The sequence below is a fragment of the Moschus berezovskii genome, chromosome 9, assembly GCF_049115385.1.
Source record: "Moschus berezovskii isolate FMDL1 chromosome 9, NW_MosBer_1.0, whole genome shotgun sequence".
NCBI classification, from domain to species: Eukaryota; Metazoa; Chordata; class Mammalia; order Artiodactyla; family Moschidae; genus Moschus; species Moschus berezovskii.
The window spans coordinates 28,046,607-28,190,785 of NC_142468.1; the positions used below are offsets into that span (position 1 = coordinate 28,046,607).

At 40.5% G+C, this 144,179-nt stretch overlaps 1 protein-coding gene across 1 annotated transcript; it reads right to left on the reverse strand.

Annotated features, from left to right (window-relative positions):
• Positions 1–1,164: 1,164 nt before the first annotated feature.
• Positions 1,165–109,452, reverse strand: RHOJ (ras homolog family member J). The gene is made up of 5 exons (XM_055435839.2): positions 108,716–109,452; positions 29,550–29,608; positions 15,508–15,672; positions 13,199–13,294; positions 1,165–3,520 (listed from the first exon to the last, which is right to left on the reverse strand). The coding sequence occupies exons 1-5, from the start codon at positions 108,957–108,959 to the stop codon at positions 3,374–3,376; spliced, it is 711 nt and encodes a 236-aa protein (XP_055291814.1). The 5' UTR covers positions 108,960–109,452; the 3' UTR covers positions 1,165–3,373.
• Positions 109,453–144,179: the final 34,727 nt, after the last annotated feature.

A 144,179-nucleotide genomic window follows, 5' to 3' on the forward strand; every position in this document is an offset into this window, starting at 1 on the left:
GGTCTTCCAAATAAGTCCATTAATTCTACCAAACAACCAACCGTCTGACTGAAAAAAAAAATCTGTCAAACTAGCTACTTGATCAAGTTATGAAATTGAGATTATATTACACTCTACATTTGTATCTTATTATCATGGCCCACATCATATATTTGAAATGTGGTTAGGATCTATAGGATAAACAGATGCAACTCAGGTAATATACCTACAAAACTCCAACTTAATATGTTGATAATGAGTAGATTCTAGTATGAAAAGTGAAGTGTTAGTCGCTTAGTGGTGTCTGACTATGCAACCCCAGGGACTATAGCCCACCAGGCTCATCTGTCCATGGAATTCTCCAGGCAAGAACACTGAAGTGGGTTGCCATTCCTTCTTCTAGGGGATCTTTCTGACCCAGGGATTGAACCCAGATCTCCTGCATTGCAGGCAGATTCTTTACTGTCTGAGCCACCAGTATAGATTACAGTATGGAGATGAAAGGCATTGGATGGGAAGCAGAAAAGCTGAGATCTGTCCAGCTTTGTCACAGTTATATCTCTTTTAACTCATCTGGGCTTGTATTTTCTCATCTGTACAATGAGGAGATTGGATTATAACTTCTTCTGTCTCAGAAAAGTCAAGACTACACCTTCAGTAGCAATCTGTTGCCCCTTCTTGACTTTGAAGATAGTGTAGACCTTTAAAAGGGTCCTTGTTGAGATTTCTATGTCTTTTAATCTTTGGTTTCAGAATATGGTTTTATTCAATTTTATGGCAGAAAACTTTTTTTTTTTTTTTTTAGAGACATGAGCTACCTATTGCCATGAAACGGGAAATACATGATTAATTTGGTGGAATGACATGAACTCTTTTAGGTTGCTTTGTTCTTCATTATTTTATTCAACAAGTAGCTCCTAAAACCTCTAAGAGCCTGGGTTCTTCACAGACACTGTCTCTCCAGGTTCTGGTTCTAGGCGAGAGAGAGATCTCCCACTATGAACAAGTTAATCTCTGTGACCCATTAGGAAGATGATGACCTGGGGAACCATTTGCCTGTTGAGTGCACACATCTGGAAAATTCTCCTTGGCAGAGCAAACACACTGTTCTCAATTTTTCATCCACATCAGTGGGGAGTGACTCTTTAGCAAGACATAACCACACAATAATGTAACAAAACTAGCTAACGACACTTCATTTATTATAGGACTAAATGCTCATTATTGTTTGTAAAGGATGAACTCAACGTCTGCAGAGTTACAGTTTACACATGGTTGATTTCCATTTACAAAGAGAGAATGTCCTTGTTTTCTCTAAATGTCAAGCTTTGACTTACAAAACTCCCGTTTTCTTTTAGGTGGGTTGTGTGTGTATATTCAAGAAAATTTTCCAAAAAAAAAAAAAAAAAAAGAAGAAAATGTTCAGCAAGTAGATGGGGGAGAAGAGAAATAAAACTTGAAATGTAGAAGAAGGGAAAACACATTTCAAAACTTCCAAACAAACCAAACCCAAAAAACTGAGGGGCTGTCATGGAAGGTCTTCACAGAAAAGACCGATTCTGTATGCTTCTTTTTAAATGTGCTTCCTCCAGGAGCAGAAGGAACTAGAAAGACTGCATTTTTTTCCAACAGGAGTGTGAATCTAGAAATTCTTAAACTAAAATATGTGTAATTTCATGCTGCAAAGAGGCACTTTGCTTATGCAGTTGAAATAAAAATAAAGTGCCTACCTGGGTGTTTCCAGGATAACTGTAAGCAAATAAGACTAATTAGAAGCCTTCACAGTGTCTAATTAAAAGCTGGGAAATAAATCACTCTGAGATACAAGAATCCCTGGATGTTTGGAAGAGTCTCTTCCCCAAGGCCAAAGTCCGTGTTCCATAGAGCACATCATTTTGGAAGTAGGGCATAGATGGAACCAGAGCTTGGTACGCATGGATATAGACCAAAATACACATTTGGGAAAATGAGTACAGGTAATAGGGAGGGGAAATATTTTAGTACCAGTTATACTTGGAAAATATCTTTTAAAGAGAATGAGAGCTCCCATGGGACAAGCTGAGAAACACTTTCAGTTGAAGTGAGAGGGAAAATTGAGGCACTTTAGCTTAACCTTTGGGGACTTTTAAATGCAACTTTTTTACATCCCATGATCAGATCCTTCTTTGGAATCAAGTTGTTATTGGGCATGGGAGACAGTGTGAAATCAAGAGAGGAAAGAGGTATACAGTGGGGAAGGGAGGGAGCAGGAAATTTCACTTTAATGAATAACAATTTTTTTAAAAGATAGTTCTGCCATATTTTCTTCCTAATCAGTTTGATTGAAAAGCAGAAATCCTACTTTCTTAAAAGCACAGTTCATTTGTAATTTTGAAGAGCCAACTCATTGGAAAAGACCCTGATGCTGGGAAAGATTGAAGGCAAGAGGAGAAGGGGGAGACAGAGGATGCAATAGTTGAATGGCATCATTGACTCAATGGAGGTGAGTTTGAAGAAACTCTGGGAGATAGTGAAGGAGAAGGAAGTCTGGTGTGCTGCAGTCCAAAGGGTTGCAAAGAGTCAGACCTGACTTAGCGACTAAACAACAACAATGACAATATAATGTGGAAAAATAAAGTGACCAATCAACGTAAGCATTTCTGGGGGTGAATCTTAGGAAACAAATGTGGACCTGCAACAATCCAGATGGTGTTTCTTTCAATCAGGTTCAGAAATTATGGCTAAGTATATTTCCAAAAGTTTCAACATTTCCTTGTATCTTCTTACAGTCAGGCATTCAGAGGTACATGTTGGTTTTAATAGCTTTGGTAGAAACAGGCTGAAAATAGGAATGAACATAAAAACCTTTTTCTTTCAGAGAGTTTGGTGTGGTTTTATAAGGCCTGAGTAAACTGGTAAATTAGTAATTTCTTAAAATAATACAAATCAATGTAAGACACAAAGTAGAACAGCAGATTCAAGAAAAAAAAAGGTTAGTATCATATTCTCATTTTTGTAAAAGACATCACATAAGGCCACCAATACAAGAACCAAGTTCTTTTTTTTTTTTTGGTTTTCCTGTGATGATTTCCTATCAGATTCTTGTTCTTGGAGGGGATGATGGAAAACTCAAGATGGCCTTGACTTTGCTTCCCACATGGTCAGCGGTGGCACTGGCTGGGATCTGGGCTCAGCATTCTCGTGGAGTGTGCAACGTGGATGCTTCTGGCTGGTATGGAGGATGTGGCAGTTGGCTGATAGTGTGCTGTGCTTGGGAGGGCTCACAGGGCGGAGGGGCAAGCCTCTGGGTCAGGGACTTCCTCTCTGGTCATGCCCTCCTTTTGGCTTGAGCTGGGTCACAGAGATTGGCTGCCATTCTTACCCTTTGTGGGGTGGAGGTGGGTGACAAGCCACCTCAGATAATTGAACAGCAACTGTGACACTGGGAGCAGTGTTTCTTCTTTTTCTTGGGATGGAAAATGGTGAGGATTGCTTCATCAAAAACTGCTTTGAGACCTTTCTGGGTCAGGGCCGAGCATTCCAGGTAGCACTGTGCTCCAATCTAAAACACAAAAGAGAGGCGTGAGAGGAGGAGAGACAGAAAAGCACAGTGGTGTCAGCCCTCTGCCCAGCCAAGAGCTACCGCTGCTTGTCTCACAAACAGTCCAGGGATGGTTTGGATCACGTCTTTTCCTTCTGCGTTTCAACTTGCGTCGGCTTTTCTTTTTGGTATTTTTACATATTTTGCTTTCTGATATTAACATTAAATGACTGTGGATTGCTTCTGATAAACAACAAATTTATTCATAAGTATAAGAATATAAAACATAAAAATTAAGATAGGATTCAAAACCAGTGATATGGTTTAAGTATTTTTTTGTGAACTACAGGGTATGTGATGTTGTTTTTACTGACTTCTCATTTGTTTGCAGAACATGTGAATGTGGTACAAGTGAAATAAATTCCCTTCTGTGCATAGTAGGGCAGGGTGTCAACTTGCTTAATAAAGCTCATAGAAAGAGAGTGGTTTTATAGAAAGTGATATGGTTTTATAGGTCATTTTTGATTAAAATGCACTTCTGACAATGTATCTCTCAGCAAAGTAATATCTGATTGGTTATATTATTCAGTTTTAAGATACATTAAAAGGCATATTTTGAGCAGTTAAAAAACTCCCAAAACACATAAAAGTAAAGGTCATAAAATATATCTACTGACACAGATACCCTCTTTGTCAATATACAGTCTTCGTGTATTTAAATGACAAAATATCTTGTGCTTGCTAGGGCTTTATTTCAAAACTTTTGATGATTTCATATTATGACATATTTGATAATCACAGATCCCTATGAAAAATATAAAAATTCAGGCCAGAGCTACAGATTCTCATTTTTAAAAAATTGCAGGTAGAGCACACCATGTTTAGCAGTCAACTTCATGAGATAATTCATGTGAGCAAGACCTGGGGTTTTAACTGCTCCCAAGCTCAGTATGAGCTAATGATTTGATGTGGACTTTTTAATATTAAGGATGTCTGGAGACATGCTTTTATTATATGCTTCACATTATAAGGATAACTGAAAAAGTGTATCCAGGAGAGGATGGATGGATGGAGAGCTCCCAGAAACCAGCAGATAAATGACTAAACCAGGGTAGCAAAATCATATGCTGATTAGAGCCAGTAGCTTAGGTAACTAAGTAAAGTAGGGCTGGTGCCAGACAACAGGGAGAGGTGGAGACTGCAGCGTCCTCTAAAGCTGTCAGTTTACCTGGGCTTTGAAGAGTTGTTGTCATGCAGGAATGTTGGTTCATTGTTACCATCTTTGTGTTTCTGAAGAGGACGTGGGCATTTTGATTTTAATTAATATTTACCAATTAAAAAACACTCTATTGGCCAAGCAAGACACTAATGTGGGGTATCTTGGGCAGCAACCAGCCAATTTGTATTGCTTAAGGAATACACAGAAGAACTGTACAAAAAAGATCTTCACGACCAAGATAGTCACGATAACGTGATCATTGACCTAGAGCCAGACATCTTGGAATGTGAAGTCAAGTGGGCCTCAGAAAGCATCACTACTAACAAAGCTAGTGGAGGTGATGGAATTCCAGTTGAGCTATTTCAAGTCTTGAAAGATGATGCTGTGAAAGTGCTACACTCAATATGCCAGCAGATTTAGAAAACTCAGCAGTGGCCACAGGACTGGAAGAGGTCAGTCTTCATTCCAATCCCAAAGAAAGGCAATGCCAAAGAATGCTCAAACTACCGCACAATTGCACTCATCTCACACGCTAGTAAAGTCATGCTCAAAATTCTCCAAGCCAGGCTTCAGCAGTATGTGAACCATGAACTCCCAGATGTTCAAGCAGGTTTTAGAAAAGGCAGAGGCACCAGAGATCAAATTGCCAACATCCGCTGGATCATGGAGAAAGCAATAGAGTTCCATAAAAACATCTATTTCTGCTTCATTGACTACGCCAAAGCCTTTGACTGTGTGGATCACAATAAACTGTGGAACATTCTGAAAGAGATGGGAATCCCAGACCACCTGACCTGCCTCTTGAGAAACCTGTATGCACATCAGGAAGCAACAGTTAGAACTGGACATGGAACAACAGACTGGTTCCAAATAGGAAAAGGTGTACGTCAAGGTTGTATATTGTCACCCTGCTTATTTAACTTATATGCAGAGTACATCATGAGGAACGCTGGGCTGGAAGAAGCACCAGCTGGAATCAAGATTGCCGGGAGAAATATCAATAACCTCAGATATGCAGATGACACCACCCTTATGGCAGAAAGTGAAGAGGAACTCAAAAGCCTCTTGATGAAAGTAAAAGAGGAGAGTGAAAAGGTTGGCTTGAAGCTAAACATTCAGAAAACAAAGATCATGGCATCTGGTCCCATCACTTCATGGGAAATAGATGGGAAAACAGTGGAAACTGTCAGACTTTATTTTTTTGGGCTCCAAAATCACTGCAGATGCTGATTGCAGCCATGAAATTAAAAGACGCTTGCTCCTTGGAAGGAAAGTTATGACCAACCTTGATAGTATATTAAAAAGCAGAGACATTACTTTGCCAACCAAGGTCCGTCTAGTCAAGGCTATGGTTTTTCCTGTGGTCATGTATGGATGTGAGAGTTGGACTGTGACGAAGGCTGATTGCCGAAGAATCAATGCTTTTGAACTGTGGTGTTGGAGAAGACTCTTGAGAGTCCCTTATACTGCAAGGAGATCCAACCAGTCCATTCTAAAGGAGATCAATCCTGGATGTTCATTGGAGGGACTGATGCTAAAGCTGAAACTGCAATACTTTGGCCACCTCATGCGACGAGTTGATTCACTGGAAAAGACTCTGATGCTGGGAAGGGTTGGGGGCGGGAGGAGAAGGGGACGACGGAGAATGAGATGGTTGGATGGCATCACCGACTCTGTGGACATGAGTTTGAGTGTGCTCCGGGAGTTGGTGATGGACAGGGAGGCCTGGCGTGCTGTGATTCATGGGGTCGTGGAGAGTCGGACACGACTGAGCGACTGAACTGAACTGAACTGAACTGAAGGAAATCCAACTAGAACGTGAACAAGCTAGACCTAGAATCTGGGTCACTTGATGAGTGTTCTTTCCCTGGTTTCATCATGGCAACTCTGACCCTCATCACTCAACTCTGGTCAAGCTGACAATGAAGTGAAGCTGCCCACTTGTTTGAAAGCCCACAAATAAGAAAACTAAGCATGAGGTAAAATTGTTCTGGTGGGGCCAGATATGCACTTTTTTCCTATATGGTTACTGTATGAGCCAAAAAAATTTCCCAAAAGAAGGATGTTACATATTAAAAATTTATTTTATGGTTTCGCTTTGACCATGGTCTGGATTAGAAAATAGCTTTTTTATATCATTAAAAACAATTGAATATAAGAGAGGGATAGTGAAGTGAAAGTCACTCAGTCGTGTCTGACTCTTTGCGACCCTATGGACTATACAGTCCATGGAATTCTCCAGGCCAGAATACTGGAGTGGGTAGCCTTTCCCTTCTCTGGGGGATCTTCCCAACCCGGAGATTGAACCCAGGTCTCCCACATTGCAGGCGGATTCTTTACTAGCTGAGCCACAGGGGAAGTGAGGGATAAGGATCAGAAAAATTTTTCCTAATAATTTCCTGAAATGTCATCTCTTACAGTTTGGGATTGTATTCAGGACTCAATACTAACACATGTGAAAAGCACACTAATTTTTAATGAATGTGTCTATTGAATGGTTCTTGTCTGAAAAAATACCCAGAACACACTGTGGGGCTGTTGTATCTAGAATACCTCCCCGCTAAGATCACTAGCCTTGACTGACTCTGGAAATTACAGGACAGCTGGACTGAGCTGGATTCGCACATGGAATTCTGGACCATCTGGTCCTGCAAGATGGGAGAGTGCACATTTTCTCCTTCTCTTGTCTCTCCCCTGCCCCCACCATAGTGCTGCTGACAACCTATCAGAGTTTGCCTTTTGATGGTGCAAGAGGAGTCCAAACTTGTCGTTACCAATTCAGACATTTCTGAAGATAATCAAACAGTCGATCAAGGCATTATTGTGTAGCTGGGTTAATATAGCATTATTTTGTACTGACAGTTACAGGAAAAGTAGCAAACAGATTTTGGGTATGATTTGGGAAATATGTGTGAGAACAAGAACCCAGTTGTGAGGTCAGTATTGCTAACCAAGGATCAGGTGCTCTAATGGTCAGAGGAAAGAAGTCATCCTGATGTAGGTAAGACTTATTCCCTATAACACAGCCATGTTATAGGGACTGCTGGAAAAAACAAACATGTGCCCTCCAAGATGCAAAATGCAAAACCATCCTAAGGAAATACAGCCTCTTTTACAGCAGCAATTTCATGTGCCTCTCAGAGCAAAGTGACCTACACTGTCATATATTCAAAATCCATCTGCAAGCACTCAGGATTCACAGATCTTTGTTTAGATACACATGTTAGCAATCTGGGACATGCTTTACCAAAATGATGTGTTTCCAGGAACAAAACGGAGACTGAGGAATGTAAACGAGAGAACATTTCCCTGATAACTTTATAATAGCTGTAACTTTGTTTCAGAAGCTGGGAAATTTATCAGAGGTATACAGAACATAAAAGAGTCTGCCAAGAAGAAAAAAACAGGCAAACAAACTCACAGTGACCAATCAAGTGAAAGAAAACCTAGTGTTTCTTCCAGGTGGTCCTTGTGGAGGTGGGACATGTTCTAGAATAAGATAAGGCATAGAAGGGTCTGCCCAGCTGCAGACATATCTGAGAGGACAGTGTCCACAGCAGTGCTAGCTAGGTGAGCTAGACCTTGTGGCAGGTATTCTGGCTCACTTAGTCGAGAGGTTAAGTCTCTCACCATTCTCCTTTGCAGCTCAGAAAACTGATTTCCAGAGAGGTAAGGTTACCTCCCGATGGCCATACAACTAAGAAAATGGCAGAGATTTGAATATGTCTGTCTCCCGAGCCTGAGTCTTAATCATTCTGTTGAGGTCTCTCTAGCAAATGTAAAGAAATGTGATGAAAGAGAAAAAGAAACAGATGGAGATTTTGTTATGACTGAGTGACGATGAGAGAAGAAGAGAAGGAAAAGGAAGGCTGGTACTCTATGTAAATAGGGAGAAGAGATGTTAGTATAATAAACAGAGTAAGCTGGTATCTAAAGAAATGGCTAGTAGCAGAGAAATTCCTTATTTCTTATTTAAAATTTAGGAAAGTTATGGAGAGAGAAAGTTCAACTTGAAAGCCACATGACAGAAAGAGAACCAAAGGACTTGTGAGAGAGATTCCATCTCAATAAACTAGCATGATGACCAAATTGTTGAAAGAGGAAAAGTGTTTCTAGGCTGGATGCATTGGCTGCTGATTTTTTTTTTCCCCAAGAATTGGTAGAAATTGCCAACTCAAGGGTGGATAATGTGAGTGTACTGCTTGAGCATAGGTTATTATGAGGTGGTAGGGATTGTGGCTTACTGAACAGTATAGATTGGTTTGGGTTTTTCTGTACCATCTTATGGAAAAACCTGAATGAACTTTCAGGCCAACCCAATGCCTTGATTAAAAAACTGTTTACAAGTTGCAATTGATGAGGAAATGCTGGATTGTGCTGCCAGATGTACTGATTTTTTTAAGAAGTCAGAAATGTGTATATTTACATGAAATTTCCAAAGTGCTCAATGTTGGCCACTAAATCACATAAAAAATACCCACGTTTGTTGATTAAAACATTTGTGGGTGAAATTTGGGTCATTACTTGCATGTATTGGTCTCCCTATTTGGAATTTGATCTCCCCAGTCCCCTAGTTTTGTCCACCTGACAAACTTATTATCCTGACTCAGTTGTCGGCTGCTCCAAGAAACTGACTCTGAGTCCTCCTTCCCAAACGCGTCCATCACTCTCTCCTCTCTGCTGCCCAGTTCGCCGCTGTGCATGTGTCTATTCTGTTTTTCAGTTGGTGTGCTTTAGCTTGCCTGTCTCTCTTGTCTTCTGGGCTGTGGGTCTCCTGAGGGCAGGGTTGTCTCCCTCTGATCTCTGTAGCCCAGATCCCAGAGGTGAAGTGAATGATTTCCCATGACCACAGGACAAAGAGGAAATGGCCGGCACACAAAAAACGGAGGGTAATGGTGACCCTCACAGTCAGCGGAAGGGTATTAAAGACTCCATGAGCACTGATGATAGGATTTTTGTTGCAGTTTTTCTGCTTTAAACCCCACTGGTGCAAGTCAAAAACCCAAGAAATGGGTGCTAAGACAGAGAGTGAGAATAGCAATAAAAAAGGCACAGGGTGAAGAAGATGACAGGAGAGGCCAAAAACTGAAAAAAGGAAAATGGTCTGGAGTTTTATTCACAAATACCTTAGGAAGACCGAGCTTAGAAAACCATGTTTAGATTGTATTCAGTGGAACTGGGGAAGAGAATGTACAAAGAAGCATCATCTTAAGAGCTAAAGTGGCACAGATTAGGTATTAATTATTGCCAAGTAAGTCCAGTAGCAGTACAGACATACACAAATGACAAAAGCATGGGAAGAGTAGGCTGAAGGTTAAAAACAATAATGAAAAGAAGAGGAAGGATAAAGCAAGTAAAGGGATAACAATGACTATTATAAATTGATATAAAACATTTACATAAATGTAGTTGACTCTAGAGTGTAAATAGCAGGACATATGTATGACAGGAAAATGTCTCATAAATAAAATGTCCTCTCAGATGAAAAACATTTTGGAAACTGAAAAGTACTGAACAAAAGTATATAAAAAATCTGAACTTGCAAAGCATCTAAGTTATGGGGAGAATACACACTTTAAAATAGGGGCCTTCAGGGACTTCCCTGGTGGTCCAGTGGTTGAGACCTCACCTTCCCGTGCAGGAGGTGCAGGTTCGATCTCTGGTTGGGGAGCTGACATCCAACATGTCTCACGGCCAAAAACCCAAAACATTAAACAGAAACAATATTGTAACAAATTCAATAAAGACTTTAAAAATGGTCCACACCAAAAGAAGTCTTTAAAATAAGATACGGGGCCTTCAGTCTATAAACAAAGAAGCCCTAAACCTAAGGGTTTCTTTTCAGATTAGAGGGGGTAAGTAGAAGAGCATGGTGGTTAAACACAGTTTCATATCTTGGCCCTGCCACTTTCTGGGGGGGCGATCTTTGCTTCTCTGAGCCTCAGTTTCCTCTAGGAGAGTGGAGGTAATAATATGTACACCTTGGGGGGTTGCTGTGAGGATTAATTAAGACAAGGCATGTAGAGCACTTGGCATGAAGCCCAGCGCACTGCAAACACTCCATAAATGTTAGCTATTATTATAAACTACTTGACAGGAAAGTCAGGGAGCAGAGAAACCTAAAGCATCTCTATAATTACACGAATTGTGATGAAACAAGTTAAACTCTTGCTTGGTTTTCTTCTAAATTGGATTTTGTAAGCTAAACATGATTTTTGCTGTATCTGAGAGCAGTTGCTAGGAGAAACTGGCAAAAGGCAATGAAGTGGTGAACTCAGCCATTGTTCCTAAAATAAGTATGAAATGAGATGGGAGGCTTTGGAACGACTTCTTCTCAGAGGGAAAAAACAACTTCCCAAATGAGAAGTCAGTCTAGGACGTTGATAGGATGGTGGTGGGAGAGACTCCAGAAGCAAGAGACACAGGAAACAAGTTTCTGCACAAAGCTGGTGCTGAGTCTTTGCAGCCTCCTTGCTGTGAAAGATATCTAGCTGGAAATCACATACAATCCTTTGTGGAACTGTATGTTTAAGTACGTTAGGGAGAAAATGGAATCTGGATGTTTGAGGAAAAGGAAGAAGAACCTGTAGAAATTTGCCCATTTCTTAAAAAAATTTTTTTGGCTGTGTCACATGGTATATGAAATCTTAGTTCCCCAACAAGAAATTGAACCTGTGTCCTCTGTGTGGAAGTGCAGAGTCTTAACCTTTGGACCACCAGGGAAGTCTGACATGTGCCCATTTTATAGGTGGGAAAAGAAATGGTTTGAGGAGATGGTTTATAAAAGGTCAGGTGCATGGGGGTGGGGAGGTCAGGAAGATCCCCTGGAGTAGGAAATGGCAGCCCACTCCAGTATTCTTGCCCGGAAAATTCCATGGACAGAGGAGCCTGGCAGTTTACAGCCCAAAGGGTTGCAAAGAGTCAGACATAACTGAGCGATTGAACACACACACACACACACACACACACACACACACACACCCCTATTATCAGCTGTGTGAATCACACCTATTCATCTCCCTAAGACTCTGGGTCCTCAACTGTAAGACAAGACCACTGCTCTCTACCTAAGAGGGGAGCAAGAGGCTGAAATGAGATGGAGCTTGTAAAGTGCTTAGTGAGAACAGGATGGGTGGCTCCCACTGCTGGTTCTAACATTACCATCCCTAGAAGCATAGTGCTAAGTCGCTTCAGTCTTATCCAACTCTTTGTGACCCCATGGACTGTAGCCCTCCAGGCTCCTCGTCCATGGGATTTACAGGGCAAGAATACTGGAGTGGGTTGCCATTTCCTTCTCCAGAGGATGGTCCCAACCCAGGGATCGAACCTGCATCTTCTACATTGGCAGGCAGGTTCTTTACCACTAGCGCCACCTGGGAAGACCCCCTAGAAGCATTCAGTTTCTCAAATATTTGTGAGATGGTCTCATGTATTACATCCATAGAAACAGAATTTTATTTAATTAATTTCTATTCAAATGCATCACTTAATTTTGTTGCCTATAAGAAAGGTTTAATAAGAGAAATACATGCATTTTTATTCACAAAAAATTGGTAATTAATGTGACTCTTGACCTATTTAAAAGCAGGGGACCTCTAACTCTGCCCTAAGGCATGCATTTGCAGAGTTAGTTAAATAAAGTAAAAGAGAAATTTCTGAGACCTTTGGCTTGGCTTGATGGGTTTGTGACTAAATCAGTGAGGAGGTTATGGAAATATGATTTATAAACCTCCTTTTGCACTGGTACCTCATCCTCTCATGTACATGTTAGTGTCTGCTTTTGTGAACATCTTGGCAGTAAATGGGTGACAGATTTGGTCTAAATTGTTTTCACAACAAAATCATTCTTTAGCCCTTACGAATGAAGAAAGGACCATGGAAAGGATCATGGAAACTCTTCCAGCTGTGAGCAAATAGCTATTATCTGTGAATAGCCCCTTGGATTCTTTGGCTAGTTACCTTTTGGTCCATCTTACTCTTTTAAGATGCTGTTGGTGACATAACCCAGCTCCTCTAAGTGGCTACTCATTATAGGGTGAGAAAGACTAAACAAATATAACCCTGTCAGATGCAAATCTAAGTTTCTCTCAGGAAAATCACAAATGCCTTTTTTGGAGTCATTTAAATGAGTTACATGGATAATAAGCAGTGAGATTTACAAATATCTATCTAATGACTCCCTTTATTCATACTCAATATGGCAAATGGATATTCTAGAGGTTGCTAAATCAAATAAGTGCTTCAGCTGTTTAAATTCATCAAGTTTCTTTCTTAATGAAAACCAGACAGTGCTGGCTGACAAGAATGCTAACCAAATGGTCCCTTCTAGCCTGACTTGAACAGAGGGAAGTGTATAAAGCAGAGAGATGATTTTGAACACATTGCATTTTAAAGCAAAAGCCTATGTAGTTCTTCCATTCTAAAGCATACGGCAAACTCGTCTCTCAGAAACCATTAAAAATGAAATTCAAAATTGGTACCGCTTTTGCAAGCTTCACACCATGCTCGTAAGTGAGAGGTTTCTCCTTCATATACAGCAAACGGGCCAAAGTTTTGGGGTCATCTCGGAGATCAATCTGGCAAAAAACACACATGTGATACATTTATTCATTTTTTCAGGCCTTACCAGATACTTCAAACTGTGATATAATAGAGATATTTTCCCACTTGACACCCATGAAATTGCTGAATTTTCATTAAGGAAGCACATACACATGGCCATATTATGTCTAGAAGTTAAAGTGAATTCTTTGTATATGTATACCCCAGGCTTTCCTTATAGTCTTGCCTTCAAAACTATTATCCTGGGAAAGTGAAAGTTGTTCAGTCCTGTCCAACTCTATGTGACCCCATGGACTATCAGTCCATGGAATTCTCTATGCCAGAATACTGGAGTGGGTAGCCTTTCCTTCTCCAGTGGATCTTCCCAACCCAGAGATGGAACCCAGGTCTCCCACACTGCAGGCGGATTCTTTACCAGCTGAGCCACAAGGGAAACCCAAGAATACTGGAGTGGGTAGCCTATCCCTTCTCCAGGGGATCTTCCCGACCCAGGAATCGAACCAGGGTCTCCTGCACTGCAGGAGGATTCTTTACCAACTGAGCTATCAGGGAACTTTCACTATTACCCTGGGAGCTGAGGACTTATTCAAATGATTCTGCAGCTGTTTCAAATGCTTTTGAAATTTCCTGTTTATTTCTAGACCCAACTTATAGGATATACAAAATAATCAGTCTTATTACTTTGCAGTGACGCCTCATTTGATCTCTAGTTATATTACCAATTCTCTGATAGTTTATTTCCTTGCTCTGATTATATGTATATTATATACATAGACTTTTCCAAACCGAATCTTCATACTCAAAGGGATGAAGATGTGTCACTTGTGAGGATATTCTAAAGAATGTGCTGTAGGCTCTGAAGGCAAGTTCTAAAGAGGAATTTCCAAGGGGTTTGCTCAAGGAATAAACATTAATCTTTTCAAACATAGAACTACCTCAAAAATAGCGTTCATGTGTGGATGAGGGTTGAAAATTTAAATATTTAAGTTGCTTTAATCTCACTGTGTGTGTGAACCCATGCATACATGCATGTGTGTCAATACGGGCACATCAAAGCTTGTGTTTTAAAGAAAAAATGACATTAGGGTCCCCTTGGGAAGCCCATTTCTCAGCTTTACTACTTTGTGGGTGGGTTTTATTTTTTTGCCTTAATTTTTTAACTTAGTGCCCACCAGTTATAAAAAGGATTTGGATCATACAAAGATGTTGGCATGCCCCATGATATATTTTCTTACCAAATCGTCAAACATTATCATCTAGAGTTAAGGCAAAAGATTTTATTTAAACAAACAATTATCTTTCAGAGCAGAAGTGTTCATTGTATTTATGGATCTGTCAGTCCTCTGTCCACATATTCTCTTGGAAATATTTTCCTTTCTTTTACTCACTTGAAAATTTCTCTTGGTCAAGCAGAATGTAAAATGAGAAATAGAGAACAGCTGCATATGAAACAGACAACGATAAAGCTCTTCAGTATCATTACATTTCTATGTCTTTGGGATAGTAATTTGGATTTTAACATAGCAAAGAACTATGTTCTATTTAAAACTTTAAAAAGCTAGAACAATCTCTAATGTGTTTGGGAACTGGCTTGCTGTTGGAAATTCAAACTATGGAAATTTATTAGCTTTCAAAACACTTTAAAGTCTTTTACAATTGCAGCTTTGTCTGATAGATATCTGTTTTAATATCATTTCTAAGATCTGAAAGACTGGGAGCTTTCAAGGGAATAGGGAACAGTGACTTTCTGTCTTCCTTTTCAAGGACTGTTATTGAGGAGCTTCTGTCATAATGAGCCTATTCTGATTGCTGCGGTCATTTTGACATTCACACCTATTTTGTGACTTTCAAACAATCATGGATTTTTGATATTAAAAAAATTAGGTAATAAGTGTAATTGACATCTACAGCTCATTCCTCTGACTCAGAACTGGAGAAGGGTGTCTGTTTAAAAAATGACTGTTTTTTAAAGACAAAAAGTGGAGAGAAGAATTTTTCAAGGCCCCATGGAAACTTCCTGTTACATCTGCAATAGGTCTATCGTCTTTTCAACGGTGGGCTAAATAACCACGTGGTTCATCATAAAGGCTGTTCATCGGACTGTTGTACCTGAGACCCTCTATTCAACAGTGTTTGGTAGAATAGGATGTTCAGGGGATGCCTACAGGGTCTTTCCATTTTGGTAAACCCTCCACTGCCACCCTACCCGGCCACGCCGTCTTCTAACCTGGGTCCCTATGAGGACGTAAGGCACGTGAGGCATGCAGTCCTTCAGCTCCGGGACCCACTCCTCCTGGACGTTGTGATAAGAGGCAGGGTTTACGACAGAGAAGCAGATCAAAAACACATCAGTGTTGGGGTAGGAGAGCGGCCTCAGCTGGTTGTAATCCTCCTGTGGGAAGAGCAAAGAGTCTGTGTGTTTGTATTGATGCAACAGGGTGAGGTGTGGCCTGTGTGGTTCCAGGAGTGACGCAGTCTTTAGGTTCCACCGCAGCGCCCTCTGACGCTATTCCTTCCCCGACCCCGGAATCTGGTGGTTCCCTGTATTAACAGAAGTAAAGGAGACATTGGCCAGGAAAACACTTTGTTGTGTACAGAGCAATTATGAATTGCCCTCTTTTAAGATGAACTAAAAACAAAACAAAACAAAACCCTTAAAAACATTTTAAAATAGCTTTAGTGGGATAATTTACCTACTATAAAGTTCATCCTTTTAATGTCTATAACTCAAGAAGAATTATTGCGATTCTTGTGTCTATGGGAATTGTGTTGTATTGAATATGGATTTAAATTAGTAGGCCATTGGCCAAGGCACAGAAATTCTCTCCTTATGGAATTTTAAAAAAATTGCATTGAAATTCAATTTAGAATAAGCTAACTAAAATGCAAAGCAATGAGTTGTTGCCAAAGCATACACCACAATATTTGAAGAAATATATAGTGTGAGGGGTTAGAGCTAAGAATTTGGGATTTGTTTCTAAATCTACCTAAAAGCCACATTGTGACCTAATAAATAAGACACCAGATTAATGATTTTTCCCTAAGACTTTTCAGACCAGAATATGCTTTGGTTGAAGAGCTTGTGGTTGCATAAGATGTTTATGTACATGCTATTTTAGTGGAGGATGATAGAGACAGAGAAAAACGTTGGATCATCTCAAGTTTGGGAAAAGTCAGCAAGTACCTTTTATTGTATGTAAAATATTTTAGGAGGTTCCAAGGTAAAATATGCTATTTTATTAGGTTTTATCTATTTTCATAGAATTTGGTAACAAGTGCACAGTAACTTTATGTGTGTGTGTATATTTTATTTGTATATACGATATACACAGATTAATAATACATGTTCTCACATACCACAATATGACACAAATGTTCATACACACTACAGTATACTTCATATACATATACATACTACATACAAGCACACATTATATGTACATAGGTGAAACCAAATCTGTATGTTCACACTTACACATATGTACATAGAAATGGACAGTATATCAATTCATTTATTAGGGTCTGTCCTTACCACTCTTTCTAACATTAAAAAAATTATAAAACATATATGCTCATTGTAAATATTCAAACATTATGTAAGGACATAGAATTAGAAGTAAAAGTTTGTTTTTATCCAGCGCTTTATCTCTAATAGTTTGTCCTCTTTTCCCAGATGGAGCCATTATGTAACAGTATCCTTCCAAACTTTTAACATTTATTTACATATATAACATATACATGTTTATTTGAAAATTAATTGATTTTATAGCTTAAATTGTATGATTCTTGCTTTTTTTTAAAAAAATTATTTATTTGGCTGTATCAGGTCTTAGGGAGGCATGCATCTTTATTGCATCATGTGAAATCTTTCATTGCAGTGTGTGGACTCTCTAGTTGTGGCCCAGTTACTTGCTCCACAGCATGTGGGATCTTAGTTCCCTGACCAGGGATTGAACCTACATCTCCTGCTTTGCAGGATAGATTCTTTTTTTTTTTTTTTAATTTTAATTGGAGGCTAATTACTTTACATTATTGTATTGGTTTTGCCATACATTGACATGAATCTGCCCCGGGTGTACATGTGTTCCCCATCTTGAACCCCCCTCCCAGCTCCCTCCCCATCCCATCCCTCTGATAGATTCTTAACCACTGGATTGCCAGGGAAGTCCTGATACTTGCTATTTTAAACTTAGTATGTATGGATATTTAAAAATATCGACCTCGTTATCTTTCTACTGACTCTAATAGCATCTTTCTTAAAAGGGGGTGCACATGGCTATGTACACACGTGCCTGGATCTCTGGTTAGTCAGCACACATTTATCTGTCATTTAGTGCCCAGCACACAGGGGCTCAGTACACGATTACTGCTTCTGATTCTATTACAGCCTAAGTGAAATGCAGTGCAGGCTGGCAAGGATGCTGAATAATCCTAAAATCCTAAAAAAGTGAACTAGAAACACAAAAAGTCAGTGATTGTGGCTCACTTACCACATTTCTATTAAAGCAATTAATTGTGAGTTGAATATGCTGCTTAAAAACTGACTGGGCCAGGCCGCCGACTGCATCTCAGTCAAGTGGTACCCATGTCTGTGTGTGTGCGTCGGCATGTTGAGGGTGGTCGTGGTGGGAGCGGACAACGTCTTTTATCAGTCCTCTGTACACAACTAGCCCTAAAGCCAAACCTCTCCCAGGGTCTCTCTTCTCTCTCACAGTAGCTGTGAAGTCCACAAGCTAAGAACTCTCCTTCCCAGCCCGTAATCTATAGCTGTTCATGACACCACCTGCTCCCTGTCACTTCATCCTCTCATCTGCATTGCCATAAATGAAGTAGGGGCTGTGTTGTTTTTTTCTCGTGCCGCACTTACACTCCGTCCATAGCAAATATTCCGTAAGTGCTACTGACTGACTGGATGACACGGGGTCTGCTGTGACCTGAAAATGAATACGTGGCTTTTCTATGGATCATTTATTGTAGTTTTCATAAGAATCACCTGGGGAGATTTAAAAACCTCCCGATGCCCTGCTAGCCAACTACCTGCCTCTTCCTTCCCTCCTCTGGGATCAGTGAAATCAGAATCTCTTGAGAGTGGGTTTGGGTATCTGGGTATTCTGATTTTACTGGCCTGAGGTTGGCATGGAGTTATATCACCTTGACTACCAACTGAAGACATATCAAGGGCTTATTACTAAGAGCCAGGCGCTGTTTCAAGCTTTCATGCATGATCTAGTTGAATCCTCTCACTAGCCCTGAAAAGATGGTACATCAACATCCGAATTTCATAGAAGAGGAAATTAAGGGTTAGAGAAATTCAGCACTGGACCAAAATTACAGAGCTTAAACACCAGGATAGTGTATTTGGACTGAATCCAGTTCTAGCTCTTAATTCTGAACATGTAATTTGTTTCAGCCCAGAATTTTAAGTGACAGATTAAACATTTTCTTGAAAATTCAGTTCTCTAGGAATTTTAATATGGATTGATGCTTTACCCAAGGATCTAGGAAAAGAAATGTCAGACCATGGGGTGGGTGTAGTTACCTATTTCTATAGATCTAAAGAAAGGCCTATCTCTAGGTCTGTATCTACCAGAAAGTACCACCAGATGGCAGCAGACACTGTATATTTAAAACCTCAAAGCCTAAAAAAAGAACACAATTGGGAGAAATGTCACAACTAGACAAATCGGGTCACAACTAGATAAGCAAATAACTGGTAGTCTGAAAGGATCATGTTTACTTGATTATTTACCCAGAAACTCTCAAAGGAATTTTATTTGCCTTATGGGAAAGGTAGGAAGACCCTGGGTTGCTGGATTAACTGTTTGGTTTTTGATAATTTTCTCTCCCAGTAGGTCCAGCGGGGTGACTTCTGACTGTGTCCTTCACTGGGCTTATCCTGATCTGTATTCTGAATCTCTCTTCTGTGGAAATTTTAGTGCTGCTGCAGGTACTGCGCTGTGCTTAGTTGCTTGGTGAAGCCCGACTCTTTGCGACCCCATGTCCTATAGCCCACCAGGCTCCTCCGTCCATGGGGATTCTCCAGGCAAGAATACTGGCGTGCGTTGCCATGTCCTCCTCCAGGGGATCTTCCCCACCCAGGCAGTGAACCCAGGTGTCCCGCATTGCAGGCGAACTCTTTACCACCTGAGCCACCAGTGAAGCTCAGTCCTGCTGTATGATTCCAATTAAAAATATTAATTTCCTACGGAATGCCTAGCATATAGCATTAAGGATGCTATAAGAACTATATAAGGTAAATAAGAATTGGAAATCTGGTGGGGAAAAACATGAAAACATGGAAACAATTCTATTTATGTGAAAGTGAGAGGTGAAATTTCTCTTGTGTTAGTTTCTCAGTTGTGTCCAACACTTGTGACCCCATGGACTGTAGCCCACCAGGCTCCTCTGTCCATGGGATCCTCCAGGCAAGAATGCAGCTATTCCCTTCTCCAGGGGGTCTTCCCAACCCAGGGATCGAACCCAGGTATCCTGCATTGCAGGCAGAATCTTTACCACTGAGCCACCAGGGAAGCCTTGCTTTTAGTTAACTCTCTGATAATAGAATACTATAGAATCGTTTTTGACTGAATTGGGAAAATACAATTCCAAGGCTGGAAGAGGTCTTAGAGATCATTAGTGCAGTGGCTCCCAAAGGAGCCTGGGCATCACCTGGGAGCTTGTGAGGGATGCAGATATCACCTAGGAGCTGGTGAGGGATGCACATTTCCAGGTGCTGGCCAGCCTTCTGAAGCTGAGGTTCTGGGAGCAGGGCTGTCCGCTCTGTGACTTAACTGGTCCTCCAGGTGACTCCATTGTAGATACTGAATGATTGAATCGGGGCCACAGAGCAAGTGTATCATTAAAGAAGGCTCACACCTGGGCTAGCCTGACTTATTTCAGCTCCTCATCCCCACGGACTGTAACTATGAAGCACGGCTGGGGATTCAGGCTTAATACAAGTAAATGTTCACCAGACTGAGGGCTGGGGACTGGGAGGTTGGGGGACTTGAATTTGTACCAGCTGATAATTTGATTCTTTTTTTTTTTTTTTGCAATGGAGCACGATTTGAGTGGGAATCCTTGGTGGCTCAGTGGTGAAGAATCAGCCTACTGGTGCAGGAGATGCTGGTTTGATCTCTGAGTTGGGAAGATTCCCTGCAGAAGAGAATAGCAGCCCACTCCAATATTATTGCCTGGAGAATCCCATGGACATAGGAACCTGGTGGGCTATAGTCCGTGGGGTCACAGTGTTAGGCATGATTGAGCGACCAAACCACCAAGACCACGTTTTGAGTCTTGGTTGGAGGCACACATGTTGAGATGATGTAAAGGGTCAGTGTTCTATCTGGTATTTGAGTCCCCTTCCAAAGTTGAAACTGAGAATGGAAGACTGCAACAGTGACTTGAATGGGCCTTCAAGGGCTAAGTAGACAAAGAGGCTGGGGTGGGGGTGGAGAGAAGGGTGGGATGTTGTTCAGTTCAGTTCAGTCGCTCAGTCGTGTCTGACTCTTTGGGACCCCATGAATCACAGCACGCCAGGCCTCCCTGTCCATCACCAACTCCCGGAGTTCATTCAAACTCATGTCCATCGAGTCAGTGATGCCATCCAGCCATCTCATTCTCTGTCGTCCCCGTCTCCTCCCGCCCCCAATCCTTCCCAAAATCAGAGTCTTTCCAGTGAGTCAACTCTTCACATGAGGTGGCCAAAGTATTGGAGTTTCAGCTTTAGCATCAGTCCTTCCAATGAACACCCAGAACTGATCTCCTTTAGAATGGACTGGTTGGATCTCCTTGCAGTCTAAGGGACTCTCAAGAGTCTTCTCCAGCACCACAGTTCAAAAACATCAATTCTTTGGCAATCAGCTTTCTTCACAGTCCAGCTCTCACATCCATACATGACCACAGGAAAAACCATAGCCTTGACTAGACAGACCTTGGTTGGCAAAGTAATGTCTCTGCTTTTTAATATACTATCAAGGTTGGTCATAACTTTCCTTCCAAGGAGCAAGCGTCTTTTAATTTCATGGCTGCAATCAGCATCTGCAGTGATTTTGGAGCCCCCAAAAATAAAGTCTGACACTGTTTCCACCGTTTTCCCATCTATTTCCCATGAAGTGATGGGACCAGATGCCATGATCTTTGTTTTCTGAATGTTGAGCTTCAAGCCAACCTTTTCACTCTCCTTTTTCACTTTCATCAAGAGGCTTTTGAGTTCCTCTTCACTTTCTGCCATAAGGGTGGTGTCATCTGCATATCTGAGATTATTGATATTTCTCCCAGCAATCTTGATTCCAGCTTGTGCTTCTTCCAGCCCAGCGTTCCTCATAATGTACTCTACATATAAGTTAAATAAGCAGGGTGACAATATACAACCTTGACGTACTCCTTTTCCTATTTGGAACCAGTCTATTGTTCCATGTACAGTTCTGACTGTTGCTTCCTGACCTGCATACAGGTTTCTCAAGAGGCAAGTCAGATGGTCTGGTATTCCCTTCTCTTTCAGAATTTTCCACGGTTTATTGTGATCCACACAGTCAGAGGCTTTGGCATAGTCAATGAGGCAGAAATAGATGGTTTTCTGGAACTCTCTTGCTTTCTCCATGATCCAGCGGATGTTGGCAATTTGATCTCTGGTGCCTCTGCCTTTTCTAAAACCTGCTTGAACATCTGGGAGTTCATGGTTCACATATTGCTGAAGCCTGGCTTGGAGAATTTTGAGCATGACTTTACTAGCGTGTGAGATGAGTGCAGTTGTGTGGTAGTTTGAGCATTCTTTGGCATTGCCTTTCTTTGGGATTGGAATGAAGACTGACCTTTTCCTAGTCCTGTGGCCACTGCTCAGTTTTCCAAATTTGCTGGCATATTGAGTGCAGCACTTTCACAGCATCATCGTTCAAGATTTGAAATAGCTCAACTGGAATTCCATCACCTCCACTAGCTTTGTTCGTAGTGATGCTTTCTAAGGCCCACTTGACTTCATATTCCAAGATGTCTGGCTCTAGGTCAGTGATCACGTTATCATGATTATCTTGGTCGTGAAGATCTTTTTTGTACAGTTCTTCTGTGTATTCTTGCCACCTCTTCTTAATATCTTCTGCTTCTGTTAGGTCCATACCATTTCTGTCCTTTATTGAGCCCATCTTTGCATGAAATGTTCCCTTGGAATCTCTAATTTTCTTGAAGAGATCTCTTGTTTTTCCTATTCTGTTGTTTTCCTCTATTTTTTGCATTGATCACTGAGGAAGGCTTTCTTATCTCTCCTTGCTATTCTTTGGAACTCTGCATTCAGATGCTTATATCTTTCCTTTTCTCCTTTGCTTTTCATTTCTCTTCTTTTCACAGCTATTTGTAAGGCCTCCTCAGGCAGCCATTTTGCTTTTTTGCATTTCTTTTCCATGGGGATGGTCTTGGTCCCTGTCTCCTGTACAATGTAACGAACCTCCGTCCAGAGTTCATCAGGCACTCTATCAGATCTAGTCTGTTAAATCTATTTCTCACTTCCCCTGTATAATCATAAGGGATTTGATTTAGGTCATATCTGAATGGTCTAGTGGTTTTCCCTACTTTCTTCAATTTAAGTCTGAATTTGGCAATAAGGAGTTCATGATCTGAGCCACAGTCAGCTCCTGGTCTTATTTTTGCTAACTGTATACAGCTTCTCCATCTTTGGCTGCAAAGAATATAATCAATCTGATTTCGGTGTTGACCATCTGGTGATGTCAATGTGTAGAGTCTTCTCTTATGTTGTTGGAAGATGCTGTTTGCTATGACCAGTGCGTTCTCTTGACAAAACTCTATTAGCCTTTGCCCTGCTTCATTCCGTGCTCCAAGGCCAAATTTGCCTGTTACTCCAGGTGTTTCTTGACTTCCTATTTTTGCATTCCAGTCCCCTATAATGAAAAGGACATCTTTTTTTGGTGTTAGGTCTAAAAGGCTTTGTAGGTCTTCATAGAACCGTTCAACTTCGGCTTCTTCAGCGTTACTGACTGGGACATAGGCCTGGATTACTGTAATATTGAATGGTTTGCCTTGGAAACGAACAGAAATCATTCTGTCGTTTTTAAGATTGCATCCAAGTACTGCATTTTTGAGCGCTTTTGAGCGCTTTTCAACCAACTTCATTCTGAGGGCAGGAGAGTGTTTGGTTTGAAGGCAAATCTCGTGTTCTGGGGGTAACTATGGGTGATTATTAAACAAGAAAAGCTCAGGGACAGCCTCAGCCTCAGAAGGGCTAAACACTTGTGTTTGAAATATGCCTGGAATATCCACACCGTGATGGCACAGATGGTGAGTAAGTTAAACCATTAGGCCAGCTCTCCTCAGACTTTACGCGTGTTTAAATTACCTGGGGATCTTGTCAGGATGCAGATTCTTATTCAGCAGCAGGTCTGGGATGAAGTCTGAAAAGTTGCATTTCTAGTGGGTTTCCAGGTGGTGCTGGTCCTGGGACCACACTTTGAGTCGGGAGGAGAGGAGAGTTGCACTGAACAGTCCCTTCACCCCTCCTCACCCCCATACCCACATCACATTGGAAATAGAAATTTGCTTCCAAGTCCTCTTGGTTTAATGATATTTACCCCAGATTTTCAGCATGGTCTCACTCTTATATTCTTCCATAAGCACACTTGGATCGGTCAGGCTTGGTTTGGAAAATGTGGGCAGCACATAGAGGGCAGGAGTGCAGTTTAGTGTTTAAGAACGTGGGTTAGACAGACCTGTTCACAGGGGTCAAATTCCAGCCCTGCCTGTGGCTACTGTGGGACCTTGAATAAGTTCTCTCTGCCTCAGTTTTCTTATCTGTAAAATAGGTTGATAATAGTATTGGCCTCAGAGGGTTGCTCTGAGAATAAAATGTGTTAGTGTTTGTAGACCACAGACCTGTGTCTTGAACATAGCAGGTTCTTTAGTAGTTGAGAGTTCATCCTCCCTACAGCTCCATTTTTCATGAGAAGAAAAGTATGATTGTGTCCTGAGATTATTCTTAAGTAATAACTTGTCACATGGGTCAACTTCCTCACCCCCTGTTAATGTTGGATTCTGAGCTCCAGAGGGCCCTTGGGTCAGCTGATAAGAAACAGGAAGGCTCCTGTTCTTACAAGTGGGCCCTGGGTTGCCGCTGTTAATGAAGCCCTGACGTATTTGCCTCCCTACCTGGTTGTTTGTGTCTCTCTTTCCAGCCCCCGTGGAGGTGTGGGGGGTGTGGGGTTTCAGGGAGAGGGGAGGAGAAGGGTTTCAGGATTTAGGGCATTGAAGATGTGTGGTGCGCTGCTCTGAGTGAGCGGTATGACTGATGGCTTTCCTGCTCTCATACACTCACGGTCAATGGGGACAGCTGAGCTGCTGTGGTTTCTCCGTGACAGACACCATTCTGTACTTGCCCATAAGCAGACAGCCCTAATCCAGTGGTACTCATGTGCCGAGAACTCAGGGGTTTATCCTGCTGAGAAGCCAGGCTCCCGACACCAGGAGAGTCTCATTTCTCCCTGCAGCACAGCTAACTGCCACTTTTGCAAATGCTGTCTTTGAGATACCTCTGTCCTGGAGTTTGCCCTGAGAGGCTGCAGTTGCAGCAGAGTGTTACTCACGTTGCTCCTGCAGGCCAGGGCCCGCGAGAGGAAGAGGTGAGGTGTCTTAGTACCGGGACTGGTCCCACTCTAGGGGGCCAGGTGGGAGTTGCCTGGTTCTGGGCCGTGACCTGGGAGAGACCCCTTTCCCATTTTGGCATTTCTCAGCCAGCAAATGTCCAGGCTTGCAGCAGCACCCCCTCTGCTTCCTGCTCTCCCCTAGTCTGTCTGCGGTTGTTTAGTTACCAAGTCATGTTGGACTTTTTTGCGACCCTCTGGACTGTAGCCTGCCAGGCTCCTCCATCCATGGAATTTCCCAAGCAAGAACACTGGAGAGGGTTGCCATTCCCTTCTCCAGGGGATCTCCCTGATCCAGGGATCGAACCCACATCTCCTGCATTGCAGGTGGATTCTTTACTGCTGAGCCACTGAGGAAACCCAAGTCTCTCATGAACATGCTTTAAAATTGGCCTGTAAGCATGTTGTGAAAAAGTCAGCTCCAGACTCTGGAGTCAAGCCAAAGACCTGGGTTCTAGAAATCCCTCTCAGAAAGCCTCTCAGCCACATGCTACTGGGGCATGTGTCGTGCAGGCTGGGTAGGCAGGACCTAAATAGATTCGGCTTACAGATCTGGGCCTTATCACCTCCCTGGTGTGAGCTGGGGCATAACATGCAGAGTGACCCTGTGAAAAAGCCCCTCACTTCACTGCCTAACTGAATGTTTGGAATTCTGTCGAACAGATGAACCGGAGTTCTGAAGACTCTTTGTCTTCAAAGAGCTCTACTCACAGCCCAAGTATCCGTTTGTTTCAGGAGTTTGGGGAGACAGCTAATGTTTGCTAGCAGCTGCCTCATGCTGGCAGTGTATGCCCGTGACTTCATTACAAACTGTCTTGAGCGGATGCTGGGCTGCCGGAAGGTGTCTCAGGCAAGTCTAGTGGGACTGCGGTGGCGCCCGAGGTGACAAGGTGTGGCAAAGTGGAGGGAACCAGGTCAGATGATTTTCTCCAGGGCTGACTTTGAGGGCAGAGGTAATATTTTCTTGCCACTTTATCTTTCTGAACACGTGTGCTTCTTGAGGTTGTTTTTAACCCTGAGCCCTTAACTCAAGACAAAGATGATGGGGCACTGTTCCTAAGTTTGTTCCTGTACGAAAATCTAATTATTCACAGCCAGATGGAACCCTATAGCCAGGTTCAGAGGCTTGTTTCTTTTTGTGCGGCTCAGGGATCAATCAATGGGTTCTGAGATTACCTCTCTTTCTTGTTAGTAACTCTGATCAAATGAGTGATTTTGAATTAGTTCTAGATCTTCCTTAGTCATGTGACCTCAGCAACATTTGTGAGACTATAACTGAGGAGGTTATCTTCCCTGAAGCTGGGAATGGAAATTTTGGGACAATGCTTCTAAATTAAATTTGTCACAAAGCCTTACTGGCAGAGTTGTGGAGCCATGGGAATCAACTTGGGTAATGGTTATTTTCCACTTCATCCTCCTAACATTTGGAACAATGTTTCAACCAACAAAGACTCCAGTTTTAATGTGCCTATGAATCACCAGGAGATCTTAAAATGTATTTTCAGATTCAGTAGGTGGGGGATGGGGCCTGAGATTCTGCCTTTCTAGTAAGGTCCCTGGTGATGCTGCTGGTTTGTTGTCCAGACTCTTGAGTCCCAAGGTTCTAGAACAGTGGTTCTCAAAGTTACCTTTCAGAAATTTAAGTGTGTGGGTACCATCCCGGAACTATAGAGTTAGCAGCTCTGAGGGTGGGGCTCAGGGCCTGGGTTTTAACCAGTCCTACATGTGATTCTCATCTCTGCTCAAGTCGGAGAACCACTGTTCCATGTAATGAATTACGTGGATCCTTCAGTGGAATGCATTCCAACACTTCATAGCCCTTTACTGCTAAAAGGTCTCCCTTAGGTCTAGCCTCCAATTGTTTTGCTTAATTACTCCGGTTCTTTAAGGCACTATTTAAATCATTTTCAAAGGTCCTAATCTTAGAATTTCAGTTCTATAACCGACTTTAAGATATGTTCTGATTTCTCCCCACATTTTATGTTCCCCTCTGAACCTTGTCTACCTCTGGGCTTTCAAAGTAGCTGATGGAAATCATTAAAGTGAAAGTTAAGTTGAAATATTATCTGTAACCCATTTGTTGTTATATTCTATCAGCAGTTATCACTTTCTCCTCTGTCAGAATTTTGGGTCAATTTGGAGTCTAAACATGTTTTTTCCACTGCCTTAGAGTCTCTACTCCCATACTAGTATTATTTTTAAAAATTTCTAAAAAGATGGAGCAGTGGGAAAGAATAACTAAACTGGTTTTATGCAGTTTTGTTGGTTTTAAAATTAAATAGAGGCCAGGGGGAAGCTGTTCTGGGGACAATTAATGCACAGAAGTTAACAATTGTAGTGGATTGCTATAGAGTTAGGGAGAACTGGCTGGGCACAGGGCAGGGGGCATAGGGAACTTTTTTAGAAGGCAAGGGAAACAGGTTTCAGAGTCAGGCAATAATCCTTGCTGTGTTGAACTTTTCAAACTGAATTATATTCATAAGATATGATAATGTATGAGAAGGGGACGACCGAGAATGAGATGGCTGGATGGCATCACCGACTCTGTGGACATGGGTTTGAGTGAGCTCCGGGAGTTGGTGATGGACAGGGAGGCCTGGCGTGCTGTGATTCATGGGGTCGCGGAGAGTTGGACATGACTGAGCGACTGAACTGAACTGAACTGAACTGAGAAGGGTGTACACTTTCTTTTTCAGGCTGTGAGTCCTGATGAATGGGGACACCCCAATGACTGTGTGATTGAATGAGAATAGACAACTCCAGCCTAAAGAGCAGCCTCCTTCCATTGCTGGAATGCTTTCTGGTGGAGGAGAGTCAAGCAGGAGCTGCACTGAAGCGTGGTACCTTAGCACAGAGGAGCCACTCACTTTGCCAATCTGCGTGTCTGTGGGCATCCTTTCCTAGTTGTGTGTCTTGGTATTGATGTGAGAGGTCTCCTTCACTTTCTGGCTCCTAAGGGTAGCTGGCTAAAGCACCCATCTGCCAGTGAGGGGAAACTAGATGCTTTTAGAAGCTTGAGTCTGCTGCTAGATTTTTCAAGTTTTCCACTGCCTGGTTCTGCCTGTCTGTGGAACACCTGCTTTTGATGTTCCATAGACATTTATATTGTCTGAGCCACCATCATCAGATGTGAACAGCCAACTCATTGGAAAAGTTCCTGATGCTGGGAAAGATTGAGGGCAGAAGGAGAAGAGGGCATCAGAGGATGAGATGGCTAGATGGCATCACTGATGCAATGGACATGGACTTGGGCAAACTTTGGGAGATGGTGAGGGACAGAGAGGCCTGGTGTGCTGCAGTCCATGGGGTCACAGAGTCAGACATGACTGAGTGACTGAACAACAACAGCAAGACATTTATACAGTGGTTCTTGCCAATGCATACAGAAATCCCAAGGAGAATTTTATTTATTATGGCTTTTTTTTTTCAAGTTGAGCAAAAAGATGTATCTCCAGATAATTGTGAAAAAAATCTAGACAAATGCATAACTGCATATAATAATTACCAGGAGACTCACAGTGGGAATAAGCAGGGTCAAATGTTTACTCCAAAGGACTTAAGATGTATGAATTTGGACAGACTGAACAACCCACTGTTTTTGACTTAAATAAATGACCCAGGATGTATGGTAACAAAAGCTCGTCAAAGAAGTTGGGTCATAGCCATCAGTTACTTAACCACTGCCCCTCTAGCCCATGAACTTATAATTAGAAACTTTTTGTAATGACATGTGAGATACAAGGGAAAAAAAGATAAGCTGACATTTTCACCCTAGCAGAGAATGTGTTAGCTGGTTTAAGAATTGAGGGTTCTATTGCTTTACATATTGGTTGGCCAAGATTTCTAACTTGAAGAAACATTTTTGACAGAATGAGCATATTTCTTTTTTTTTTATTAACTAAATATATATAACATGTTTCATACAGTGCCTAGTATATAGTAAGAGACCAATAAATGTTAGCTATTATTATTATTATCACAATAATAACTATTATTACCTAAAAGGCAGCACTTAATAAATGTTGGTGTGATCATCTTCTCTGCCTCATATTTCAAGAATAGAGAATTTAGATTCAACTCCAGTTGTTCAGGGGTTGACCCTCACTTTGGGAAACCATCCAGGATCCTGGGTTTTTCTTCTTCTGATACTAAATCCATCTTTTTTCTATTCCCTGACCCCCATTCCCTATCTCTTTTTGTACCTTTCCACAGCTCATTCAGCTTTTAAAATAAAGAGTGGGTAAAGAATACAACATGGAAAAAAGATAGTGGATGAAACTAAAATTTATGAAATTGACTCAGTAACCCTGGATCTGGAATCGGCATGGGTTAGAAGAAACTGGAGCTCTTCACCAAGTATGTGATTTTGGTTCGTGATAGTCATCAATCAATAAATGAATGGTTATTTGCTTATCAATACCTTGAATCTCATAATGATTTAGTTTTCTGTTATTACAGATGTTTTTAAGATATTAAAAATATTTTGGTTGCCATTTAGGTATATGATAAGTTTGCCCCAGGTCATCAGAGGAGGTAACGTCTATACCATCAGTCCCCATAAACTTAGTCAAATGGATCATTCTCCCCCCTCCCAAACCCTTCATGAATCAAGATAAGAAAAACGTACCTGTCCTGCGGTGTCATACAGTCCGAGCAAGTGTTGCTTGCCTCCCACTGTCACAGTAACTAGGGGAGAAGAGAAAAGAAGAGTCTGTAAATGTGAATTTCAATCAGGATCCTTCACATTTCTCTGTGGCAGCATCTCCCTGGGCAGCATGGCCAAGCATATGCCTCACCCATGTATATTCTAAACCGAGTTGACAGCATGATCGCCGAATGAAAGCCAACCTTGGGCTGCAGTGAGAGCAGATGGGCTGAGTCAAGTCCAGATTTCTCAACCAAGGCAAATACTGTTGGTGCCACTAGGGCACTCTGCAGGCTGTTCATTAATCCTGATTAGGCCCTATAATATCGAGCTCCTGAAGGAAAAGGATGCTGGACTTGTTCTCACTTAGGTTATTTTCTTCTTTCATTTGCTTTGAGCCACCTTTCAGGATATAGACTCATATAACCAGAAATCTCGGCTTTTTTTTGTTGTCAAAATGCTAAGAAGCCCTGAAAACAAAGGTTGTTAACCCACCTGCCTATTTTATAATTTATAGCAAAGCTGGGGCTTCCCAGGTGGCGCAGTGGTTAAGAATCCGCCTGCCAGTGCAGGAGATATAAGAGTCACAGTTTCTATCCCCGGGGTTGGGAAGAGCCCCTGGAATAGGAAATGGCAACCCACTCCGGTATTCTTGCCTGGAAAATTCCATGGACAGAGGAGCCTGGTGGGCTACTATCCATGGGAATTGCAGAGTCGGACATGACTAATCACAGCAGGATCAGCAGGAAGCCAAAGCTAATAGTGAAATGAGAAGGGCTTAACATTTATTGCAAAAAGTGTTTTTATTCAATATCTCTCTGCTTTAGCTCAACTGATTCATGACAGTTTTAAACTTAGTTGCAGAAGGGAGTGTTGTATATGGGTTTCTTCTGACATACCTGAAGCATATGTATAGAGTGAAAAGTAGGGAGTTTGATTTACCCAGTAGGCTTATTGCCTCACCAAGCAATTATGTCCAAAAGTAAGAGGTAATAGAGGAATACCAGCCACTCTTTACATGGCTGGAAATGAAATAAAGTCTCGCCTTGAAACTAAACTGAGAACAGATTGAAAACAAGAGTAATACCATTTTCTTGGTAAATGGAAGGAGCAAATTTAAATTTCCACAAAAATTTAATTCCTTTTTGGAAAAAGAAAGTAAAATATGAAGGAGAATGTGATTTTTTCCTAGTTGACTAAGAAGAATGTACAAATGCTACAAATGCAGGGATTTATATTCAATATACTGTAATAATCTATAGTGGAATATAATCAGAAAAAAATTGAATAAATTGCTCTGTGGTACACCTAAAACTAACATAATACTGTAAATCAACTATATTTTAATAAAAAATGTGCAGGTCCAACATAAAAATGATTTTTGATTCCTCCTGTCAGCTGTTCAGGAAATGAAAAATAAATGGAATAGCAACCTTTTATAACTGCATCTCTAAAATATGCCAGCCAGATTCTCTAGTCTACTGCTCAGAGTTACTGATTTGGTACTGATTTGAGTTTTATTTGTTTTCAGGTTCAGGGGCTACATGTGTGCAAAGTGCTTCTTAATGGCTTATTCTTTGAAAAGCACTTGTTTAAAAGCACTGCCTCCCCAGACACTAGGAACAATTTTTCTAATCTTCTCAGATCAACATGTGTTCAGCTTGATAACATGGCGGCAGCCACTTAGATGAGCTTTTAAATGTGTGTTTTTAAGTGGTGAACTCAGCTCCATCCAATGCTAGTGACAACACAGAAGACAGGAGTTTAAACATTTTCCTTTCATAAGCCAGGCTTGCGATGGAAATGAAGGCGAGATGGTGCAACCCCCGGCTCTTTGTCCTGTTATATTTTCTTCTTCCTGCAGACTTGGAGCCTAGTCAGATGTTCCTAAAATCTGCCTAAATGATTTCTTTAATGGTCCATCCACCACCTAGTCATGGATCAGGAATGAAAGGAAGAAAGCCAGCCATTACAACAATGGAATTTCCTGCCTCTAGTGAGCCCAGTACACACAGGGTAGGGCAGCTGCTCGGAGACCCCCTGGGAGAGCCCCCCGACCTACAGACCCAGGGCCATCTGTGGAGTGAGCCCTAGAAGTTGCCTCATCCTCCTGGCCCCCCTGGGCACTGCAGATGTTCCAAAGTTATGGCTCCGACCTTCATCACTGGAGCCCTGAAGATCATGCTTGAGTTTTCTCAGGGAACAAACATTCCTTCCAGCCTGCTTTTCCTCAGACCTCACCCTCTTCTCCCTTGGCAGCTCTGACGGCAGGGAACTGTACCAGGCCTGAGGCGAGGGCCAGCCTGGGAAGGAAGCCTTTGGGCTGAGAGTCTGAGCGCAGTCTTTCCTTTCCTCTCTCTTTCCCTTCCTCTAGGGTTTATTGGGTTCCAGGACTGTGCTCAAGAGTGGGCAGTGTTTATGCTCCCAGGAGATACATCTCCTGCTGTCACAGACATGGAGAGGAGGGTACAAGACTGTGTGGTGGACACTCTACAGGGACAGTGAAGATGAGTGTGGAAGCAGGCAGAAGCGCTACCACATGCGCACGCACACGCAGCTGAAGTGTGGTTCAAGAAAGTTTTCTGGAGGACATGGTCTGAGCTGAGTCCCAAGATTGTCGAGAGTTACCCATGGTGCCCTGGGAGTGGTTCAGGAGCTACCCAGCATGCACTGGAGGAGATGGGGCTGAGGAGGTGACCATGCAGGCTCAGGCCCTCCTAAGTCACTAATACAGGCTTTATGCTGAAGGCTTTGTTAAGCTGGGAAAGTCCTGAATTCTTCTCTTCCCCAAAGGCAGTGAAAGAGAAGGAATTAAAATAGTTTTCTTGGGTTTAGGCAAAAAGGCAAGAGGAGGGAAGATGAGGACCAGGTTGGTTCTGAGCTTGCTGGGCAGTGGCTGCCTGCTCTGTTGGGTCAGCCCTGCTGGAGGAATCCTGAGGGGACGGGGCGGTGCTTGTGCCCCCATCTCTGGAAACCATGTTTATTCTCTCTTCTTTGCCCTTTGATTCTTCCATTTTTTCAGAAGGGAGATGAGGGGATCACAGGGTTGATGATGGAAAACATCACGGGACAGACAACCAGAGACAGAGCCAAGTAGTACTCACACATTGTGGGATATGCAGATGGCTTTGTGAGTCCTTATCTTGGATTAGCAATGGCTGCCTTATCACTTATCAACCTGGCTCTGTGAGGCTCCTCAACTTGGAAATGAATTAGATCAGCACAGAAGGAAGGTGTGCTCCAAAATGATGAGAGGAAATGCAGAGAAGTTGAGACAGCAGTATCTTGTAAGTCAGATGGTTCTGCTTTCAAATCCTATCTTTCTCTTCACCATCTAAGTGACTCTGGGAAAGCGACTTAACATCTCTGAGCCCCTCTTTCCCTATTTGTTAAAAGAGAGCATCACCCATCGAAGATAACACTTGTGAGGAAGAAGTTAAAGGAGAAGATGCCTGGCACATAGCCTGGCCCATCGTAGGTGCTGAACAACTGTTGCTTTCTCGCCTTCAACAATGGAGAAGGGAGTGACAACCCATTCCAGTATTCTTGCCTGGGACATCCCATGGACAGAGGAGGCTGGTGACTTACAGTTCATGGGTTATAAAGAATCGGACATGACTGAATGACTAACATTCCTTCAACAAATGCTATTGAATCTCTTCTAAGTCCAGGGCCAGACTTGTCTCTGACTTTTTTCCCCCTGTGGATGTGTACTCAATGTACATGACATGGCACAATAACTTTATAATATTTATGAACTGCCAGTCACTTTCTACCCTAAATGATTACTATTTAGATCAATGCCTTGTGTCTCTGATTGGACAGGAAGACCCTTGAGGAGACAGTCTCCATAACCCATGCCCTGCACAGTACAGAGCACAGTTCCTGACATTTTTAGTAGATGCTGCATCCACAGAATGGAAGTGAAGCCTCAGGGGCAACTCAGGCAGAAGGAGGTCCTTCAAAACCAGCAGAGCTGCAGCTTTGCAGCCTCAAGCTCCCTGGCAAGACACCAACTGCTGGGAATTGCCTGCAGTCAGTAAACCTGCCTGGCAGGCAGTTGTCAGGCTAAAATCCCAGACCACCTTCTATTCTCAGAGCTTTTATAATTGCTTTTTTTTTTTTGAGCTTAGAGAGGTTTTAAAGAGAGTGGGTCAAGTGACCTGCTAATGGCTCAGATGATTCTCTCAATAATGTGTGAAAAGTTGTCAGTGACCTGTTAAGTATGTAAAATGAAGGCCTTCCTCTCCAAATCCATTAAGTTCTTTGCTTCCTTGTGTTTGCTCTTGGTGCAGCTTGGATGGTTAAATTTGTAAGTTGGAGTGAGTGAAGTGCTAATGAAGTTGAAGTCATGTTTGCTCTCCTGAGGGTTAGTTGGTTTCACCCAGAGAGAAAATGTCCTGGCAGGATGGAAACCCACCCCTGCCCCTCAGCCCTAGTATTTCTGTCACCTCATGAAACGGCATGTCATTTGCAAACCTGGATGAGGAAGGGTTGGTCATTCCCTGCAAGCCAGCTTTGACCATCAGTCAGCTCATCAGCAGTGCTAGGAACCTGGTTCATAGCCCCTGCCCTGTTGGGTGGTGGACTGGTCATCTCATCTGCCAGAGAAATCTTTCGGGGTCAATGTGATGACTATATGATGAATCTGAGAACTGGCACGGTGGAAATGCCAGATCAGTCATGAGAAAACCTCCCAGTGCCCCTCCATTCCCAGCACAAGGCCAGCTGTCTGTCTCAATCAGGTCGAATGTACTCTATTTGGCAGGAAGATATGGCAAACCTTACTAGGTGTGTGGATATAATTCCATAGAGGTCCTAGGGCTTCCTTGGTAGTTCAGATGGTAAATAATCTGCTTGCAATTCAGGAGATCTGGGTTTGATCCCTGGGTCAGGAAGATACCCTGGAGGAGGGCATGGCAACCCACTCCAGTATTCTTGCCTGGAGAATTCTATGGACAGAGGAGCCTAAAGGGCTACAGTTCATAGGGTCACAAAGTGTCGGACGTGACTGAAGTGACTAACATTTTCCCTTTCATTTTCACTATTTTGGAGGAAGAAACCCTAAATCTATAAACATACCAATAAGCAGAATTTTAAGAAAGCTTGAAATATGCTCTCATGCAAATATAGACTGATATTATATCAAAGATTTATTAACTCTTTATGACAGAATTGCTGCTGCTGCTGCTAAGTCGCTTCAGTTGTGTCCGACTCTGTGCGACCCCATAGATGGCAGCCCACCAGGCTCCCCCGTCCTTGGGATTCTCCAGGCAAGAACACTGGAGTGGGTTGCCATTTCCTTCTCCAATGCATGACAGTGAAAAGTGAAAGTGAAGTTGCTCAGTCTTGTCTGACTCTTAGCGACCCCATGGACTGCAGCCCACCAGGCTCCTCCATCCATGGGATTTTCCAGGCAAGAGTACTGGAGTGGGGTGCCATTGCCTTCTTCATATGAGAGAATTAGTAAGATAAGAAATCTTGTTTGAAGAGCATTTTGAATAGGTACTAAAAAGCAAAACGTCAGAATAAAATGGCTAGGTTCAATGGAAAACTGGTTGTTATCCTATGGAAAGATAATCTTTGGTGTTCTGCTCTTTCACTAAATTAATTATTTCCATCTTGACCCAACAAGATTTACAAGGTAACATGCAACTTTAGAAAATCTAAACTTTTAGTTGGTAGCAGCATCAGACAAAGGTGAATTCCCCTAGATTGCTAAGCCTTGAGGGAAGGGTGTTGAACAGTGCCCCAGCATGATGTTGAGAGGAGAGGTGCAGGCTCTTGGCTTTATGTCCAAGTTTCTGATAATTTTTCTTTATGTCTGAATTCAAGTCCATACTTAGCCTTCCACTCATTTGGTGAGATTGCCAGGAAGATCAGTAGGTTTCTCTCTCACCTGGAAAATAAACACATTGCCTTTACCCTAAAAGGGTCTGTGTGTGCTAAGTCACTTAGGTAATGTCTGACTCTATTGTCTGCAGCCTGCCAGGCTCCTCTGTCCATGGCATTCTCCAGGCAAGAATACTGGAGTGGGTTGCTGTGCCCTCCTCCAGGGGATCTTCCCGACCCAGGGAGTGAACCTGCATCTCTTATGTCTACCTACATTGGCAGGTAGGTTCTTTACCACTAGTGTCACCTGGGAAGCTAACGGTGTGTAGAAATTCTTTATAAGCTGTTCCAAAGTCAAGGGTAATCATCACTATAATTTGTCTACCTCTGGCGGCTGCAAAAAACAGAGTTTAAATGAAAAATCTCAATTCTGACCCTTGTCATGCTTGCTGACAGGATGTTTTCACTGAGCTTTTCCCTCTCTGAACTGACTGTCACCTCTTGTGCTTCCTCCTTTCTAGAAGATCCCATCTGGGACAGTGACTCACCTAACACCAGAGTCTGCTCTGAGGAGTTGCTTGTCTGTATGTGTTATGTGGTGTCGCCTCACAAATGAACATGTTCATCCTATAAGGAAGAAACTCAGAGGCATCTGGGATGACATTCCCCTCAAAATAAGTTAGAAAATAGAATGAAACTAGAAACAGACACTACGTTTTTATGAATATGAATGGTGGTGAATTTCTCCCTAGTGGGGCTTTATCTTTCCAACTTACGTGTTCCTCTTAAGGTGGCTTGAAAACCTTCTCATCTGCCTACAGTGACCCCCCTCAGCCAGCTTGTTTCCCTTCTTTGCAGAGAACGCCTCTTGTTTCCTGAGGAGCAGCCTGTGTGTGAGCGCACATCATGTGTGTGTATGTGTATATGTGAGAAATAAAGTTGTTCAGGCAAGTCTCTTATTTGGTGTGTTGGCATGAGTTCCTGTTTCTGAAGCAGACTGAGGAGAAAACCAAACAGGTTCCCTGAGAATCCGGTAGGATTCTGAGCTGAGGATTTTCTTTGGTTAGGTCTTTATATTTGTCCTACAGTAACGGAAGTTCCATTTGAAAAGGGTAACATACATCTGCCATGCATCTTCCATCCCTGGTCATGTTTCTTTTTTCCTTTAGGTACACCTGTGGGACAGGAGATTTGGTTTGTAGTCATTTGGGATTGTAATCACCCCAGAGTTTAAGGCAGAAGAACGGATTGGAGGCCTGAACTCACTGTGAACAAACTGGGACCTTGAGCAAGTTTCCACTTCCATAAGTCTCAATTTTCTTGCTGGAAGTTTGAGGAGAAAAGGAGATCATGAGCATAAACACGGTGTACAAGACAGCTACTACAAATATAAGGTGGCATCACTAAGCAGATGGCTTCTTAACAATATTTTTGGGAACAGAACTTGCTGGAATTGAGGTTGGGTGTGGGCTGGGTGTTCAGGAAAGGTCTGCCCTTCTCAGTCCTTGCTTGATGATGGAGGAGGAGGCGGATGAAAGGCAAGAGGAAGGGGAGGAGCTTGTGCAGTTCCAGGGCTCTTGAAACTGACTGGGGATGAGGCCAAACCAAAGACAGAGCTATGATTCCATGACATCCACATCCTGGGATTTTAGAGTCTTAGTACTTGGCCTCACCCTTCCCTCCTCAATGTTCATTTGGTGCCTCCATCCTGCCGGTCCTACCTGCTAAGTATCTCTAGACTCGAACTCTTCTTTACCATCCATGTAGCTGTCCCCATGCAGCCCCTTACCCCCAACCTTGTCAGTTGCAAAAGGCTCCTAATCTACATTCATTTCTTCAGGCTCCATCTCCTGTTCTTTTCCTCACTGCCACAAGAGTAAGTGCAGCTATGGCTCCCAGTCATTTCAGATAAAATTCAAATACTTTCCATGAGTGTGCAACCTCCTTGTAATCTGGCTTGTGGTTTACCTTTCCAGATCTTTTATTTTTTATCCTCCTACAACCCAAACATCCTACAATCTGTTATACTCACACTGCCTTTGCTTAAGTTGTTCCCCCTGGAGATCTGGAAAAGAAATTTTGGAATGCTTTCTCCACACCCGTCAACCTGGAAAGTTTCCCTAACCTGGAAAACTCACTTCTATAACTCCTCTTTGATGCCCCTCCTCCCCACAAGTACCTTAGGCATCTTTCCACATTTACTTGCCCATTGGCCTTAAAAGTGCTCTGTGCTATTTATCCTTGTGCACCAACATCTAGCAAGGGCCTGGCATATGACGCCATAAATGTTGGTTGAGTAACTGTGAGTGAAACTCCAACCAAAATGGGCATTATCTCTGAGGCATTTATTTTCTCTGGATGAGTCCTTGACCTTTCCCAAAGGGTCATCATAAGCTTTCCTAGACATGAAGTGGCAGGATGGGGTCAACAGCAGTGGTGTTCTGTCCTAAGGTTGGCATACCTGTTAGGAGGGGATGCCATGGAAATGTGGTTCTGCAGGGTGGGATCAGTGCTGGGGGCTCTCTGTCACTTTTCCAGGCAACTTTCACCATCTACAGGGCTGCCGGACTCCACCTGTGGGGCAGGACCACTGCCAACATAACACTGTGGCCATATAAACCACCGTAGCTAGTCTCCCTGGCATTAGCGACAGAGTACAGGGGCGCTGTCTTTTGATTAAGGCTTTGGTGAGAAGTGACTGAATTATAAATGAAGCCTGCATATGGAGATGTGTGGTCTGCAAATCAGGCTGTGCTTTATGCAGAACCCCCTGTTTAAAGAGATACTTAAAAGAAGAAAGCCAGCTCTTTCAGTCACATTCATACATCACAAGAAACATAATAATTAAGCTGACATCGAGTTATGGTAGAATAAATACCTAACTTAGAGGCAGAACCTTTCAGCCTTCGTCTTGACTTGGTTGAAATCAATGTTTCATGGCAGCCACCAAGGGGAGCTGGTTTAAAAACACAAATTCTCTGGTTTCACACCCCATACCTAAGATTCCAGAAAGTAGGTCTGGGATGCGGCCCAGAAGTCTGCATTTTTATCAAACTCTCTTAGTGACTAATATCTGAACCTCAGTTTTCTCATCTTTAAGATGAGAATAATAATAACTCTTACCCTAGAGCATCCAGTCCACTTTAGACAGTTTTGTGAATATCAGATGAGCTATGAAAAGGAAACAAGTTGCAGTTTATAAAATGCTACACGGATATTATCTTTTTTGATCCTATCTGACACACAGTGCAGGCACAAGGCAGTATGTCTGTAGCAGTCCTCTCCCCTACTTGTCTAGAAGTGGTCACTAAGGAAATTCAAACACCTAGGTGATGATAAAATAGAATAATGTGTTCCTGTGTGGAGTGTTCAAAGAATTATTAGGTTCATAAAAATTCTATCAGGTGCCAGCTATAACTACTTAGAAAATATGATGGAAAATATCCTTCTCACAATAACAACAAAAACTATAAAATGTCTCGTAATGGGAAGACCTTTATGAAAAAAGCATAAAAAGCACTTTGCTGAGATACGTAAAAGAATAAAAATGGGGGAACAGCTCGTGGTCTAGGGTGGGAAGCACTGTATTGTAAAGATGTTAGATCTCCTCAGTTTAATATGTTTATAGTAATTCCAATAGAATTTTTGAATTGGGCACATGACAGAGTAATTATAGCAGTTATATTCAAAATTTAGTTGGGGAGAATACCTAATAACTTAAAAAGAATGACAGGTTAATTGTGCTAATATGTTAACATGTAATATAAAGTTATTAAAGCAGAATAGTATCAGCATAAGAATCAGTGAACCAGAACAAGAACCTCAGCCACTGAACCTATGCTACATACGTGAGGATTTAGTATATGATAAGTGGCAATGGGGAAAGATGAAGTAGTCAATATATGGCATTTAGATAATTGGTTACTATTTGGAAATAAAAAAGGACTCTGAAAATATAAAAACAAATGAAGAAAACCATAAAGAAAATGATTGATGTGTTGACCTAAAAAAAGTCACGTATATATAGCACTGGGAACTCTCAATGCTGGACTCAATGTGGGGACCTGGTGGGAAGGAAGTCCAAAAGGGAGGGGATCTATGTGTATGTGTGACTGATTCATTTTGTTGTATTGTAGAAACTAACGCAACGTTGTAAAGCGATTATATTAATTAAATATTAATTTAAAGAGTCACATATGTTGACATATATTGTGAAAAATGGTCACAGTGTATGAGGGTCAAGAAGTTTATTATCTTTAATGCATAAGGGTGCTCTCTGATTAATAAAAATAATAATCCAAAATAAAATACATAAAGAATATAGAAAATTCACAAATAAATAAAGCGCCAATGAATACTGGAATAAAAAAGAATCAAACAAGGTGCAACCTTTGGCTTGTCAAATTGGCAAAGATGAGGAGAATGACACCCAGGATTGGTGAGGATGTGGCACCTACATGCTGTTGGTGTGTGAATTATAAATTGGTTCATGTTTTCTGTCCAGTCATTTGGCAACATAGATCTAAAACTGTCTAACCAAGGGTCTGCCTTTGACTCCTATTTCTGCAATGTACCCCCAGGAATAATCGTACAGGTGCACAAGAATATATATGTATAAGACTATATATCACCAAAGAGTTTATAAGAGTAAGAGTTAGAAACAACATGCATGTTCAATAATTGGGGGTTGGCCCTCAACAGTTATGGAACAACCATAAAATGGAAACTTCAAAGAACATTGAGGTAAAATAGCTAGGATATAAAGTCTAGGGAGTAGAAGATAAAATTCTATATTGCACATGCAAAAATACTTATAGAAAACACTTTTTATTTTTTCCATACTTGGTTACTACCATGAACATGTAAGTCAGAAAAAAAGATAATTTGGGTGCTCAACAGTTTTAGTTACTTTGTTGTTATTATTGCTGTTATATGTAGATTGGATTCTGCTGCTGCTAAGTCACTTCAGTCGTGTCTGACTCTGTGCGACCCCACAGATGGCAGCCCACCAGGCTCCCCCGTCCCTGGGATTCTCCAGGCAGGAACACTGGAGTGGGTTGCAATTTCCTTCTCCAATGTGTGAAAGTGAAAAGTGAAAGTGAAGTCGCTCAGTTGTGTCCGACCCTTAGCGACCCCACGGACTGCAGCCTACCAGGCTCCTCCATCCATGGGATTTTCCAGGCAAGAGTACTGGAGTGGGGTCACATCAGTTCTACCATTTCTTCTTGGTTCCCCCTGTAATTCTGTTTTAGGCTTACCCAGATTTATTTCAGGCTGTAGGACCAAGTTTATATTTTTACAAGGAGGACCATGTGATGAATCGGTCTACCGCAGTGAAGGTTTATGAACTGTGTATTGCAGAGCAACTCATCTTTTTCAGAGAATTATGATGAACCACTAATGCTCTACCTATATTTGCATTTCAAAGGTACCAAGAAAATATTGTGCATTTGAGGATGGTGGAATGTGCTAAATGTATTAGTTGTAAACCAAAAGGAGTTTATGAACTGTAAAGACAACAGCAGTAAATTGGTTTTAAATATAGAACAATGTCTAGGCAGAGTGAAATAAATTAGCCAAGTAAATATTTACAGTGTGCATTTCTGCTCTCAATAATTTCTTTTCCTAAGTGTTACAAGATTATTTGGAGAAAATGAAGTGATTTTTCTGTTGTCTACTTTTGTGCTTGGTTGTTGTTCTGCATTATATTTACTCATCTGCCTCTTTGTTATTCAGGATCTTTGTTATGTATTTGTAGTTTTCTCCCTTTATTAATTTCATTTACTTTGGTCTAATACGGGGTTCTTTTCAGGTAGCAACTTTATTTTCTAGTTCTTAAGAACTGTCAAGAAGTATTAATAGTTGCTGGTTAATTATGATCAAAGGAGGATGTGTGACAATTTGAGATAAAACAGTCCTTGGATCTTTTCTGCAATGAATATCTAAGAGACCATCTTGTATAACTTTATTGAGTATTTTCTCAGAATTTCCATAAGGTAACATCTACCATTTCTGTGTCCTTGTTCACCTGATTTTCCCCAGTTGTTTTTCTTCAAACCATTTAAAAAGAAAAGTGTAATTTTGGGGATGCTTATCATCAATGTAAATTTCATTGCTAGTCAGTCCTATTAAGGAGAGGTTCATAGCCAGTAAAGGAATGCCCTGAATGACAGCTACTCTCAGAGGCTGTGGTATGCATTGTCACCCAAAGCTGGAGAAAGGTTTCATGAAATGCTTGGCATCTGAGTTCAACTAGGTCAGAGGATTAACAATATGAGGCTTTGATTCGTGTTCTTGGTTTTGCTGATACTTTTCTGTCAGGTTTTAGATGAGATACCATTAATTTAGTAGAGTTTCTGTACATACTCAAGTATTTAAAAAATGTAACAAAAGTGCAGAACCATGTGATATGGTGTCAGTGTGGTTTCATATTCAAGAACATACAACACTAACCACCCAAAGTCCTCATAAACCACTCTCACCTCAAGTAAAGGATAAAGGGACCAAAGGGGGATTCAAACCATAAACCACAGTGTGTGTGTATACTCAGTCATGTCCAACTCTTTTGCAACCCCATGGACTGTAGCCCGCCAGGCTCCTCTGTCCGTGGAGTTTTCCAGGCAAGGATACTGGAGTAGGTTGCCATTTCTTCCTCCAGGGGATCTTTGCCACCCAGGGATCCAATTTGCGTTTCCTGCATTGGCAGGCAGATCCTTTACCACTGAGCCATCTGGGAAGCCCATAAACCACAGCACTGCCTCTTAAAAATCATTGTTTTCTCAGTATTTTTTCCTAGTCTACCACAGCCATGAAGTTTTGCCTCTCCCCTTCATTCATCACCAGCACACCTTCCTAAATATATGGCTCCTTTCTGGAAGCACAGGAAATCCAAGGCTTGACTGGTGTTCTCCTTTGGGCTTTGGAGGAGAGGAAATCAACAGCCAAAGGCACTTTCCCTCCTCAGGAGAAGTGGGTAGGGAGTGAGGACTTGGGGAAAGGGAAGGATAATAAACATTTATAATTTAACTGTTGCATCCTGACACATATATAATGCAGGTATTTGTTTTATAAGTTAAGGGGTTATTTGCCAAACTCTTAGGATAATAACACCATGTCTTTCTGCTGGAACCCACAGACAATCAGCAGTTTAAACAACCACATGGTCATAAACACCATAGGAAGATGGAATTGCAGACTCTGCTAGACAGAAGGTGAAAGGCTGAAGGGTAGAAAGGGGATACAGATTAGATGATGGTCCTCTTGAATCATCACTAATTTGTTGGAAGCAAGGAGGTTGTGCCAGTGGCAGCTGCATGGACATGGGATCAGGGCTGTATGCGTGAAAGGGTTTGAATGCTGTAGTACTGTGTCCTAGAGAATGTGAAGTTAGGCATTCAGGACCTGGTAAAACAGTGGAGCTGGGGAGGCTTTGCCATTAACTACAGAGAAATAATATCAAAGAAGGAAAAAAGAAGTCATATTTGCTGGGGACAAAAATTGGAGGTGGGAGTGAGAAATAAGATGGAACGGGTAGAAAGAAGACTTGGGAAGGGGGTGAAAGTGAAACTATTAGTTGCTCAGTCATGTCTGACTCTTTACAACCCCATGGACTATAGCCCACCAGATCTGTGTCCATGGGATTTTTTCCAGTCAAGAATACTGGAGTGGTTAGCCTTTCCCTTCTCTAGGGGATCTTCCTGACTCAGGGAACAAACTCAGGTCTCCTGAGTTGTGGGCAGATTCTTTACTGTCTAAGCCAGCAGGGAAGCCCAATATATGGAGTATTTGAAGACTGGACATTTAGTTTGGCATCAGTATCTCATAGTTCACATAACAAAAAGATCATAAATAGTGGCTGAAACCCAGGATTGAACCAGGGACCTTAAGCTCTTCAGTCTACATTCTCTGAACTATTTCAGCCACCCGTAGGGAAGGGGGTGGATTATTCTAGTTGGCATCAATCTTCAGAAGTCCAGTATTGGCCCCATCCCAGCCACCCCAGGACAGTTCCAAGAGCTGGTTCAGTCGAGATACTTAAGCAGTTTAGGTGTAGTTCAGATCCTCCAAGGTTGCTCTAAACTGATCTGGTCACCCAGGGAGCTCTCTGACTTGTGGCTTCTCTGTCCTGCCGATGGTCTTGACCTGTGACTCTCCAACTGGGAAAACCCAAACCTATTCTGAAGGATTAGTAAACTCCTGGTTTGAGCTGGCTGTGTCAGGAGGGGCATATGGATTTGGGCTCAGTTCTTGAGTCGCTAGCTGTCAGGATGCCTATGACTGGGGGAGAGAGGGCAGATAAAGAAACCCTTCTGCCTGGCCTGTTCTCTTCTCGATGGAATCACACCCTACTGAGTCCTGACTTCACAAAGGCACTGATAAATGGACAAAGGCAGACGAAGGGTGTTGTAGAAGACTAGAGTGTTGGTGTGGTCAGGAAAGACATACCCACTCGTGTCATGACCCTTGCTGCAGTTTTGCTGTCCCATCTTGTGATGCTTGAGCTTCTCCCTCTCCTCTCATTATGAATTCCTAATAAGGGCTGCGATGATTAATTTTATGTGTCAACTTGGCTGGGGCTTTCCCAGATGGCTCAGTGGTAAAGACTCTGCCTGCTGATGCAGAAGACACAGGAAACAGATTCAATCCCTGGGTTGGGAAGATCCCTTGGAGAAGGAAATGGCAACCCATTCTAGTATTCTTTTCTGGAAAACCCCATGGACAGAGGAGCTTGGTGGGTTGTAGTCCATGGGGTTGCAGAGTTCAAAGAGTTGGACATGACTGAACGACTGAGCATGCACACAACTTGGCTGGGCCATAGAATGTCTAGAGAGTTGGTCAAATATTATTGTGTGTTTCTGTGGGGATATTTTTGAATAAGTTTAATGTTTTAATCAGTAAAACAGGTTGTCCTCCATTATGTGGGTGGGCCTCATCTAATCACTTGAAAGCCTGAATAGAAAACACCAACCCTCCTTGAGTCATAATGACTTCTCCAATAGACTGCCTTTGGACTCCATCTGTACCACTGGCTCTCCTGGGACTTAAACCTACTTGTCCACACTATAGACTATAATCACATGAGCTAATCCCTAATAATAAGTATCTTTGTCTATATATCCACATCTTATTGTTTCTGTTTCTCTGGAGAACCCTGACTAATACAAGGGCTCTTGTGGGACTGCACAGTCTGATCTACAAGCTCTCAGCTAGAGAACAAGTATATAGTATAATGTTTGGACTAACACAGAGATTCAACAAGTGGATTATAAATAAAAGGATATTTTTCATGACAGAGTTGGTTAGGTGAGGACCGATACCAATGCCAGTTGGCGTACAGTATGGCAAGTAAGGGATCCAGGGCATGAGGTTGGTAAATAAAGGTGCTGATTTGCAAATGGCTTGGTCACCAATGACTAAGAGCATCCTTGTCTGAATGGTGCAGGAGGCATCTTAGTAAAGTCAAGGTGAGAGCTCCTTCTTCAGGCTCCAAGAAATGTGGCTCCAAAATGGAGATAGAAAAGACAGTGCACGTAGCAGGTGGCCCGCATCTGAGCGTGAGATGGGGAGAGACCAAAGTGGGAGCTGTTCTTATCCCCTGCTATTATCAAGAGGCACACCTGAATTCTGAGGATGCTGAGGGAAGGATGGGGAGGTAGGGTTGTGTGGTAATGGTTGTTATTAATGTGCAGATTCTGAATCAGTTGTTCTGGGTGAGGCTTGAGAATTTACATTTTTAATAAGCTTCTGCTGGTGCCATTGGTACTGCTCTGCAGGCCACACTTCAAGTGACAAGTTTCTTATTTTCCTCTTAAATATAGCATATGTGCATTGTAGGCGGATTCTTTACCTATTGAGCCACCAGGAAAGCCTATATATATCTAAAAATATATATGTAGACATACCACAAGGGCACATAGAAAGGAAACTGGATCTGGTCCACAACTGGTATACACACACTTACCTACTCCCTCACTGGGCTTCAGAAATTAAAAAGGTGGAGCATGGTCACCTTGGTGGTTTAGTTACTAAGTCGTGTCCGATTCTTGCGACCCCATGGACTGTAGCCTGCCAGGGTCTTCTGTCCATGGGATTTTCCAGGCAAGCATACTGGAGTGGGTTGTCATTTCCTTTTCCAGGGGATCTTCCCGACCCAGGGATTAAACCCAGGTCTCCTGCATTATGGGCAGATTCTTTACAAACTGAGCTACGAGGAAAGCCCAAAAGTGAAGGTCTCTCAGTCATGTCCGACTGTTTGTGACCCCAGGACTATCACCTTATCGGTCCTACAAAAAGCCAAAACTCCTGCCATGAGGGAAGCCTCCTGATGGGGCTGCCAGTTTCTGTGGTGGGGATTTGAGGCACGGAAGGGACTGCAGCCAAAAAAGAGGACTGTAAAAAATGGAATTATAAACAAGTAATCTTGAGTCTTGGAAAATTTTGTCTCACTCCCCTGGGTCATTACTGAGGGGAAATTGACCTCAAAATGTGAGAGGCAAGCGATTTGGGCAAATTGAGACCATGAAAAGGTTTCAATTTTCTCAGTCATTTATTTCAATATTTCAGTAGATTATACTCCAGCAGCTTGGAGTATAATAAAAACCAATGTGCTTGCTTCTATGTGGGGGAGTTCTGAATGTCTTTTTGAAGTTCTGTGACCTAATTTACTAAAGTGTGTTTCTGGACCTGTGTGTGGAAGTACTTACTATTGCTATCTGTCCACTGTAAGGGTCTTTGTGGACAAGGCTAAAGCCCCATTTGGGGACAGTTGGTGAAGTCAGACAATTTATCTTCCCTGGGTGAGCTCCCTTCACACCACTTCCTCTTCCCAGGCCTAGTAATTGGTATCTGTCTTTCCTCCTCTTATAAAAATCTATCCTCTTTTCTCCCCTCCCCCCAATACACTGAGGTTCTACAAATGATTAATAACTGAATAGGCTGTGAACTCCTTACATAGTGTCTTCAAAGTAATGGGTGTTAAATAAATGCATTTGTTGAATAAATGGATAGCTTCATGTCTGCCCCCTCCCCAAAAAGAGTGTATACGTTTTAAAGGGGATCACGTCAGACTGATCCATCTCTAATAGGGATGTCAGAAGCATCTGGTGTGGAGGGCAGGGGAGTTTGCATGAGACTTGTAGCTTTCCTAGCACTAGGGGAATCACAACAGGAGGTCCTGGGAATACTTTCTTGTGTGGGTGACAGAGACAAGTTGTTGAATTGAAACTGATCAATTCTAGGAAACAAGGAACCTACTGAACCCATGGCTTGGACACACTCCAAGGTAGACAGTGATCAAGTATTTGGCTAGTTCCCAGCACTGACTGTTGAAACAACCCCTATCCAGGCTTGTGTGACATAAGGCAGCCTTTGAGGTTGTCAATTTCATAGTCTTGGGGGAGCAGCCCAAACCCTTGACCCTGATCTCTGCTGGGACTGGTTCTACTATCACTCCAAGCACCATGCTTCCCAGGGGCACTGTGGGGGATGGTGCTAGAATGGCAGACTCTGCTCCCAAATCTGACTTCCAGTTAGGAGGTGGAGAGAAAAATGGCCAAGCACACCTGCTAAATACATTACAGATTTTTAAAAAACATAGAATTAATGACAGTAAATGAACATTAACTTTCATTAATTATACCTCCTGAAACAAATTCAAATGGTTAAAAAAAAATTCATCACAATGGCTGATCCTTCAACTGTCTGCAAAATGTTTTCTCTTTTAGATTTTGTCTAAGGATCAGTTCTTCTGGCTCTCTGTGAGGTATAGCATTTGTAACTAATTGATTTTACATACAATCTCAAGAAGGTTGAGAAGGGAACAGCCTTATGGATCAATAAATGCTGACTTGCCTAAAACTAGAAATGTCTGGAGGAAAACAAAGATAGGCAAGAGGGCAGCAGTAGCTTAGACCTATGAAAGAAAATGATTAGAAGTATTATCGGAAACCTATGTACTTTTGAGGGAATTAGAAATTGGCACTCATAGGCATCTATTAACAAATATGTATCTGTTGAATGTCCCTTAGCGTGGCACTACCTTGGCTTCTAAAGGGATTTCACCTTGAGAATTACAGAGCTATTGATCTTTTGGGGCTTATAAGTATGTATAAGTGTAAGACAGTAAGGTAAGGAAAGAGGAATAAAAATATGTATGTATGTATATAACCTAGACTTAGCAGTTGGGCTAGAAAAATTGTCTAAACATACAGGCAAATTCTTCTTGAACAATTATGGAGAATTTCCTAATTTCTCTGTTAAATATCATCTCATCTTCACATTACTGTTCTTAAGAGATGCTTCTCTTCCCGTCTTTATGACACTGTTGCATTTCTGAGAGTGAAGGGAGGTTGGGTGATTCCAGGGGGTGGAGGGGGCAGGGAGGGTTTGGGAATGGTGAATTCCAGGGAGGAGGACTAACAAAACAGCTTCTTTCATCACAGTTGCATACTAGAGCGCTATTAATTGGGAAGGAGTGATGCTTTTCTTAGGGTTAAAAATAGTTTAGGAATATCCTTGAACTACTTTTCCATAGTGAAAAAACATTTTATGAACTGTTGGACTAAAATGAACTGATTTGAATGGATGGTACCAGATATTGGAGACAGTCCATTGATACGGTTTTAAGCATTCTCCAGATTCATACCTTGGGGCACCCAGAGATATCTAACTATTTAGTATAGCAATTGTAGGCAGAATAATGGTCGGAGAAGGCAATGGCAAGCCACTCCAGTACTCTTGCCTAGAAAATAGCATGGACTGAGGAGCTTGGTGGGCTGCAGTCCATGAGGTTGCTACTAGTCGGACACAGCTGAGCGACTTCACTTTCACTTTCACACATTGGAGAAGGAAATGGCAACCCACTCCAGTGTTCTTGCCTGGAGAATCCCAGGGACGGCGGAGCCTGGTCGGCTGCTGTCTATGGCGTCGCACAGAGTCGGACACGACTGAAGCGACATAGCAGCAGCAGCAAAGATGCCTACCTCCACACTCCCAAGATCTGTGAATATGTTACCTTATGATGAATGCAAAAGGGACTTTGCTGATGTGATTAAGTTCAGGATTTTGAGTTGGGGAGATTATTCTGGATTACCTGGTGGATTCCATGTAATCACGAGGATCCTTAGGAGGAAGAGAGAGCGAGGCCGCAGGAGAGTCAGTCAGAGATAACAGGCTGGAAGCAGAAGTTGGAACCCTAGTCAAGAAATGAGGGCGACCTCTGCTGCTGCTGCTGCTGCTAAGTCGCTTCAGTCGTGTCTGACTCTGTGCGACCCCATAGACGGCAGCCGACCAGGCTCCGCCGTCCCTGGGATCCTCCAGGCAAGAACACTGGAGTGGGTTGCCTTTTCCTTCTCCAGAGGGCGACCTCTAGAGGCCAGAAAAGGCAAGGAACGGATTGTCCCATGTAGCCTGCAGAAATGCAGTTCCGCTGAGACCTTGATAGTAGCTTGTGTGTGCTTGCTAAGTTGCTTCAGTTGTGTTTGACTCTTTGCAACCCACTGGACTGTAGCCCTCCAGGCTCCTCTGTCCATGGGATTCTCCAGTCAAGAATACTGGAATGGGTTGCCATGTCCTCCTCCAGGGGATGGAACCCACGTCTATTATGTCTCCTGCATTGGGAGGTGGGTTCTTTACCACTAGCTCCCCCTGGGAAGCCCCGATTGTAACACATTTCGGGAGGTCAGAAAGAACATGATAAGCTTTTGATAATTTATTACAGCAACAATAGGAATCTAATACAGTAACTTTATGTTATAAAATTTCTACTAGCCAAAATAAATGTTATAAAGTCAATAATGTTTGTGGAGAGAGAGCACCCTTTCCATTGGCTTGGTGCTTTCACGTGAAGGCATCACTCAGTATTAACATTTTTGGCTTGACGGCGCCCATGGGAGTGGAGACAATGGTTTGACTGGCAAATCTGAGAACAGTAACTGGGCATGCACTGCTCAGCCCTTCTGTCTCTCTGAGATCTGTCTGCCACAGACGTAAAAGTTCTGTTTCTTTTCCCTCTCTCTTCCTCCCCTCCCCCCCATTCCCTTCATAAGCCTTTATTTTCCAGTACTGTTTGTGATGGGTTATATGCTTAAAGCCATTCTGTTCTTTTTCTGTTTGACTCTTTTTTTCTCTCTCTAAAGCAGGGGAAAGAGGTGTCATTTATCTGAACCCGTGAAACACAACTCATCACATAACCGAATAAGTTATTCTTTGTTATTTAATTTATTTACTATGTCTTGCTTAGTTCCAAAGAGTTTTTACCATGATTTACAAATAAATTACAATGAAAAATGAGGAGCTGAGGAAAAAATGAAGGACTGATTAGATTAAGCTGTAGCAAGGTGAGAATGCAAAGCCTGTATTAGGAAAGTCTCCTCTGGTGCTGGGTGGGGGTTTGGTTGGGGAGGGTTACACATTTGGCTCTGAGCTTATCAGTAAAAGCAAAGAGGGAAGCCTAATTGGTTAATGATTGATAGAATTATTATAGAATCAAAATAGAATGATTTATGGAACATGATAGCAAAACACCAACTGGTTACTCAAGAGAAACATAATTACTCCTAGAACCGAAACTAAAAGCTCTCTCTTATGGCTTCCTAAACAGAACACTTATATTGATATAATGTGGTGACTGGGATTCTATACAGCATCTTGAGTAAACAAGGCAAATTGTTGTTTGGTCACTAAGTTGTGTCCAACTCTTTGTGACATCATGGACTGCAGCATGTCAGGCTCTTCTGTCCTCCACTATCTCCCAGAGTTTGCTCAAATTCATGACCATTGAGGTGGGGATGGTATCTAACTGTCATTCTCTGCTGCACCTTCTCCTTTTATCTTCGCTCTTTCGCAGCATCAGGGTCTTCTCCAATGAGTCAGCTCTTTGCATCAGGTGGCCAAAGTATTGGAGCTTCAGCACCAGTCCTTCCATTGAATATTCAGTGTTGATTTCCTTTAGGATTGACTGGTTGGATCTCCTTTCAGTTCAAGGGACTCTCAAGAATCTTCTCCAGCAACACAATTTGAAAGCATTAAGTCTTCAGTGCTCAGCTTTTTATGATCCAACTCTCACATCATTATATGACTACTGGAAAAACCATGACTTTGACTATAAGGATCTTTGTCAGCAAAGTGATGCCTCTGCTCTTTAATATACTGTCTAGGTTTGCCATAGCTTTCCTTTCAAGGAGCAAATGCCATTTAATTTCATGGCTGTAGTTACATGATTTCAGAGCCCAAGAAAATAAAATCTGTCACTGCTTCCACTGTTTCCCCTTCTATTTGCCATGAAGTGATAGGACCAGATGTCATGATCTTAGTTTTCTTCATGTTGAGTTTCAAGCCAGTTTTTCACTCTCTGTTTTCATTGTCATCAAGAGGTTCTTTAGTTCCTTTTCACTTTCTATCATTAGAGTGATGTCATCTACATATCTGAGGTTGTTGATATTTCTCCTTGCTATCTTGATTCCAGCTTGTGATTCATCCAGCCTGGCATTTTGCATGATGTACTCTGCATGTAAGTTAAATAAGCAGGGTGACAATATACAGCCTTGATGTACTTCCTTCCCAATTTGGAACCAGTCAGCTGTTCCATGTCCAGTTCTAACTGTTGCTTCTTGACCCACAGACAGGTTTCTTAGGAGGCAGGTGAGGTGGTCTGGTATTCCCATCTCGTAAAGAATTTTCCACAGTTTGTTGTGGTCCACACAGTCAAAGGCTTTAGCATAGTTAATACAGCAGAAGTAAATGTTTTTTCTGGAATTCCCTTGCTTTCTCCATGATCCAGTGAAAGTTGGCAATTTGATCTCTGGTTCTTCTGCCTTTTCTAAATCTATCTTGGACATCTGGATTCTCAGTTCACATACTGTTGACACCTAGCTTAAAGGATTCTGAGCATAATCTTGCTAGCATGTGAAATGAGCACAATTGTGTGCTAGTTTGAACATTCTTTGGCATTGCTCTTGTTTGTGATTGGAATAAAAATTGACCTTCTCCAATCCTGTGGCAACTGCTGAGTTTTCCAAATTTGCTGACGTATTGAGTGCAGCACTTTAACAGTATCATCTTTTAGGATTTAAAATAGCTCAGGTAGAATTCCGTCACCTCCACTAGTTTCATTCATATGTGTGTGCTCAGTTGCATCCGACTCTTTGTGACTCCATGGGTGGTAGTCCACCAGCTTCTCTGTTCTTGGAATTCTCCAAACAAGAATACTAGAGTGGGTTTCAAGTTGTACCATAAAGAAGGCTGAGCACTGAAAAATTGATGATTTCAAACTGTGGTGCTGGAGAAGACTCTTGAGAGTCCCTTGGACAGCAAAGAGATCAAACCAGTCAATCCTAAAGGAAATCAATCCTGAATATTCATTGGAAGGGCTGATGCTGAAGCTGAAGCTCCAATACCTTGGGCACCTGATGTGAAGAGCTGACTCATTTGAAAAGACCCTGATGCTGGGAAAGATTGAGGACAGGGGGAGAAGAGGGCAACCGAGGATGAGATGGTTGGATGGCATCACCGACTCAATGGACATCAGTTTGATCAAACTCTGGGAGATAGTGAAGGATAGTGAAGCCTGGCATGCTGAAATCCATGGGGTTGCAAAGAGCCAGACAAGACTTAATGACTGAGCAACTGCTCCAGGGGATCTTCCCCACCCTGGGACTGAATGCATATCTCTCGCATCTCCTACATTGGCAAGTGGATTCTTTACCACTGGGCCACCTGGAAAGCCTGGAAAGTTCATGTTAATGCTTCCTAAGGCACACTTGACTTCAGTCTCCAGTATGTCTGGTTCTAGGTCAGTGACCATGTCATCATGGTTATCTGGATAATTAAGACCTTTTTGTACAGTTCTGTGTGTTCTTGCTGTCTCTTCTTAATCTCTTCTGCTTCTGTCAAGTCCTTGCTGTTTCAGTCCTTTTTCGTGACCTACCTTGCATGAAATGTTCCCTTGATAGTGCAAATTTCTTGAAGAGATCTCTACTCTTTCCCATTCTATTGTTTTTCTCTATGTCTTTGCACTATTCATTTAAGAAGGCCTTCTTGAGGAGGGGAACAAGATGGTGGAGGAATAGGACAGCGAGACCACTTTCTCCCCCACAAATTCATCAAAAGAACATTTGAACGCTGAGTAAAGTCCACAAAACAACTTCTGAATGCTGGCAGAGGACATCAGGCACCCAGAAAAGCAGCCCATTGTCTTTGAAAGGAGGTAGGAAAAAACATAAAAGATAAAAAGAGAGACAAAAGAACTAGGGACAGAGCTCTGTCCTGGGAAGGGAGGCATAAAAAAGAGAGAAGTTTCTGAACACTAGGAAACACTCTCACAGGTGAGTCTATGGTTTGCCTTGGAACCTCAGAGGGCAACATAACCGGGAGAAAAATAAATAATTAAAACTCAAAGCTTATGCACCCAATGGTAACTCCCAGGATGCCCACATCTGCCATTAGCAAGTGGGGCCTGGGCAGGGAGGAGCCAGCTGAACTGCTTAGAGAGAGGACCGGGCCTGAATGCTGCAAGGGCAATCTGAGACAGCTGACTGGAGATAGCAAAGCAGACTGTGGGATAGCTACCCTGCGAAAAGGCGAAAAGCCCTAACCTAAGACTCCACCAGTCCTGCTCACAGAACAAAGGACTGAACAGAGCTAGCTGGCTGCGGTCGGCCCATCCACCATCCCCTGCCAAGACAGGCATGGGAGGGCAGCCAGAGCCGGAAGGGGGCAATCGCAGCCCCAGAAAGGCATCCAGTACCAAACAGCAGACAGGCTTTGTTGCTAACCAAGACTTTTTGGGTTTCTGGCAGGTCAACATCTACCTGAGAAGGTGCGCCTGTTGTACACCCAGAAAACCAAGCAGGAGGGACTGGGGAGGTGATAAGTCACAGCGACCGCACTCGCCAAACACCTGGTTACCTGAGCTGCTCAGTCCGGGGAAGGGCACAAAACTCAGGCCCAACCAAGTCTGCGCCTTTGTGGAGTACCCGAGTACCTGAACCTGAGTGGCTTAGACCTGGGATGTGCATGCAACCCAGTGCCAGCCTCAGACAGTTATTGGCAGAGCAACCTAGAGCCTGTGCAGTGTAGACTGGGACAACACACACGCTGTGAGCGGAGGCAAACCCAGTGTGGCTGGGACACTGTGAGCACTCCCCACAGATGCCAGAGATATTTGTTTGCAGCGTTCCTCCCTTCCCAGAACAGGACTGAACTAGTGAGCCTTAAAAAGTGTCCACCACCACCCACTAGTGTCAGGGCAGAAATTAGACACTGAAGAGACCAGCAAACAGAGGGAACCACCTTGGAAGTGACAGATAGAGAAGTCTAGAGGCTACTGCAAGAATAAGACTGAAAACCAGAGGCAGGAGGCTTAAGTCCGAATCCTGAGAACACCAGAGAACTCCTAACTCCAGGGAACATTAATCAATAGGAGCTCATCAAACGCCTCCATACCCACACTGAAACCAAGCACCACCCAAGGGTCAACAAATTCCAGAGCAAGACATACCATGCAAATTCTCCAGCAACACAGGAACATAGCCCTGAGCTTCAATATACAGGCTGCCCAAAGTCACTCCAAACCCATTGACATCTCATAACTCATTACTGGACACTTCATCACACTCCAGAGAGAAGAAATCCAGCTCCACCCAACAGAACACTGACCCAAGCTTCCCTAACCAGGGAACCTTGACAAGTCACCTGTCCAACCTCAGCCATAGCGAGGAAACTCCACAATAAAGAGAACACCACAAACTGCCAGAAGATGGAAAGGCCACCCAAACACAGCAATATAAGTAAGATGAAGAGGCAGAGAAATACCCAGCAAATAAAGGAACAGGATAAATGCCTACCAACCCAAACAAAAGAGGAAGAGATAGGGAATCTACCTGATAAAGAATTCCGAATAATGATAGTGAAATTGATCCAAAATCTTGAAAACAAATGGGAATAACAGATAAATAACCTGGAGATGAGGATTGAGAAGATGCAAGAAAGGTTTAACAAGGATCAAGAAGAAATAAAAAAGAGTCAATATGCAATGAATAATGCAATAGATGATATCGAAAACACTCTGGAGGGAACCAACAGTAGAATAACGGAGGCAGAAGATAGAATAAGTGAGTTAGAAGATATAATGGTAGAAATAAATGAAGAGAGGAGAAAAGAAAAATGAATTAAAAGAAATGAGGACAATCTCAGAGATCTCTGGGACAATTTTAAATGCCCCAACATCCAAATCATAGGAGTCCCAGAAGAAGAAGACAAAAAGAAAGACCATGAGAAAATACTTGAAGAGATAATAGTTGAAAATTTCTCTAAAATGGGGAAGGAAATAATCACCCAAGTCCAAGAATCCCAGAGAGTCCCAAATAGGATAAACCCAAGGCGAAATACCCCAAGACACATATTAATCAAATTAACAAAGATCAAACACAAAGAACAAATATTAAAAGCAGCAAGGGAAAAGCAACAAAAAACACACAAGGGGATCCCATAAGGATAACAGCTGATCTTTCAATAGAAACTCTTCAGGCCAGGAGGGAATGGCAGGGCATACTTAAAGTGATGAAAGAAAATAACCTACAGCCCAGATTACTGTACCCAGCAAGGATCTCATTCATATATGAAGGAGAAATCAAAAGCTTTACAGAGAGGCAAAAGCTGAGCGAATTCAGCATCACCAAACCAGCTCTCCAACAAATGCTAAAGGATCTTCTCTAGACAGGAAACACAGAAAGGGTGTATAAACTCAAACCCAAAGCAATAAAGAAAATGGCAACAGGATCATACTTATCAATAATTACCTTAAACATAAATGGGTTGAACGCCCCAACCAAAAGACAAAGACTGGCTGAATGGATACAAAAACAAGACCCCTATATATGTTGTCTACAAGAGACCCTCCTCAAAATGAGGGACACATACAGACTGAAAGTGAAAGGCTGGAAAAAGATATTACATGCAAATAGAGACCAAAAGAAAGCAGTAGTAGCAGTACTCATATCAGATAAAATAGACTTTAAAACAAAGGCTGTGAAGAGTGTCAAAGGACACTACATAATGATCAAAGGATCAATCCAAGAAGAAGATACAACAATTATAAATATATATGCACCCAACATAGGAGCACTGCAATATGTAAGACAAATGCTAACAAGTATGAAAGGGGAAATCAACAATAACACAATAATAGTGGGAGACTTTAATACCCCACTTACACCTATGGATAGGTCAACTAAACAGAAAATTAACAAGGAACACAAATGTTAAATGATACAATAGACCAGTTAGACTTAATAGATATCTATAGGACATTTCACTCCAAAACAATGAATTTCACCTTCTCAAGTGCACACGGAACCTTCTCCAGGATAGATCACATCCTGGGCCATAAATCTAGCCTTGGTAAATTCAAAAAAATTGAAATCATTCCAAGCATCTTTTCTGACCACAATGCAGTAAGACTAGATCTCAATTACAGGAGAAAATCTATTAAAAATGCCAACATATGGAGGCTGAACAACACGCTGCTGAATAACGAACAAATCATAGAAGAAATCAAAAAAGAAATCAAAATATGCATAGAAATGAATGAAAATGAAAACACAACAACCCAAAACCTGTGGGACTGTAAAAGCAGTGCTAAGGGGAAGGTTCATAGCAATACAGGCATACCTCAAGAAACAAGAAAAAAACCAACTAAGTAACCTAACTCTACACCTAAAGCAACTAGAAAAGGAAGAAATGAAGAACCCCAGGGTTAGTAGAAGGAAAGAAATCTTAAAAAATTAGGGCAGAAATAAATGCAAAAGAAACAAAAGAGGCCATAGCAAAAATCAACAAAGCCAAAAGCTGGTTCTTTGATAGGGTAAATAAAATTGACAAACCACTAGCCAGACTCATCAAGAAACAAAGGGAGAAAAACCAAATCAATAAAATTAAAAATGAAAAGGGAGAGATCACAACGGACAACACAGAAATACAAAGGATCATAAGAGACTACTATCAGCAATTATAAGCCAATAAAATGGACAACTTGGAAGAAATGGACAAATTCTTAGAAAAGTAAAACTTTCCAAAACTGAACCAGGAAGCAATAGAAAATCTTAACAGACCCATCACAAGCACGGAAATTGAAACTGTAATCAGAAATCTTCCAGCAAACAAAAGCCCAGGTCCAGACGGCTTCACAACTGAATTCTACCAAAAATTTAGAGAAGAGCTAACATCTATCCTACTCAAACTCTTCCAGAAAATTGCAGAGGAAGGTAAACTTCCAAACTCATTCTATGAGGCCACCATCTCTTTAATACCAAAACCTGACAAAGATGCCACAAAGAAAGAGTACTACAGGCCAATATCACTGATGAACATAGATGCAAAAATCCTTAACAAAATTCTAGCAATCAGAATCCAACAACACATTAAAAAGCACACATCATGACCAAGTGGGCTTTTTCCCAGGGATGCAACGATTCTTCAATATCCGCAAATCAATCAGTGTAATACACCACATTAACAAAATGAAAAATAAAAAACATATGATTATCTCAATAGATGCAGAGAAAGCCTTTGACAAAATTCAACATTCATTTATGACCAAAACCCTCCAGAAGGGGGGAATAGAAGGAACATTCCTCAACATAATAAAAGCTATATATGACAAACCCACAGCAAACATTACCCTCAATGGTGAAAAACTGAAAGTGTTTCCCCTAAAGTCAGGAACACGACAAGGGTGCCCACTCTCACCACTACTATTCAACATAGTTTTGGAAGTTTTGGCCACAGCAATCAGAGCAGAAAAAGACATAAAAGAAATCCAAATTGGAAAGAAGTGAAACTCTCACTGTTTGCAGATGACATGATCCTCTACACAGAAAACCCTAAAGACTCTACCAGAAAATTACTAGAGCTAATCAATGAATAAAGTAAAGTTGCAGGATATAAAATAAACACACAGAAATCCCTTGAATTCCTATACACTAATAATGAGAAAATAGAAAGATAAATTAAGGAAACAATTCCATTCACCATTGCAATGAAAAGAATAAAATACTTAGGAATATATCTACCTAAAGAAACAAAAGACCGATATATAGAAAACTATAAAACACTGGTGAAAGAAATCAGAGAGGACACTAATAGATGGAGAAATATACCGTGTTCATGGATTGGAAGAATAAATATTGTGAAAATGAATATATTACCCAAAGTAATTTATAAGTTCAATGCAATCACTATCAAGCTACCAACGGTGTTTTTCACAGAACTAGAACAAATAATTTCACAATTTGTATGGAAATACAAAAAACCTCGAATAGCCAAAGCAATCTTGAGAAAGAAGAATGGAACTGGGGGAATCAACCTGCCAGACTTCAGGCTCTACTACAAAGCCACAGTCATCACGACAGTATGGTACTGGCATAAAGACAGAAATATAGATCAATGGAACAAAATAGAAAGCCCAGAGATAAATCCATGCACCTATGGACACCTTATCTTTGATAAGGGAGGCAAGAATATTCAATGGAGAAAAGACAATCTCTTTAACAAGTGGTGCTGGGAAAACCGGTCAACCACTTGTAAAAGAATGAAACTAGAACACTCCCCAACACCATACACAAAAATAAACTCAAAATGGATTAAAGATCTAAATGTTAGACCAGAAACTATAAAACTCCTAGAGGAGAACATAGGCAAAACACTCTCCGACATAAAGCACAGCAGGATCCTCCATGACCCACCTCCCAGAATATTGGAAATAAAAGCAAAAATAAACAGATGGGAACTAATTAAAATTAAAAGCTTCTGCACAGCAAAGGAAACTATAAGCAAGGTGAAATGACAGCCTTCAGAATGGGAGAGAAGCAACTGACAAAGGATTAATCTCAAAAATATACAAGCAACTCCTGCAGCTCAATTCCATAAAAATAAACGACCCAATCAAAAATTGGGCCAAAGAACTAAACAGACATTTCTCCAAAGAAGACATACAGATGGCTAACAAACACGTGAAAAGATGCTGAACATCACTCATAATCAGAGAATTACAAATCAAAACGACAATGAGGTACCATTTCACACCAGTCAGAATGACTGCTATCCAAAAGTCTACAAGCAATAAATGCTGGAGAGGATGTGGAGAAAAGGGAACCCTCTTACTGTTGGTGGGAATGCAGACTAGTACAACCACTATGGAGAACAGTGTGGAGATTCCTTAAAAAACTGGAAATAGAACTGCCATATGACCCAGCAATTGCACTCCTGGCATACACACTGAGGAAACCAGAATTGAAAGAGACACGTGTACTTCAATGTTCATCGCAGCACTGTTTATAATAGCCAGGATGTGGAAGCAACCTAGATGTCCATCTACAGACAAATGGATAAGAAAGCTGTGGTACATTTATACAGTGGAGTACTACTCAGCAATTAAAAAAATACATTTGAATCAGTCTAATGAGGTGGATGAAACTGGAGCCTATTATACAGAGTGTAGTAAGCCAGAAAGAAAAACACTAATACAGTAGGCTGCTAAGTCGCTTCAGTCATGTCCGACTCTCTGTGACCCCATAGGTGGCAGCCCACCAGGCTCCCCCGTCCCTGGGATTCTCCAGGCAAAATACAGTATACTAACGCATATATATGGAATTTAGCAAGATGATAATGATAACCCTGTGTACGAGACAGCAAAAGAAACACAGATGTATAGAACAGTCTTTTGGACTCTGTGGGAGAGGGCGAGGGTGGAATGATTTGGGAGAATGGCATTGAAACATGTGTGAATCATGGGGTCACAAAGAGTCGGACACGACTGAGTGACTGAACTGAACTGATCATATGTGAAACGAATTGCCAGTCCAAGTCCGATGCATAATACAGGATGCTCAGGGCTGGTGTACTGGGATGAACCAGAGGGATGGGATGGGGAAGGAGATGGGAAGGGGGTTCAAGTTGGGGAACATATGTACATCCGGGGCGGATTCATGTCAGTGTATGGCAAAACCAATACAATAATGTAGAGTAATTAGCCTCTAATTAAAAATAAATAAATTTAAAAAAAAAGGAAGGCCTTCTTATCTCTCCTTGCTATTCTCTGGAACTCTGCATTCACCTGGGTATGTCTTTTCTTTTCTCCCCTGCCTTTCACTTCTCTTCTTTCCTCAGATATTTGTAAAACCTCAGACAATAACTTTGCCTTCTGGTATTTCTTTTCCTTTGGGATGATTTTTTTTCACTTCATCCTGTAATATCTTATGTACTTCCATCTATAGTTTTTCAGGCATTCTGTCTACCAGATCTAACCCCTTAAAATTATTCATCACCTCCACAATACAATCATTAAGGGATTTGATTTAGATCATACCTGAATGACCTAGTGGTTTTCCCTACTTTCTTTAACTTAAGCCTGAATTTTTGCAATAAGGAGCTGATGGTCTGAGCCACAGTCAGCTCCAGGTCTTGTTTTTGCTGACTGTATAGAGTTTCTTCATCTTTGGCTGCAAAAAACGTAATCAATCTGATTTTGGTATTGACCATCTGGTGATATCTATGTGTAGAGTTATATCTTCTGTTGTTGGAAAAGGGTGTTTGCTTTGACCAGCATGTTCTCTTGACAAAACTCTGTTCGTCTTTGCCCTGCTTTATTTTCTACTTCAAGGCAACCTTGTTTATTATTCTGGTTATCTCTTGACTTCCTACTTTTGCATTCCAATCCCCTATGAGGAAAAGAAGATCTTTTTTTGGTATTAGTTCTAGAAGGTGAGGAGAAGGCAATGGCAAGCCACTCCAGTACTATTGCCTAGAAAATCCCATGGATGGAGGAGCCTGGTAGGCTGCAGTCCGTGGGGTTGCTAAGGGTTGGACATGACTGAGCGACTTCACTTTCACTTTTCACTTTCACACATTGGAGAAGGAAATGGCAACCCACTCCAGTGTTCTTGCCTGGAGAATCCCAGGGACAGGGGAGCCTGGTGGGCTTCCGTCTATGGGGTCACACAGAGTCGGACACGACTGAAGTGACTTAGCAGCAGCAGCAGCAGCAGCTAGAAGGTGTTGTACAGTGTATTTAGGTCTAATATGGCTATACTTCCTTTAGAAGCTATTGTTTTTACAGTATCCTTCGGTGGAAGTAAATGGTATAATAAAACATTTCTTTCTTTTACATTGAATATTTATTGGGCATCTACTCAATGAGTTGGGGGTGATGCTTGGTACTAGGACACACATGGGAGAGCAAAACAGAACCACCCTTGTTCAGGCAGCTTACAGTCTAGAAGGAGAGCCAGATATTATACAAGCAACTCCATTCTAGGAAGATAGAAAATTGGGAACTAAGAGAGTATAAAACAGAGGAGTCACTTTATATTAGGGATCAGGGACAACCTCTTTGAGGAAGTGACACATAAGCTGAGACTTTAAGTGAGCTAAACAAAGAATGTGGGCGTAGTGGGAAGAGATCAGGTATGTGTGTGTGTGTGTGTGTGTGTGTGTAGAGCATTCTAGGCAGAACAATAACACAGAGACCCCAAGATGGAAAAGATAAGGAAGAAATGGAAGGTTAATGTGGCTGTTGTATAATGAATGAGGAGGGTGAGCAGACAATGGGCTGGAGAACTTGTGTATTTTTTAGCTTAAGCAGTGGGAATCCTTTGAAGGTTTTTGAGGAAGGAAGTGACATGTTCTAGTTTATATTTTAAGAAGCTCACTCTGGCTGCCGTGTGACAGCAGGCAAGAAAGAACGGGGAGCCTTCTGCAGTGGCCCCGGAGATGTTGGTGGCTGAGACCAGGGGGTGGCGGTATAGAGGTGGAGATGTGTCTATGGTGATGGGGCAAAAGCAGGCGCAGATAGGTGCTTTGCTGTTGATCAAGGGAACGCTTCTCCCTATTTCTGATTTGATTTAATCCTAAATCAACTTCAACTCTTTCTTAACTGACTGGCTCTAGCATCTAAATTCATTGCATATGGAAATTGGGCACATTTCTTAGGAGACATATTATCATCCCTAACAAGATTCTACTTAGAGCCAAGGTTCTTAATCTTGGCCACACCCTGGACCAATGATCAAAGAATTTCTGGGGCTGAGATTTAGGCACAGACATATTCTAAAGTCCTCCAACTGCTTCCATTGTGTGGCTAAGATTAAGAACCACTATTATAGAACATAAGATTAATGATGAGATGTAACATGTGAGATTAGAATTAAGTCCAATACTTAAGGTTGTAAACAAGGTAGAGAAGGAATTTTTTGCTAACATGAGATTTGAATGGAGCCAACTATGTGGTTTTCTTTAACCAGCTCTACATGTAGAATATTAAATCATGATGAACTGAGGAAAAAAATCCTCGTTAATAGTTTAAATTATAGCAGCTCTTGTCAAATTCATCTGAAACCTTGAACTTTATAAATAAAGATAAATTCTTAGGTACAGCATGAACCAAAGTATAGGCTAATTGGACATGAAATGTTTCACCTCTAAATCAGTGTCAGAGGCCAGCAGTTCTGAGCATATGGTGGCTGCTTTGTGGGGTTTTTTAACAGAACAACGGCCTGCATCCTGTTGCTATGGGAAAAATCCCAGGCTACATACTTGTTAGTCCTCGGGTATGAGAAATGATTCATGCACACACTGAGTTGGTGAGGTCCCATCATCCTGCTGCTTCTGCAGAGGCCATCGGCTCTGTAAGGACTGAGAATGCAGTGAATGTATCTAGTTCCTTCCAACCATTTCATACCTTCCTCTGTCTTCTGAAAGTGCTCTGAGTTTCTCAGCATCACACAATGAGCTCTGACTGGTTCTAAGAGTGAGTTGTGATTACCATAAGCCTGTCATATATCCCATCTAACAGAGTACCTTGTTTGGTTGGGAGTTGGCACATGACCCAGGTCAGACCAATTGGGACCAATGAGATTCACTTCCAGGTTCTTTATTTGAGGTATAAGGGAATGGACCCTCTTTCTGATTGAAAGTGAAAGGATATGGAGGTAGCTGCTGTAGCCGCTTTTGGAACCGTGAAAAGAAATCTCTGAGAATCGAGCCAGTCCTAAGAAAGCAGGGCTGACAGATGTTGTGTAAGTCATGGATAAAGCTTCATCCGAAGCCAGGATGACCCCCTGTAACTTGCAATGATATAAGGACTGTGCCTGCCTTGTTCATTGTGGCTCTAGCATGACAGTAAACATTTGTCGAATGAATGAATGGTAAAAAGAGGAAAGACAGCAGTGTTAGGAAATAGAAATCAATATTGAGTTTATGTAATTACAGAAGAAAAGACCATTATCTGGGAGGCCAAACTCCCATCATTTTTCTGATTCTGACATCACCTTGAAATAGAAAAATATGGAATTTCCTTTCTGATCACCTTACAATGAATGACAGAGGAAGCTTAAGTGGAAAAAAGTAGTAATAAAAAATAAATTGAGCTGGATGGGAGGGAGAAAATTATTTTTCCATAACACTGGTATCAGGGGAAATCTGACTCAGATTTAAGGCATGTATGTCAATGATTTCCCAAACTCAAGTATTTTGTTATTTCTTTAGCTTTACAAATGGGTCGCTTAATTTAATCACACTTACCTTGACATAGATTATTAAAATTTTGCCCATATTTGAATTTGTAGAATTACTGTATCATGAAAGAAAACACATTCACATGTTTCAATATATCAATCAAAAGAGAAACATATCTAGTTAATGATCTAAATCATAATTTTTACGTGATACTTTCCTGGGGGCTACATGCATATTTTATATAGTAGCAGTCCCCAACCTTTTTAGCACCAAGAACCAGTTTCGGGGATTCAAAGGGGATAGTTTTGGGATGAGTCAAGAACAGTACACTTACTGTACACTTTATTTCTATTATTATTTATTATTATTACATCAGTTCCACTTTAGGTCATCAGGTATTAGATCCTGGAGTTGTAGTCCCTTGTTATATAGGAAATCTATCTTATTTCAGATATAACACATAGGTGAGAAGAGGCAAAAGAAAGATTTAGCAGTGACCTCTGTGATGATTTTACTCAAGGACATATTCAAATATGAGGAGACAATTCACTTTTGTAAATGGAAAAAAGATAGTTTGCATTTATTATAGAAGCTTATATAGTTTCCTCCCAGACAAAAAACAATGGAATTTTCAATCATGTCTTTCCTTCTTGATTTTTTTCTCCATTTATTTTTTTTGTTTACCAATTTACTAGAATATACTAGATTCTAGCCCTACAGGCAAGAGGGAAGTAGAAGAGTGATGAAAAGAGGGTAGAGTGAGCATAGAGGAGAGATTTTCATATCAAACTTCATGCTTTGGAAAATTCAGATACATTAGCTAGAACTGTGGACTAGCTATAGGATGTACCCTTTCAAGTCCACTGCTCGAGATCTGTTAAGGGTCTGCAGAGCCAATACATACTGAGTGTGTCCACTGAGAGAGCCTCAGTGTATTATTTCAATACAATACAGATTAAGTTTGCTTAGTCTTTGATTTGGTTACTACATTCTTCACTACATCTAACAATAACAAGATCCTTAGGCCTCTGAGGAGCCTCCCTGATGAGTACTTCTGATTCCAGCCTTGTTCTGCATCCTTTTCCAATTTTATCTCCAGACTTGTGACTTGGGTAGGAACCCAGGGAATAGTTAAAAGGAATTAATGAGTTCACTTTCACCAAGGGCTGACTCTAACGTCTTTTGTAACTTGCAAACAGACTGTGATCTGAAGTTTGTCAAGTTAAATTCACAATCTACTCTCTCTCCCTCAGTTCAGTTCAGTCGCTCAGTCGTGTCTGACTCTTTGCGACCCCATGGGCTGCAGCAAGCCAGGTTTCCCTGTTCATCACCAACTCCCAGAGCTTACTCAAACTCAAGTCTATTGAGTTGGTGATGCCATCCAACCATCTCATCCTCTGTTGTCCCCTTCACCTCCTGACTTCAATCTTTCCTCACATCAGGGTCTTTTCCAATGAGTCAGTTCTTCGCATCAGGTGGCCAAAGTATTGGAGTTTCAGCTTCAACATCAGTCCTTCCAATGAATATTCAGGACTGATTTCCTTTAGGATGGATTGGTTGGATCTCCTTGAAGTCCAAGGGACTCTCAAGAGTCTTTTCCAACACCACAGTTCAAAAGCATCAATTCTTCAGTGCTCAGCTTTCTTTATAGTCCAACTCTTAAATCCATACATGACCACTGGAAAAACCATAGCTTTGACTAGATGGACCTTTGTTGGCAAAGTAATGTCTTTGCTTTTTAATATGCTGTCTAGGTTGTTCATAACTTTTTTTCCAAGGAGAAAGCATCTTTTAATTTCATGGCTGCAGTCACCATCTGCGGTGATTTTGGAGCACTGTTTCCATTGTTTCCCCATCTATTTGCCATGAAGTGATGGGATGCCATGATCCTAGTTTTCTGACTGTTGAGTTTCAAGCAAACTTTTTCACTCTCCTCTTTCACTTTCATCAAAAGGATCTTTAGTTTTCTCTTTCCCTACCTCCCCTCAATGTTTAGGTTTCAGGCTAGCCCATGATAGCATATAATAAAGCTGAATTCTTATAAATATATATATATATAGAACAGTAGAAAATTTTATTATTCTATACACCATTACAGAAAATAATTGTTAAAATTTTATCTTTAATCCTAGTCATCAAAGAAAAGCTTAGTTTAAGAAATAGCTGGAGAGTGATAACAGGATTAATGATAGTTAAGATTCCCTGCATACTTGCCATGTAGACACTGTGCTAAGTGCTTTATGTGCATTATCTTATTTAACTTCTCTTTAACAGTTAAAGCATAAGGCATAAGGAGCTGCTATTTTTCCAAGAGCAGCTGAGTAGTAAGACTCAGAGTTGGGAGTAGAATGTAAATTTGTCTGATTTCAAAGCCCAGGATTTACCCACTATGTGATTTCTGTAGAGATCCTGAAGACAACTTCTGGAAACTTACGAGGCTCTTGATGTCACTGGCTTATCCTTAAGGCCAATTTTCTTAAGCACTCAAGACTTCCTTTGATTTTTCATTTCATGTTGTGCTTTTAGCTTACATATGAAATGGGAAAGGAGACACTGAAAGAGAAATATTTTGAAGACAGAGACGAGAGGCAGGGACTAGAGATGAGTGGTGAGAAGTAAGAGCGAGAGGAGAAGGGAGGAGGGGCACATGAGTACTTGAGAAGGTGATGGGAAACAGACTTGGGGTTGGGCCTTGCCTGGATTCTGGCCCAGTCCCCTGGGTGGTTGCCAGGAGAGAACTAGGGGTCGGGGAAGGAAGCGTGAGACACTCCTAAACTGGGTCTTCGAAATGGCAGGAATCCCTGCACTATGCAGTCTCCTTCGGATTTGTAGAAAGGTCATACACCATCTCATAGTAGCATTAGCTACACAGGTAACAGGTGGCAAAACCAGGATTAGAATCCTGTCTCTTGGAACAAAGCCAGGGCTCTAGCCGCCCTGTTCTTTTATGTTTCTGATGATTTGAACTACTGTGTGTGATTGTGAATGTCTCCTATGAGGTCCTTGCCATCGGTAGGTATGGATTTTAGAAGTTTTCTAGACCCTTCAGTTTGTAAGCGTTTGCTTACAAAGAGATCATAGTCCTAGATTTTGGTTTACAGTTAGGTCAGATTCGTATAGTTTAAAAAATACATAGTTTTCTAAATAATGTACACTGTTTACTAGTGTAGCCAGCTGTGTCTTTTGCTTTTCTTTTCAATGAGCAAGATAATCTTGAACACGTTTGCACTATGATGACTTGGAGGTAAGGCAAAGTCATGGTCAGAAGCACCAGCACTGTAAGAGTTGAGTTTGGTTTAGTTCCTTCATGCACAGTGTTCTATGGAACTGGATGGGAACACTTCAGGTTTACTATTTCCATACATGTGACTGAGGTGATAAGGAAATGTTTGATTGTTTAGTTATTCAGTAACTTGATATTATGTTGTACTGGATCCATTATTATTTATCAATAATTGGTAAAGTATTTGATTTTGTTCTTTATGTGTCAATTTTATGTTTTTACCAAAAGGGTTTAAAGGTTTGCCAAAAAATATAAGATTTTTGTAAAGTGAAAAGAAAATTAATGAAGGAAAAATTAAATGAAGGCAAAGATGTTATTATACAAAATGCACAGTGTAGGCTCCTGTATACTGACCCGTGAGAAAGAAAACCCAAATTTGGTCCTGCGGTTTCTGCAGTCACTGTGAAGAGGGTTGAAGGATGAGTCACAGTGTCCATGAAGCAGAAACCTCCATTTTACCGTTAAGAATACTGACGGACAGAAAAGGTCACACAACTAGTAAACCCTGGACACTGTATTTAAATTCATGACTGTCTGACTCCAAGGCTCACACCACTCTCAATGAGCTCTGTTGCTTTTGTGTACACACGAATGCCCAGGTGTGAGTGAACTCAATCAGAGACAAGAGTAAGGACATCAAAGTAAAGGCTTTGCTTACCTGAAAACTTCTTTATTTGTTGAAAATTAATTTTTGCACAGTTTTGTGATCTTGGACAAACTTTATTATTGTCGTGGAGGATGCAGAACAGCTAGTAGTCTAGGCTGACAATTGACAGTGTCACTATGGCCACATTTTATCTGCTGAAGCAAGTCACAAGGCTGGACCAGATTCATGGGGAAGGATTCTACCTCTTGAGAGCAGTTACTGCAAAATCACATTGTGCAGGGTGTGGATACAGGAGGACATGAGCAATTGTTGTGATTTTTGTACCTCATCTACTACAACTTCAGTCTGTGAAATAGAGATAGCAATAATACTTTCTACTTCATAGGTAGACTGTGAAAATTATATGAGATAATATGGATGTTACCTGGCACTTAAGGAATGTTAGAAGTGATAATTATTGTATCACTTATCCTCACAGCCAGCCATATGGAGATTTTGTAATCCTCTTTTCACAAATCAAGAAACTCAGAGTTGAAGTAAACTTGTTGCTGATCACATTGTTAGTCAATTGTGGAGCCAGGATTCAAACCAAAGTTTGTTTGACTTCAAAGCTTGTAGCAGAGACTTCCTAACTGTTCACCAAATCTGTTTTTGTTTTTTTTCAGACACATAGTAGACTACATTTCCCAGCTTCCTTTGCTGTAGGACTGACTGAATGATCTAGCCCATAAAAGATGAGCAGTGCTGCTCAGAAGGGAAAGAATCTGGATCTCTGAATCTCCACAGGAAAGAGAAATGCCTGCAGATTAGAAACACTGAGTTTGGATTTTAGTGAGCTAGAAATAAGCTTTTGTGAATAGCCAATAAAGTGTTGCAGTTTCTTACAGTAATTACAAGCGACTATTGAAGTTTTTCTTTTTCTCTTTTTGACTGCTCCACACAACCAGTGGGATCTTAGTTTCTCAACCAGAGATCAAACCCGTGCCACCGGCAGTGGAAGCTTGGAGTCTGAAGCAATGGACCACCAGTGAAGTCCCTGAGAACTACTGCAGTTTAGTTGTTAAATAGTTCGCTCTACAAATTGACTTATACTAGCTGTAACAAACTAATACTAACAATAACATATTAGCTTAATGATACTATTACTAGTTGTAAAATTGGCTGTATTTGAGTTTTAGTTTCCTTGCTTTTGAAATTGGAATCTTTGTGGTATTGTTGTAAGGATTAAAGATAATGTGCATCTACCTATCTCACTAATAAATTACTTGAGATTTGACAACTCTTCCAAAAAAGAAGCCATTATCAATTTTCAAAGCTGCTCATTTTCAATCAGGCATTACCTTGGTTTGATAACATCCCTAATGGTTTCACAAGCAACAATAATAACAGCAATCATTGCTTAGATTTATTGCCTTCTTGCAATATACGAACTGCCGAGTACTTTTTATGAGCCTGTCTATCTCACATATTCCTCCCTCAGAGCCTGTGAAGTCAGAGTTCTACCATCTCTATCATAGGGATGATGACACTGAGGATGAGAAATTCATAGATGCATCTGTTTTGGGAAAGGATGTTGTACATGTTCTGAGTAGGAATAGGTGCTGTTACTCAATTGATATTAGTCAGTCGTAGGAGTTTGTCTGTAAAATGTGCTGGTTGTGATGCTACACTTTCAGCATCACATCAGAAATGGTGCCCTTTGCACAGCTGTGGAAATGACTGCAATTTGTCTTGGGGAAGAATTTCTGGCTCTCGTAGCCTAATGTAAAAGAAGATCAGCTTTCCAGAGTGCTTACTGTTGCGTTCCCCACGTCATGTTTAAAGGAGCCATGAGTTAAGCCTTCCTTAAATTGCTGGGGGCACTGTTTCATGGCAATACTCTCAGGCTATCTTTACCTTTTAGGCAAAATATAATGTGGGTCATTGGGTCAAATCCTTTGCTGGTGCTTCAGAAATGCCACGTTTCATGCCAGTGTGTCCCTGCACAGGGCAGGGGAATAGGAGGAGCTAGCCTTGGTGCTTATGGGTGGATCAGTCCCATTGCGAGACCAGTTAGTTAAACCATGTGGGTAACCTTGAGACGTACAGGGTACAAGTACTTTTCTTTCTTTGCTTTTAGGGAGGCTTGTTCAGATTGGAAATTGAGAGAGCCTGAAGGTGTATTTTATCACTTTTTTCCCTTAAGAGTTTTTCTTTGTTTTTTGTTTACATATATTATGAAAAAAGAAGGAGGTACAAGTACTATAGTTCTCCATTTGGCCACCCTACCATTTTGAGTATATCGATGTCCACAATATACATTCCCATGTCCCCTGGAATCTGGTGAGTTCCTTATATTTGGTGACGAGGTCAATACAGCTTATACCCACTATGATTTGAACTGTAATACTCAATAGAAAAATGAGTATTTTATTTATTTAGTTTTGAATTGTCTGTTAGAGTGTTATATAAAAATACTGCATGTAGTAAATAATTGTGGTCATTTCATTTTATATCTCTGAGTTATCTCCTTTGTATAACTGTATGACAAAACTACTTATATAGGTCTGTTGATAGCTGTGTTTAGTTTGGATAAGAGCTTATGGATTTTTCCCAGAAAATAGGAGTGAGGACTGGCTTATTTAAAGAGAATGATGTCTCCTGCATTGGTAGGCGTGTTCTTTACCACTAATGCGACATGGGATGCCCCGAATTATGGCAAAAAACTCATGGTGATTGCTAATGTGTGCCTTCCCATAAGAACCAGGCTTCTCAAACTGGATTTGAGTAACAAAACACAGAGGGAAAAAGGAAGCTTTTTCCTGCAACATCAACTGCCCACAATCAAATAACAACACTTCATTTTCATATTAAAACAAAGAAAGATATATTATAAATGCCAAATTCATAAGGAGATTAAAGATAAAACATAGAACTTTAAAGAAAATTTCCTCTTGCCTTTGTTGAGTATATTCCTCTGCCTCCCCCTCCCCCAATGTTTCCAGCCTGTGCTTTGCTTCTTCTGCTCTCAACAGCATAACTGCTCTGCAAAGTTAACTGGATATTGATGTTCCTGTCATCTGCAAAGCTGAAGAAAGCACATAAAGGTAGTTAATGTGAGTGTCTTTGGCTTGTACTTGCTTTCCGTCATGTCAATAAATCCTAAATCCTCCCTTGAAGTCACCAAAGTCTACTGGCAAGTCATTCTTCTGAATGTGTGCCCAGAGACAGGAGGGACAAGCATTTGTTTAAAATATAAAACTAACCAGGCATGTGCAGCCAAGCTGGCAGGGCTCTCTTTCCTTCTTGTTCCCCATCTAGGGATGTGGTTTCACTCTAGGAAGGGCAGGCCACCAGCGCCTCTCATCCCCAGCTCCCAGTTCCGTATTGCAGAAGCACTGTTCCAGACAGACATGGCCAAGAGAACCTGTCTCCTCTTCTGACACATCTCCCAGTCAGAAAAGAAGCTCTCATCCAGGGACAATAGGATGAGCATACTGAGTCTTAAATATTTCTGCCCAAGCTCACCTATAGGGCAAAGGTTCCATGCCAGGAGGAGCAAATCAAGAAGATGAGGGGTACTGTTCCCACTCAGAGACCAGGGTTATCTGGGAGAAGTGGGCCATCAGCTTGGCTGCAATTTCAGTGCAGAAGCACAGAAGCTTTGCTTGGAAGGAGGGAAATATTGAACAAACAGCACTGCTCTGTGTAAGGTAATTGACTTGATCTGGGAATAGAGTATGGGGATATTCATGCCTAAGGGTGTGGTGGGAAACAGGATCTTGGCAGTGAGTAATTTAGAGAAGGCAGTAGCTCCATAAGGGAAACAAGTTATATAGTAGATGACTGAGAAGTTTAACAGGGAGACCAGAAAAAGAGACAGTTGAGAACCAGAGGGTTGAAACAAACCTCAGAGTCTCCCGAAAGACAGTCCCTGAAAAGAGGACCAGGACATTTATTGGATCAGGCTGTTGAGAAATTTGGGTACCAAGGCGTCGTCAAAAACAATCTAGAAAAAATGGTACTGCTGACCCTGTTTGCGGGGCAGGAATAGAGACGCAGACATAGAGAGTCGACACGGGAACCTGGACTAGGGAGGGTGGCACGGGACGAACTGTGAGACTAGGACGCCTGTGAAATAGGTGGCTAGTAGGAGCGTGCTGTGCAGCAGAAGAAGCTCAGCTCTGTGCTCCGTGATGACCTGGAGGAGTGGGATGGGGGTGGGTGCTGGGGGGTGGTTCAAGAGGGAGGGGATATATATATGTTTATAGCTGATTCATTTTGTTGTACCGTAGACACGAATACAACACTGTAAAGCAATTATACTCCAGTCAAATACAAACAACAACAACAAACCCAATGATACCACCAGTCATCAGTGAGTGGAGGCTAGCAGCATCTTGTGGTATCAACAGGAGCAGTCAGGTAACAGAAATCAGGATAAGAAAGCCCTTCAAAATCCATTCTCATCCAAGGGTGATCATACTAGCCCAATGCCTTGCCCTCAGCAGAGTGACAGCAGAGGCTGCTCACAGAGGGGGAAATAAACTTCCCTGAAACAATCCACCATGTTACAAAATGGACAACAAAAATATCAAGCCCTGAAGTGGGGGAGGGGAATCAGTACTTACAGTTGCTGTATCATCTAAAATGTTCATTTTTTTTTAAGGGGGAAGGAGGGGGAGGCATGGACTTGGAGTTTGGGCTTGGTAGATGCAAACTGTTAGATTTAGGATGAATAAACAACAAGGTCCACATGCATAGCACAGGGAACTATATTCAGTATCCTGTGATTAATCGTATGGAGAAGAATATAAAATGTCCATTTTTCAACCAAATATTATGAGACATGCAAAGAAACAGACAAATGCGACACATGCACAGGGTGAGGGGAGGCAAGAAAAAAAGGAAAAAGAAAAGAAAGCTGGCAAGTCGTTGATGGGATTAGAAATCTCTTCTTTCGCCTTTTCTCTTGTGTATTTATAGCTGTATCAAGGACTAGGGAGGATGCAAAATTTTTGGTCCTGGCTTTCCCAGAAAGCTCAGAAGATAGATGATTAATACTACAAGGATGCACTTTTGACTCAGTGCTTCCAATCCATATTAAAAAATTGTAGATCTCCGATGACCATGCAACAAACACGTTTATGCTGTTCCACCCCCCACTCCCAGCTCCTGTGCTCAACCTGTCCCTGGGCAGACTTTTGTGAGACCCTCTAGACCTGATAATAGTTTCAAAGGAACTTTCTTGGGCAATGTCTTTGGTATCTGGAATTTACATTAGTCATGATTTCTCCTGAGGGCTCTGGGAAGAAAGCATGTGAAATACTGGGAGAGGACTGGCTGTGAATTTGAACTTGAAATCATTGAATCTGAAATCAGAAGTTTGAGATGCTTAGTCTGCTGTTGAATGTATTCTTAACAAAATATACTTTTCATCTCATGGAACCAGTATCACAGATGAGAAAATGAAAAAGTGGATTCTGGTTATAAATGTCTTAAATGAGTTGAATAATTTTCCTTGACAAATTTATTACAAGGTGGAAAATCCTGACATAACTTGATTTCATTATGTTTTTACTTGTTCTGCAAAGCCAGGAGGTATTTGTGGAGTATCCACTGTGAAACATTATAACAAGGTGATTATAAGGTGGTCCTATAGTTTGTGGGCTTGATTGTTTTTCTTGACAGCTTGTGCTGAGCATGGATCATCTCTTTTCTCTCTCACTGGTTCTACTACATACTCAGTGTAAATATTCCAGTATCTTTCTATTTGCTCACTATTTCTCTTCTGCGGCCTGGAGTCCTCTGCATCTTCATGCCTATCATTTTTTTTTTTCTCTCTGAGATCAATCAACCAGCAAGTATTTTTTTTTATATTGCTGTTGTAACAGGCTTTGCAGGAATTAAGCTATAATTCCTAAAGACTAGAGGAAGATTTCTGTCCAAATTGCTCCACATAACCACCAATATAGTAATATTTCATGCCAAAAAAGTACTTAATGGTTTGGATGACGATAATAAATATATACCTCAGAAAAGAATGGGATCTTTAGTTCATTTCTTCTAAACACAACTCTGCTTAGACTTTTTCCAGAAAGAGTGTTCATATACTCTTTTCCTTTTTGAAAAAAGGGACTCTATTGGTTTTTATTTATTTAAATATTTATTTATGCATAATTGACATTCAACATTACATTATTTTAAAGTGTGCAATATGATTAGATGTTTATATATATGCTGAAGTGATCATCACAATATCTAGTTAACATCTGTCACCATACACGGCTACAGAAAACTTTTTTTCTTATGATGAGGTCTTTTAAGATCTAGTCTCTTAGCAACTTTAAAATATGCAAAACATTATTGTTAACTATACTCACCATGCTGTACATAGCATCCCCAGGACTTTTTTCACAACTCTAAGTATGTACCTTTTGACTCCCACTCTTCTCCCTCCCCCACAGCAACCACTAATCTGTTTTCTGTGTCCATGATTTTGGTTATTTTTAGATTCCACATATAAGTGATATCATATGATATTTGTCTTTCTCTGTATGACTTCTTTCACTTAGCGTAATGCCTTCAAGGTCTCACCATGTTGTCACAAATGACAAGATTCCATTCACATGCTTTTTTATTAAAACTTTCATTTTTGTCTAACCATGAATTCCCTCCCAGCCTTTCTTTGCTTCTTTCTATGAAGCAAACCCAACTCCTTTAGGGTTTCCTCAAAGGCTCTATTTTCAATATCATAGATTATTCATTTTTGTCATTCTGCCATATTTACAGAGTATTTACCATACATAAAATTCTGTGACACTTTATAAAGGAAATATAAGTCAGAACCATTGCCCCCAAAGATTAGAAATAGGGCAATTAAGATAGTCACAAAGGTATCTATCTTAGAATTTCATCTCTGGTCTTTTAGCACAGAGTTGACCCACTTGATAACCTCCTCTTTTGACTGTCCTTAATTCCAGAAAATATCACACACACATTGTTAAAGAATCTCCTCTTTCTTTTCCTCTACTCATCTTGAGAGAGGTCTATTTTGCTATCTTGCAAGTAGACAGCAGCGACCATCACAAAATTACAGCCAAGGCACTCTAACCTATATCTCTTAACCCCAAAATAGAGGAGAATCACCTGACAACCACAGTAGGTTAGTCAGGTCAGATTCTGACAACTAAATTTGCAGTTCTGTTCAAAGCAACTTTCAGGAACAACTTGAAGCCATTTAAATTTCCCCAAAGAGAAACTACTTGGACTGGCTGACTTCTAATGTTCTTGGGATGACATGGAAACCCTGGAAAGTCTATGAGGCTAGCGCCCAATTTTTCTGGTAACAGAGTCAGATTTGTTGAAGAAGTTGTTGTTTTTATTTCCACTTTAAAATGATTTATTATTCATTTGAAAAAATTATGCTCAGCAGTAGGTAAAGACCCAGAAAGATCATGGACTGAATTTAGGTCCCTGATTTCCCCAGTACCCAACTTAGGGTGTGACCAGGTGGTGTGGATTTATGGTTATGAGTATGGGAAGCAATATCAAGTCTGTTGCTTATGTGTGATATGACTATGGGCACATTTCTTAATTGTGTTACACTGTCCTCATCTCCAGAAATGGAGAAATCACAGTTACCTCACAGGATCACCATGAAAATGTACTGATATAGATATCAGTTCATATACAACTGACATATATATATATATATATATACACACATACACACAGACATTTATACATACTGAAAATGTAGTGATATATGCTGCTGTGATATGCTTAGTTGCTCAGTAATGTCTGATTCTTTATGACCCTATGAACTGTAGACTGTCAGGCTCCTCTGTCCATTGCGATTCTACTGGAGTGGGTGGCCATGCCCTTCTCCAGGAGATCTTCCCAACCCAGGGATCAAACCCAGGTCTCCCGCATTGCAGGCGGATTCTTTACCATCTGAGCCACCAGGGAAGACCTGTAGTGATAGATACATCAGCACACACACACGCACACACAGATCACATATGGGAAAGTCCTCATCACATTCCCTGAATCATGAGCAGTGTTCCATGAACTCTATGCTGACTATAATATGCTAAGCATAACGAAAAGTACACAGCTTAAGACTCCCTGACTCTGATTTTTGAAAAGTTAGTTTTATACTATGCTGTGGATGACTTTTGCTTTAACAATTTCCACAGCTTCCTAAAAGTGTTCTGGTCTGAACTATATTATTTTTGCTATGCCTGAGGGAAACAATGAAATAAGCAAGCAAGCAACAAATTGGAGTTACCTTTAATAACACTTGTAAGATGGATTTGACCTTAGCTTTTTAAGTATACTAGAAATCTACAATTCCTCCATCCATCGTTCACTTCAGAGTTATCAAGGAAAATTTTTTCTCTACAAGAAAAATTTGCCATGTTAGGCCGTGATCCACTGGTGGTAGAAAGCAAGGCCAAGAGGTGAACGCATCAGAGTAAATCTTAAGTGAGTTGAATGTGGTCTGAAGCTTGCTGATTCTTGGCAGCTGCAGGACCAGCGGGACAAAGCAGGGTTGGGGAACAGCCAGGCTGAAGTGGCAGGGAATATTCCTTTCACACCTAAGTTGTACTTGCTAAAGAATGAGAAGCATGTGAAAAATCCCTTGATTTCACTGAGCTGTGATAACAAGGACAGGTGTGATGGAGATAGTCTGATGATACACATTAATTAATTCAGTCTAGCCACTCCAGTACTCTTGCCTAGAAAATCCCATGGATGGAGGAGCCTGCTAGGCTGCAGTCCATAGGGTCGCTAAGGGTCGGACTCGACTGAGCGACTTCACTTTCACTTTTCACTTTCACACATTGGAGAAGGAAATGGCAACCCACTCCAGTGTTCTTGCCTGGAGAATCCCAGGGACGGGGGAGCCTGGTGGGCTTCCGTCTATGGGGTCACACAGAGTCGGACACGACTGAAGTGACTTAGCAGCAGCAGCAGCAGCAACTTTCAAAAATGGTAGAAGTTTGCAGTAAAACTGAACTTACAAAATGTATACATGTTCATCAGCATTTCTCAGTTATATTTCTTGTTTCTACCATATTTAGATATGCTTTGGAAAATGGAACAGGAATTACCCCTTGAAGCCATAATTAAACTGCAACTTAACAAGTGTTTGATTGGAGTTTTTGATGAATAGCTAACAGACTACCACGTTACATACCACTCTCCTGCTATTGGCTTAAGAGAGAAAGGAGGAGGATTTAAGAAATAACAATGACTCTCAAGAGAAGATGTATTTTAATGCTTAAAATTAAAAATTTCCAGAGACTGATACTGATCTGACATTCAAACTGTTTCAACGGGAAACAAAAGAAAATTATTCTTTTGAAGTTTTAAAAGAGATTAAACTGAGCTGGTCAATGTTTTGTCAGATCATGCTTTCTAGGTTATGTCATTTTGTTTCCTGCTAGGGCCAAGCTATTTAATAATAGAGAAACTGATTTTTTTTTCTCCTGCTCATATTTTCTCTTACTGTTATTGGCAAAGTATATCTCACAAAACATCTTTTGTCTACTCAAAATCTGTTGAAACAGTTTCCCACTGTGTGAGTGTGTGCATGTGTGTGTTTGTGTGTGTGTGTGTGTGTGTATGGGTGTGCATGTATGGCTTTCTGGAATCAGAGTAAGAAGAAAGGATGCAGAAAGGGAGATTTGATCCATAGATTTGTAGAAAAATGAAAAAGCAATTTAAATTCCTTGTGAGTGCTGTATTTAGCTTTTAGAATCCTGAGAAAATGAATTTATGAAGAAGAATTTCTTCCATGTGTCCCATATACACACTTTTCTCTTGGGGAAATATTTCTCCAAGTGAAAAAGTAATTATTAAAGAAAGTCATCTATTTGCATTTTGTTATTTCCTCTCTGGGAGAAAATAATTCTAACCTCAAGTTTTTTGGTAGGTTCTAAAGTAGGATTAGAGAATTTAACCTTCTTATTTAAACACAATTCAGAAGTTAATAATCAGAAAAAGCACTGCCATCTCTGTAGCACGAAGTCTAACAAAAGACTTACTTATCTCTAAAACCAAATGACCATCTCAGTTTGAAAAAGTGTATGTTATAGCACGGGGCACAATTATCATTAAAAAATTTTTTTTCTATAAAGAGAATTTTATTTCAATTTTTACTTCAAAAGAACTTAAAACATACTAAAAAGTTGAAAGAACAATGTGAGCATCTTCTATCCTCTACCTAGATTTAATAGTGTTAACATTTTGCCACTGTGCTTTCTTTCTCTCTCTCCACATATAATTTTTTCCCCCGGAACCATTTAAAAATGAATTACAGACATGATATTTTATCTGTAACTACTTTAGCAGCATTTCTTTAAAAAGGACATTCTTTTACAGAGCCATAATACTGTTATTATACTCAAGAATATTGACATTAATTTCCTAATGTAATCTAAATTCCATATAGTTGTCCACAATATCTTCAATAGCTTTTTTTTTTCTGAAATCATGATCCAATTTGCATTTAGTCTAGAAAGGTCTGTTCATCCTTCCCCCACTCTTGGCCCTGTGCTATGTTATTGATGCTTTTAAAAGTCTAGGCCAGTTTTCTTATGGAATAGATTACATTCTGGAATAGTTTTGATATGCTTTTTGATAATTTAGAATCACAAAAGAAGCAGCCTAAGAACTTAGTTTAGTATATTAGTAAAGAGTTACTAAAGTGGTGAATACTTTCATATTAATATAGGAACCCCAAGAGATTTAGATCAGATAGAATGAATCTGGCAGGAAACATAATAGTATTTTGGGAGCAGAGTGTGTCTGAGTTTACTGGTTTTTAGATTTTCTAAAATTAAAAGAAAGGGAACAGATTTCTTTAACATGTCATCATTCTACCATGGATATGTTTAGCAAATGGCTGGGAATACTGGTTTGGGGCTTATAAGAGAAAGTATGGTTAAAGAAAGACAAACTATCTTTTTCAAAAAATATGAGGAGACAACTCTTCCAAAACTCATTTGATTTTAGTACCATTATCCTGATACCAAAACCAGACAAGGACAACATAAGAAAAGAAAATTACAGGCCAATGTCCCTGAAGAACATAGATGAAAAAAAATCCTCACCAAAATATTAACAAACTTAATTGAACAATACATAAAAAGGATTATACACCATGATCAGGTGGAATTTATCCCAGGGATGCAAGGATGGTTCAATATCTACAAATCAATAAACCTGAGATACCACATTAACAAAATAAAGTATAAAAATCATAAGATTATCTCAATAGATGCAGAAAAAGCATTTGACAAAATTCAACATTCATTTATGATAAAAGTGCTCAACAAAGTGGGTATAGAGGGAGTGTTGTTGCTTAGTTGCCAAGTTGTATCTGACTCTTGTGACACCATGTAGCGGTAGACCACCAGGTTCCTCTGTCCACGGGATTTCCCAGATAAGAGTATTGGAGTGGGTTGCCATTTCCTTCTCCAGGGGAACTTCCTGACCCAGGGATGGAACCTGCATCTCTTGCATTGGCAGGTGGATTCTTTACCACTGAGCCACCAGAGAAACCCATAGAGGGAATGTAACTCAATATACTAAAGGTCATGTATGACAAGCCCCCGTCTAACATAATACTCAGTGATGAAGAGCTGGAAGTCTTTCCCCTAAGATCAGGAATAAGACACTCTCAGAACTTTTATTCAACATAGCATTGGTAGTCCTAGCCGGAACAATGAAGCAAGAAAAAGAAATCCTTTGAGAATGTCTCGATCCCCAGTCTATAGAGTTCTAAAGAAGGAAAAATTGTTTAAATCTGTATAAGACATAAGACACAGATAAATACTTTTCCAGTAATGATACTATTTTTAAATTATCACAGCAATATGTAATAATATTTTTGTGCATTGAGCACTTGTTAGATGCTTTAAGTACTTCAGTTTATTTATTCCTTACAATATATCCATGAGGTGGGTACTTAACTCCTTTACAAGTGAGAAAATTAAGGATTAGGCAAGATGTTACTTATTTTATATTTCACTTTGTACAAGCTCAGAAGTCATGCTCTTGACTACGGTTTGACAGTACAAAGCACTGTAGTCTTTAAAAATTCCCTGGTAACTTTCCCATTTCTCTTTTACATACCACTTTTCATGATCTTCACATTTTCCTCAACTTTAAATAGCTCACATATTCTTTGGTTACTGGGTTCATCTTTTGAAATGTTAAGAAAATTCATGAAAATATGTATTTATTAGAAATGGCAGGTCCAGGAATTTCATTGGTTCCTCATTCTTCAGCTGAGGTTGGGAGTAAACTTTGTTGAGAAAATGGGTCAAGATGGTAACTGTTTTATTACTTAAATAAACGGTAAAGATTCACTTACTGAAACATATAAGTATTTATATAATTGCTGTATTTATAGGAATCATGTTTGTCTATTATTTCTTCTCTATGTTGTATGAGAAACATGATCTGATTTTATGTTAATCCAACTATGGTTTAGTGTGTTTGAATACAGACTGCGCAGTGAAGAGCTTCCCTCAGGGGGCCAACTCTGCACTAGCTTTAGTCCCCATATTCTGGCAAGCTTCCTTAAGTGAAGTGCCTCTAAGAAATAGACTGTGAGGAACGCTGGGCTGGAGGAAGCACAAGCTGGAATCAAGATTGCCGGGAGAAATATCAATAACCTCAGATATGCAGATGACACCGCCCTTATGGCAGAAAGTGAAGAGGAACTCAAAGGCCTCTTGATGAAAGTGAAAGAGGAGAGTGAAAAGTTTGGCTTGAAGCTCAACATTCAGAAAACAAAGATCATGGCATCTGGTCCCATCACTTCATGGGAAATAGATGGGGAAACAGTGGAAGCAGTGTCAGACTTTATTTTTTGGGCTCCAAAATCACTGCAGATGCTGATTGCAGCCAGGAAATTAAAAGATGCTTACTCCTTGGAAGGAAAGTTATGGCCAACCTAGATAGTATACTAAAAAGCAGAGACTTTACTTTGCCAACAAAGGTCCGTCTAGTCAAGGCTATGGTTTTTCCCGTGGTCATGTATGGATGTGACAGTTGGACTGTGAAGAAAGCTGTTCCCCGAAGAATTGATGCTTTTGAACTGTGGTGCTAGAGAAGACTCTTGAGAGTCCCTTGGACTGCAAGGAGATCCAACCAGTCCATTCTAAAGGAGATCAGGCCTGGGTGTTCATTGGAAGGACTGATGCGAAAGCTGAAACTCCAATACTTTGGCCACCTCATGAGACAAGTTGACTCACTGGAAAAGACTCTGATGCTGGGAGGGACTGGGGGCAGGAGGAGAAGGGGACGACAGAGAATGAGATGGCTGGATGGCATCACCGACTTGATGGACATGAGTTTGAGTGAACTCCAGGAGTTGGTGATGGACAGGGAGGCCTGGCGTGCTGTGATTCATGGGGTCGCAGAGTCGGACACGACTGAGCGACTGAACTGAACTGAACTGAACTTTCCAGGCACCCTAACATACCTTTCTTCTTAGTGCTGTTGTCCAAACCCTATTTGAGATTATTGTATCAGCAAAGTAAAGCGTCTGCCTGCAATGCAGGAGACCGGGGTTCGACCCCTGGGTTGGGAAGATCCCCTGGAGAAGGAAACGGCAACCCACTCCAGTATTCTTGCCTGGAGAATCCCATGGACAGAGGAGCCTGGCGGGCTACAGTCCACGGGGTCGCAAAGAGTCGGACACGACTGAGCAGGAAAAATCAAATCAAATCAAAATCAAAGTATAGTTTTGGGGAACTGCTGCTTAGTTACTTCAGTCGTGTCCGACTCTGTGTGACCCCATAGACGGAAGCCCACCAGGCTCCCCTGTCCCTGGGACTCTCCAGGCAAGAACACTGGAGTGGGTTGCCATTTCCTTCTCCAATGTGTGAAAGCGAAAAGTGAAAGTGAAGTCGCTCAGTCGTGTCCAACCCTTAGCGACCCCACGGACTGCAGCCTACCAGGCTTCTCCATCCATGGGATTTTCCAGGCAAGAGTACTGGAGTGGCTTGCCATTGCCTTCTCCGAGTTTTGGGGAAGGAAGACGGCTTTTCTGACCCTCAATTTAAATTCAATAGGACCTATGAAAATTAATCTCTTCAAGAGTCAGAAAGGAAGAAAGTATGCCTGTCTAAGAATGAAGCTATGATTCTCTAGTTGAAAATTATTTGATGAAACCCATAGTGTGGGGAGGCTTCACTAAGAAAAATAAACCTAGAAGTAAACCTAGAAGGGACCCCAGAAAGTCATTTCACAACTGTCTGTGGTATATTAGTGTCTTAACCACATCAGTACCATGACTGTCTGCTCTCTTTATGAAGAGATCTTCATATATGTATACTCCATAACTCACTTGCTCATTTCAGTATCTTAGGAACCAAACCAACTAACATTATTCTTTGTTGGATTAGTCTATGGGCTTTTGTGTTTACTCATCCGTGGATGTTGGAAACTGACAGTGGACAGGGAAAACAGATTCTCTGAATGAAGTCAGATGTGATGTAAGGACAAATAAGTTGGATTAGGTAGCTCTCTCACATGAACAGAAACAACAGAAAAGTCACCCACATTTTTTCAATATTGATACATATATTGATGCATTAGCTCACTTAATCCTCAAATGTCCTAGATGAAATGTCTTATTATATTCTCGTTTTACAAATGAAGAAACTGCCTTAGGGAGTTTAAGTGACTTGATCAAGATCAAACTACTACTGAGTGACACAGCTGAGAGTCTAATGTAGGGCTACTTGATCCAAAGTACATCTTCTTGACTACTCTACATGTGTATGTCTATTCCTAACATGACTGTGTGACATAATTGTAGGATGGAATTTTGCAAAAGCATCACTAGTTCTTTCACATAAAGCATCACATATCCAGGAAAAATAATAGTTCAAGCACAGCTGCTACAAATTTTGATTTACTTGACTAGTAAATTACTTGTTATATTACCCAACATGATAGTTAGGGTCCTATTCGCTAAGTCATGTCCGACTCTTTTGTGACCCTATGGACTGTAGCCCACTATGTCCATGGGGTTTTCCAGGCAAGAATACTGGAATGGGTTGTCATTTGCCTCTTCAGGGGATCTTCCCAACCTCAGGATTAAACCTGCGTCTCTGCATTGGCAGGTGGATTCTTTATTGCTGAGCCACCAGGGAAAATCTAGAACTGGTTCATTTTTCTCTGCTTATGCATAGGTATGATCTAATATCCTCTATAGTGGACTCATAAGATCAGAGGGAAAAAGTAAAGATGGATACAAATACTTGTTGGAATTATGGAAGAATCAACATATAAAAAAACTAGAGGGACTTCCCTAGTGGTCCAGTGGTTAAGATTCTTTGCTTCTGCTGCAGGAGGTGCAGGTTCCCCTAGCTGGGGAACGAAGATCCTGTTTGCCTCACAGCGAAGCCAAAAACAAACAAAAATCCCCAAAACAACAAAAATAGCCCTACAAAGTGAAGACATTGAGTTCTTGTAAACTTACATTTGTTCACTCAAAAGATATTTATTGAGTGCTAAGCATACTTCTAAATATCAGAGATATGGCCTATCACCTTAATAGAGAGATGATAAAGAAATGCAGTGTATGGGTGTATATATGCATGCAATATATTAGGTGGTAATAAGTTCTACAGAAAAATAAAGCACGATAAGTGGTGAGTGGTTCATTACTATATAGTGTGACTGGGAAAGACCTTGCTGATAAAGTAACACTTGAATGGATCCCTGAGGAAAAGGAGCAAGCCAGTCATATGACTTCAGGGAACATAAGGGCCAGTAATGGGAACAGCAAAAGCAAAATCTCTAAAGGGGAACCTTGCTTTCAAGGAAGAGCATAGAGAGTAGAATGAATGGAGGGGAGAGAGTAAATTATGAAAAAATACCCCCCAAATTTTCTCTTATCCAAGTGCATCATCCTGTACTTTCTATGAAATGTTAGATAATAATGTTAGTAAGGGAAAGTTTGCCTTAGTCCTGACTTTGTTGGAAATATTTCTAATCTTTCCTCATCATTCATTATCCTGGCTTTTGGATTCAGATAGATGTATAAACAAACTACCCATGTGTTAAATTGTCTATTGCTATATAAGCAGCTATAAAATATTCAGTGACTTAAAACATTAATTATTTTATTATCTCATGTTTCTGTTGACTGGACTTGACTCAACATTTTTCTGCTTCATAATATGTCATTTGGGGCTACAGTTGCCTTGGGGCTTGACTAGGTTGGAACTTCCAAGATGGCTCACCCATATGTGTGCCATTTGGTGTTGATATGTCCGGGAGCTCAGCTGGGGTTGTAGACCAGAATATCTTAGCTCTCATTTTGGTATTTCTGTATAGCTTGAGCTTCACAGCATTGACAGAGAGGTTCTAAGAGGAAGAAAATCCAGGGCTCTGATGCACCAGAAAACCATCACTTTACTCTCTTGGTCAAGACAGTCATAGGACCGGTTCAGATTCTAGGGTTGAGGAATAACTCTACCTCTTGAAGGTGGAGTGACATATTTATCCAGGAAGGGAGGGATTGACCGTGGCCATTTTTGGAAGCTATCGTATCATCAATTCCCTATTTTATTGTTGTTATTATTTAAATCAAATTTTAATTATTAAATTTTATAATGTTTTTCAGTCTCCATGAAGGCGACCATATTGTTTTCCTCCTTAGACATATTAATATGATAACTTTTATTAATACATTTTCTAATCCTGAACTATTCTTAAATACTTGGAATAAACCTCTCTGTACATGGCTTTATCTGTATGACTCTTTGTGAGGTCCTTAGTTTCTGTGATCTGAATCAGATGTATGGAGTCTTCTAAAGCCTTCAGATTATTCTTTTCTGCACTGTTTTATATTCATGGGATAAAGTTCTTTTCCTTTTTAGATGTATCCCTCATCTTCAAAAATTATATTTTTGTTGGCAGTTTTTGAGACCCGTCATAACTGGGCTCAATCTTCTTAGCTTCTAAATATTTCCTTCCTTTGTTTCTTCTGTGAATTCTGCTCTTTTTTGGCATCCTTTTCAAAATATTTTGAAATCTATGCTCTTGTTTTACTGAAAATACAGTTTGTATTTTTGTTTTCCATTTTTTTCTGTTGGATGGTTTTCAGAAAGAGGATAAAATTGAATTTATGCAATAACAATCATATCAGAAGTCCCAATGAAATACTATTATTTTTATGGGGTAACTATCAAGATATTAAATTGATTTTCACAGACTCAATAGGCATTTTAGAGTTGAAATTGCTTGAGGATTAAAAGATCTCAATATTTTGGGTGACAGGGATAAGATTATCACAAGTTAATTATTTATCTTTTTTTGGTAGCAAATACAACCCTCTCCTGGAAAGCTAGAGGTAATTTGTATTGTTTCAAGGGAAAACTTTTCTCTTCCATCAACCTCCAACTATAGTTTAAAACATACCAATGATAGTTGTATAACTGAAAGAGGTTAGTGATAGCTGGATGCAATTGGGAAAAAATGCTTTTCCTTGGAGACTGATCCCAATCACTTTCAAAATTGTGATGGGGTTGAGGGGCTGAGGAACAAGCCTGGGAGTTAGTGAGAGGTCCCAGGGGGAGGTATGGGATAAGGATAAGCTAACTTCAGAACTCAGAGAATTCTAGGGAAATCAGGAAAAATACAAACAAAATCTTCTAAACAGCAAACTTTTGGATCTATCCCAGTAGGGACTAACTGCGCTTATTAACTGTTCTTTGAATTTGGTATGGAGTAGGCCCTGAATTTTCACTAGGCAGTGAATTGTTTGAGGTATATTATCAACAGTAAACAGTACAATTACAATTATGTCTTTAGAATAGAGTGTTTTAATATCCAAATGTTTTTATGGTGAGTCTTTTTAAGGTCGTAAAAATGGATTTACATGCTTGGTTAGAAACAATTCTTCTGGTGCTGCAGCTGGGTGATCTGGACTCTGGAGAGCACCCCCCACTCCCCACACCTGCTGCTGAAATAACGCCAACAGTTCTGAGGCATTTCCACCCGTAAAAGGAGCGAGCAGGCCGGGTACACAAGCTACAGGACACAGAGCAGAGACCTCTGGTTCTGAGCCCTATTTCTGGCACTCACACATCCATATTGCTTCTGCATATGTGAAGGAACAAACAAGGATTAACTGCCTTCTTAGAGATGCAGTCCGGGGGAAAGAGGATGTGTTAGTTTTGTGTGCTGTCATTGTGCTTTTTGTCCCGTTACATTTTACGTCATTCTACACTTAAGGAGCATTTAATAAATAAAGTGATTTATGCTAATAAGAAGCAGTAACTTTTGATAGTGCTTTTCCAGCACACAAAATGCTTTCATGTACATTATATAATTTATAATTTCTTAAGGATGTTTGGCTAATACAGATTAGTTGCCTGGGGATCTCTATAATATTAATGCTATCAAGAAGACAAATTACTTCCTAGATACCTGGTTTCAAGGTAAAATTACATGTGGTAGTCATAATTTGCTTAACAAGTATTTTTAGAGACTCTCAGGGTAGAGTAAAATTGGACTATGAAATGAGACTGTAGAAACATTTAAAAGGCTTTATGGATGAGACTATCTCTTCTTAAAAACAAATAAAACATGTTGAAGTCATCTTGTAGGAATGAGACTGAATATTAACCTGGAAAAGCAGAGTTGTGTAAGAGCAATACCTGAGGAGTATGTCAATACAGATCCTTCCTTTTTTTTTCTCCTACAGTAGAGTTGGAGTTTTTCTGTTTCCGTGTCTCTCTAATTCTTTTACACACACACACACACCCCAGTCAAGATCAATAATGAACTGGATTGCACTTATTTTAGTCTTTCAGAGGAATCCATGAAATTAAAGGTTGGAATACCATATTGTAAACACTGCTTCCAGGACTGAGCTGATAAAATAGGTACAGAAATTAGCTTCTGTGAGTATTTCACAACTTTCCTATGAAACTCGGCAGGCAGTAACCTTATGAGGAAAACACTGATCTGGGGGTGATAGTATGGGGTTTTTGGGCAATAAGCAACTCACTGAATATGCCCTCCTCCCTTTTCTATGCACTTCTGTGGCTCACCTAGGATGATGGCAGAATAGGGCAAGTGTTAAAACTTATGTGTAAATGCAGAACTTGGATGGAGATGATCTGTAACACTGAGGAAGAATATCTGTCAATGCTGGGAGTTCTATGCAGGCAAGATGCAGTGGGACCTTAGGGACAGCAGGACCACAGCATCTCTTTCTTACACTAATAGGTCCTGCTGTAGCAATAGTCTAGGTGGCTGACCAACATTTCCTATTTTTCACTACACCCAACAGCACTGACAAGACTTGGAGGAAGTACCTCCAAGATGGAACATCTTCACAAATGGCTTTTAGCTGTGAAGAGCTTCTCTGGTGGCTCAGATGGTAAAGAATCCAACTGCAGTGGAGGAGACCCAGCTTTGATCCCTAGGTTGGGAAGATTCCCTGGAGAAGGCAATGGCTACCCACTCCAGCATTCTGTCCTGGAGAATCCCATGGACAGAGGAGCCGGGCAGGCTACAGTCCACGGGGTTTGCAAAGAGTCAGACACAACTGAGTGACTAACACACTTTCTCCTTGAGAATCAGAACTAACCTCTACTCATCAACCTACAAGCCTTCAATTCTTTTCTTCAATCTTTTCACTCGTCATGCAACAATGATAGATGAGCTCAAAGCAGGAGGAGCTAGTCTATGCCCTTTCTTCTCTTCTTACTTCCTTTGTGTTCTCCAGATACACAGAGGTGAAGTGAGCAAGAAATAACAAGACACCTTGTAAAGAAGTTGCATTCCTTTGTCTCTGTTCTCTTGACCTTCAGACCTAACACAACTTCAGGCTGCTCCCCTTATGAAGTGGGTTCATTCATAATGAAGTAATCTCAGATTCTTTGAAGGGGAAGATGTCAAAATTGCTTTGGAAGTTGTACAGCAATGTCACATTCGAACCAATCTAGTCTAAATCCCTCACTTTGTAGCTTAAGATGATCTATTTAGGCATACCCACCAGGCATGTATAATGCAATTTTTATCCCTGAGACATCCATTTATGTTCTTGACACTGGAATAGGTGCTACATCCTTTATCACCATTCTCTGGTGTTGGAAATATAATCAGCACTGACAATCTAGTGCTTACTATAAGCCCAGTTGTGATGGGGGATAGAGCCTTGCCTCACTAGGAGGAGTAGCCTGGCAGAAGGGGATAAAAGCAGCTATTTCAAAAATTAAACTTAATTGAAGTACAGTTGATTTACAATGTTGTGTTAATTTCCTATATAGCAAAATGATTCAGTTCCTTTCAGATTCCTTTCCCTTATAGATTATTGCAAGATATGGAGTACAGTTCCCTGTGATATACAGTAGATTCTTATTTATCTTATATATAGTAGTGTGTATATGTTAATTCCAATTTCCTAATTTATCCTTGCTTTACCTCTTTCTTTTTTGGTAACCATTAATTTGTTTTCTGTATTTGTGAGTCTAATTTTGCTTTGCAAGTAAATTCATTTGTATAATTATTTTTTTAGATTCCACATATAAGTGATATTATATGATATTTTTATTTCTCTTTCCATCTTAGTATGATGATCTCTAGTTTCCTCCATATTGCTGCATTATTTCATTCTTTTTTATGGCTGAGTAACATTCCATCGGATATATATACCGCATCTTCTTTGTCCATTCATCTATCAGTGGACATTTAGGTTGCTTCCACGTCTTGGTTATGAGAAACAGCGAGAAGTAGCTGTTTTATAGGAGGCAGTCACACAGTTGAGAGATAACAGATGAGGAGGAACAGGAAAGCTTTAAGGATCTTATTGCCTCAAGACAAGTGTAACCGTATAGTCATTTAGAGATAGGACATAATGCCAGATTCTGTAGTAAAAACATTTAGTTCTGTTGTTTGAATGTCTATAGTTTTACCCATTGAGTATATGTATAAAGAAGGAAGGCATTTGTGAAGTCAAGTTAAAACCACAGTCTTTTATAATTCAGGAACATTTGGATTTTTGCTAAGATCTTTTCTCTCTCTTGTGTTATGTGCCTACTCTGATCTAATGGACCAGGCCAGACTCCAGGCAGGTTCTGTTTTCAAACAGGACCTCTCTTGAGGAGTAAGATCAAGTTACCTAGTCAGGGGTTGGAGAGAATAGGAATTTCCTGTGCTAGTCTTCATCCCTAGAACTAAGAATCTTCTTGTCTCTGTGACTTGATGTTAAAATGAGAAAAAAAGGAGAAATTCAGAAATTAATAGAAGAGGATTGCTTTATGTACCCAAGAAAGGATCCTAATGGATCCAGTGGGAAAATTACCAAGGATTTGGGGCTAGAAGAACCTTGTCCTTGAAGAATCACAGAGAAAAATCTCACTTATTTTTCCATTTCCATAGATTTGAAAGACACTGCTCAGGGGTAGACTTGCATTATTCCTCCTGAATCACTGATTAATTCACCAAGGAAGAAATAGGCAGCTCTTCCTTGTTCCTTTTGCATTATGGTGTAATTTCCATAGCTGAATTTCTATGATTCTCACATATACCATTTAAATATCGCTAAAGTATTTTTTCCTTAATAAGAAATTTAAATAATATTAGCCACAAGTTTTGCTTATCAAATTAAAGCTGCTTGTCAAATTAATATGCCACTGCCAGTCTCTTAGAAGATATGCATTCCCTTTCCTGCAGAATTCACCAGATAGAGGTACTTTGGGGTTGGGGGAAACTCTTGGCACATGCCAAAGAAAGTTTCAGTTCAGTTCAGTTCAGTCGCTCAATCGTGTCCAACTCTTTGCGACCCCATGAATCACAGCACGCCAGGCCTCCCTGTCCAACACCAACTCCCGGAGTTCACTCAAACTCAGGTCCATCGAGTCGGTGATGCCATCCAGCCATCTCATTCTCTGTCATCCCCGTCTCCTCCCACCCCCAATCCTTCCTAGCATCAGACTCTTTTCCAGTGAGTCAACTCGTCACATGTGGTGGCCAAAGTATTGGAGTTTCAGCTTTAGCATTAGAGTCCTTTAAAAAAAAGTAGGATAATATGGAAAGACTAAACAAGAATAAAACAATCTCTATGAGGCTCTTTCTTGAGTATGTCATATATTTTTTCAATAGCTGATTACTGATTTTAAGAATCATGAAAATAAAAATGTGCATTAAATTATCTGAAGTCACCATTTTCAGTTAGCTTATTTAGAGGTGATTGGTGCCCATTTACAAATACATAGAACAGTGCTAACAATTTTTAATAGACAAATGGATCATTCTGTGGGTTGATTCTTCTCTTTTGCAAAATGCTTTACCTGGTGCTCTTTTTCTGTGGACTTTGAGTGATTTTCAGGGTCTGTGGGAGTAACCAGATGTTGGCTGTGAAAGTAGAGATAAATGTCTCTGTCAGTGGAATAGCAATTCTCATCCTCATTTCATGGTAATAGGCCTCTAAAATGTTGGTGACATGGCAAAAGACAGGGAAGCTTAAGTAGTGATTTTAGATATCAAACCAATGTAGGTTTACTGGCTTCTTGTGACAACGAATGCAAATAAAATGTATTTTTCCAAATGTGTGCAAAAGTTAGTGTTTTGGGTTAGTTGCTCTGTTGTGTCCAACTCTTTGTGACCCCGTGGATTGTAGCCCACCAGGCTCCTCTGTCCATGGAATTCTGCAAGAATGAATACTGGAGTGGGTTGCCATTTCCTTGTCCAGGGAATCTTCCCAACTCAGGGATCAAACCTGGGTCTCCCACATTTCAGGCAGATTCTTTACCATCTAAGCCACCAGGGAAGCCCCCAAATGTTGTGTGGATGTTTTGAATGCTATGCATCTATTAATCTATATTCCTAACCCCCTTTCACTCCTTCCCCACCACAACCTCCCATACTTGCACATCAGTTGAAATTTTGGAAATCTCTTGAGCACCCACATATATAAATAAACACAAAGTGAAGTAATTTCTTTTACTGTGTAAATTATGAGACTTAAGATTAATTGGTGATGTGGTAGGGTTCACAATAACCCATGATCTCTTGAAGGTACACTTCAGGCTTTGTTCAAAGCTTGGAGCTTAAAATTTCTCCCTGTGTCCAGAAAAATCTAGATTATTCTGGAACAGAATGTCTTTTGTGACACTGGGGTTCAATCTGTGGTAATTGGTGAGGTCATTAAATAGGATGTTGGTCTGATGTACCCTCTTCTAGAGAAACTTTTAATGTACTCACTGGTAGGAAGCGAGTGCAGCTGAAAAAATGCTTCAGGATGATTTGTAATCTACTATATTCTAAATCCTAGTAAGACTAGCAATCTTTTACAATGATAGAGTGTTCAGTGCTATAAAATACAGTGATCTATGGTAACCTCTGGGACCAATATATCTCCTGTAATACCAAAGAATGTGTCAATCTAAGGACACATTAATTTCCCTAATAACAAAGAAAAAAAACCTCAAAGATAGAGGTGATCAAAAACATTATTTAGTCTAGATTTCTGCATCCTGTTAGGGTTGGCTGCACCTAACCATGTTGATGAGATACACTTTACTACTAAAAAATTTACAAAAGCTACTTACTGGGTGCTGGCTAAAGATTTGAAATGAAAGTTGTTTGTGATTTCCTTGAAGTGAACTCATGAGAAGTGGCCTATTAAAAATGGGGAAAGAATAGTCAAATGTCTGTGAAAGGAGTTGAAAAGATCTGGGAATATTGTCTGAGGACAAAAGGGATGAAAATTTCCTTGGTTTTCAAATATGTCAAAAGCCATTATTCTGAGGATGAAGATGAAGGTTGATCCATCTTTTATAACTTGAGAGGAAATGGCTTTCATCTGCAGCCTAAAAGATTCAGTTTATCTAAGGGGAGGACTTGGTAGGGAGAATTATTAGGAGGGTAAGTAAACGAAATGAAGGGAACAACCTCTACGACAAAGTTTATACCTGATATTGACACTTAAGATTTAACATTCACTCTGTCTCTTGTGGGCTTCCCTAGTGGCTGAGTGGTAAAGATTCTGCCCGCCAATGCAGGAGATGTGGGTTTGATCCCTGGGTCAGGAAGATCCCCTGGGAAAGGAAATGAAAACTTACTCTAGTTTTCTTGCCTGGAAAATCCATGGACAGAGGAGCCTGGTGGGTTACAGTCCATGGGGTCGCAAAAGAGGTGGAAATAGTTCAGTGACTAGACAACAACATCAACTCTGTTTCCTGTGAAAAGTTTGGTTAAAAACATGTTTAACCAAACATGAAAATTCTTAATGCTAGTATTTACTAGCTTGAACTATTGTAAATTTCATATGAAATTCATTTTAGTTGAAGAAAGAAGCACTTAAGGCTCAGAGTGCAGGTTTATCCAATAAGAGTAGAGAGGAGACTTGAGAAAGAGCATAACTATTTTTTTCCAAATAACTTTTCTTATAACAAGTATGTGCCCCATTATTGATATGTATGTTCATGACTTTTCTTATCAGCTGAAAATTAGTATACTTTCTACTCAATGGTGACATTTTATAAACATCATTCACAATTTTTAGGAATTTACACCTGGTATGCATTAAGGAGATTATTGACTTATTGCTTTTCTCTTTATTAATCTAATTACTTGAAAAAAGTTTTACAGTACTTATTTTAGGGAATTAAAGTTTTCTTTTTGCCTCTAGGATATAGCATCCAAATAAACAAGAGATAGAACAGAAATCCTTAATATAATTAGGAAAAACAATTTTTGCCTAGTGAAATCACTCAACTCACAAATTTGAAATTTGGCTTAAAGCAAAAACTTTTGGATTTTTTTCCCCTAGAAGAATAAAATTGTTTTAGAAAGTTTTAAGCAAACCCAATAAATTAACTTTTTTTTTTTTGGCCATGCCATGCAACATGTGGGATCTTAGATATTGAACCCGTGCCACCAGCATTGGAAGCAGAGTCTCAACCACTGGACTACAGGAGGAGTCCCCCCAAGACACTATTTCTGAATGAATGATCATGATGTTTAGGATATATAGGATGAGGGAGGGCCAAATTTTAACATAGAAAATTATCCTGATAGTTCACATGGGGTTCTGACTTCAGTATAATGCACTGGTTAAAACTGTGGGATTTTTGGATGTCATTCATTCAATCAGTCATTCAGTAGGCATTTCTGGTATCCGGTGTATTGTAGGCTAATTCCAGGCACTGGGGAACATAAGAATAAATGAGGCAGAAAGAACCTTGCCTTCATGAAGTATACATTCTACAGTGAGACAAGCAATGGATAAATGAATAAACAAGTAAGATAATTACTATAGAGAAAATAAATAGGTGTTGAAATGGTGGTCAATTAAATCAGGGTGCTTTGGTTTGGCCTCCTGAGGAGTTAATATGTGAGCTGACAGATTTTAACCCCAATTCTGCCCCTTCCTGGTACTGTGACATTGGACTGATTACTTCTCTGATTTCCAATTTTCTTCTCTATGAAATGAAAATATCACTACCAGAGAAAATATGAGGCTTAAAGAAGACAGCAAAGTAAAGGGCTTGGTGCATATTAAATAATAGCTAACTAACATTAATTAATTACTATTTTGGGCTTCACAGGTGGCACAGTGGTAAAAATCTGCCTGCCGATGCAAGAGACACAAGAGAGGTGGGTTCAATCCCTAGGTTGGGAAGATCCCCTGGAGGAGGAAATGGCAACCCACTCCAGTATCCTTGCCTGGAAAACTCCATTAACAGAGAAACCTGGTGGGCTACAGTGCATGGGGTCTTAAAGAGTCAGACAAAACTGAGTAACTGAACACCCACAGACACAATTACTATTTTATTAATAAGCCATAAATATTATTCCAAAAGGATTATGAAGCAATTTTTTTTTCCATTATGATACATTCTGCTCAGGCTACACAGAGAATTGTTTCTCTCTTGTTGGCAAATTGAATCGTATTCTGAAGCCTGGCTGACTGATTTATATTAAAACAGTGAGAGAGAGACTTGAAAGAGGTCCCCACTGGCAGGAGTGCTGGTCATTGTCCAGATAAGGGTGCCCAAGTCCCAGTTACCAAATTTTTGTCTCTCCCTGACTTTATATCCTATCTTTTTCAGAAACCAGATTCTAGCCCAAGTAAAAGCTTTTTTAGACTCCAAGAAATTGAATTTTAGGCAACTTTCCATTTTTGTTTTTTTTCCCCCCCTCGTTTTCTCCAAATATTAGGTCAAAGCACAAAGAAGAACAGAAAGATCTGCAGAGGGGAAACAGATGTTTATGTTCATTTCACAATCACAGGGCTGGATAGATATGGAAAAGCAAGAACTGGGTCCAGGACAGAGCTGCACCCAAACCTCCCCAAGGATCCCAGGCTCTTTCCTGTGTTTTAAAACTTCTTTGCTTCTTCCCATGACAGTAGGTGTTCTCTAAGCTTTCCTCAGTGCCCACTCCGAAGGTCTCACAGTCGTGCTGACTATTGTTTTGCATACAGCAGGCTCACTGAACAGAGATTCATGCCTTGCAGCTTTGCCAATCGCGCCTGAGGCTTTGCTTTCAGCAGCTGGTGCTTGGTGCACCCAAGTTTCCCTAATGAGTCTTTTTTCCGCTCCGTTTTACAACTCCCACTCTTCTCTGTTGGGAGTCTCTAAGGCTTTTCCCTTTCCTCCCAGGCACCTCCCTCCGACCCTCCCCCCCTTTCTGATTTTCATCCTTGTGAATTCTTTCTTCCAAGGTCTCTCTATGTCCCAGCCATGGGCACAGATCTTTTTATAAAGGACTTTGTTTCCTCATTTAGGAATTTGCTAGCTGTTTCTGAAAGGCTCTAAAGACCTATTCTGTCTCATACAATTTCTCCTGTTAGAAACTAAGTCAAGAAATGATATATACATGTACTTATTCTCAACTAGCTTTTTACTGATTGAAAGTGTGAAAATGAAAGTGTTAGTCTCTCAGCCTTGTCCAACTCTTTGCAACCCCATGGACTGTAGCCCACCAGGTTTCTCTGTCCATGGAATTCTCCAGGCAGGAATACTGGAGTGGGTTGCCATTTCCTTCTTCAGGGAATCTTCCTGACCCAGGGATCAAAACCTGGTCTCCTGCATTGCAGGCAAATTGCTTACTGTCTGAGCCACCAGGGAAGCCCTTTTAATGATTGATGGTTGGTTATAGAATTTTTCTCATAATTTGATTTTTAGGCATCTTTATAGCATAAAGGATTTTCTGAACGTTCTAAATTATATTAGATTGAACTATATGAACTTATGATACCCAAATGGTTTTGAACTATAAAATGATCATTTCATATGTTCACCTAATAAGAAATTCTTAGGATGCTTGTTGAAATTTATATTTACAGCTCTTTCTCTGGTATAGAAGTTCTGGCATGGACCAAAGAAATCTGCATTTTTTCCTTTTTAAGTTGAAGTATAGTTCTCCTTTTTTTAAAACTGAAATGTAATAGAAAATAATCTATATATATGTACCACAAGATCTTGAATATTATTCCCTGTGTTATACAGGTAATTCTTGTTGCTTTTCTATTTTATATATAGCAGTATATATCCATTAATCCTATACTTATAATTTATCCCTCCCCCCACTGCCTTTCCCCTTTGGTAACCATAAGTTTGTTTTTTATGTCTGGAGTATGCTTCTGTTTTGTATACAGATTCATTTGTATTATTTTTTAGATTCCTTGTATAATTGATATCACATAATATTTGTCTTTCTCTGTCTGACTTACTTCACTTAGTATGTTATTCTCCAGCTCCACCCATGTTTGCTGCAAATGGCAATATTTCATTCTTTTTTAATGACTGAGTAATATTCCACTGTGTGTGTGTATACATACATATTATAATTACATAGTACATCTTCTTAGACTGATTATCTGTTGATGGGCATTTGGGTTGTTTCCATGTTTTGGCTATTGTAAATAGTGTTGCTACAAACATTGAGAAGCATGTATCTTTTTGAATTGGACTTCATCTTTTCTGGATACATGCCAACGAGTGGGATTGATGGATCACATGGTAGCTCTTTTTGTCCTTTTATTAAAAACAAACAAACAAACAAAAAAACAAAAAGAGCTACCATATGATCCAGCTACCATATGAAGACCACTGATCTTCCCAGTGGTCACGTATGGTTGTGAGAGCTGGACTGTAAAGAAGGTGGAGCACCAGAGTTGATTCCTTTGAACTGTGGTGCTGGAGAAGACCCCTGAGAGTACCTTGGACAGCAAGGGGATCAAACCAGTCAATTTTAAGGGAAGTTAACCCTGAATACTCACTGGAAGGACTGAAGCTGAAACTGAAGCTGAAGCTCAGTTGCTGAAGCTGAAACTCCAGTATTTTGGTCATCTGATGCAAACAGCTGACTCATTGGAAAAGTCCCTGATGCTGGGAAAGATTGAGGGCAGAAGAAGAAGCGGATGTCAGAGGATGAGATGGCTGGAGAGAATGGCCATGCAATGGACATGAACTTGGGCAAACTTCGGGAGATGGTGAGGGATAGAGAGGCCTGGTGTGCTGCAGTCCATGGGGTTGCAAAGAGATGGACAAACTGGGCAACTGAACAACAACATGGTAGCTCTATATTTAGTTTTTTAAGGAACCTTCATATTGTTTTCCATAGTGGCTGCACCAATTTGCACAATCTGCATTTTGGACAAGCAGGTACTGGGAAAATTTGGGAAATACAGGCATTTCATCTGTAGTTAAATGAACATCTAAATATGATCCTTAGGGAAATTTATATTGTTTATGAGTTTATTGTATTTGATGTAAGAAATTTCAGCTTAGCAAGTGTGGTGATGATTACTAAGTGTTCATTAAAATCTGTTCACTCTTTCTTTGGGCATATAGCTAACTCCTCTAAGTGTGGCCTAGGCTTTAACTTCTCTCCAAAGAAATATAAAGAGATCTCATGCCTGCCACTTGCAGACCTGGCCCAGAGAACTACTCCTTGCCCTCCATATCCTCTCATATTCTGTCTAGATATAGAGCAACACAAAGTCTTACCCAACACAGAATCACATGAAGTCAAATGAAGTCACATGAAGTTGTATGAAGTCACATAAAGTCTTTTGCTTCATATTCCCTCTGCATAGCTATTGTTAATTTGAGAGCAACAGGTATTGGCTAGATGAGGCAGACAAAGTATTTTTAAGAAGTATGTCTAGGAAAGACTCACTTCGGTCTTGGATGTGGTTACTGGGAACTGGGAACTAACCAGAAACCTAATAAGTTCTTGAGAGAACTGCATTTCCAAAGAAACTCCAAACTTGGACTAAATGCTCTTATGACTATAAAAATAATACTTGAGCCATGAAATTGCACAAGCAAGAGGCGGGCTGTGAAAGTTGTGTGACTCTTAAGTCTTGACTGAGTCCCCGAGGCCCAATTCAGATGTGTGTCATGAAGGATAATGAAGGAGGAAGAAGAACTCCCCAGAGACCCAAGCTAGGGGAAGTTCAGAATAATGGACAAAGAAATTCTTCCTGGAGAACAACATAAGGGTCAATTCAAGAAATGTCTCCCACTGTTAGGTCAGGGAGTCTTCCCAACATTTGCTATCTGGATTCTGTTATTGCTATGTCTCTCCTATTCTTATCTTTTCTGAAAGGGGGTTTGGGTATTTTGGTTATCCCATCTCTTCTATCATTGGCTAAGAGGTGACTGTATATATGGGGGAGATAATGAGTCTTCTACTGACCACAGGAACTGTGTCTCCATCTAATGGAAAGGACCAGGCATCACTTGCAGATGCTAGATTTCAACCAGCTTCACTGAAATATTGGACTCTGTGATCCTCTTGAGAAAAATTTTGTTTTATGTGTAGGAAAAAATGTGCAGTCATATTTGATGGCTAGAGAGTTTGATGCAAACAGAGATGGCTGGATTCCATTAAAATTCATTCTTCCCCCTTCTGGGTACATAGGTGGGTTTGTTTTTATTTCCCAGCTTCCCTTAGACATAGGTGTGGCCTCATGACTAAGTTATCTGCTCTGGAGTTTGACTGGAAATGATGTCTGTCACTTCCAGGCCTGGCACATAAAACTTTCCATGTAAGCCTCTCCACCTTGCTCTTTCTCAGTAGTCTGGTTGAATGGGAGATCTTAAGGGATGGTGGGATCACAAGATGCAATGAACCTGGGTCCCTAAATGACTAAAGGAAGGAAAGTAGCCCAGCTGACATGAATACCTATTCAGTACCATAAATTAGCAAGGTGTTAATCCCTTACATGTTTGGGTCTATTCGTTAGAACAGGTTAGCATATCCTAACTAACAGTGACTATTTGATTAATGTGATTATCTCTAAACCTACACACTACTTATGTTGTTTATTTACTGTTTCATGGCCTCCGCTTACTTCATTACAAGTTATTTAACCTTAGCAAATTGGTTAATAACTTTGAGACTTGGTTTCCTCATCAGTCAAACTGGGAAAGGTTGGGGGCGGGAGGAGAAGGGGACGACCGAGAATGAGATGGCTGGATGGCATCACTAACTCTGTGGATATGAGTTTGAGTGAACTCTGGGAGTTGGTAATGGACAGGGAGGCCTGGCGTGCTGTGATTCATGGGGTCGCGGAGAGTCGGACATGACTGAGCGACTGAACTGAACTGAACTGAACTGAATACCTCATAGGATCATTATGAGGATACAATGAATTGATGTATGAAAACATCTCAAAATATGCTCATAGCAAGGACTTTGTAAGTGTGTAGTTATTGTTATTGTTGTTAGTACATATTCTAGTAGCGTTTGGGTTTTGTAATTAAATAGTACCACACTGCTTGTAGGATTACATGTGGCCATAATGAAATTCAAACTGAGACTGCAAATGAGGAACATCATAAATAAAAGCTGTATTGTGAACCAATACAAAATGCTGAATGAATACACATGAATAGGGCCTTTTGTCTGGTGAGAATTAGGCACATCCGAAAAGTTGGTGGACTTCAGAGTATTCAGGAATGATGCCAGGCCACTCAGTGATTCACAGTGGGTCCCTATTGAGTTCACGGTGGAATTTATCTTGACTTGAGTTATACCCGGAAAATTAACTGTTTGGATTCTGCTAACTAACCAAGGGATTGCATTGATTTTTGTTTGCGGCAAAGTAAATTTTCAGCCTTATTAGAACCTGTGTCTATACACAGAGGGTAGGACCTCTGTAGATCCTTGTGATCTTGTGCTCAGAACTGGTGAGCGAGATGATTTCTGTTGAGCTTTCATACCTGTCCTTTCCTCAGAGGCCTTACGTGAGTTGCCTACCTTTCTGTTGCCTTTGTGGAATAGGCCAACTACATTCCAAAACAAAGATATCCAATGTACTGGGCCATTGCTGAGCCAAGTTTTCTCTTTGGCCCACAACAAGAGGGAGTGATGGCAGACTCTGAGAATGCCATCCTGGAAATGAAGTACTGATTACCTGAAGCCCAACCTTGCTGGGCAATCAGTAGTAAACTTTATGCAGGGTTTCCTAGCTTGGGCAGTGAAAGGAGCCAGGCTGTGTGGAACTAAAAGTCTTGGTCACAGGGAGTCTGTCCACTGAAGCCTGATTGGCCACAGGCCTTGGTTTGTTGCCAGCTAAATCTGGAATGCAGGAGGGTTATGAACTGCAGATGTAGTTTCTAATCCCAGGAGCATGACTTTTCTTGGATCGCTATGGTCACAGATACTTAATTCTCTTTTTTTCTCTTCTATTCTTTCTTAGTCCTAAGAGATGAAGTTCACAGTTTACTCCTCTGTAGTTATGCTTTGGCTTTCCAAGTGTAATTTCCACCCCTGAGCCTCTGAATGTGCTCGTGCTCATAGGCATCACAGCGTAGACTGTGGAAGGAACTATCTATACAATTCCTGTTACTGTATCTTTGATGTGACCTCCAAGAGTCCAGAAAAACATCAGAATACCTATAAGATATTGGGCTTTTGAGCACCATGTTGGATTTTCGAACAGAGAGATTTGACTGGTCCATTCTTGTCTCCTCTTTCACATACTTCTTTTATATTTTTGCCTAAGGTTAAAAGCCTGGTGATTTATTTCATAGTCCCATGAGAGGTGTTTTAGGTTTTCTTTTGGCTTACAAAAATGAATCTCATCCATTCTCCAGAGACTCTCAGGTATCTTTAGAAAGAACAAAAGAGAAACTCCTGAATAAATATTCCCAAAAGGGCAGAACTGTGTCATAACACTGTATTGGCCTGGGGCTTTGTTTTATTTACTCTGTATTATTTTTTTCCTTCTGGATTGGACATAGTTTCCTCCCAAAGCTCTGGCTATTAGGGTTATGATGGAGTCTACCTTGGACCAATCATCATTTAATTAGGTGGAAAAAATTTAGAATTGACTTTCAGCTCTCTGTGAAAACAACATCATTTTACATCTCACTCAACTGATAGAGCAACTACCTGTTTTTCCCTTTTCCACAAATTGTGTTAATTTCCTGCATAGGCAGCCTGGGTTTGCAAATAGTGACAACATAAATTTTTTAAACACAGGTGGTTTTCCTAGAGAGATGGGTGATAGACAAAAGAGCCACAGACATGACTGATTCTCATACAGAGGATAAATGAAATGGTGAATGAGGCACATCAGGCAGAGGCTTTAGCTTGAATGGAATTCTTTTATGCAGCCACACACACCAACAGACAAACCACAAGCATGATCCAACTGAACATACAATCTAACTAAACTAGAAATGGAAGTGTTATCCATATGACATATGTGGTGTGAAACTTTAATTGATACTACTTTATCAGTGAGATGTCTGCCACAAAACTCAGAGCTGAAGATAAGATGAAGCCAGGATGGGAGAAGAAATATGGTTATTCTGTGGTAAGCTGTGAAATCTCTCAAGGTTGTTAGGACATCTTGAGTCATCACTGGGAATAGGAAATAGTGCCCAGAGATGTTTCTTAGGCACATCTGTGGATTTTTCATCTTCCTTTAACTGCCCCCAGTTTTTAGACCTAGCTCTTAGTTGAACTTGGAGTTACTCTGGAACAGGCTCTGTTATAAAGAACTATAAATGAGTGGGCCACTCAAAATTTATGTAAACTTTTAAATATAATGTAAATGGAAGAATTTGAGTACATCCTGTTTCCAAATGAAATTTATACAATGAATTCATTGGGCTTCCCTGGTGGCTTGGTTGGTAAAGAATCTGCCTGCAATGTGGTAGACCCAGTTTTGATCTTTAGGTTGGGAAGACCCCCTGGAGAAGGAAATGAAAACCCACTCCAGTATTCTTTCCTGGAGAATTCCATGGATAGAGAAGCCTGACAGGCTACAGTTCATGCAGTTGCAAAGAGTTGGACATGACTGAGCAAATAGACATGACATAGGCCCATTAGGTCAAGAAAATTCAATGCTGCATTATAATTCCAGTAGAGATAAAATGATTATTTAAAATATGAACAAAATAGTTCAAAAATATATTTAATAAATATTTTATATGTTCCTTCCTAAAGAGACATCTATTGGAATGACAATTTGTTAATTTATTCATCAAAGTTTTAATAGACCAGGAATTTATCTAAGCACAGGAGGAATGAGATAATTAAGACATGCTAATTCATTAATTCAGTAACTGTCTATTGAGAGTACACTGGATTTTGAGTTCTATTTTAGAAGATGGAGATAGAGCAGTGAACAAGACAAAGCCCTTGCCCTCGTGAAGTTTACATTCAAAAACAGACAAAAACCCCTCATGGAGTTTACATTCCAATGTAGGATAAAAATAGTAAGTAAACAAATATAAGTATAATATCAAATAGTGTTAAATCTTATGAAGAAAGATGAAGCAGGATAGAAAGTTAAAGAGTGACTCTGTAGGCATGTGTGTTTGTGTTTGTGTGTGTGAACACATTAAACAATGCGATCAGTTGAGACTGAGGGGGATCTGGAGGGAATAAGGTCAGGTTGGGGGAAGAGCAAGAACATAACCTTCAAGGAAAGATGGAGTTTGGTGTGGCTGAAGAACATCAAGATGGCTGGTGTGGCTCGAGCAAAAATACTGCAGAGCAGAGTGTTAGAACTGGAGGTTGGAGAGATAATAGGGCCCAAGTCATGGAGTGTCTTGGAGACTGTGATAAATGATGGAGTCTTAGGGTGAAGGGAGGTGATTGGTGGATTTGGGGCTGTGGGCAGTCCCTCTGTGAAAACCTGACTGGAGGGGGCCAGATTGGAAGCACGGAACTGGGAAGTGATTATAGCAGTTTGGATGAGAAATGATGGTGGCATGGACAAGAATGAAAGCAGAGAAGTGGTAAGAAGTGATTGGGCTTGAGGTGTATTTTGAATATTGACCTGATTTGTAGTAGGAAGGGGGTAATAACTAGTGATTCGGATGGAGCGATGTGGAGATACTGTCAAAGGGAGAAAGGAATTAAGGATAATACCAAAGTTTTTGTTCTGAGCAACTGGTTGGAAAATAGTCATATACTTCTATTGGGAACACTAGGGGAGGATAGATTGGGAGAATTAAAAAAATTCTGCTTTGGACAGGTTAAGTTTGAGATGTCTATTAGATATCCAAATTAACAGTTGGATATATAAATCTGAGTTGGGTATTTTTTTTTTTTGTGTGTGGAGTTATCAGTGTATAAACAGTATTTAAGTCCATGAGACTAGATACAATCAACTTGGGCACAGAGAAGAAGATGGAGAGACTGAATACTAAAGTATGCTGATGTGTAGTGGTAAGGAAGAGATGGAGAAGGCAGCAGCGGAGATAGAGCATTGCCACTGAAGGGAATAAAAACTAGGAGAATGTTATATCTCAGGAACCAAGGAAGTGTTTCAAGAAGGAGAGTATAAGCCATAAGAAAAGCCTCCAAGAGACTAAGTAAGATGAAGACTGAGAGGTTTTTTTTTTTTTTTCCTTTTTGGCCACACTACAGCTTTTGGGATCTTAGTTCCCTGACCAGGATTTGAACCTGGGTCCTTGGCAGGGAGAGCTTGGAGTCATAACTCCTGGACCATCAAAAAAGTCCCAATAACATAGAATAGAACCCTGGTTTTGACAAGACATGACCCTTTATTTCAGGAGTTATAGTATAGTGGCAATGGGGAAGTAAGGAAACAAGAAAATTGCTCTCAATTGTGGAAGTTGCGTTCTAGCAATGTTGACACATTTCTGGACATGGGTTGAAGAAGGAGCAGGGAATTTTCCTTGGGGAGTCAAGGAAAGCTACATTGAGCAGATGTACATTTTTTTTTGGCAGATGTACTTTTGGATTCTGGTAGGTAGGATGGAGGGAAAACAACCAAGATTCATAAAACTTAAAAACAGTTATTTTCTAGTTGGTTGTTGATTTTTTTACAATCACTCATGCAAAACTAATATCTCCTCTCAAGTGAATATCCTACTACAATTACTCCATGTAGACATATTTATCAATTATCAGTAAACATGATGACTATATTATAAGGACAATATACACATTCAATCATACCCTGTTCCATTTGGAGGACACTCTTGTAATGATATTCTTTCTGGTTGTAGCCTTTATCTTTTAATTATACTTTAATAATTTTTCATAGCTCTGTTCAAGTGTAGAGACCCGATACTTTTTTCTTATTGAAGTACAGTTGATTTAAAACATTGTGTTAATTTCTGCTATACAGCAAAGTGATTTAGTTATATGCGTATATATATATATCAGAGAAGGTAATGGCAAGCCACTCCAGTACTCTTGCCTGGAAAATCCCATGGATGGAGGAGCCTGGTAGGCTGCAGTTCACGGGGTCGCTAAGGGTTGGACACGACTGAGCGACTTCACTTTCATTTTTCACTTTCACACATTGGAGAAGGAAATGGCAACCCACTCCAGTGTTCTTGCCTGGAGAATCCCAGGGATGGGGGAGCCTGGTGGGCTGCCATCTATGGGGTCACACAGAGTCGGACATGACTGAAGTGACTTAGCAGCAGCAGCAGCAGCAGCAGTATATATATATATATATATATATATAATTTTTATATTCTTTTCCATTATGTTTTTTCACAGGATATTGAATGTAATTCCCTGTGCCATGCAGTAAGACCTTGTTTATTCATTGTGCATATAAGATTTTGTTGTTCAGTTGCTAAGTTGTGTCTGATTCTTTGTGACCCCATGGACTGACCCTGTGCACGCCAGGCTTCCCCATCCTTCACTATCTCCCGGATAGTGCTCAAGTTCATGTCCATTGAATTGGTGATGCTATCTAACCGTCTCATCCCTATGCTTAATCATAGTAGCTGCTATGTACCTAACACTTACCATATGTAAGACACTGTTCTAAGAACTACATGTATTAATTTATTTTGTTCTCATGACCTTAATATCTCTACTGTCCCTTTAAAAGATTCATGACAACTGAGGCACAGAGAAGTTGAGCAACTTACTTAAGGCCACACAGTAGTGGCAGAGTCAATATTAGAATTGGGCTGTCTGGCTTCAGAGCTCCCTACTTTGAGCAGTATGCTGATGTGACCATACTATTATACCTTTACCTTTCTAAGATAGGTAGTTATTAGGGAAAAATCTGTGCAGCTTATGAAATTCTCCAGGCCAGAATACTGGAGTGGGTAGCCTTCCCCTTCTCCAGGGGATCTTCCCAACCCAGGGATCGAACCCAGTCTCCCAATTGCAGGTGGATTCTTTACCAGCGGAACCAGAAGGGAAGCCCTTTCACTTCTTTAAGGGATAGGCTCTCTTTGGCTTGAATTTTTCTGAATTCCTTGACTTCAGTTTTCCAAAGACTCAGTAAACTAGTTGCAAATTGTCACTGCAGAATGAGCCAGTAGGACCCAGGGACTAGATATTGAATACTTCTCCAAATGGAGAAGAGATCATGAGTTCTTCTACAGCTGACTGTGGATTTTTCATGTGACTGTGTCAGGGTTTAAATTCAATCAGTTCATACGTGAAGAAGATGGTAGTAAAGAGAGTTAGGGTCTTTATGGTGGAGAAGATCCCTCTACTGATGAAAACGTTCACTTCATTGGGCTTCTAGATGTATATGGCTCACATCTTTATTTCCCTTAAAGATGTGAGATACTGTTTACTTTAAAAAGGTACAAAGTGGAAGCTTGTGAGATGCTGTGTACTTAAAAAATGTACCAAGTGTAAAAGCAACGATGTTTGGGAGTGCCTACTATGAGCACTAAGGGTCGGACACGACTGAGAGACTTCACTTTCACTTTTCAGTTTCATGCATTGGAGAAGGAAATGGCAACCCACTCCAGTGTTCCTGCCTGGAGAATCCCAGGGATGGGGGAGCCTGGTTGGCTGCTGTCTATGGGGTCACACAGAGTCGGACACGACTGAAGTGACTTAGCGGTAGCAGCAACTATGAGCAAAAGAACCGTACAGAACTGTACAAAAAAGATCTTCACAACCAACATAATCACGATGGTGGGATCACTCACTTAGAGCCAGACATCCTGGAATGTGAAGTCAAGACTTAGAGCCAGACAACCTGGAATGTGAAGTCAAGTGGGCCTTAGAAAGCATCACTATGAACAAAGTTAGTGGAAGTGATGGAATTCCAGTTGAGCTATTTCAAATCCTAAAAGATGATGCTGCACTCAATATGTCAGTAAATTTGGAAAACTCAGCAGTGGTCACAGGACTGGAAAAGGTCAGTTTTCATTCCAATCCCAAAGAAAGGCAATGCCAAAAAAAGCTCAAACTAATGCACAATCACACTCATCTCACATGCTAGTAAAATAATGCTCAATATTCTCTAAGCCAGCCTTCAGCACTATACATGAACCATGAACTTCCAGATGTTCAAGCTGGTTTTAGAAAAGGCAGAGGAACCAGAGATCAAATTGCCAACATCTGCTGGATCATGGAGAAAGCAAGAGAGTTCCAGAAAAACATCTATTTCTGCTTCACTGACTATGCCAAAGCCTTTGACTGTGTGGATCACAATAAACTGTGGAACATTCTGAAAGAGATGGAAATCCCAGACCACCTGACCTGCCTCTTGAGAAACCTGTATGCAGGTCAGGAAGCAACAGTTAGAACTGGACATGGAACAACAGACTGGTTCCAAATAGGAAAAGGAGTGCGTCAAGTTTGTATATTGTCACCCTGCTTATTTAACTTATATGCAGAGTACATCATGAGGAATGCTGGGCTGGAAGAAGCACAAGCTGGAATCAAGATTGCTGGGAGAAATATCAATAACATCAGATATGCAGAAGCCACCACCCTTATGGCAGAAAGCGAAGAAGAACTAAAGACCCTTTGATGAAAGTGAAAGAGGAGAGTGAAAAAGTTGGCTTAAAGCTCAACATTCAGAAAACTAAGATCATGGCATCCGGTCCCATCACTTCATGGCAAATAGATGAGGAAACAGTGGCTGACTTTATTTTTTAGGGCTCCAAAATCCCTGCAGATGGTGATTGCAGTCATGAAATTAAAAGACGCTTACTCCTTGGAAGGAAAGTTATGACCAACCTTGATAGCATATTAAAAAGCAGAGACATTACTTTGTCAACAAAGGTCTGTCTAGTCAAGGCTATGGTTTTTCCAGTAGTCATGTATAGATGTGAGAATTGGACTATAAAGAAAGCCGAACACTGAAGAAATGATGCTTTTGAACTGTGGTGTTGGAGAAGACTCTTGCGAGTCCCTTGGACTGCAAGGAGATCCAACCAGTCCATCCTAAAGAGGAGATCAGTCCTGGGTGTTCATTGGAAGGACTGATGTTGAAGCTGAAAGTCCAAAATTTTGGCCATCTGATGTGAAGAGCTGACTCATTTGAAAAGACCCTGATGCTGGGAAAGATTGAGGGCAGGGGGAGAAGGGGATGACAGAGGATGAGATGGTTGGATGGCATCACTGACTCAATGGACATGAGTTTGAATAAACTCTGGGAGTTGATGTTAGACAGGGAGGCCTGGCGTGCTGTGGTTCATGGGGTTGCAAAGAGTCTGACACATTGAGCAACTGAACTGAACTGAACTATGAGCAAAGTATTGCTTTGGTAATAGTGGCTGTGCTATCTTGAGAGCTAAAACAAGGAATAGCCAAAATCTAGGTGCTTTAATCGGAGAAGGCAATGGCAAGCCACTCCAGTACTCTTGCCTAGAAAATCCCATGGACAGAGGAGCCTGGTGGGCTACAGTCCATGGGGTCGCTACTAGTCGGACAAGACTGAGCAACTTCACTTTCACTTTTCACTTTCACACGTTGGAGAAGGAAATGGCAACCCACTCCAGTGTTCTTGCCTGGAGAATCCCAGGGATGGCGGAGCCTAGTGGGCTGCCGTCCATGGGGTCGCACAGAGTCAGACACGACTGAAGTGACTTAGCAGCAGCAGGTGCTTTAATGCTCAAATAACAGCAGGTATGTATACAACTGAAACAAAATAATTTGTTCCCGGTGAAATCTAGTGGAGGTCCAGCCTTTGTTTCCTCTCTGATGTTTTTTATGGTCTGATTTTACCTCTAAAGATAGTTTTATCCTTTTTCTTTCTGACACTGTGCTGTAATTGGTTCACCCAAGAGTTGGAGATGGGATATGTAATTTAAAAAATTATTTATTTACTTATTTTAATTTTGGCTGCATTGGTTCTTAGTTGCAGCATGTAGGATCTTTCAGTGCTGCTTGCGGGCCCTCTAGTTGTGGCATATGGGCTTAGTTGGCCATGGCATGCGGGATCTTAGCTCCCCAGCCAATGAGTCCCCTTCATTGCAAGGCAGATTCTTAACCACTGGATCACTAGGGAAGTCCCATGGATGTGCAGTTTTTAAAAGCACTTGAAACCTTGTGGGTTCCATCTTTTTTTTTTATTAGCAGTTTTTGAAATTAGGTAGTCCTTTGGACTGCAAGGAGATCAAACCAGTCAATCCTAAAGGAAAAGAACCCTGACTATTCATTGGAAGGACTGATGCTGAAGGTGAAGCTCTGACACGCTGGCCACCTGATGCCAAGAACCAACTCATTGGAAAAGACCCTGGTGTTGGGAAAGATTGAGAGCAGGGGAAGGGGATGACAGAGGATGAGATGGTTGGATGGCATCACTGACTCAATGGACATGAATCTGAGCAAACTCCAGGAAATAGTGAAGGTCAGGGAAGCCTGGCGTGCTGCAGTCCAAGAGGTCACAAAGAGTTGGCCAAGACTTAGTGACTGAATGACAACAACAATCTGCCAGTCCCCTAGCCTGGAAGAAAGAGAATGTAGAATAAATAATCTTTGCTAAGATGTTTAAGGTCAAGATCCTAATAATTTTCTTAAGTTGGAGACCTAATCTTACAATTAGATTTTTTTTTTTCTCCTCAGGGTGAAAGTCTATCTGCACTTCTCTTCTTTCTGTTCTCATTAAAAGGTTCTTCTCTGGGCGTGTATGTGTGTGTGTGCTTGGTTGCTCAGTCATGTCTGACTCTTTGGGACCCTATGGACTGTAGCCCACCAGGCTTGTCCGTCCATGGGATTTCCCAGGCAAGAATACTGGAGTGGGTTGCCATTCGCTTCTCCAGGGGATTTTCCCAATCCAGGGATCAAACTCAGGTCTCCCACATGCAAGCAGATTCTTTACCGTCTGAGCCATCAGGGAAACCCTTCTCTGGGCACAGCCAATATAATTTCAGATAATCTTAAGGGAATTAGCATTCAAATTTGCTCTTAATTTCTACAAATATAGAAAAACCTGCTAGAGAGTGGATACTATTTTCACTGTGGTTTTCTCCCTGTCTGCTATGTAATACTGTCATAAACCAACTACATCTAGCAGCAGGAGGAGATGTAGGTGAATGTTTAGTTCTGGAAAAGAAGCTACTTTCTACAGAAAGGATTTCAAATAGCCCCACAGTAAAGCCAGCAGTCAAACAGGTTTCCTGTGGGCTATTTCCCCTCTGCTGCTCTGAACCCAAAGCCAAAGTGAAGAAGAGAAATTTCCCTATCACAAAATCTCAAAATCTGGCAACTCAAGCTGATCTTATAGTGATCAAGCAGTTCATCATATTCCAAAAAGTTGTAAAATCTAGGCTATTGTAAATTGAAGCATTTTACGAATTTGCTTTTAAGAAGTTTAATAGGATTTACTTTAGAGATTAAGAGAAAAATAAGAGTCAAAGTGGAAAAAATTAGATAAGCGATCACAGGACAAACTTTGGAGCACTCAATATAGCCAAAAGAATTAAGTTGTAACTACAGTATCTTAACTGTCAGACCTTAACATATCTTATGCCATATTTTGTGCTTTCGGGACATATGTCGAAATAATTAAGAAATTTCATATTAATCTTTATTTTTACTTTTAAAACATATTGATTAAAAACTTCTCTTTTAATTAAAAATACAGATTGCCTAACAGTTACTTAAAATCTTTGAATACTTTTTCTTCGGTCTACTTCCACAGGAAAATGAAAGTACATCAGGATAGCAATTGTTATGGAAAAAGGAATGTTCTAATGTTACTAATTTCAGCATTTCATTTATAAATGGCATGGGGTAAATATACGAGAAGCGGCAAGAACACTTCTTTCACCAGTTGTGCAACTAGTGGGTTTTTTTTTTCGTAGAAGAGAATTGTGACACATCACATTGTTAATCAGCTATACCCCAATACAAAATGAAAAGGTAAAAAGAACTGTGATGCAATTACACTACATTTTATAATGTTCACATTAAAGAAAGTTGATGAATCTGCAGGCAAATATTAAGTAACATCTCTAGCCCCAAAGTCTAGAGGGCAATTCAGGGTATTTCCCTAGCATTATTCATTTGGTTTAAGTAGAGAAAAGGGTTACAATAAAAGTGATATACAAGTTGTTCTAACAACAGCAAAGACCTTGGTTGCTGTGACGCTCAGCTACCTGGCTTCCGCCAGGCCTGAACCCAGTATTCACAATGGAGATAAGGCAGGCCCCTCTGAAGCAGGGATGTCACCTCCCACACCGTGTGTCCCGTACGCAGGGGTGGGTTTCCCACTTTTCTTACCTGCATAGTGATCGAACACAGTGGGCACGTATTCCTCAGGGAAGGCATCGTTGGCGTAGCTCATCAGCAGGCAGGTCTTGCCCACGGCGCCGTCCCCCACCACCACACACTTGAGCATCTTTTTCTCCTCGTGGCCACCGCAGCCGCAGCTGCTGTCATTTCCCTCCTGGCAGTTCATGCTCGCGGCTCCAGCTGCTGTGACTGTGCTGTGGTTGTTGCTTCTCCCGCTTCTTCCAAAGCCCATGAAGCCCGTGGCAGGCTTGAGATCACTCTGCCTTACTCGGGGTAACTGGGCTCCTGCAGACTCGTCCGAGGTGGCTGGCACATGCCCTCTCACTTACCATACTGATCGGGACAGGTAATACACTGGGGAGAGTGATTAAAAGCATCTGTCCCTTTCCCCGATCAGTTCAAGTTAAGAAATCCTCATCTTCACCGAATTCTAGGGGATTCCAGGGAGTCTAGAAATTTCAACAGCTCGAGGTTTTCACTCTGGCCCCCTGTTCTCCAAGCCTGATGGAAGACACTGTGGAATTTTACTAAATCTTACCCATTTTCCACTTCACATCTAACATGGAGGAAAGCTGGGCTTTTTTAATGGAGTTTTTCCTTGCTTCCTCCAGCTTGCCGAGTGTCAGGAAATCATGGGTTTCCTGCTGCATTCCATATTAGGATCAGTGGGCTGGAGAAGGCTGCAACAATGGGAGCTCTGTGTGTGTGTGTTTGTACTTCTGGGGAACGCTGCCAGGACATGGAGTGGGAAAACACTAGGGGTCCCACTGCAGACTCAAGCTGTCAGACTTCCTGTTTCATCCAGGGCTGGGGAGCCTGTTTGCCTGTGCCTGGCTGGGAAGAGGCTGACGAAAGGACGAAAACCCCAGAGTACTGTCTGCCACAGAAACACAGGGAACCACACCAGCCGTTGTAGGATAATATATGACATCATCCTCACTGAGTCACCAGTTAAAAGCTCTGCAAATTAAAACTGGACAGTTCTTCACATACTTAAATGAGAAACCGTAAGAAATTTGTCCTGGCAGTAAAGAAAAAAACCTTCCAGAGTTTCATTGTTTCAAAGGGAAATGTTCTTGTAGATTGTAGGTTTAAGATGTGTGATCAGGTTTATAAGCTGCCACATTTGAGCTCAACACTCATACGTGTATTCCAGACACAAACATTTTTATGGTTGTAGCACATAAGAAATCAATCAGATGTGGGATGTTTGCATCTTCTTATTAGCGAATAAACACACATGTCTTGGCTCACCCTTACTTTTGGAAATGAGAGTGTGTGGGACAGCTTTATTGGTTTGTTTCAGGTCTCCAAACGCTGCTTTTTCTTGAACAGTTCCATTTTTGATTTAGTCTTCTCCCCTTGGTCAGACTGGTCCTCTTCAATTACAAAGGAGCCATTGGCACCTAATTTATTTGTCTGTTGGGTCACTCAAAATGAAGCCCCTTTGAAGCACTGAGTGTGATTAATGTACTCAGTTTTAGAAAAGAAGTGGAACTCTGCAAGTGTTTCTGACAAATGGGCCAAGCACGTTTTTGATGCAGGAACTGTGTGTTTCTTTGAGATTTTTGAGAATTGATTTTAAGAACTCAGATTATCCAGTTGATTTGAGGAGGTTGTTTTTTTTTCCCCCCAGGGGTAGGGTGAGAAGTCTGTTTTAATAAGTGGCTATAAGGAATTCTCCTGCCAATGCAGGAGATACAAGAGATGTGGTTTGATTCTTGGGTCAGGAAGATCCCCTGGAGTAGGAAATGGCAAACCACTCCAGTATTCTTGCCTGGAAAATTCCCTGGACAGGGGAGCCTGATATACTATAGCCCATGGGGTTGCAAACAGTCAAACACAACTGAGCACATGTGCACTTACTCATGCATCAATAATATATATATCTACATACATATGCTATTGTATAATCAATATATTCTCATATTTCTTCTGTGTTGGATTGTAGTAACATTTCCCATAGTGTTTAGTGTCCCAGTATTTCTTTTCTATAAGGAGATGATGTTTTGGTTAGGTTGTTGTGTTTCTACCAAATTATGTTGCTATAGCAACTCCCAATGCTCAATAATTTAAAATAACATGTATTTCAACGAGGTATCACTTCACACCTGTTAAAATGGCTATCATAAAAAGTTTACAAGCAACAAATGTTGGTAAGAAAGTGGAGAAAAAGGAACTTTTGTACAATGTTGGTGGAAATGTAAATTGGTGCTGCCACTATGAAAACAGTATAGAGTTTCCTCAAAAATATAAAAGTAGAGTTACCATGGCAGTGGTGGTTTTGTTGCTAAGTCATGTCCAACTCTTGCAACCCCATAGACTGTAGCCCACCAGGCTCCTGTGTCTATAGGATTTTCCGGGCAAGCATACTGGAGTGGGTTGCCATTTCCTTCTCCAGGGGATCTTCCTCACTCAGGGATTGAACCTGGGTCTCCTGCACTGCAGCAGTTTCTTTATTGACTGAGCTACAAGGGAAGCCCAAAAAAGCCAAAGAAATATGTATATACCTTATTTAAAAAGTAATGCTGTTGTAAAAATGGCATCAATAGACTTGTTCAACAGAGTTACCATATGATCTATCAATTCTATTCTTTGGTATATATCTGGAAAAAAATTAAAACACTAATTGGAAAAGGTACATGTACCCCATTGTTCATAATAGTCAACATGTAGAAGCAAACCAAGTGTCCATAACCAGGTGATTGGATTAAGAAGATGTGTTTTATATATATAATATATATAAATCATGGAATATTATTCAACCATAAAAAATGAAATTCAGCCATTTGCAGCAACGTGGATTGACCTAGAGAATATTATGCTGAGTGAAATAAGTCAAAGAAAGACAAATATTGTGTGTTCACATATAGGTGGAATCTTCAAAAGATCAAATGAATGCACGTGTAGAACAGAAACCTTAAGTTTGTTTTCTGTTTTGTATCTTTGTTTCCAATTCCATGTGTAAGCAATATCATATGATATTTGTGTGACTTACTTCACCTAGTATGATAATCTCTAGGTCCACCCACCTTGCTACAAATGGTATTATCTCATTCTTTTTATGGCTGAATAATAGTCTATTATACGTTGACTCTTAAAGCTTCACTCTGAAAGTGACACTTCTGTTTATTCATTGGTCAAAGCAAGTCACATTCCCATGCTACCCAACATGAGGGTCAGAAATATGATCCTACCATGTGCCAAGAGGTAAGAACTAAATATTGATGAACAGCCTGAAAAGTTGAGATAGTTTAAACAACCAGAGATAGGTTAGTTGAGGTTAAGTGAGAGTCCCTTGGACTGTAAGGAGATCCAACCAGTCCATTCTAAAGGAGATCAATCCTGGGTGTTCACTGGAAGGCCTGATGCTAAAGCTGAAACTCCAAAACTTTGGCCACCTCATGCGACGAGTTGACTCACTGGAAAAGACTCTGATGCTGGGAGGGATTGGGGGTGGGAGGAGAAGGGGACAACAGAGAATGAGATGACTGGATGGCATCACTGACTCTATGGACATGAGTTTGAGTGAACTCTGGGAGTTGGTGATGGACAGGGAGGCCTGGCATGCTGTGATTCATGGGGGCTCAAAGAGTCAGACACGACTGAGCGACTGAACTAACTAACTAATTAAGAAGTGTGAAAGTTGAATTGTTTCATGTTTCAGTTCAGTTCAGTTCAGTTCAGTCGCTCAGTCGTGTCCGACTCTCCGCGACCCCATGAATCACAGCACGCCAGGCCTCCCTGTCCATCACCAACTCCCGGAGTACACTCAAACTCATGTCCACAGAGTCGGTGATGCCATCCAGCCATCTCATTCTCCGTCGTCCCCTTCTCCTCCCGCCCCCAACCTTTCCCAGCATCAGAGTCTTTTCCAGTGAGTCAACTCGTCGCATGAGGTGGCCAAAGTATTGCAGTTTCAGCTTTAGCATCAGTCCCTCCAATGAACATCCAGGATTGATCTCCTTTAGAATGGACTGGTTGGATCTCCTTGCAGTATAAGGGACTCTCAAGAGTCTTCTCCAACACCACAGTTCAAAAGCATCGATTCTTCGGCGATCAGCCTTCTTCACAGTCCAACTCTCACAACCATACATGACCACGGGAAAAACCATTGCCTTGACTAGACGGACCTTGGTTGGCAAAGTAATGTCTCTGCTTTTTAATATACTATCAAGGTTGGTCATAACTTTCCTTCGTCTTTTAATTTCATGGCTGCAATCAGCATCTGCAGTGATTTTGGAGCCCAAAAAAACAAAGTCTGACACTGTTTCCACTGTTTTTCCATCTATTTCCCATGAAGTGATGGGACCAGATGCCATGATCTTTGTTTTCTGAATGTTGAGCTTCAAGCCAACCTTTTCACTCTCCTCTTTCACTTTCATCAAGAGGCTTTTGAGTTCCTCTTCACTTTCTGCCATAAGGGTAGTGTCATCTGCATATCATGTTTAGTGCCAATCTGAAACATTTGAAGGCACCTACAACTGTATGTGACTTATAATTTTATTTTCATTTAGTTTATGTGAAACATCTGGAATATGTAATAACATAAATTACAATTGTAATAATACATTTACAAAATAATACATTACAAAATACAATTGTAATAATAAAACTACAATTGGCTCAAGTGTGAAGACGGCAGCCAAACAAATCTGTGCAGGTAAAGGAGTGATTGATAGTGTCAAGAACTCCATCCTGAAGATGAGTAAGGTCACTTTGAGCACCATGTGATGATATGTCTGGCAGAACTTTGAGGAGTTTCTGCCTTTGACCTTGAACCTGAGATCAGCAGTAAAATGTGGCACGGAGTAAATGCTCAATTCAGACATGGAGTTCTCAAACGTGGCTGCCCAGTCTGTGTTCCTTCATTACAAATAAACCCTGGAAAAGAATGGGAAATCAAATTGGGTGAAATTTTTCTATATCTGTGTATAAACCTAAATGGTGTGCCAGCAGACACAGATATTTAAGTCCAAGCTGATTTCCATGTGGACTGCATTTTAACAGACATTTAAGAGAGCTGAAGCAACCAGTTACGGGTCTTTTACCTTTAACTCAAAATCCAACCTGACGGATTGGATTACATGCAAAGATGGATCATGCCAATGCTATATTTCTCAATTAAATTTGTTTCATTGCTATTGACTGTTTCTCGACCACATCCCCTCCCTGGCCAAAGTGAATATTTATAGGGGAAAATGTTTATGACATCCTAGTAAAAATGGTCAAAAAAGTTAGAATTTTATTAACCTGCTGATTATATGAATCATGTTGTCCACTTGAGAATAAATCTTTTTAAACATTAAAAACTGACCTGAATCAGAATTTTAGAATCTTAAAAAAATAATTTTTAAGTAAATAAAAAAGTAATAAAAGTAAATAAAAAAGGTAACTTCAGTGTATTTCTTATAGGTCCATGAGTCAATACAAGTGTGACTACTTGTCTAGATAGAGAGGTCAAGAATATACTTTAATTTCAAAAGTTTGTAGGTATGAGTTTAGAAGAAGTTTGAAGACCATTTGCTAAAATATTCTTTACCAGATGCCTGTACTTTAGGATCTTGGGCCATGTCAACAACTGAGTGGTGGTTTTGTAGCCATTAATTTTCTGGTTTACCTCAAGCACCAAGTTACACAAACTTAACAGTACATGGTGAAATCTTGCTGGGTGATATTTCCTGCTTTTTCCAAGAGACCTTAATTCCCTGACTTCCTCTTGTCCTGTGAGCTTTGGCTTCAAATTAGCTTTCCCAAATGCCGACAGAGTATTTTTGCATAAAATTCTGATTTCTCTGATTGATTCTAGTTTTAGTCTGACTTTAATAAAAGAGCCTAGACTTTCTCCCTTGCCTTTTTTTTCCTTTTTGTTCTTGAAACTAGAAATTATACAGGGAAACAATGCAATTGGGTCAGATACTCTGGTTCTGGACTAGCCTCTACATAGGGGACTGTTTAGACTCCAGGCCTAGGAACGTGGGATGTGTTGTGGTTCCCATGATTCTGGCAAGCCCAACCCAGCCACAAGTCACTCCCATTCCAGAGAAAGCCTGTATGTGCCTGCGTGCTATGTCACTTCAGTCACGTCCAACTCTTTGTGACCCCATGGACTATAGTGACCCTGTGGACTGTAGTTTGTCAGGCTTCTCTGTCCATGGGGATTCTCCAGGCAAGAATACTATAGTGGGTTGCCATATCCTTCTTCAGGGGATCTTCCCCATCAAGGGATTGAACTCGCATCTCTTATGTCTCCTGCATTGGCAGGAGGATTCTTTACCACTAGCATCACCTCAGAAGCCCCAGAGAAAGCCTTCTGTGGGGCTAATATGGAAGTTAGGCCTCCAGAGGTGGAGGGTATGGTGTAAGGTAGGAAGGCTGCATAGTTTTAGGGGATTTGACCGAAATCCCCGACTGGGACCAAACCTCATGATGAATTGGAGAACTGCTAAAAGTTAACAGGCCGTCCTGAGATAAGTATGGACTGGAACTGCTCCTCCCCAAGTCCAGTGCCACCAGGGACCCTTCTGAATTTGTGTTTTTCAATCTTTCAGGCTACCTGTACTTGGCCTCTGGCCAGTGGCCATGTCATATCATATCATATTAGCCATGTCTTCTTGGATATGATCTTTCTATAGTTCCAGAAATGGCTTTCATTTTTCTTGCTTGAAGGAATTTTCTTTCTTTCCAAAATCTCTTAATTCTGATAGAAATAGATTACTTGCAGATCTAAGACAGATGGAAACTTCTTTCTGTCTTAGGAAAGAAGAGGCCAATTTGACCAATAATGGTTGAGGTGCATGTGTGTGCATCTTCTGTGTTTCACTATTGCAAACCTTAATTCTGAATACAATGCCTTGTTCCAGGAAGTGTCCACTAGATGATCCAAAGTTTTGGTCTCCCTCCATAGAAACTAAGAGGTTAGGGAATTTTGAAGTTCTCCCTATCCAGAAAATCTGGAGAAAGAGAACAGTTTAGAAAGAAATTTTACATTGATTCCTGATCTTACAGACTGGAAAGATATATTTTGGAAGGTGGAGAAATTTGAGATTGAAGTGGTATTAGGTTGTTCATCCATCAAGGTCACGGAGCAGGGAATAGTTGCTAGAAATAGCCATCTTAGAGTCCAACAAAGATCCTTGATGCTTATTTCAACAGGTAAGTGATATGGACCCAAGAAGCCTAAGGTCATTGGATTGGTCATTGTTTGAGTGAACTAGCATCAGCGTCACTGCCATAAATTTAATTTCTGTGGGCTCTGGGCCTTGTCCCTTCTGTTGCCTGCTTTGCATGTGGCAAAGAATTCTGTTGGGAGAATGAGAAAGGTTGGTGTACATTTTTTGTCTCTGTTAGAAAACTTGAAATTTGACCTCTGCTTAGGATGTATTCAGTTCAGTTCAGTTCAGTCGCTCAGTCGTGTCCGACTCTCCACGACCCCATGAATCACAGCACACCAGGCCTCCCTATCCATCACCAACTCCTGGAGTTCACTCAAACTCATGTCCACAGAGTCAGTGATGCCATCCAACCATCTCATCCTCGGTTGTCCCCTTCTCCTCCCGCCCCCAACCTTTCCCAGCATCAGAGTCTTTTCCAGTGAGTCAACTTGTCGCATGAGGTGGCCAAAGTACTGCAGTTTCAGCTTTAGCATCAGTCCTTCCAATGAACACCCAGGATCGATCTCCCTTAGAATGGACTGGTTGGATCTCCTTGAGGTACAAGGATGTATTACTGTTATATACAAGACATAATATATACAAGATATATTATGGACGAGGAGGCATTTTGGTTATGACTGGATTCAACACAAAAATGAGTCCTCCTGAGAGCCTGCAGGTTACCAGCCAACCCCTTGAGGTGAAACACTAAATGCAGAGGAAATGCAATTCTACTCTGTAGACTTAATATATCTGTTTGTCTTTCTTGAACACCCACGTACTAATTGATTTGTGTGCAAAAATTATGTGTCAGAAAAAAAGAGACAAGAAGACTACTAAGCATGAGATGTGATCACAGCTTAAGTCTCAGATTCAGAGCTTGTGCATGACAGGGACTGAGAGGCAAGATCTGAAAACCAGCTCCCAATGGGATAAGTGGAAAGAGAGTTAGGGGAAAGAAAACGCCTTCAAACAAGTCTATAAAAATTCCCAGGAGAGAGGAAAGAGGAGAAAGTCTTCTATGATTATAATGCTAGCAACCCTGGGCACAGTGTGGATGGAGTCATTATGTAGAAGGACACATGGTTTTCAGGTTGAGTGCCCTAGAAAATCAGTCCCTTGACAGTAAGAGTTGTTAAGATGGAGAATTCTTGTGAAGTGAGAATTCCAGACAATTTTATGCAATTTTCTTTTTTTGTTGTTCTTCTATTCACTCTTTATTGTGCTGATTTATTAAAAGCACTGTGGGTATTTAAAAATTGTTAAATAGTGGTTTCTAGTGTGCATTTATTGTTTTTGACTATATTATACTTGGTAATTATTTTGTACTTTACCTCACTTTTTGGAAAACTAAAAAAATTATAATTAATTTTGTGAGATGCATATCTCCTTTGTCTGCTCTGGAAGTTTAAAAGTAACTTCTTTTCACTTTAATTTTGTATGATAAAATCATATCATTTTTACTGATAATAATGGGAAAATAGACAATATATTCAATACTTAAAGTGGTTTTGTTTTTGTAAATTTCAGGTGTACTTTTTAATCTATCTTTATTTCACTTTTCCATATCAAAGAAAGATAATCCTTTAAAAATGCCCACACTGATGAAACGTTCTTGTCTGATTCCAACACATAGCAAACTCCAAGTACCAAAAGATTTATTTCTGTTGGACTTTCATTTTTATTGTGTTTCAAAATCTTTCCAAATCTCAATCTCATTGAATCTGGAAGGAAATTTTTGTATTTATTAAATCCAACTTTCTAAACAATAAAGGAATTTTCTTTACATCATGGCTCACAGGCTGCATCCTTTTTGTGACTATTATTGTTCACTCTATAAAACAGCTACAGCTATTATTTACTATTTTAATAATTAAGGTGCAGTTGGCTCTGTAGTAGACATTTGTTGTTTTTTCCCAAGATATCTTTCCTCGTTTGATGATAGCAATTTTCCTTCTGCTCTTTTTTATCCTCAGTCCAAGTTGCTCATCTGGGGCTAACCCCATGTTCTACTGCAGGAGTGGGCATGTGATCCAAGAATGGTGGATGAGAATTATCTTTAGAACTTCAGCTGATTCTCTCTGGAAAGAGGTGCTCTTTTCCCTAAAACTTCTCTAAGGATCACATAAATTTATTGTTGGGGCCATTATTTGCCACCAACTGTAAAGATCCTGCCTGATGCTGATAATAATAAGGGCAATAAAGTAGTTTTTATTTTATAACTGTTTAATCCTCCCCTAAAACTTATGAGGTGAACATTATTATTACCTCCATTTCTATGATTAAAGAACTGAGGCTAAGTGAAATCAGGTGATTTGTTAATTTCAGACAGCTAAGAAGTAGTGGATCCAGGATTCTAAATCTGGCAGCTTTCTTCTAGAGCTAAGACTTTAAACCATTATACTGGTACTACAGAGAAACACAGCTGAAACATAGAGAGAAAAACAGATTCCAGGTTACACAATTTGAGCCCTTGGATCCAGCTATTCTTAACACAGCTCTGGATTTCCCTTTTGAATATGCCAGTGCATTCCCATTTTGATTGAAGATAACTTGGGATGTATTTCTATTATTTGCACATGAAGGAGCCCTGGTTAGTGCCTGAAAGATGGATGGGGAAGTCTTAGGTAAACTATCCTTTGCCATGTGGTATTTAAGACAATGCATAAAGAGAAGACTTGCTTAATAAGTCTATGCCTGCTTAACAAAGGTATGAAATGTTGGAGGAGCATTCCAGACACATGATTATAATGAGTTGGTTTTCTGTTCAAACTTATGCTTTTGTTTTTACATGGTACTGTAGACTAAATGTTTGTGTCCCCTCAAGATTTATATGTGGAAATCTTATTCCCAATGTGATGAGGTTTAAAAGTAGGGTCTTGCCAGATGGTTAGATCATGAGGATGAAGCCCTCATGAATGGGGTTAGTGCCCTTATTAATACTCTTTTATAAGAGGGCTCCCTTGCCTCTCCTACCACGTGAGGACACAGCAAGGAGACAGCTGTCTGTGGACCAGGAAGTGGGCTCCCACTAGATACCAAATCTTTTGGAACTTTGATCTTGGACTGCCTGGCCTTCAGAACTATGAGAAATAAATTTCTGTTGTTTACAACAGTCTACTATTATGATAGCAGCCCAAACAGACTAAAACACATGGTTAAGAACTAGATATAAGTCACTTAAGCCCCTATTTGGGTAGACTATAAAAAAATCCTCAATAAATAATTAATTTTTGCCTTTTAAATAAAAATAAACTAATCACATCTCAGGAACATAGTTATAAATATATAAAAGATCTAGGGAACACAGTTGGACTCCAACTAACTTAAGCTAAAAGCCGTTTATAGTTATGTAACTGAGATTTACTCAGAGAAGGCAATGGCACCCCACTCCAGTACTCTTGCCTGGAAAATCCCATGGATGGAGGAGCCTGGTAGGCTGCAGTCAATGGGGTTGCTAAGAGTCAGACATGACTGCGTGACTTCACTTTCACTTTTCACTTTGATGCATTGGAGAAGGAAATGGCAACCCACTCCAGTGTTCTTGCCTGGAGAATCCCAAGGACAGGGGAGCCTAGTGGGCTGCTGTCTATGGGGTCGCACAGAGTTGGACACGACTGAAGTGACTTAGCAGCAGCAGCAACTGAGATTTACTATTACTGTGTTTGACTAATCCAGGATTAATGTTGTCAGTAGGATCCATTCTTGGCCTCCTCCTTCTGGGTTATTTCCATCCTCATGCTGTTGATGAACATGAAAGAGGAGAGTGAAAAATCTGACTTAAAACTCAACACTCAAAAAAAGAAGATCATGGCATCTGGGCCCATCACTTCATGGAAAATAGATGGAGACAGTGGAAACAGTGAGAGACTTTAGTTTCTTGGGCTCCAAAATCACTGCAGATGGTGACTGCAGCCACGAAATTAAAAGACACTTGCTCCTTGGAAGTGAAGTTATGACAAACCTAGACAGCATATTCAAAAGCAGAGACATTACTTTGCCAACAAAGGTCCGTCTAGTCAAAGCTATGGTTTTTCCAAGTAGTCACGTACGGATGTGAGAGCTGGACCATAAAGAAAGCTGAGTGCTGAAGAATTGATGCTTTTGAACTGTGGTGTTAGAGAAGACTCTTGAGAGTCCCTTGGACTGCAAGGAGATCCAACCAGTCAATCCTAAAGGACATCAACCCTGAATATTCACTGGAAGGACTGATGCTGAAACTCCAATACTTTGGCTATCTGATGCGAAGAGCTGACTCATTAGAAAAAACTGATGCTGGGAAAGATTGAAGGCAGGAGGAGAAGGGGACAACAGAGGATGAGATGCTGGGATGGCATCACTGACTTGATGGACATGAGTTTAAGCAAGGTCCCGGAGAAGCTGAAGGACAGGGAAGCCTGGTGTGCTGTAGTCCATGGGGACGCAAAGAGTCAGACACGACTGAGCGACTGAACAGCAACAGGCTCTACAAAATGGCCCCCGGCATCTCTCTGGCACCCCACAGACATGACAGAGGCAAGTTTCAGTTCCTCAGTCACCCAGCCTGTTAGGGAGGAGACTGCATATCTTGGTGTTTCCTCACAAGTTCCTCTCTGACTTGGGTTACGTAAGATATGCTGACAGATTTAAGCCAATCAAGCTGCCCATAGAATCACAGGTCTGAAAATGGAAAAGGGGAATGAAAGAGGAAACTCTGGATATTGATGTTAGGGAAAGTAGAAAAAAATAATAATAATGAGTACAACTTGTGGTAGTAGTAATAATGATGATGATAATAATATGACTGTGTGTTAGCATATATTAACATATCTAATCCTTACCACAACTCTATGCTAAGGGTACCAAAACTTCTCACCTTACAGATAGGATTGCTAAAACACAGAGATTAAGTTCACATTCCTAGGAAGTAGCAGAGCCAGGATTCCCACAAGCGCTTTGGCTACAGGATGCTCTTGCCTGGGTTAAGAATGAATAATTGAGACATAGTGAGTGTCCTACATTCAGTTCTACCCACCAATTATAATCTTTGGCCTTTTAAGAGCCCATAACATGCAGTAACATTTAGTGCTGTGCCCTACAATCCATGCCTCATTTGCTCTGTTTGCAGGGATTATATCAACCACATGGGATAACCTATCAGTTACTGAACTCTGGTACTTCAGACCATTTTCTATATGTTTATTTTTATTCTTACTGAAGGTGTTAATAAAGCACTATATTTCTTAGTATATGATCTCTGCAGCTGATTCCAAGGATGAATATTAACCATTCTTCCCTCTTGTTTGTTTTCATGGCTATCTATTGCATAATCAAAAGAGGATTGGAATGGTAATCTGCAACATTATTGCTTAGATGTGTGACTATAGCCACAATTTCTTGATTTGATATAGAAGTCATTGAACCTTTTGTTTGACTTAATTTTTGTTTTGTTTTTTTTCAGTAGGTAAATTGGGCACATAATAGGGAGTGTCTATTTCCTCCTACTTTGGGTACCAAAACTTATTGTCAGGTGTATTGACTACCTTTGAAACCACTTTAAAAAAAAAATAAAAACTAAATACAACTTTTCCCACTCTATTCCTTTCTTCAAAATATATTTTGGACACAATATATGTTCAGAAAATTAAGCCATCACATTCTCTATGCTGTGAAAACATGAGAGATACTGTTACCAGACCAAATCAATTGGATGAACAACAACATTGCAGGAGAATAACTAAATCCATTTCTAAAGTTCTTTTACCTCCAGTTAACATCTGTCTCATACAGTTTTTCCTAGTATTTCTTAAACCACTGGAATCAGTACAATGCTTAAATCTTAAATTATTCTGGACTGAAGATCTTTTTAAAAAATGTTGAGATTCCCTTTATGTTGTTAGGAAAAGCTCCCTTAGAGTAAATGTGAGCTTTCAAAATCTGGTTGAGGGGATGGGATTTGTGAAGCCTGATTAGGTAAACTTTCTGTGATTTTAGATGCAGGCCTGAGTATACTGAAAGAAGCAGATTCCATAAAATGAAGTGACAATTCAATTGATTTGATATAACTTTACAGAAATTTAGACTTCCCACTGTCTTTCCTTAAGCCTTCTCTTAACCTCAGACATAATTCTACAATTGACACTGGTATGACATGGCTTCTCTCATAGTTATGCTAGAAAAATCAAATAAGGAATTGGAGAAGAAGAGGACTTTTCTATGGGGCACTTGTTCTTGTTCAGTTGCTCAGTTGTGTCCGACTCTTTGCGACATCATGGACTGCAGCCTACCAGGCTTTCCTGTCCTTTACCACCTCCCAGAGTTTGCTCAAACTCATGTCCATCAGAGAAGGCAATGGCAACCCACTCTTGCCTGGAGAATCCCATGGATGGAGGAGCCTGGTGGGATGCAGTCCATGGGTCGCTAAGAGTCAGACACCAATGAGCAGCTTCACTTTCACTTTTCACTTTCATGCATTGGAGAAGGAAATGGCAACCCACTCCATTCTTGCCTGGAGAATCCCAGGGACAGCGAAGCCTGGTGGGCTGCCGTCTATGGGGTCGCACAGAGTTGGACATGACTGAAGCGACTTAGCAGTAGCAGCAGCAACAGCATATCCATCAAGTCAGTGATGCCATCCAACCATCTCATCCTCTGTTGTCCCCTTCTCCTCCTGCCTTCAATCTTACCCAGCATCAGAGTCTTTTCCAGTGAGTCAGCTCTTTGCATCAGGTGGCCAAAGTATTGGAGTTTCAGCTTTAGCATCAGTCCTTCCAATGAATATTCAGGACTGATATCCTTTAGGATTGACTCTTTGGATCTCCTTGCTGTCCAAGGGATGCTCCAGAGTCTTCTCCAGCACTACAATTAGAAAACATCAATTCTTCAGGGCTCAACCTTTTTTATGGTCCAACTCTCACAGCTATACATGACTACTGGAAAAACCATAACTTTGACTATATGGACCATTGTCAGCAAAGCAGTGTCTCTGCTTTTTAATATGCTGTCTAGGTTGGTCATAGCTTTGCTTCCAAGGAGCGGGCGTCTTTTAATTTCATGGCTGCAGTCAACATTCACAGTGATTTTGGAGTCCAATACTATAAACTCTATCACTGTTTCCATTGTTTCCCCATCCTTTTGCCATGAAGTGATGGGACCAGATGCCATGATCTTTGTCTTTTGAGTGTTGAGTTTTAAGTCAGCTTTTTCACTCTCCTCTTTCACCTTCATCAAGAGGCTCTTTAGTTCCGCTTCACTTTCTGCCATAACGGTCGTGTCATCTGCATATCTGAGGTTATTGATATTTCTCCCAGAAATCGTGATTCCAGCTTGTGCTTCATCCAGCCTGGCCTTTCATATGATGTACGCTGCATATAACTTAAGTAAGCAACAAGACAATATACAGCCTTGATGTACTCCCTTCCCAATTTTGTACCAGTCCATTGTTCCACGTATGGTTCTAACCGTTGCCTCTTGACCTGCATACAGGTTTATCAGGAAACAGGTAAGGTGGTCTGGTATTACCATCTCTTTCAGAATTTCCCACAGTTTGTTGTGATCCACACCATCAAAGGCTTTAGTGTAGTCAATGAAGCAGGTGTTTTTCTGGAACTTTCTTGCTTTATCTGTGATCCAATGGATGTTGGCTTTTGGTTTCTGGTCCCTCTGCCTTTTCTAAATCCAATTTGTACATCTGGAAGTTCTGGGTTCATGTACTATTGAAGCTTAACTTGAAGTATTTTGAGCATTACCTTGCTAGCATATGAAATGAGTGCAATTGTGCGGTAGTTTGAACATTCTTTGGCATTGCCCTTCTTTGGGATTGGGATGAAAACTGACCTTTTCCAGTCCTGTGTTCACTGCTGAGTTTTCCAAATTTGCTGGCATATTTACTGTAGCACTTTCACAGCAACATCTTTTAGGATTTGAAATAGCTCAGTTGGAATTCCATCACCTCCACTAGTTTTGTTCGTAGTGATATTTCCTAAGGCCCACTTAACTTCACACTCCAGGATCTGGCTCTAAGTGAGTGATCACACCATTGTAAGTTATCCGGGTCATTAAGATCTTTTTTGCTCTTCTGTATATTCTTGCCACCTCTTCTTAATCTCTTCTGCTTCCGTTAGGTCCTTACAGTTTCTGTCCTTTATTGTGCCCATTTTAGCATTTAATATTCTCTCGGTATCTCCAATTTACTTGAATAAATGTCCAGTCTTTCCCACTCTACTGTTTTCCTCTATTTCTTTGCATTGTTCACTTAAGAAGTCTTTCTTATCTCTCCTTGCTATTCTCTGGAACTCTGCATTTGCTTTTATACCTTTCTGTGGCTTCTAACTGGGCATATTTTAAAAGGATCACCCTAGCTTCTGTGAGGAACGTAAACTGGAAGTTAGTGGAGGATGAAAGCAAGGAGATCGATAGCAATAATCCAGTTGAAATATGTTGGTGGCTTGAACCAGAGAGAAAATGAGAGAAGAGGTTGTTTTCTGGGTACAACAGTGGTCTGAAGGGTGGTATGCAGGCTGTGAGAGAACAAGGTGAATCAAGGATGAATCCTGATGATTCTGGCCTGAGAAACCAGAAAGATAACACTTCCATTAACTGGGACTGTGAGTGGAGATTTAAGAGTAACTAAGGTCAAGATTTCATGGGGTTGCAGAGAGTCAGACACGACTGAGCGACTGAACTGAACTGAACTGAACTGAACTGAAGGTCAAGATTTCAGTTTTGGAAATGGTGTCTCTATTGGACAGAGACATATATGGTCCTGGATTTTAAGGGAGAACTGAGGCATAGGGTGTAGATTTGCCTCCCTGGAGAAAGGAGAACCCTCTTGAGGTTAGAAGCACAAAGGAGATTGAGGGGATCAAGGAGAGCCCCTCAAGGAGGAACCTAAGAACACATGGTGTTCAGGAGACCAAGTGAAGAAGGTGTTTCCCGAGGATGTAGTAATCAACAGTGCCAAATGCTGCTAATATTCAAGTAAGAGGAGGACTGACAACTGACTGTGGGATTTTGCAGTATCAGTGTCCCTGGTAATCTTGATAAGAGTGATTTTGGTGAAGTTTATGGGAATGTAAACTGACTAGAGAAGTTTAAAAGATAGATCAGAAAGTTTTCTTATTCTTTTTTTAAAAGATATTTTATTTTATGTTTTTATTTGGCCACTCTGTGAAGCATGCTGTATCTAAGTTTCCGTAACCAGGGACTGAACCAGTGTCCCCTGCAGGGGAAGTATGGAGTCTTAACCACTGAACTACTAGGGAGGTCCCAGTTCTTACTGTTTTAGATAAAGGAATAACAGCATAGTTTTTTATGCCAATGATAATGACCTAATAAATAATAAATAAAGATTCAGAAGACAGAGGGAGAATTGTTGGTGAGAAGAAAGGTGTTCACAAGCTTTTGCAATGAGGAAAGAGATAAAAGTATTTCTTCTTGATGATCTGATAATGACAGCTTTATCACTGAAATCTATTTTCAAGTGGTGTATCTCAGTGATATCAGAATCTCAAACAGCCTGATCCATTATTTGAAAGCCAACATTTCAAGATTTTAAATGTAAAATGGCAGGTTTCATTACAAAGATTGACCTATAGTGAAGAAGTCTCCACTGCTGAGAATCTGTTTTTTTTTTTTTTTTCCCCAGTACATGATGATGTTCTTCACTGGGCACAGATAAAAATGATTATGTATTATTTGCAAACCGTATCTAAATGCTATACTAGAACGTGAATAGATGCTGTTAGAATTGGATGCTGTCAGATTTGAAATTGGTTCAAATTGCTAACCTTTCTGCTCTTATGTCTGATGCACTCCTTCACTTAGCATCTGACAGAGCTTTGAAAGTGATCTTCAGCAAAAAATTATCATATAATTTTTGGATTCTCTGCTTAATTCAGTTTTAAGTGCTCTGATAGGTCCAAACTTGATTGCCATTCCTGATATCTACAATTGTGATTCAATTGTGATTTAGGATTATACAGCTTATTAGAGATAAAGTAGAAGAAAATAAGTTACCTATATGTGGATGGAAACTGATGAAAGTTGGCATGGAGCTGGATGACTTGGTAAAAAACTGCAAACAATATTCTGCTTCTCACTTACATGTAATTGTTATCATTTTAAAATTATATTTTTATTCTTTAATATTGGGATAAATTTTGTCTTTTTTTTTTTTTTAAACTGAAATTTGTAGCACTGTGTCAACTGACTGCCCATCATGCGGCCTTCAGCTGTCAAAATTTGGAGAATCATTAGGCTCGGTCATGCAGGGACATGTAGCCTTTGGAAATGTGTTCAGATTATATTCAAGGGCAGTGGAAAGCCACTGAAACATGTTAAACAGGGAAATAACATTCTTTTATCGGTGTTTCAAATAAAGATCCTCTAGTGGTATTGATCAGTGAGGTACAAATGTGGAATTACAGAGGTAAATAAGAGGCTGATAGTTGATGATTATTTGGATCAGAGTGGTGGCAAAGGAGACGGTAGTATTCAGCATTTATGGAGTAGTTACTATAATAATCTTATGAAATAGGGCTGCCCTGTGGTTAAGTGGCTAAGAATCTGACTGCCAATGCAGGGAACAAAGATTTGACCCCTGGTCTGGGAAGATTCCACATGCCATGGAGCAACTAAGCCTGTGCACCACAGCTACTGAGCCCACACTTTATTGCCTGTGAGCTGCAACTACTGAAGCCTGCATGCCCTAGAGGCTTTGCAACAGGAGAAGCCATTGCAATGAGAAGCCTACACACAGCAACTAGAGAGTAGACCCTGCTTACTGCAACTAGAGAAAGTCTGTGCGGCAACAAGGACCCAGTGCAGTCAAAAATAAAATAAATTTAAAAAGAAATAGATACTATTACTGATCCCAATTTTACGGATAAAGAAACTGAGGCACAATGAAGCAAAGTAACGTGTAGGGACACACAGCTGAGAGACTGGAGCTTGGATTTCAATCCAAGTAATCTGATTCCATACTTCAAGATCTTAATCGCTACATTATTTGTCTTTCTTAGATGGAGATGAAAAAAGTAGGTGAAGATATACTTAGAGGTAGGTTCAAGAGGACTTGGTAATGGTCAGGCTGTCGTGGTGATACAGTGAAAGATGACTCCAATGTTTCTCCCCGAATCAACTAGAAGGAGTCCATATTTATTGAAAGAGAATGACTGGAGGATACACAGATTTAGAGTGCAGTTTGGCAGGTTCAGGCAAAGGTGTCTGTCAGGCATCCAGTGAAGAGATAGAGTAGGCTGTGGCCCACATGGAGTTGCAGCTCAGGAGAGAGATCTGGGCTGGAAGTGATCTATTTATGAACTGCCAGCTTGTTGGAAACTATGGTTGGGTTGTGAATCAGCCTGCAAACAATGTGGCACCTGACATGCAATAGGGTCCCAATGATGTTGAATGACTTTGTAGAGGAGCCGTAGATCTTTGAATTTGGAGTGCATCATGCATAGTACGTTATCTAGATTTGTCATAGCTTTCCTTCTAAGGATCAAACTTTTAATTTCATGGCTGCAGTCTCCATCTGCGGTGATTTTGGAGCCCAAGAAAATAAAATCTGTCACTGTTTCCACCTTTTCCCCTTCTATTTTCCATGAAACGATGGAACCGGATACCATGATATTACTTTTTTTAATGTTGAGTTTTAAGCCAGCTTTTTCATTCTCCTCCATGACAGACTTAATATATTAAAAAGCAAAGACATCACTTTGCCAACAAAGGTATAGTCAAAGGTATGGTTTTCTAGTAGTCATGTACAGATGTGAAGATTGAGTGCCAAAGAATTGATGCTTTCAAATTGTGGTGCTGGAGAAGACTTTGGAGAGTCCCTCAGACTGCAAGAAGATCAAACCAGTCAATCCTAAAGGAAATAAACTCTGAATATTTATTAGAAGGACTGATGCTGAAACTAAAGCTCCAATACTTTGGACACCTGAAGTGAAGAGCCGACTTACTGGAAAAGATCCTGATGGTGGGAAAGATTGAGGACAGGAGGAGAAGGGGGTGACAGGATGAGGTGGTTAGTATCATCACCAACTCAATGTTCATGAGTTGGAACAAACTCTGGGAGATAGTGAAGGACACGGAAGCCTAGCGTGTACAGTCCATGGGGTCACAAAGAGTCAGACACGACTTAGTGACTGAACAACAACCTGTATAGTACAGACTCCTGCTTTTCAAAGTTTATCTTTCTGGATAGTAGGTGGTTAACAATGTCCACTTGAAACAATCTCAATCGCCAGACATTTCCAGTGAAACTACCATGAAAGAACTGGCCCAGTCATTAAGACTCTGCCCTTCCACTACAGGGTACTTGGTTTCAATCCTTGGTTGGGGAATTAAGATCCCACATGCCATGTGACATGCCATGAAAAATAAAAACAAACCGAAAAACACTCTGGAAAAGTGTCTATTTTGAACATGTCCATGAACACTTAAAACTGTATGGTTAATGAGTAGCTCTAATGATCTGTGTTCTTAGTTTGCTAAGAGATAAACATCTTACTTTTTGTTCTCAGTCAGTTCAGTTCTCAGTCATGTCCGACTCTTGCGACCGCTTGTAGTGCTGCTGCTGCTAAGTCGCTTCAGTTGTGTTCGACTCTGTGCAACCCCATAGATGGCAGCCCACCAGGCTTCCCCGTCCCTGGGATTCTCCAGGCAAGAACACTGGAGTGGGTTGCCATTTCCTTCTCTAATGCATGAAAGTGAAAAGTGAAAGTGAAGTTGTTCAGTCATGTCTGTCTCTTCAAGACCCCATGGACTGCAGCCTACCAGGCTCCTCCATCCATGGGATTTTGGTTCCAAATAGGAAAAGGAGTACGTCAAGGCTGTATATTGTCACCTTGCTTATTTAACTTATATGCAGAGTACATCATGAGGAACGCTGAGCTGGAAGAAGCACAAGCTGGAATCAAGATTGCTGGGAGAAATATCAATAACCTCAGATACGCAGATGACACTACCCTTATGGCAGAAAGTGAAGAGGAACTCAAAAGCCTCTTGATGAAAGTGAAAGAGGAGAGTGAAAAGGTTGGCTTGAAGCTCAACATTCAGAAAACAAAGATCATGGCATCTGGTCCCATCACTTCATGGCAAATAGATGGAAAAACAGTGGAAACAGTGTCAGACTTTATTTTTTGGGCTCCAAAATCACTGCGGATGCTGATTGCAGCCAGGAAATTAAAAGACGCCTTCTCCTTGGAAGGAAAGTTATGACCAACCTCGATAGTATATTAAAAAGCAGAGACATTACTTTGCCAACCAAGGTCCGTCTAGTCAAGGCTATGGTTTTTCCCGTGGTCATGTATGGTTGTGAGAGTTGGACTGTGAAGAGAGCTGATCGCAGAAGAATTGATGCTTTTGAACTGTGGTGTTGGAGAAGACTCTTGAGAGTCCCTTGTACTGCAAGGAGATCCAACCAGTCCATCCTAAAGGAGATCAATCCTGGGTGTTCATTGGAAGGACTGATGCTAAAGCTGAAACTGCAATACTTTGACCACCTCATGCGACAAGTTGACTCACTGGAAAAGACTCTGATGCTGGGAAAGGTTGGGGGCGGGAGGAGAAGGGGACGACGGAGAATGAGATGGCTGGATGGCATCACCGACTCTGTGGACATGAGTTTGAGTGACCTCCGGGAGTTGGTGATGGACAGGGAGGCCTGGCGTGCTGTGATTCATGGGGTTGCAGAGAGTCGGACACGACTGAGCGACTGAACTGAACTGAACTGAATATTATTAACCCAGAGAGTGGGTATTAAAAACAATAACTTTTCATGTCTTTCATGTCTTAATAACTTTGTGTTTTAAAAATAGGGTTAGACATTTTACAATTTAGAATAACTAAAGAAAAATTGAAAGAATTTTAGAAAGAACTCCCATGCATTGGTAATTCAGGTTTACCAATTATTAACATTTTGTGACATTTGCTTTATTGTGCCTTCTCCCTCTATGTTTATATAGTATTTCTTGCACCTTTTGAGAATATGTTGCAGATGTTATATTCCTTTACTCTTAAATACTTAAGTATTGTATTTCCTAAGAATAAGCTCATTCCCATGCATGGCCATAGTACAGTGGTTACATTCAGAAAATAACAGCATCTTTATAATACCATTTCATAATTTGCAGTCTATATTTAAGTTTCTTCATAGCAATCCCTCCCCTCCCCACAATCCTTCAGTCGAGAATTCAGTCTAAGATCATGCATTTCATTTAGTCATCATATCTCTTTACATCTTCTACTTAGGACAGTTCCTTATTCTTTATTTGTATTTTAAGATGTAATTTTAGAAGAATACAGATTGATATTTATAAAATGTTCCTCACTTCAGTTTCAGCTGATGTCTTCTCAGGATCAGACTCAGGTTATGCATTTTTGGTAGGAATACTATATAAGTTAGGGTTTGCATTTAAAAACATTTTTGTTGGAGTATAGTTGATTTATAATGTTGTGTTAATTTCAGGGGTACAGGGTAGAGCAAAGTAAATCAGTTTTATATATAAATATATCAACTCTTTTAAAAATTCTTTTGCTATGTAGGCCATTACAGAGTACTGAGTAGAGTTCCTTGCCCTATATAGTAGGTCCTTTTAGCTATGCATTTGTTATAAGTAGTATGTATGTATTGATCCCAATCTTCCAATTTACCCCCCTCCTTACTCCCTGTTAATTATAAGTTTGTTTTCTACTCCTGTAACTCTATTTCTGTTTTATGGATAAGTTCATTAATGCAGTTAGAATTGTATTATTCCGAGTGCACCGTGTCAGGAGGCAAATGATCCAGTTGACTTGATTATTGGTGATGTTAACTTTTGTCACTTCATTAAACTACACTTGCTGGACTCCTCAGAATAAAGTTACACTTTGTCCCTTTATAATATGAAGTAATTGTAAAGAGTTAAAGTAAATCTGAGAGAGTTAAATTTTAAGGTAAAACTTTTCCCTTGAAAGATACAACTCAAAGCCTGATTTTTTAATTGCCAGATTCTTAGGAGGAAGATGAACTAGGAATCTAGAAGCAAGTTAACTCAACCTGGCATGGAACCATATTAATTTGTTCAGCCTCTAAGATGCATTTGTCTAAATCTCTCAGTCACACCATGGGGTTAAGCTGGAAGAGTGGTGGCTCCAGATCAAATTCCTAATGTGGTTCCAGCCCATTCTGGAAGACAGAAGATAACATCTGGTTTCTGTACCACCCCTGCTTTCCCTAATAACCAAATAGAGGCTGTCCAAAGAAAGGCTGTCTGAGTATTATTCAATATACATTCACACTATTTTATATAAATTATCATTGCCTTATTTTCCCCCTTCATAAGGATTTTAACATTCCTAACTTCCCTGTTGGCTCAGCTGGTAAAGAATCTGCCTTCAATGCAGGAGACCTGGGTTCAGTTCCTAGTTGGGAAGATCCCCTGGAGAAGGGAAAGGCTACCCACTCCAGTGTTCTGGCCTGCAGAATTCCATCGACTGTATAGTCCATGGAGTCACAAACAGAGATGACTGAGTGACTTTCACTTTCATGAATATCCTGGAATTGGTTATTGGCTTTTATATCTTGTGTCACATTTCCAACACTTATCAATCTTAGAATGTCAAACAGACCTTAAAACATCAAGAATCTACTCATTTATCTATGAATAAATGTACAATAATGCTTGTTTTCATTTTATTCTTGCATTAAATGGTTATTCTCTTAGACCTATTATCATCAATTTTAATACAAATTCTGTAACAGCCATAAACATGAAAAATAACATACTTATATAAGGCTTTTGTGTATTTTTATTTTATAAACTTCTAATGTGTTATCCAGTACAAATTTTGGCAGACTCACATAAAGTGGTACAGTGCTGTGATTTTTTTCAAACTCTGATAAACATTGGGCCACATTTTGTCTTGTTCTATACCTGCTCAAAGCTTATAACAAGTGTCCCAAAATTCCTGCTGTATAAGGACTGCTCTAAATAACAGAGATTTCAGAGAGAATTCCTTTTAAGCATGAATATTCAAATAAGGTACTTGTACTTAATCCCCTCCAATAAAAATTGGCCTCCTTGTCCTGTATTTCTATCTGCTTAATTCTCAAATGAGTTCCACTGGGTTAAAAATAATTATAGAAAATGTCTTCCATTCAATCATATCGTCTTCATGACTGACCCACAATCATGGGTTACCCACAAGGCAATGAAATGTATTACAAGATAGAAAAGTATATCTTATGCTCTTTAGTAGTGTATCATATCTGGTAATCAATTGCCTTATATACTACTAATAAATTAGAAAATGTTCACCATCCATCACCTCATCTCATCTGGTCAGGTACTGAGATTGGACGTTTCAAATATATACATTGCTGACAATAGCAACTAATCCTTGCCCAATAATAGATTGAATACTTTGAATCATCTTAGAATATCTTTCAACTAAAAACTACAGAAAAAAATTTTGTGGCCTTGAATACATTGCACTTTATAATAAATTATAAGATGTTTTTTTGCACAACATGGTCTTAAACTCTCTTCTAGTGGTCAGTTACAGCAAGACACTTTTCCTGTGGAGGAATACTGAAAGACACTAATAATTTTTGTAATGTTCTGTTATTTTCCTTTCATGGAAGGAATGCCAACCAATTTCAAATTGCCCTCAAGCATTATTTAAAGCTAAGGCACAGAGATTATATTAGGTGAAGACTAAGATACTGTAACAAGGAAACTGAATACTACTTCAGTTTAAAGAGTCACTGCTGTTCAGTCGCTCAGTCATGTCCAACTTTTTGTGACCCCATGGACTACAGCACACCAGGCTTCCCTGTCCTTCACCATCTCCCACAGTTTGCTCAAAGTTATGTTCATTGAGTCAATGATGCCATCCAACCATCTCATCCTCTTTTGTCCCCTTCTCCTCCTACCCTCAATCTTTCCCAGCATCAGGGTCTTTTCCAATGAGTCGGCTTTTTGTATCAGGTGGCCAAAGTATTGGAGCTTCAGTTTCAGCATCAGTCCTTCCAATGAATATTCAAAGTTGATTTCCTTTGGGATTGACTGGTTTCATCTCCTTGCAGTCCAATGACTCTCAGGAGTCTTCTCCAACACCAGTTTGACTGCATCAGTTCTTCAGTGTTCAGCCTTCTTTATGGTCCAACTCTCATAAGGCAAAACCATACATTTGACTATACGGACCTTTGTTAGCAAAGTAATGTCTCTGCTTTTCAATACACTGTCTAGGTTTGTCATAGCTTTTCTTCCAAGGAACAAGAATCTTTTAATTTCATGGCTGCAATCACTGTCTGCAGTGATTTTGGAGCCCAAGAAAATAAAGTCTCTCACTATCTCCATTTATCCCCATTTATTTGGCATTAAGTGATGGGACCGGATGTCGTGATTGTCGTTTAAAGAGTATAGAAGTCTATTTCCCTTGTGCTATAGTCTAGGTGGATATTTCTGTTCCATGTAGCCATTCAGGGAACCAGTTTCCTTTCACCTTGTTTCTGCACTGTCTTCTAGGAGGTTGTCTTTGTCACTGAATGGCTGAAGCCAGGTTATGGGCACATCCATTGTCCAGTCCTGCAGAAAGGGAAGAGAGTATGAAAAAGTGCATGTCCAATGTCTTAAGGTCCAGGCCAAGAAATGGTAAATGTGTATTCTGCTCCCATTCCTTAGCTACATAGTGGCTAAATGTAAGGGAGGCTTGAAAATGAGGTCTTCCTGAGTTGTTATGTACCAAGTGAAAATTATATTACTATGTAAAAAGAAGTCGACATTTAATTCCATCGAGAGGTTGGATAACTTGCCTAAGGCTACAAAGTTAATAAGTGAAAGAGTAAGTGGGAAACAAACCCAGACACTGTTGTTCCCTAAATAATGCCCTTAAATATTATTTCAGTTTTCATTGCTGTGTAACAACCATCCCAAAATGTACCTATATTTTGTGATTATGTGGATTGGCTGAGCAGTTCTTCTGTCGTCTAGAGTCAGTCATATAGCTACCTTCAGATGTCAGATTGGCTCAAGTCCGGGTTCAGTTGAAGTTGCAACTGGGACACTATGATTCTTTATCTTATGGCTTCGCCATGTGATTAGCTTAGGCTTCCTTAAGACATGTAAGACAGTATTCCAATAGGGAGTGTTCCTGTATTATAGAATTAGAAGGTACAAGGTCTCTGAAAGCCTGGTATTAGAAGGCACACAACTTCACTTCTACTGCAATCTTTAGGTAAAATCAAGTCAGAGGGCCAGTGCAGATCTCACGGGAGGCTCCATAGCTTCATGAGAGTAGTAGAAAACTCTAATTGCAAAAGGTGTATGAGATGGGACATGTGTTTGAGAAGATTCTGGGAGTTGGTGATGTGTGACAGGGAGGCCTGGTGTGCTGCAGTTCATAGGGTCGCAAAGAGTTGGACACGACTAAGTGACTGAACTGAACTGGAGTGAACTGATGAGATGGGGGCTACTGTTATGTCCATCTCTCTGAACAGTTTACCACAAATACTAGGCAATTCTATTTCTCAAAATCTAGGATTGGAAAGCACCTAGGGAAATTAAAGTCAGAGACATCCTCTGATCCAGGTCTGAAATTCACATAGGCACTACATGGGATCTGTGGTCTTCTTATTTTTATTCTACCCTAAGGGAATATGAGTTTGAGTGAACTTTGGGAGCTGGTGATGGACAGGGAGGCCTGGCGTGTTATAATTCGTGGGGTCGCAAAGGGTCAGACACGACTGAGCGACTGAACTGAACTGAACTGAACTGAAGGGAAGATCAGGACAGGGAGCGTGCAGGATTAGACAAAGACTAAGGAATAATGTCTGGTTCTGAGTGGGTTATACATACCATTAGCTTCCTATGGTATAATGTGTTACATTTCGGGGTGTGTTCAATGAACTAGGAGGCTTAATGAGTGAGCATATGTTAGTTGTATTTACTTGAGGGCACTCGAGGTTGGGAATGACTTCCTCTGGAGTATAACCAAGAGGATATGTTCCCTGAATAAAAAGATCTGGATCTTGGGGTTAAGATGCCTCTGAATTCAGAGGGAGAGTCTGTGAGAAGTAGTGAGTTCAAACTTTCCAGTGCAAGGTAGAGGGGCCAGTATTGTTTCATATTGGAGTCAGGGGTGTGGAAGGCAGTCAGCAGTGGGAAGTAAACTTCACTGGGGATGACAGGCAATGGGATAGATTGGGATTGGGAGCATGGTAGGGGAGGGGACTGAGAAAAGCTGAAATTTCAGGTGGTAACCTGAGATAAGATCATCCTGAAATCTTCAAGGGCAGTGAGTGCATCCCATTTACTCTCACATCCTTAGCGTTGTACTGATGTTAGATATGTAGTAGATGCTCATAGATGTTCATTTAGATAAAGTACTTTTATACTACAGAGGAAGTGAGAAAATTCCTAACCAATAAAGTTGAGTAGTAGTGGGTGCTGCTAAGTCACTTCAGTCGTGTCCAACTCTGTGTGACCCCACTGACGGCAGCCCACCAGGCTCCCCTGTCCCTGGGATTCTCCAGGCAAGAACACTGGAGTGGGTTGCCATTTCCTTCTCCAATGTGTGAAAGTAAAGTCTCTCAGTCGTGTCCGACCCTTAGCGACCCCACGGACTGCAGCCTACCAGGCTCCTCCATCCGTGGGATTTTCTAGGCAAGAGTACTGGAGTGGCTTGCCATTGCCTTCTCCAAGTAGTGGGTGCTATTATAACTAAAAAGCCAGGAGGTTAGTTGGTAGTGGATGATCTGTCTCTACAAGTTTTGTGGGAAGGGGTGCTTAAAAAAGCCATGGCTTGCTCTGCTATGGTCTCTGATCTGATGGGAAATAAAATCTCTATTTACTTACCCGTGGGTAGTGGTAGGATGAATTTGACTCTCAGTAAAGACCAAACTCATAAAACAGTGGGGGCATTTTAAGGAGGTTTTACTACAGTGTACAGCTAAATTCCCAAATTTTGAAGGTAGATGATCCCTGTTGTGCTAAATTATTGATTTTCAATAACTTCAGTTCAACATTTTTATGTCTCTTTCAATATGATGATATAAAAAGAAAGACCTTTTCTTAACTTCATTTCTATAGTTGCTTTCTGTCCTTAGTTTTAAACATGCAATCAAATCTAACTCTTAAATTTCTCATTTTTTTTCATCACTGAGGATTATCATTCTAAGCAAAGTAAAATCCCTGTGAGTTTTAGTGAGCAGCACTGATAGCAGCTGTTAGTTCAGTTCAGTTCAGTCGCTCAGTTGTGTCTGACTCTTTGCGACCTCATGGACTGCAGCACCCCAGGCTTGCCTGTCCATCACCAACACCTGGAGCTTGTTCAAACTCATGTCCATTGAGGTGGTGATGCCATCCAACCATCTTATCCTTTGTTTTCCCCTTCTCCTCCTGCCTTCAATCTTTCCCAGCATCAGCAGCTGTCAGTTGTCACTTAACTACACTAGTCTAGTGGTTAAAGTTTGTTGATTACAACTAAAAGTTGTTGTTGAGCTGAATTTAAACACATATGTGTTGTGCTATGCTTAGTTGCTCAGTTGTGTCCAACTCTTTAGACCCCATGGACTATAGCTTGCCAGGTTCCTTTGTCCATGGGGATTCTCCAGGCAAGAATACTAGAGTGAGTTGCCATGCCCTCCTCCAGGGGATCTTCCCAACCCAGGGTTTGAACTCAGGTCTCCCACATTGCAGGTGGATTCTTTACCATCTGAGCCACCAGGGAAGCCCAAGAAAACAAGTGGGTAACCTATCTCTTCTCCAAGGGATCTTCCCAGCTCAGGAATCGAACTGGATTCTCCTGCATAGCAGGTGGATTCTTTACTAGCTGAACTACCAGGGAAACCCTTAAACGCATATACCCAAGAACAATGATACAGCTCCTGAGTTTTTGTATAAAATACCTTTGGAGTTCTTATACATTACATTGCAAAGGTATATATCAGAATCAGGGTTGAAACTTCTGGTTGTGATATAGAAGAATAGGAAAGATATTTACTCCCTGATATGGTACAACAACGGTTCCATTACTTCCAGGAGGATAGATGGAAAAAGAGTAGAAATAGTGAGAGACTATTTTCTTGGGCTCCAAAATCACTGCAGATGGTGACTGCAGCCATGAAATTAAAAGACACTTGCTCTTTGCAGGAAAATCTATGACAAACCTAGACATCACATTAAAAAGCAAAGATATTACTTTACCCACAAAGGTCCATATAGTCAAAACTATGGTTTTTCCAGTAATCATGTATGGATATGAGAGTTGGACCATAAAGAAAGCTGAGCACTGAAGAATTGATGCCTTTGAACTGTGGTGTTGGAGAAGACTCTTGAGAGTCTCTTGGGCTGCAAGGAGATCAAACCAGTCAATCCTAAAGGAAATCAGTCCTGAATATTCTTTGGAAAGACTTATGCTGAAGCTGAAGCTCCAATATTTTGGACACCTGATGTGAAGAACTGACTCACTGGAAAAGACCCTGATGTTGGGAAAGATTGAGGGCAGGAGAAGGGGACAACAGAGGATGAGATGGTAGGATGGCATCACCAACTCGATGGACAGGAGTTTGAGCAAGTTCCTGGCGTTGGTGATTGACAGGGAGGCCTGATGTGCTACAGCTCAGCTACAGTTCATGGGGCTGCAGAGTTGGACACAACTGAGTGACTGAACTGAACTGACAGTACAACAACTAAAAAGCCAGATAAAAATAAAAATTGTTTTTTTATATGGGTCTAGTGGAGAAGGGTGAATGCAGGAACCTGTGAAGAACTTACATCTTAGTTGAAAGAGGGAAATAAATAAAGAAAAGGAGAAAAAGAGAGGAAGGAGTTCTTTATGGATGAACAGATACATGTGGCAGCTTTTATACCTTGGATCAAGTTGTCAGTCTCTGTTTGGGCAGATGGTGTTGCAAACCTGCCATAGATTGAGAAATCTTGTAGGGATGAGGAGAAATCACTCAAGCCTTAGATGATTACATGGGCAGGTGGAATGAACTGGAATCTAGAAGAGGATTAGAGACCAAAGCAAATTGCTTGATCCCGTGTTCTTGAAGATTGTTGAGTAAGCTGCAATGGATGAAGAGCTAAAAAACAGAGAGAAATATTGCTTCACATATTCCTGTGGGAGTGAATTCCATGGTTCTACCACAGTTAAATATAAAGATGAATAAAATAATATCTTTAATTTCAGTTTCCAAACACTTTTTAGCTTAAACACTGGTTATCAAAGACTGTGAGGGTCTGAGATTTTACTGTTGTTGTTTTGTTCAGTTGCTAAGTCATGTCTGAATCTTTGACCCCATGGACTGCAGCATTCCTGACTTCCTTGTCCTTAACCATCTCCCAGAGTTTGCTCAGGTTCATGCCCATGTACTTGCAAGCTAAAAAGTGAGCCTGCCACAATTTCATGGATGTTGATAGAAGTCGCAGAACTCATGGGTCAGAGATGAAGGGTAGTTTCTTACTTGTAACTGGAGCAAGGTAATTTCTGACCTAAAAAAAAAAAAAAAAACAGTGTATGGGTTTAAACTAGACAGGACATTGATTGTTGATCAGTACACTTAAAACCATTCCAATAAAAATTACCCAAATGAAAGTGAAGAGATTAGAAAAAGTTTCAGAAGAGTAGCCTGTAGAATAATTTCAAGCAGTCCACAATCATGACACATTCGGAATACAAGAGGAGAAGAGAGAGAAAATGAGGCAAATAATTTTTCAAATATGATGAAAGTCATTAACTCATAGATACATGAGGCTTGACGAACTCTAAAGAAAACCATCCTTAGACAATCCAAGTCAAATTGCTAAAAATAAGTTAAAACAAGAGAAAATCTTTATTTTTTTTTTTAGGTAATTAATTTATTTTTTATTGGAGGCAAATTATTTTACAATATTATATTGGTTGGTTTTGCCATACATTGATATGAATTTGCCCCGGGTTTACAGAAGTTCCCCCTCCTGAATCCCCCTCCCACCTCCCTCCTCCCTTTATCCTCCCTCTGGGTCATCCCCGCATGCCAGCCCCGAGCATCCTATAACATGCATTGACCCTGAACTAGTGATTCGTTTCACATATGACAACATATGTGTTTCAATGCCATTCTCCCAAATCATCCCACCCTCACCCTCTCCCATAGAGTCCCAAAGACTGTTCTATACATCTGTGTCTCTTTTGCTGTCTCGTATACAGGGTTATCATTTGCATCTTTCTAAATTCCATATATATGTGTTAGTATACTGTATTGGTGTTTTTCTTTCTGGCTTACTTCACTCTGTATAATAGGCTCCAGTTTCATCCAACTCATTAGAACTGATTCAAATGTATTCTTTTTAATGGCTGAATAATACTCCATTGTGTATATGTACCAAAGCTTTCTTATCCATTCGTCTGCAGATGGACATCTAGGTTGCTTCCATGTCCTGGCTATTATAAACAGTGCTGCAATGAACATTGGAGTACACGTGTCTCTTTCAATTCTGGTTTCCTCAGTGTGTATGCCCAGGAGTGCGATTGCTGGATCATATGGCAGTTCTATTTCCAATTTTTTGAGGAATCTCCATACTGTTCTCCATAGTGGCTATACTAGTTTGCATTCCCACCAACAGTGTAAGAGGGTTCCCTTCTCTCCACACCCTTTCCAGCATTTATTGCATGTAGACTTTTGGAGAGCAGCCATTCTGACTGGTGTGAAATGGTATCTCATTGTGGTTTTGATTTGCATCTCTCTGATTATGAGGGATGTTGAGCATTTTTTCATGTGTTTGTTAGCCATCTTTATGTCTTCTTTGGAGAAATGTCTGTTTAGTTCTTTGGCCCATTTTTTGATTGGGTCATTTATTTTTCTGGAATTGAGCTGCAGGAGCTGCTTGTATAATTTGGAGATTAATCCTTTATCAGTTGCTTCATTTGCTATTATTTTCTCCCATTCTGAAGGCTGTCTTTTCACCTTACTTATAGTTTCCTTTGCTGTGCAGAAGCTTTTGATTTTAATTAGGTCCCATTTGTTTATTTTTGCTTTTATTTCCAATATTCTGGGAGGTGGGTCATGGAGGATCCTGCTGTGATTTATGTCGGAGAGTGTTTTGCCTATGTTCTCCTCTAGGAGTTTTATAGTTTCTGGTCTTACATTTAGCTCTCTAATCCATTTTGAGTTTATTTTGGTGTATGGTGTTAGGAAGTGTTCTAGTTTCATTCTTTCACAAGTGGCTGACCAGTTTTCCCAGCACCACTTGTTAAAGAGACTGTCTTTTCTCCATTTTATATTCTTGCCTCCTTTGTCAAAGATGAGGTGTCCATAGATGCGTGGATTTATCTCTGGGCTTTCTATTTTGTTCCATTGATCTATATTTCTGTCTTTATGCCAGTACCATACTGTCTTGATGACTGTGGCTTTGTAGTAGAGCCTGAAGTCCGGCAGGTTAATTCCCCCAGTTCCATTTTTCTTCCTCAAGATTGCTTTGGCAATTCGAGGTTTTTTGTATTTCCATACAAATTGTGAGATTATTTGTTCTAGTTCTGTGAAAAATATCTTTGGTAGCTTGATAGGGATTGCATTGAATGTATAAATTACTTTGGGTAGTATACTCATTTTTACAATATTTATTCTTCCAATCCATGAACATGGTATATTTCTCCATCTATTAGTGTCCTCTTTGATTGCTTTCAGTAGTGTTTTATAGGTTTCTATGTACAAGTCTTTTGTTTCTTTAGGTAGATATATTCCTAAGTATTTAATTCTTTTCGTTGCAACAGTGAATGGAATAGTTTCCTTAATTTCTCTTTCTATTTTCTCATTATTAGTGTATAGGAATGCAAGGGATTTCTGTGTGTTGATTTTATATCCTGCAACGTTACTGTAATCATTGATTAGCTCTAGTAGTTTTCTGGTAGAGTCTCTAGGGTTTTCTGTGTAGAGGATCATGTCATCAGCGAACAGTGAAAGTTTTACTTCTTCTTTTCCAATTTGTATTCCTTTTATGTCTTTTTCTGCTCTGATTGCTGTAGCCAAAACTTCCAGAACTATGTTGAATAGTAGTGGTGAGAGTGGGCACCCTTGTCTTGTTCCTGACTTTAGGGGAAATGCTTTCAGTTTTTCACCATTGAGGATAATGTTTGCTGTGGGTTTGTCATATATAGCTTTTATTATGTTGAGGTATGTCCCTTCTATTCCCACTTTCTGGAGGGTTTTTTATCATAAATGGATGTTGAATTTTGTCGAAGGCTTTCTCTGCATCTATTGAGATAATCATATGATTTTTATTTTTCAGTTTGTTAATGTGGTGTATTACGTTGACTGATTTGCGGATATTGAAGAATCCTTGCATTCCTGGGATAAAGCCCACTTGGTCATGATGTATGATCTTCTTAATATGCTGTTGGATTCTGATTGCTAGAATTTTGTTAAGGATTTTTGCATCTATGTTCATCAGTGATATTGGCCTGTAGTTTTCTTTTTTTGTGGGGTCTTTACCAGGTTTGGGGATTAGGGTGATGGTGGCCTCATAGAATGAGTTTGGAAGTTTCCCTTCCTCAGCAATTTTCTGGAAGAGTTTGAGTAGAATCGGTGTTAGCTCTTCTCTAAATTTTTGGTAGAATTCAGCTGTGAAGCCGTCTGGACCTGGGCTTTTGTTTGCTGGGAGATTTTTGATTACAGTTTCAATTTCCGTGCTTGTGATGGGTCTGCTCAGATTTTCTATTTCTTCCTGGTTCAGTTTTGGAAAGTTGTATTTTTGTAGGAATTTGTCCATTTCTTCCAGGTTATTCATTTTATTGCCATATAATTGCTGATAGTATTCTCTAATAATCCTTTGTATTTCTGTGTTGTCAGTTGTGATCTCTCCATTTTCATTTCTAATTTTATTGATTTGGTTCTTCTCCCTTTGTTTCTTGATAAGTCTGGCTAGTGGTTTGTCAATTTTATTTACCTTCTCAAAAAACCAGCTTTTGGCTTTGTTGATTTTTGCTATGGTCTCTTTTGTTTCTTTTGCATTTATCTCTGCCCTAATTTTTACAATTTCTTTCCTTCTACTGACCCTGGGGTTCTTCATTTCTTCCTTTTCTAATTGCTTTAGATGTAGAGTTAGGTTATTTAGTTGACTTTTTTCTTGTTTCTTGAGGTGTGCCTGTATTGCTATGAACTTCCCCCTTAGCACTGCTTTTACAGTGTCCCAGAGGTTTTGGGTTGTTGTGTTTTCATTTTCATTCATTTCTCTGCATATTTTGATTTCTCTTTTGATTTCTTCTATGATTTGTTCGTTGTTCAGCAGCGTGTTGTTCAGCCTCCATATGTTGGCATGTTTAATAGTTTTTCTCCCATAATTGAGATCTTATTTTACTGCATTGTGGTCAGAAAAGATGCATGGAATGATTTCAACTTTTTTGAATTTACCAAGGCTAGATTTATGGCCCAGGATGTGATCTATCCTGGAAAAGGTTCCATGTGCACTTGAGAAAAAGGTGAAATTCATTGTTTTGGGGTGAAATGTCCTATAGATATCTATTAGGTCTAACTGGTCTATTGTATCATTTAAAGATTGTGTTTCCTTGTTAATTTTCTGTTTAGTTGATCTATCCATAGATGTAAGTGGGGTATTAAAATCTCCCACTATTATTGCATTATTGTTAATTTCCCCTTTCATACTTGTTAGTAATTGTCTTACATATTGCGGTGCTCCTATGTTGGGTGCATAAATATTTATAATTGTTATATCTTCTTCTTGGATTGATCCTTTGATCATTATGTAGTTTCCTTCTTTGTCTCTTTTCACAGCCTTTGTTTTAAAGTCTATTTTATTTGATATGAGTATTGCTACTCCTGCTTTCTTTTGGTCTCTATTTGCATGGAATATCTTTTTCCAGTCCTTCACTTTCAGTCTGTATGTGTCCCTCGTTTTGAGGTGGGTCTCTTGCAGACAACATATATGGGGGTCTTGTTTTTGTATCCATTCAGCCAGCCTTTGTCTTTTGGTTGGGGCATTCAACCCATTTATGTTTAAGGTAATTATTGATAAGTACGATCCCGTAGCCATTTTCTTTATTGCTTTGGGTTCGAGTTTATACACCCTTTCTGTGTTTCCTGTCTAGAAAAGATCCTTTAGCATTTGTTGGAGAGCTGGTTTGTTAATGCTGAATTCTCTCAGCTTTTGCTTGTCTGTAAAGCTTTTGATTTCTCCTTCATATTTGAATGAGATCCTTGCTGGGTAGAGTAGTCTGGGCTGTAGGTTATTTTCTTTCATCACTTTAAGTATGTCTTGCCATTCCCTCCTGGCCTGAAGAATTTCTGTTGAAAGATCAGCTGTTATCCTTATGGGAATCCCCTTGTGTGTTATTTGCTGTTTTTCCCTTGCTGCTTTTAATATTTGTTCTTTGTGTTGATCTTTGTTAATTTGATTAATATGTGTCTAGGAGTATTTCACCTTGGGTTTATCCTGTTGGGGACTCTCTGGGTTTCTTGGACTTGGGTGATTATTTCTTTCCCTATTTTAGGGAAGTTTTCAACTATTATCTCCTCAAGTATTCTTTCATGGTCTTTCTTTTTGTCTTCTTCTTCTGGGATTCCTATGATTCGAATGTTGGAGCGTTTAACATTGTCCCAGAGGTCTCTAATATTGTTCTCATTTCTTTTAATTTGTTTTTCTTTATTCCTCTCTGTTTCATTTATTTCTACAATTCTATCTTCTAGCTCGCTTATCCTGTCTTCTGCCTCTGTTATTCTACTGTTTGTTCCCTCCAGAGTGTTTCTGATCTCATCAATTGTATTATTCATTGTATATTGACTCTTTTTTATTTCCTCTAAGTCCTTATTAAACCTTTCTTCCATCTTCTCAATCCTTTTCTCCAGGTTATTTATCTGTAACTCCATTTTGCTTTCAAGATTTTGAATCATTTTCACCACCAAAATTCGAAATTCTTTTTCATGTAGATTCCCTATATTTTCCTCTTTTGTTTTTGTTGGTGGGCATTTATCTTGTTCCTTTACTTGCTGGGTATTTCTCTGCCTCTTCATCTTGCTTATAATGCTTTGCTTGGGGTGGCCTTTTCCTCTTCTGGCCGTTTGTGGAGTTCTCTTTATTATGTAGTTTCCTTGCTGTGTGTGGGGTTGGACAGGTGACTTGTCAAGGTTCCCTGGTTATGGAAGCCTGTGTCGGTGTTCTGGTGGGTGGAGCTGGATTTCTTCTCTCTGGAGTGCAATGAAGTGTCCAGTAATGAGTTATGAGATGTCAGTGGGTTTGGAGTGACTTTGGGCAGCCTGTATATTGAAGCTCAGGGCTAGTTTCCTGTGTTACTGGAGAATTTGCGTGGTATGTCTTGCTCTGGAACTTGTT

Bases quoted from the DNA above. Each gene is read 5' to 3' on its own strand.
- RHOJ (XM_055435839.2), bottom strand. From the start codon at position 108,959: ATGGGCTTTGGAAGAAGCGGGAGAAGCAACAACCACAGCACAGTCACA. The intron at 13,295-15,507 runs GTTAGAAGACGG...GTTTTTTGCCAG, and splicing joins ACGTCCTCATAGGGACCCAG to ATTGATCTCCGAGATGACCC. The intron at 3,521-13,198 runs GTACCAATTTTG...TTTGTGTTTTAG, and splicing joins GTGTGAAGCTTGCAAAAGCG to ATTGGAGCACAGTGCTACCT.